This window comes from Phlebotomus papatasi, chromosome 1 (assembly GCF_024763615.1).
Source record: "Phlebotomus papatasi isolate M1 chromosome 1, Ppap_2.1, whole genome shotgun sequence".
Taxonomy (NCBI): domain Eukaryota; kingdom Metazoa; phylum Arthropoda; class Insecta; order Diptera; family Psychodidae; genus Phlebotomus; species Phlebotomus papatasi.
Genome location: NC_077222.1, coordinates 25,336,465 through 25,458,201, shown reverse-complemented (window position 1 = coordinate 25,458,201; position 121,737 = coordinate 25,336,465). Strand labels below are relative to the sequence as shown.

Sequence of the window (121,737 nt, the reverse complement as noted above, 5' to 3'; positions counted from 1 at the left end):
TGTAATACAATTTCTACGTTGTATTCCAAGTTCAAAATTGTATTACATAGCTATAAATGGGCCCTAACTATATACATATTATGATCTCCGATGACTGGGAGACGTTTAGAGAACGGAATATTAGTTGCTGAGCATGGGAGCACCTATCCCTACCTTCAATCTGCAGAAGCACTTGAGTCAAGAACAGTAGAGTGCTAAAAAAACATATTCATTTTCCATTAGAAATACACCAGAAATCCTGAAACATTCTTGGACTGATTTAAATATAGTCAAGTGTGCTAATCCGGGCGCTTCGCTATCTGGATCGTTTATGACTAATCCATTTGAAATAATATTTTTATTTTTATTTCCGTAATATAGTCACTACAGTAAAGTAATATAACTATTCAACTTTGAGAAAAAAGCAAAAATAATATTTTTATCCATTAAATAAGTGTGTCTAATCCACTCATTTCAATCTTGTGTCAGCTGGGTTCTTCACTAAAAATTTTCTAGCAGTGATATATTGCTAATGACAGCTGGTTGATTAAAAACATTTATTATTTTTCCTTGTGAAAAAAGTGTTTTAAATCCAAAGGTTTAATTAAAAGTGAATTAGCGAAAAGGCGACCCAGTTAGTGCATGCTGACTTATCTCAGTAAATTTTCTTTAATATTTTTGATTTTTTTTTATATTATGTTTCTGAATGAAACAGTGAATAATTCTATGGATTTAGAAGAAGTAAAAAAGAATTTCATCAGTCCAAAAACAAGCGTTTAAGTAGCATTCTTCGAAAAACGATCCAGTTACCCCACCTTGCTATATATTTATGATCCCTCTTCAAGTTTTTTATTAAAAAAATATTTTTTTTTTTTAATAAGCAAACTACTAACCGATCATAATTGAATATTCTATCAAAATTTAGAAAATATATGAAACTGGTCATAAACCCATTCGCAAACGTTTAATGATGATTGGATATTTGCATAGAGGCATTTTGAGCACTCCGCGATTTGCCCACTGCCATTATTCTTTAATTGCTTCATAAAAATTTGCAAATGTGTAAAATTCTAGTCAGATTTTTTCCCTCGTTAATTTTGTGCCAAACAATTGTTTGACTCAAAAAACATCCGTCGTTTCTAACAATTTATGTGCAAATTTTTTGATAAAATGCAACAAATATAATTTTTCGTCCTATTTTTTGGGCTTATCCTTGTTTCTCTCGCTGCATCATGGAGAGTATACAAGAGATTACAAAAAAGTTCTATTTGTGTAGTATTATTTTTCCCCGGCGAATTTAAAAGTGTAGAGAAAAAGTCGAGGGAAAACGGGAAAACCAATTCATTTTATTGCTGGCTTTGGAGATATTGAATGTTGATTTAGAAGAAATATTGCTGAAACGTTGCACTTTGAAAACTATTAACACAGAAAAAAATATCATAAAAATGTTTCCACATGATAAAATCAATTCAAAAGGAAACTAAGTATAAAATGTGCTTTTTTCCATACATACCCCAGTGTGTATTGAGATTCCCCGTGGAATTGAAATTGCATAAATGAAAGACTTATTTAATTTCTATTTAAATAAACTTCTTATTTCTCCAGCTAACCGCTGAAATACAATGATGAAAGATTATTTGATTTCAGTCTGGTTGGTAGGGATTATTCAATTATCCCTTATTCATGTCTGTCTTGAAAGCAAATATTGACGAGAAACCCCCCTTTGCTTTTCATTTCTCCAATTCTTCGCTTTTCTTCAATATTTAATTCATTTAAAGCCATGGTGCAGCAATATTGTGCGGATTTCTTGAAACTTTGTATTCGAGTTTCTTACAAAAGTTCACATTGAAGTGCAATTGTACAAGAAAGTAAAAATTTTTCTCACGAGAAATCAATTTTCTTAATTAAGAATCTCCTTTAGTGTTTCTACAAAATGTAACTTGGGTTTTATTGTTCTGATTAATTGGCCATTATGAACGAATTGCTTTTACTTTAACTTGAAATTTATTGTTCTAAACTAAAAGTTCGATAAAACATTTTTTTTTGCTCAATGTCAAGCAGAGAAAAATTTTCTTAATAGTGTGGCATCCAAATACGACGGCGGCGGACACAGAAAATATTTGCATGTGAAATTTTGCATTATTAAATTAATGTAAAGCATTTATGGGAATAAAAACCATTCTAAAAAAAAGTATGTAAAGCATATATAGTAATTAAAAAGGGTCATTTAAAATATATAAAAAGTATTTTTTGTTCTTTTACAAACCTTTGTTCATGAATGTTTTGCAAACACGTACAAAAATGCTTGTAAAATTGCCATTATTCCGTCATTATTCCGACCCAAGGGCTTTTTTTTTGGCAGTCAGAATTTTGGCTTTCAGAATTTTTGTATTCAGAATTTTGGCGTTCGGGAATTTGATTTTTTTTATTTTGGCTTCCGGGATTTTGGCAAGCAGAATTTTGACGTTCAGGATTTTGGCTTTCAGGATTTTGGGTTCCGGAATTTTGCCATTCCGAATTTTGGTTTTCGGTATTTTGGCATTCAGACTTATGGCTTTCGGAATTTTGACATTCCGAATTTTGGCTTTCGGGATTTTATCAGTCAGAATTTTGACTTTCTTGACTTTGGCTTTCGTATTTTGGAATGCAGAATTTTGTCTTTCAGGATTTTGCAGTCAGAATTTTGGCTTTCGGATTTTGGCTTTCAAGATTTTGGCGTTCAGAATTTTGGGTTTCGAGATTTTGCCTTTCGAGATTTTAGCTTTCGGGATTTTGGCATGCAGAATTTTGGCTTTCGGAATTTTGGCATTCCGAGCTTTGGCTTTCAGGATTTTGGCAGTCAGAATTTTGATTTTCTTGATTTTGGCTTTCAGAATTTTGGCATTCAGAATTTTGGCTTTCGGGATTTTGCCTTTTGGGATTTTGGCATTCAGAGTTTTGATTTTCGGGATTTTAGCAAGCAGAGTTTTGTCTTTCAGGATTTTGCAGTCAGAATTTTGATTTTCTTGATTTTAGCTTTCAGGATTTTGGCTCTCAAAATTTTGGCTTTCGGAATTTTGCCTTTCGAGATTTTAGCTTTCGGTATTTGGCATTATGAATTTTGGCTTTCTTGATTTTGACTTCCGGGATTTTGGCATTCAGAATTTTGGCTTTCGGGATTTTGAAATTCAGAATTTTGGATTTCAGGATTTTGCAGTCAGAATTTTGATTTTATTGGTTTTTGTTACTCGCGATTTTAGCATTTGGGATTTTCGCATTCAGAATTTTCGCTTTTGAGATTTTGGCTTTCCGAATCTTACCTTTTTGGGATTTTATACTGCACCGCGGTAAAGGATCAGGTAAAGAAAATTTGTGCAAAAGATCTCTAATTCGCAATCCTAAGTACTCAGTGTATACTAATTTGGTCTAATTCATTAAATCACTGAAAAAGGTCCACATCCTGACCTAAAGCTTTGGGCTAGACAGAAAATTTGCATTTCTTCTTGAGGTGAAACAAAAGTTCCTCTCGCGATCACTGAATCCTCATATAGTTTGGGCTATAATCATTTACCACCAAATTTTACTGGCTAAATATTTTGAAGGATCACTTACTTATCCGGCGCTACAACCAGTTACAGGTCTTGGCCTGACTCAGGACCCGTCGCCACACGAGCCTGTATTTTGAAGGATCAGCCTGGGTCTATTTAGGGCTTTAGTCTATTAAGGATGTTTTGTAATGCAATGACTCATAGACATGCTGTCCAGACTTCAAGCTCCATGATGCACCCATACACAGTTCAAATCCAATTTGAGTTAACAAAATTAGCACCAAAAATGTCTGTTACCACGTTTAGTAAGTTCAATCGAAATGTATTAAAAGAAAACTTTTAGTGAAGACACAATGAGCTTTTCAGCGTGCTTTTTCTTATGTGCAAACCTGAATTTCCCTGGCAAATGGAATGATCTTCAAATGGCAGATGTTTAGTTTGAAATTGTTGTTTATTCTAATGCTAAAAGGCAGCATGGTATGAAAAATTAAATAGCGAGAGCGAAAATGAGAGTTTGGAGAGGGAATTTTAATTGCTTGACAATTGAATTGGTGTGGAGAGAGGAAAAATCTGTGATCCACTTGAGGAAGATATTTGGGATTCATGTGCGCGAAAGTTCCTTCTCTCACACCGAAATTGATCACAAAAATAGATCTCAATTTTCACACGAGGGGCTCTGTCTGAGGAAAAATCTTCAGTGCTGTGATTTCAGTTGGATGTCAAGTGAAGAGCTTATAAGACGAGGTTTTCTTCCACTTTTCTGGGTGTCATATGGGAATTTCCCAGCATACACACACACACACATCCATTCAATTTAAGTGATTTCGAGTACATCCTCTCCTCCTTGGGGGAGGAGAACATGGTCCTGGTGAAGGAGAGCATTTTTCACAAAGTTGGGTGACACAAATCTTTGTACGTGAGTGAAAGACTGAGCTTTTTGTCTTGGATACGGTTGAAATTTAATGTGAAACTCAACATGTGAGTAAATTTTCCATTGAAAATGTCTTTTCTCAGAAAATTCAGTGAGAGTGAGGTGGAAGATTCTTAAAAATACATCACACAGACACAAAAAAGTTTTGCAGTGCAGTTCCTTATGTGTTGTAATTTATATTTAAACCCGATGTGCCTGGTACGATCGAGTGGATCCGTCCGGATGCCACTCTCTCTCAATGACTTCAATCTCAGCATCTTTTTCCTGGGATGCACTTTCCTGACAGCCTAATGCCAAAGAGAATTTGCCCCGAAAAAGGGTGACAGTATATTGCCCATAAATTGCGCACTTCTTCAAAGAATCTCATCTTAGATTAACAAAATAAGAAACTTTATGTCCCCATAAAGCCCCAATACATATGTATGAGACTTTCTCGCCATTTTCTCCGTTTTCATTGTGACTATTTTGCGCTATTTTTGCTGTTGATGTGAGTATTTCAATTAAAATTTGCGGTCAGAACAGCCGAGAAAGACATTTGCGTTGCTTGGCATTTGGCCGCGGGTGATGTTGGTACAAAGTGCCGGTGGAAAAGAGGAAAAGCCAGGAAAAAGGGGAGCAGACAATTGAAATTGTGTGAGTGATTCGTCTAATGTGGAATTTGGGAAATTCGGTCACACAACCCAAGAGATGCAAATCAACGGAATGCAACATGCTTGATGAGTTGAGAGGACAAACGAGATGAACACTAGTCGCAAGAATATCGGACACATTCACAGAGTCCGGGAATTTGAGCTTGAAAAGGTAACTTTAACCTAAGAATTTGCCCATAAGAGAGCTTTAGACAGAGTTGGAACAACGATGATCAAATACCAAGAATACAGTTTCCATAAGATTATTCACTAATAATAATAAAAATGCTAGGAGAATATCCTATTGAGGGACTTGGAAATAGAACTCGGATTCAATTAGAACACCCTGAAGATTTGTCTGAAGATCAGAAAAAAATTTATTTGTAGGGTTAATACTTGAATACTTCCATTGAATTTCCGGATTATTTTAGATCTGCTGCAATGGTATCAAATGGCTAGGTTTTCCTTAACTTGTCTTCTTGATCATACCCATCTTTTCATGTAACGTGCCCTTCATGTCTAAATATGTCACGGACATAAAACGTACTACCAATGAAAGGACTTTCCATAATTTCCGTCTTTAATTGGAATTGAAGCTAAGGCGGTAATAGCCGCATAGAAGGGGGAATTAAAAAAACAGAGATGACAATAAATAATTCCCTAAACTAACCAAGACTGGAAGACATGGATGTCTCTCAATCGTTTGAGAAGCGGCGTAGCGCGTTCGAGAGACAACAGGCAGCGATGGGGTTTCTCCAATTGTGACGTCCTTTGTGACTGTGGGGTGATCCAAACCACCCCCCATTTGTGTGTTTGTCCGCTGTCCCCTGCCTCTTGTGGAGCAGAAGATTTGATGTCGGCAAGTCCGCTTGCCATTGACGTGGCCCGTTTCTGGGCAAGACATACTTAATTTTTTTAAAGCCTCGACACGATTAAAAGTAGTTAATTAATAAATAAATTAATAAATTAACCTGATAAAAAAAAGATAAAATTCCGAGCTGTACAGTGCCCGCTTCGTTATACGGATGATTGGGAGACAATATGACAGATGTCCGCTTCGTAATCCAGATGGATTTTTTTTGAATTTCTTCAACGTATCGAAAATATAATACAAGGTTTTTTGTTTATAATTAGACTAAAAGTTTTAAAGAAGCTCAAAAAAGCTTAAAAAGCTTTAAAAAAAAATTAGAGAATTATATGCTATTATACAGTAGATTCTCTCTCAATTGGGCATTTGGGACAAAATGTCATCCGGTTTATCGATAGATTTGGGCATCAAAACCTTTGTAAATTCCACAAAAAGCGCTCAATTATAAAGAATCACGATAAAATAAGAAGAACTACAGCGAATTTGAGCAAATTAGCTTCATAATTAAACTAAAAATTGTCAACAAAATTTTTCGCCCGATTGAAAAAGAGCCGATTGAGCGAGAGTCTACTGTACTTCATTTATTAAACAAAAACATCAAAGGATAATTCATTTACATTGCCGAACACATATGCATACATGACCTCAAAATAATTTTAATTGTAACCGTCGAAAACTCATCCGGATTACAGCGATCCGGATTAGAAAGCGAGCACTGCATATACACACTCATTTCACGAGTCCTCTGTAGCCGGCTTAAACGCAAAACCGTTATACGGGCTTGAGACCTAAGGCTTAGCCATATGGTTTAACTTCTTTAACTCTTTCGTCTCTTTTGGGACTCTGAGTACCCAAAGCAGCATATGAATGTTCTGTGAAAAACAATGTTTTTTAATTATTCAGAACTGATAAAAATCCTATTATTGTGGATGATTACAAACTATAAGGATGTCCAAATGTAAGATATTTTTTGTAGAACCTTAATTAATTCCTGAGCTTAGATATTCTTGATTAAAAAATGGTGAAATTGGCTTGCAGCATATGCTGCGGTCCGGAAAGAGTTAATCAAGAATTTTTGGAAAATTGGGAAGATTGGATCATTGAGGACAAATGATCAATTACTTACATTCTAAAAAAACAATCAAATGCTATTTAGGATTTTGAAACTTTCAGGTACTGGGTTTTACCTCCAGTCTGAAGACGGCTTAACAGTTGCCGGCCTCGAATTTTGAATAATACCTCAACTTATAATTTGAATTTTTAAATGGCATTTTACGGGTACTCTGCCATGAGTTTTAAAATAAGATTTTTTCAGGCTGAATCTTAAGGAAGCACTTATTAGATTTTTTTTGCTTATTTAATTTTCATTTACCTTTTCTTACTATTGTAAATCCTTCTTTTACTTTTATTTTTCTTTTTTTTCGTAGTTGCTTTTTTACTTGTTTTTCTTTTTATTCTTTATCACAATTGTAAGAGGGATGAAACCTATATTTGTGATTCAATAAATATTACTATTACTATATATTAATATTTGCATACAAATTGAAAAATGAATTGCATTTACATTAGAAATTACAAAACTAGAGTTTTTAAATTAAAATTTCTTTTGTATAATATTTAAAATGGAAATACCTAATAATGTTATTCAAAGTGATTGTAATGAGTGAACGTTTAAGATTTAATAATAATTGTACGATATAATAATGTAATTAGCGTTGGTGATACGTCCAGAAAAAAAAACGGTGGAAAACTTTTCTGCATAATACAACTTGGGTTTTGCTCTGGAATTAAACTCTAACGCTAATTTCTCTGACAGATTTGTGCCCCAGACAGGCTTACGATTTAAGCCGAGATGGCTTAACGTAATTATAATCAAAATGATGATCAAATAACATTTCTATCAGTTTCTGACTAATCCGTCTCTTGGGTTAGGACGTGAAATAATTTAAATAATGAGACACTGATAGGAATTTAGTCAAATCATTATTTTAATTTTAAGTACGTTAAGCCGCCTGTTGGCTTAATGCGTAATTGTGACTAAGACATTTCGGGTTAAATCGACATCCGGATTAGTTTAGAAACAATGTTGGGAATGTAATCTAATCATTATTTTGATCATAATTCCTGTAGGCTCCTATCTCGGTTTAAGTCGTAGGTGTGTGTAGCACATAAACATAAACCATCGATGGACGCTGGAAGCTACACAATCGTATCTAAACATAAGAAAATTGTATTTCTAATGCATTATCATTGAATAATTTTGCCTATCTGTCTTTGAACTCTTGAATCATACTAAATGCGTTCTTGAGTTCCCCAATGATTTTTTTTTTGCAAAAAGCGGCAACAGGGGTAAACTGTATTGAGGCACCTGTAAAATAACATTTTTTTCTTAAATGAAACTAAAACTTACCGTGTTATAATTTTATTTTACAAACTAGGGTAAAGTGACATAAGTTGGACATAGTGTTACAAATTGGACCATTCGCCGGTACAAGTTGGACATGGCTTTTTTCTTGATAAATACAGTACAAAATTTGTTTTTAAGCACAAGGAACCAAATTATAAAACTAAAGCATTAAAAATATACAAGTAAACATGAAGTACTAAATTTATCAAGAAAAAAAGCCCTGTACAACTTGTAGCATTGTCCAACTTGTACCACTTTACCCTAATTGTGAAAGTAAATTACATTATAAGACTCAGTACATTTCAAAAATAGGAGAAAGAACCCCTATTTCAGTTGGCCCTCAATGCAAAGCTAACCCACTTTCTCCAATTTTTAAATATTTTGAAATAGTAAAATTTCATAACACTTGTGCTCTACATAACTTTTTGAAGTGTCATATTTCCTTGAATCAAATAATAATAATAATAAAAGGCATTGGTAAAAATAAAAAGATCAAATTGATTCTTTTCAGAAAAAAAGGATCATATTTTAATCTTGGAATTTTGAATTTCTATCACAATATACATTTATTCGACATAGATTCCTAGACAAGTCTCATAATTTTTTTTCAAAATTGTAATCATTAGAAATTAGTTAAAATAATTTTTTATAAATACCTATCTCTTCTATTATAGCATTTATTCAGTTTGAAAGACAACATTTAAAATTGAACAAATACTTATGCCCAACGCACAATAACATTTTTTTGTAAACATGTTTTTAAAATTTCCCATGAGAATGAGCGAGATGACTAGATCTAGATCTCACTCACACTCACTGAAATCTCAAAAACATGTTTACAAAACAAAAGTTATTGTGCGTTGGGCATTAAGATACTTTATAAATAAGTTTAGGAGAGTGGACTAATTCCTCTGCAATCAAAACCTTGTTAGAGTATATTACTTCATTCCGAAAAATAAAATATTCAAAAAAATATTTTACTAATTTCACCAAATAGGCGTTTTAATTAATGGATAGGATGGCGGCATTACTTGTGGCCTGTCTTTACTTATGGTCTCGTCGCAATTTTTGCCAAAAAATGATCCCGAACACCAAAAAATGTGATGTGTTATCATAAGACACCAAATATTTTGAAATTTTAGGTTTTACGAAATAATTTTGCTATTTTGTAAAGTGTTTTGCGAGGAGGCCATAAGTAGACAGAGGTCAAAAGTATAATGTTACCAACATAGTGATTTTATATTTTTGCAACTATTAGTAAAATTCATGAATAAAAAATTATAGTTTTTGATATGTACTTAAGGAAACGATATATTTGAAAAGAAGACAAAAGTGAAAATAATTAATAAATCATTAGCTTTTTTTCCTTATCAAAACTATGAACTAGAACCTAAATAAAGTAGGGGAAAGCGCGCTATATTCAGACGACTCAAGCTTCAAACAATTCATTTTTTTCGAAGTGTTTTAAATTAATTTGTCCGATTAATATTGCATTTGCAATGCTTCAAATATCCAGAAAACTAAGGGGAAATCCAAACGTAGAAAAAATTGAGTTATCCGTAGCCTCCGTAGCTTTAGTCGTCCTGAGATTGCGCGCTTTCCAATAATTCTTTATAAACTAAATGTTTCATTAAGAAAAATAGAGTTTCAGAAGAGAATGCAAAAAAGCAAAATTTATATGAATTCAAAAAAGACTTTATGAAAAATGTTAATAGAAAAGCTCACACAATTTAATTTCAAATTTTTTAATTAGTTTCAAAAACTAATTTATTAAGTCTGCTAATTAATATTAGGAAATAAGAAAATCTCTAGAAAATTGAAATTTTATGTTTAGAAAATACTTATGCTGTCTTGTCAACATTTCAAAAATAATAAGTTTTGATTAATTTTGGAAAATAATCTGGATTTTTAAATTCGAGATTAAAGTATGAATAAATTTGCTTTTTACAAATAATATTTTTATTTAATTTGATATTTATTTCCTTAAGCTTTTGTATACCAAATGGCACTTAAGCCTCACAAAAACCAAACATTGTGTCCTCTAAGAAATATATTTTTTGAATGATTGGCGATCAAATGGTCCTTAAAACGAGTTGTATTACTTCTTCTATAATTTATCTATTGACTCTACAAAATTAATTTTCCCTTTTTTGATTTATATAATTTTTTTTATTTTTATTATTATTTAACGTTTTAGGCTAAATGAAGATCTATTAATCTATTAATGCTCCAATATATTTTTTACTATTCAAAAAAAGTTTCTGTTAAAAAAAAATAAATCTATAAATCAAAGCTTATTTTCGCTCATAAAACTTTCATAAATGCATCTGCAAGTGATTTCTTTCATTCTCGACCATCACATTCACTATCCATATATTCCAATTCAGTGGATATTGCTAATATCTATAACTTTATTTTATGTCAGTTTTTGTAAAGCACAATTCAGTAGTTGTCTGCTAATTTCCGCCGATAATTCATAGGATATTGTCAATAGAATTGCATTAATTAAAAAAATAAATTAGAAAACTTTATAATATCTTATCTTGTCGAAATGATCAGAATGGTATTCCAACTCTGGCGCTTGGCTTCGTGCCAAAAGAGATTTTGATGTCTTTGGCTCTCAGAAAATCTTCTTCCTTTTAACTAAATACTTTACCATACTGACGAATTACCGGCGTTAATTTGAAGGTGAGCCTAGCCGATGAATTTGATATCCTACAAATTGTCGGCGAAGGATGGTTCGGAAAGATTCTTCTGGTGGAACACAAAGCCACAGACACGGAGATGGTTCTGAAGGCCTTGCCAAAGCCCTACGTCTCCCTTCGTGATTTCTATCGTGAATTCCACTTTGGACTGCATCTGGGGGCTCACAAGAACATCGTCACAACGTACGATGTGGCCTTTGAGACGGCAGGATTCTACGTATTTACCCAGGAATATGCACCTCTTGGGGACCTCACGTCCAACGTCCTGGACACGGGAATTGGGGAGATTCACTCCAAGAAGGTGGCCAAACAGATAGCCTCAGCACTTGACTACATGCACTCCAGGTGAGCAATCCAAGTCCATTGAAAATGAATTAACCCAAAAATTTATCGATGCCAATTAGCATCATTTGACGTCAATTGATTTAATCGAAAAGTGTTATTATTAAATGGTTCAAATTGACTGTCTGGGCCAAATATTTAAGCACGAGTCAATTAATTACACATTTTAATTGACTAGATGTTTGTTGTAATTCAACTTGCTTCTCACAATACTACCTCTAGCTCGATCTGTCTAACAGTTTAGTTTCCTGTTATCGAAGATAGACTTGCCAAAGAAGAATAGAATTTTTACATTATTGACATTTAAATATTAAAATAAATCAATAAATCAATAAATGCTATACAATTGTTGAAATCATTAATTTTACATTTATTCATTTTATCAGTGCTAAATGTTTATCCGATACATTTATCAAATGAAACATACCACATGAAGATAATTATAGAGCGTAATTAAAATTATATACACAAAGAACATAAGCCACAGCATAATTATTTTTAAATCACTTCATAATTGTGTTGGCCTGTTAAAACGTATTGAATAATTATGATATTTATCATTGTTTAATTAGCTGCAGCTTTTTAATATACTCATACATATCAGTTGGGTAATAAATTAAAGTATATTTATATTAATTTATGATCAATACATTCGCTTTTTGAATACTATGTAACATCTTTTTTTATATAAATAAATAATAAATAAATAAAAATAAATAAATTTTAATAAATAAAAGAACTTATAAGTAGATTAATTAAGGATCCCCATTGATAAGTTTTTGTATGGCTCTTGGTGTCTTGAAACTACTTCACAAATCTTAATTCTTAATGATTTTAATTAATTAATTAATGTCATATCGATGATAGTATTTGTGCACTAAATGTTTTTGTTCAGTAATGGTCTTTCGAAAAGACAAAACCATAACAAAGCCAAGCCAAACCTATTCGAAAATCGAGCGCAAGTCTCAAGTACAGGTTTTGGATAAGTTCTCTCTGATATATCTTCGAATTGGTACAGTATAAAACTCATGCGGTGAGAGCTCTTAAATCGGGAAGGTTATTACTGACCGTAATACCCTAGACACACTTACGACTTAAGCCAAGAGAGCTTAAGTTGCTTAAGCTTAGTTGAAAATGATGGAAATGTAATTTAACCATTATTTCTAATATAATTACGCTAAGCCGTCTCTCGGCTAATCCTCAGATCTGTCAAAGCCATAAGGAATACATCCACCATTTCATCCATTTAAAATTAAGGCTATCAATAGACTCTCCTTTCTAACATATACTCCTCCAATTTCTTCGAAGTTGGATCCCGAAGACTCCATCAATGAAAAACTACGAAAAAACTAACATTAAATTATAAAAAATAATATTTCTTATGCTTTATATTTTAAAAGTAAAATTCTTCGCAATAAGTTCCAGAAATATCTCTGATAAACGGTAAATGAAACCCTTTAAATAAAAAGTCGTTGATGTTCCAAGAATTTAAACTTAGTTTCGAATTATAATGAAATGATCTTCGTTTCTTTGATTTTCCCAACAACATGCAGAACCATAAACATTTTGATACTGGAGGCTCTTCAAATTTCAAAAAGGAAATACTGAATCCGTTCAGTAAGAACCTTTCGAAGAGACAGAGTCATTCCAAAGCCAAGAAAAACCTATTAGAAAATCTACCAGAAGCCTAAAGTGATATTTCGCTTAGTCGCCGCTTTAGCGGTGATTATTTTGCCATTTCAAATTTCGATGTTCTAACACTTCAATCGTCAACAATGTCAACGACAATCGTATACACGTCTGCTGCAAAAAGCGAATTTTTATGTAGTTTTGTGGAATCTCAGGTCAGCAGAATGCTTTAATTTCAATTTCATTCAAAGGAATGCCCTTTTCATGAACTTACTCAATTTTGTGGAACTTGTCAGTTAAAACATTCGAACTTCCAATGGGTTTTTAGTAAGCTCTCTCTGATAACCCTTCGAGTCGGTAAACCAAAAACTTCAGAGGGATTCAGTAATAACCGGAGAGGTTATTACTGAATGATAGGACTTTAGCCGCAATGCGGACAAATCGAGAGGTAAAAATAACTTTTCTTTGGCTTTCGAAATCGATCTTCGAATTTTTAAATTACAGCTGTGAATGAAGTGACAAGTTCCATTGCTTCAATTTTTTCACAATAAAGGGAAAACTGATACATTTTGACAGTCAAGTCGTTTCAGAATTTGAAGCATTGTACGGATGAAACGAGAAGTTAAACTGTTTTCTTTTTGGTTTTCGAAATTGATCTTCGAATTTTTAGACTACAGCTGTGAATGAAGTGACAAGCCCCGTTGCTTTAATTTTCTTCCCAATAAAGAAAAAACTGACACCTTTTGACAGTCAAGTCACTTCAGAATTCGAACCATTATGCGGATGAAATGAGAAGTAAAAATGTTTTCTTTCTGGCTTTCGAAATCGATCTTAGAATTTTTCAAACTCTGCCCGTGAATGCATAAAATCCCTTTTCTGTTTTATTGTTCCACAAACTCTCAAATTATTTTAATAAAATTTAATTTAATTTAATAATTGAAATTTGGTTTAATTCGTTATGCCTTATATCAGGAAAATTTTGTTGTAATCAAAATTGGCATTGTATTATTGCTGATTTGTATAGCACCAAAATTTGTTAGTTGAAAGTGTTTTCAGGGGGAGTGGCCTAATTTTTCGTAGGTGGATTCTGGCTGATTCTTCATACTTTATTAAAGATAAAAGTTCTGGAGGTATTTTTTTTGTCATATCATCTCGAAATTGAATATATAAAGTCCTCTTCTAACATGTGAAGGAGACCGTTAATACTCTGAGGAATTGAATACATAGCGGAGCCTTCCCATTAAGGTTTACTTCGGTTGCATAAATTTCACTTTTAAGAAACTGTGGCTCTTAAAGGGGGCGTGTCTTAAAGAAGCTTTTGGATAAAACTTCTTTACCTACGAAAGAAGTACCTCCAGAAGTTTTTCAGTCCGATGTAATGTAACAGGAAATGAACGGTAACACTGAACCTCTCTTGATTTTCAGAATTTATTCTCTACGAGGATGTATAGAGGATGAATGTCCTCTTCATCATATATCGAATATTGCAGGGAGAGACGCTAAGACAGCGGTGGCTGCTATCAGACAAACATTGAATTCTTTGAGACCTATATCTGTCCAAATTTTTAGCTTTAGCTCCAAATCGGTATACTAGTTAAATAAATAAAATAAAAAAGTAAAGTTACGTAGGAGGAAGCTTTCAGGCTTCGCACACAGTGTTTTCGAATACTTCATATTTTTGCTATATCTTTTAATGATTCTTACGTATTTTTTAAAGAAGTGTATCACTTAATTCTATATATTAAAGAAAGAGACGAATTACATTTGGTTGGACTAAAGTTCACAACATTTTGAAAAATAATTCCTTAAAATAATTTCAATTACCTGAAACTGCCCCATTCTTCCTCAATTAAATTTGCTTTTCCTAAATAAATTTCAAAACTATTCCACGTTACCATAAATATTAAATAACCATATCCTTTTGTAATATTTCCACGTATTCGTTAATTACTATAGGCATTAAATATTTTGTGTATTAATAAAATTTCGGAAGTATTTTGTAACCTCTATCATGGCGAATTATTTAATCGATAGCATGTAAACGTAAACAGTTCATTCTGGTAAATTTGCTTTTGCTTGTGGTTCTCACTCGGGTAAAACATTGCTGTACAACATTAGAGACATCCCCATTTCAGTTGGGAAATGCCTGGAATGCCCTTCACTTAGTCAACATAATAATTTTGCAATTTTAGGAAGGATGCAATCTACCGCATTTTCCTGACAAAGCATACGCACATAATCATTGGATTGGGAACAATATTAGTTGGTCCCTATGTGCCATACAAATCCATATAAAATTATTAGTGGGAACAGAGGGGAAAAGAGGCCTCATTAAGTCCCAGTGGGTCTAAATCTCACGTGATTTAATTAATTATGAACTGTAGGTGGATGATGTACACAAATATTCAATAATCTCTCCAATATTTATAAATATGGGTAGGATCATAAATTATTTTGCACATACTAAACATTGGCAGAACCTTGGCTGTTCTTCCCACATCTCCTTGCCTCTGCAATGTTCTTTGAAAAAGTTGTTTATATGGAGAAAAAGATAAATAGAAATATTAATAACACACTTGCTCTACAATTTCACTATTAAATTCTAGCATGAGTACCAACTTTTTCTCTTTATTTATTTAAATGCCTTCCAGAAAATATGTTATAAACTGCTTTTACTCAAAAAGAAACTAAATTTTCCGAGCTTTTTGCTAAAGCATGAATTGAAACTTGAAGAATCTGAATGAATAAAATATGCATTTCATATTGAAAATTGTTGTGAAAAATTGCAAAAGAGTTTACAATTTAATTAAAAATACTTTTACATCTTAGTCAAAAAAATATTGTTAGTTTCTTCGGTCGAATTAGAAGATTTTATAGCATATTTTTCTACACCTTTGCAGACATTGTATATCAAGTTACTCGTAAATTTCTCAATTAATTGAGACAATGGCTGCAAATTGGAAAACTTATTGTTTTGTTGTGTAAATAGCGCTCTACGAAATTGAACAATTACTTAAATCCTTGATGCAATAAATTACTACAGTCACTACAGTAATAGGTTGAATAGGAATTGTAAAATTCACAATAAATTAGAAGATTTGCGCTTTAGATTTGTTGGATTTTCTGTGAGCCTCTAATATTAGCCAAAGTCATTAGATTCTCAGCTAAATATTTCATTAAATGCACGAAAATAACCATTTTTTTATTCATAAAAGTTTTATATGATCGTGAGTACACTGAATAATATCAATGTTAGTGTTCAAATTTAAATATAAATCGCAAAATTTCTGGATTTAGAGCTAAAAGTAGAATCACGTTGAGCGTCAAATCCTTAATAACATTATTAAAGACGTTAATTGTTTTTACAATCTTTACTTACGGCGTTATCACACTTGCACATTAAAATTTTAATGTGATTCACATTAATTGTCGCTTGTGAGCATCCAAATATATTATTTGTGTCTTTGAGTCACTTAATATTTGGGGTTTTTCTATTTATTGATAAAGAAGTGGACTTGGCCTGCAAAAATAAGTTTAAATTTCCCTAAAGCATAAATATTTTTCACATTAAAAAATTAAAGAGAAAATCGCATTAATTTTTCGCATTAATGCTGTAAATCAATTTATATCAAATTTTGCGGGTCAAGTCTACCTTTTTATCAACAAATAGATCAAATTTTGAATATAAAATCATTCAAACACACAAATTACACATTTGGACTCTCACCAGCGACAATTAATGTGAATCATATTAAAATTTTAATGTGAAAGTGTGATAACACAGTTAGACAATTTCGGAATTACTAAATCCATGTGTCGCTTGTAAGACTTTGGTTTAATTTGTATTTTATCTAATTTCATAATTTTAATAATTAATTTATTAATTATTCAATAATATAGACAGTCTTTTCTTTTTTTACCTTCTCAATTAGCTACACATTCTTTAAAACATTAAATCTTGATTTTCTGTGGCTAGGTTAAAACATGTAACGAATTAGAGAAAATTGTGATATAAACAGAACGACAAGTTTCCCAAGTAGCATTGTATGATTACAGTTATAGAATACCTCCTGAACACGAAATTAAAATGTTTTTTTTTTAATCGCACCCTCGTTTATTTTCTCAGTGTAGTTATCAGTTATGAAACGGTTCATTACCGCTTCAAAACCTATTGAAACTGGTTCAGTTCTGTCGGAAATTCTAAGACCTTTCCAACAAGCCTAAACATGACCCCATTCGCTTGATAAATGCGCTATCTAGGGCCTTTTTAACTTTTGAAGTTGGAAAACCGTTATTCGGATGATTCAACGGGATTTACGCACAAAATAAAATGTCCGCCTGGGGTTATCTCTAAAACATATCCAAATTTAGATAAATTCCAAAAATATCACACTGAAAAAGAACAGTAGATTAAAGTATTTTTTGCGCATTTGTCATAATCGGTAGTGAATCGGTAAGATACCCGTAAATGACTTATTTCTTTAAATATTTTTTTTCTGTTCGTAAACTTGTAGTCCAACTAGGAGTTAAATTGTACGAGATACGAATTTCCATTCCTCAGGGGACCCCTATAAGTCGACCCAAGGATCATTATTGTGGTTTTCATTTCCTCCAGACCGCCCAAAAACGTATTTTTTGATTAGTTTCAAAAATGTTATATAGAATTTCAAAAAGGTAGCATAGATAAACATTTCGTCCAAACCGGGAAATTCGCCTTTTTGATATAATCAAGGTCAGAGCTTAATCACTTTGGAGGACTCCATTCATAAACCGATATGGTTAAATTCGGATATTTTTGGAAAGGTATTGAAATTTTGAATCCAGGTTCATCGCTATTGATCGGTAATAAATCGATTAAGTACCGATAATTGAATGTTTTTTCGGAAATTATTTTTTACTTGACCTTAAGTTTATTCCCAAGCTAGAAGTCAAACGATAAGAGATATCGACTTCCGGTCTTCAATGATCGCCCTCCGCCCATAAGAGTTTAAAACCAGGGATGATTCTAAACACCGCTTCAGACCTTGGATTTTTCGGACCTTAAAATTAAGAACAAGATTCATCGAATTATTGGTTTTTGCTTGCATATCCGATACCCCTTGAAATTTATTACTGTCAAATAGTTCGTTATTAGAAATCTAAATCCGTTTTTTCTCTTTCCAGGGACATCGTCCATCGAGACGTAAAGCTGGACAACGTGTTGGTCTTCAAGTCGGACTTTTCGCGGGTCAAACTCTGTGACTTTGGTGAATCCCGCCGGATCAACGCCAGTGTTCAGCGTCGCAACGAATGGCTGGCCTACAGTCCTCCTGAAGTCCTTGCTGTACGAACGGATGATACATACAAGTAAATGAGTGCTAGAAATACCCAATTTGAAGGGGCTCAAGACGTGGTCTTATCGAAAGATTTAACTCTGTTACAGGACCAATCCCTCCCACGATGTTTGGCAGTTTGCAATCGTGGTGTTTGTATGCCTTACAGGGTGTCTTCCGTGGCAGAAAGCAGCCCAAGATGACCCTCGATATGTGCGCTACTTTGCATGGCATACATCCAATTTGGCATTTCCCATTAAAAGACAGCCGAAACTCTTCAAACTCGTGTCAGCGCGCGCCAGTAAGATGTTCCGCAAATTCCTGGAGCCGCGCCAGGAACGTCGGCCCAAGAGTCTCAGCGAACTCTCTAAGTACCTCGATGATCGATGGCTGGCTAAGGGAGCAGAAAAGGAGATTTCCTGTAAGTTATGAATTTTTCTTGATTTTTGAAAACAGAAGATTCATTTAATGTCCTTTCAGCAAATGAACCCGATGAACTCTGCCCGTCGATGTATTCCTTTCATAGCAGCCCTGAGGAGAAGAACAAGCTTCTGTCTGCGCTGGCTGAGGCAGGGATCGAGACGACAGTTGATCGTGTGGCTAAGAAAGCTAGGATTAGGGATTGGATTCAATCCTCCGTGATTACAGAGGAAGACGAAGAAGATGATTCAGGAACAACAACGCCTTCGTCCACTATGTCCCGGACACCGATAGCGGGGCATGTATCTTCTGTTCGAGCTGAAGAACAGAAAGAACAGCAGTATCACAGTACAGTGAAGGATGCTTCAAGGAAGCATCTGGACCCTCGCACGGGGATCGTTCAAAGCGGACCGAGCGAGATGGTAATTGCAAACCAAGATGTTCAGGCAACTGAGCCTAAGCTTAATGGGGCTCATGCTGGAGACATCGACCGGAAGATGTCTGTAGCATCAACCGGATCAAATATGCAAACAATGGTAAATGCGCGGCTGGAGTTCCCCATGAAGGGGCCAAATAGTAACATCAGGGCCTACAATGAGACCCAAAACTACTCCTCGCGATCCATTGTGAATACACCAAATGATCGTGGAATTATCTCCAAGGGGATCATGTCAACAATTCGATCAATTGCCAATGTAACCGTTCCGGAATTGGCAAATTCAGCAGTTAATAAAGATCGCTATGAAGATACGAAATCTCCAGTGATCTCACCTGTTGCCGTCAAGAGATCTTCCGTGCGATCTTCGGATTCTGGAGGATCACTTTTGATGAACAATTCAACTTCATCAAAAGATCCCAGTCCCTTTGATTCATCCTCGAGTTCTCGGGGATCAACGGGTTTTGTCAACATCGTGGGATCATCAACAACAATGAAAGACACGCCGTACGATCGTATCGTACCCAAAGCAAAGAAGAAGTAACCAGACAATTCAAAGATAAACTCCTAAAAAGCCCCCATATTTTTGATTCTCATAAATAATCCCCAATAAAGAAGTTTCCAGACAAATACTCTTCTTTTCATTTCTCTTCATTGAGTAACAGGACGGTTGTTTTTCCATTCCCTTCCTTTCCGTTCTAAGGTGTTCAAGTACGAAAAAGAAAATTAAAGACAAAATTATATAATTTTATTTTTCTTCCTTTATTTACATCCAACTTTAAAGCTGCTCCAAATCTCTCTCACAATCCTGATCACCTACATTTCTCTTCTCCCTGGCCGATGGCGAATTAACCCCCAACAGATCCCGTCGTATTGTATCGACGTTCTCTTTGGAAGTTTCTGGTTGATCTTTCTTCACTTCCTCCTTGGGAAGCTCTGGTTTGCCATCGGCTTTCTCAACAGGAGCTTCAATCGTTGCCTTCACTGTGTCCATCAGCTTGGGCAGCTCCAGAATCTTCTCAGGCACTTTCATCGGCACCTCAAGAGTCCTATTCTTTGGCATTGTCGCCTCCCTGACAACCTCATCGTGCTTCTGGGAAGCATTCGGCAGGAGAGCTATTGGAATGGGATTGGGGAATTTATTTGTGATGTTCTGGATCAGTCTCTCCCTGGAATTTGGTTCTGGAATCTTGACCGGTTCCTCGGCAATTTTCACTTCATCTCTGTGATCTTCAGCCTTTGGCACCTCAAGCTTTGGACTAGAATCATTGGGTTTGGCAGGATCACCTGGAGGGATATTTTCCTTTGAATTTTTCTCATTGTCAATCTTCCCGGCTATCTGTTCAAGTTTTTCCATCATTTGTTTATTTTGTCGTTGGATTTCATTGACAACAGCATGGAATTCATGATCATGCTGATCATGCTTCTTGCCTGAATCTTCCACAGCGATCTCTCGATCTTCCTTCATGATAGCGTCAGCATCGAGGATCTTCTCTTTCTCCCTAACTTCACTTTTATCTACTTCTTTCTCAATTGTATCCTTTTGAATAATAGATTCCTTTCCAACATCTATCAAATCCGGAGGTCTGACTTTCTCTGTGATCTCTCGATCTTCCTTCATACTTTCAGGAAGCTTAGGTTCAGGGATCTTCTCAGGAAGCATCTCTCTGACATTATCTTGTATTCTCATGTCATTGAGATCATTATTGTCAATGATAGGCCCAGACTTCTTTTCATCTATGGCACTTAGATTGGCATAAGTGCCAAGGATCATGAGAACAAAGCCAAAGACGCACATAAACTGAGCTGCAGATTTCTCAGTGGAGTCCTTCTTGGCCACTCGCTTAAAGCAGAGAGCCGGGAAGATTACGCAAATGGACACACCCATCGTGGACCCAATTAGTCCAATTACAAGCTCAATTGAAGGAATGAGGATACCAATGATCAGGCAAATCACCACGATAATAACAGTTAGCAATCGGAATTTTGCTTCAGGTATGTAGTTAACTGCATCAACGTGATCCTGCCACCAAGAGGACAAGATATTTGCATTACTTCTTCTTATATTTGTATTTAAATATGAAAAGAAGACTTAAATAAAGTAAAGGATACAGGATATAGAAAATCAGAAAGAACGAAAGACGACGTAAAGGCAAGGTAATTGATAGGACGCAAATTCTGCAAATCGAACACATAAAACAAGAAAATTTCTATTGGCTTAAAGGAGATTCGAACCCAGGGCACTTATATTCCTAGAAATTGATCAATAAAACCAGTTCGACTTACCTTTCTGTAGAGCAAGGAATAGAGAGAGGCTCTGCAGGGGAAGATCACTAGGGGAAAGCTGCAAGCAACAGATATAACAAAGCCAATTTTGATGACATCACTGATGAGGGTAGCAGAGAAGTTTAGAAGGATATTCCCAGCAAATCCCTGGGCGCAGAAAGCCACGTACCCAAAGAAGCCAACCAAAATGTAAGTCATACAGCATAGAGCTGTAGCTGACCGCACAGTTTGGTTCATCTTTTCAAGTGACACTCCAGGCATCGTTTCCTGCACTTCAAAAAGCTGCATCTGACAGCCTAGAGCCATGCTGAAGATTGGTAGGCATTGCATGACCCCACTCGGTTGCCAGAGAAGCACCAAGTGCTTCCATTCACCCAACATAAAAGGTCCTTTAGCCTCGGCCATGACTTTAAGCACAAGGCAGAGATAGAACCCAATTGATGCTGTGCTCACTGTGGCTAGGCTGTCGACATTTTTGAGCAGGCCTAGCGGCAGGACACACAGGAGCGTCAGCAGTACCATCACCCACAGTCTCAAGAGATCAGTTTGAGGAATATTTAAAATTTTTGCGGCTATCTGAGGTCCTAGATCGCCTACAACAACGTAGTAGGCTATGCAAGTACCCATCAAGTAGCCAATCACGAAGAGCTCAACCATCAGCTTTCCCGAAGTTCCGAAAGCATGGAAAGCTACCGAAAAATCAACAAGTTATAGGTACAATCACGAAAATTATGATTTCATTTTTTTTTAGTAAATTCATAATAATAAGTGCTTGAAACAAAACAGTTAAATCAGAAAAGAGAAGTCAAAAGTCACCAAAATTTAAAAATTGCTTCTGGCAAAATTTCAATTTACAAAACCATGATGATGAGGTCATAATTTCTGCATTCACAGATAATTGGCTGTAATTTTTGAATGAATACTAAAGAGAGAGAATCTTATTTTTCAACGCAATAAATTTTATACTTAAACAGCCAAAATAGAGATCGATTTTAACTTTTAGAAAGCTACAGAACAACAATCTATAGAAAACTATAGGTAAGTTAGATTGCTTTATCCTGTTAATTATTTCCTTCTAAATCTAAACAGTCAAAAGGCAAATCTATGCAAGTCTGTTAGGAGGCGTCGATCTCGGGGTAGGCCTAGAACAAAACAAAGGAGGCTAAAGCAAATTCAGGATTTTGTCTTGGAGAGCCTTGTGATCGATAATGAATATCTTTCTGAAAAGACAGAAAATCGAAAAGTATGGGCTGCTAACCTGGGTAGAATGAATGGGTAAACTGTCAAAAGTCTAGTTTAAGGCCAGTAGATGCCGCTCGGAGTGGTGAGCATTGCTCCAGCGTATTACGTTCAGGTCCAAACTATCATCAATTAGAGGATCATAAATTAGATGTTCTTTATATAAATTTTCTTTACATAATACGCTTTATACACTTTTGCCAAATTTTGTAGGCTAAATATTCTCTAGAACCAAACTGAGTCTATTCAAGCCCTTAGCCCGTGACTTTTTTCTAAAGTGTAATACGGGCTTCAGACCTGAGGCTTACCCATATGGCTTAAATCCTCTTTATCAGGCAAGATTTTTTAGGAAATTGTTCCTCCGGATTGGATATTAAGGGCAAATTATCCATTAGATTGTGAGAAACCAACAAAATTGTTTGTTATTTAGATTTTTGAAGCTTAGAGTACTGGTCTAAACCTACAGTCTCTGAAGCCAGTATAACGTAGAGAAGGGTTAGTGATGTGAGTAAGCTCATGTTGGATCACGACAGGGTAAAGATCGTAAAAGGAACACGCAGGTTCTGCAGGAATATCTGATGCTCATATTCACAACTCTCTTGATACATTGGATCAGGAATCAGTCTTAAAGTTACAGTTGACTCGAGTCTTAAACCCAAGTTTCACGCCATATTTTGCGGGCTAAATAATCATGAAGATTAGCCTAATTCCCTAGACACACTTACGACTAAAGTCCAGAGACGACTAAGCTCGTTCATAGCCAATTCAGTTCCTGACACACTACAAACGAGGCTTAACATTTTTTGGCACTCAAAAAAACATAATTTTCGTGGGTTTTTATGCAGATATTTCTACTGAAATGCACTAGTACTCTTTTGAAAATGAAACTACTTGTAAATTTGCTTCACAGTTCACGTATAACAACAAGAATTATTCGCTAAAATAGCCAAACTTGGCTTAAGTCGCGAGTTAGCTTCCACCTCACAAATAATTGTAATTAACAATAATTATTGCACGTGTACTGAGACATGATATTACAAATAGTTTCATTTTCAGAGGAGTATTAGTGCATTTCAGTAAAATATCTGCATAAAAACCCAGGAAAGTTATTTTTTGTAGATACTAGTGAATGCTAATCCTCGTTTATAGAGTGTCAGGAACTCACTTGGCTATGAACTAGCTTAGTCGTCTCTGGACTTTAGTCGTAAGTGTGTCTAGGGCATAAGTCTATTACAGTAGACTTTTGCTAATTCGGCTCTTTAAAGATCGGGCTACTCACGTCTGACCAGGTAAGCGTGGATTATAGCCTCAATTAACCCCTATCTTTCATACCTCACTTTTAAGAAGCTCCCATACAAAATACCCCTTACCAAATATACGTGAAGGACACTGTTTTGCGTTCATGGTGGTGAAGAGCGGAACTACGAAAATTATGTTGCCGGCCATGTTGCTCGGCTGTCAGTGACAAGATATAATATTTTCCAAAACATTTCATTTGTTTTTAAAATTATCATAAAGATTCTCAGTGTTTTTAGTGTTTTTTTTAATAATAATAAATGTGCGTGAGTGCGTTACGTGTAGAGAAAAGTGTCGTGGTAACTATAAACAAATTTACAACTTTGAAATACGTATTTTTATTACCTTTCGGGGGTATTTTTTAGGAGAATTTTTTTTTCAGAATAATTTTTGCTTTTCGAAAGTGTTAAATCGGTTAAATCGCTCATCCTGGTTAAATAAAACATATCCATATCTTTGTAGCTTCTGTCATTTGTATAAAATTCGAAGGTGAAATCAGGATATGCAATTGACAGTTTCATTCCACCGCCATTGAAATACGTGGCAAGATTCAGTCCTTAATTTGTGCCTACCACTCGGATCTTGCCGATCAGGGCTAAAATAGTGCCTAAAGCTAGGTGTTAATTAATGGCTCAACGCTGGGCCCCCCTTACCCTGTGTCAGACGGGCTTTTTAATTCGGGCAGCACTTAAATTAAAAAAAAAAGTTTATTGACATTTTTCAAGTTTGATTATGATTATCAAATGAAACAAATATGCTCAAATTTGGCATGGTTTGTCTTAGTTTTGATATGTTTTTGCATTATTAAGGGTTTTTATGAAATTTTCAGTATATATGTGTAGCTCAGAGGCAAAATGGCACATATCCAATGCTTTAGCCATAGGATATGTGCCATTTTGCCTCTGAGCTCCACATATGTGTATGGAAACTCAACATGAATAAAAAATCGTTGCATTTCAAAAATCTTGTCGCCCAAATTTCTCTCTAATTAGGGTGACATTTCGGTCCCAAATGCCCGAATTGGAGGGAGTCAACTGTATAATTAGTTCGTTTGATTTTCTTCTCAACAGTCAAATTATGGTGTTCAGTCAGTTTTATGGGGTTTGAGGGCGCTATACGCCTCGGGTCTGATTTTAAAGTCGAACTTCAAGCTCTAATTATCATTATTCCCCGTTTGGGGCAAAGGAAAATTTTCCGTGCTTAGCAAAGTTATCGGTAGCGCCTGTTGAGGCAAAGGGAAATTTTCTGTGCTTTGCGAAGTTATCAGTAGCGAATGTTGGGAAAAAAGGAAATTTTCTGTGTTTCTGGAAGTTTTCAGTAACGCCTGTTGAGGTTAAGGGATTTTTTTTGTGTTTTTGGAAGGTTATTATCAGTAGTGCCTGTTCGATTCTTATACAAAATGTATGAAAGACGAAATGTGAAATTCGAAAAGGTAATATACGAAATGTACTAGAAGACAAAGCTTCGGCAATACGAAATGTGCAATACGAACATATAAAATACGAAATGTAAAATACGAAGTTTCCATATCCCATATTGCGAATAGATGGAGTGCGATGACCGTCTGATATATTATCCCGACAGCGTTTTCCAATCGGCTTCGTCAGTCAGCCTACAACAGTGAAGCTGTGAGGAAGCTCGTTTTGTGGCTCCCCAGGGAATGGGCAATGAGCACTATGGGAACTACAATCGTGGAGGCTAACGATGGAGGACACGCTGTGGTGTTCTGGTGAAAGGTTTGTAGCATTTGTGCTCCAATATGTGCAAGGAATATATTTCAAAATACCAAACGTGTTCGTCGTAAAAATTTTTCTTATCAATACAATTTAAAATTAATGAAAAACGTTTTGACCCATGTTTAAAGTTATGAGCTTAAAAATGGTATTTACTTCCAGTACGTCCAGAAGTAGTAAAAAGTCATCATTATTTTGCTAAAGTCAATGGTGTTATTCCAGAGAGTCCTTTGATAGTTTTTATAAATACACTGTAATTGCGAGCGCTAACTGGCGGAATTTATTTGAATTTTTTATGTGAGACTTTCGCAAAGTAGCCTAATCAGACTAATCATTTTGAAAGAAAATATGACGTTGTTTAACTAACTGTTAGATCTGTTTGTATCTGCGCTGTTCCGAGAGACATCTCCGAGAAAGCTAGTACGTAACTAGTAGGTTAATTTTATTTAATTAAATAGGAAATTAATAACTTTGAAATAACCCTAAGGGTTGCTTCTCCCAAAATTTGTTCAAATCTTAATCTGGGGCACTAACTATATGTTTTCCGAATTGAACAACTGTTTGATTCGTAGGAAAACTATTATATTTTGTAAATTATTTGACTGAAAATTGACCAAAACTTGATTAGGAAGGTCAGTGTTATTAACGGAAATACTCGAACAAAACTGTTACTGAAATATTCCTTAATTAAATATTTAGACTTTTTCCCAGAGTTTACAAATAAAACCTGATGCACGTGCGCAATCATTTGTAAAACTATTTATCTTCAATATTTCTTGTTCTTAAAATAACTATGAAATGAGTGTTTTATCCAACCTATTTTTTACTTCAGTTCAGTAAATTTTGTTATTGCCAAAATCAATTTTCAAAATTTGCAAGAGTTTAGTAACCTTACCAAGGAATTCAAAATTGCGCCTCTTGGTGAGGAAGGAGGATTTAATGAGGAAGTGGCAGGAGATCCTAGTAACGTACATGCTAACAATCAGTAGAATTATCGCCAAGATAATACCGCACTGCAAGAAAAATTAAAGATTTTGATTACCTGGACTTCCGGAAGCATTTTCAGGGTCAAAGAAAGAAGCAGAGAGCTCACCTTGAGGAAGCAGAAGGGCATAGCAAGTATTCCTACGCCAATAATGCTGTTAGACAGCGTTATCACATTAGTCGTTTGTGTGCCCATGATAACAGCATCTGCACCTCATGAGTTTTTTTTTAATTAATTTTATTACACGGAAATAACTCTCCAGAATGCCACGAAAGATCCTCCAACAACTGCTCACAAGTCCCACCTGCACTGTCTCCTTGGCCTCAATTTGCCATTTTTTCACACACTGCGAAGTCACAAATGACTGATGGGGATTGTCAGTGAAGGAATCAGGGAAAAATACCACGTACTACCTTAGAAAATTAACAAATTGCTAGAGGTAATAACTATTAAAAAACATCAGCACCTTTTGCAACGTCGTCAGCAACTGAGGTGACAGCTGATGTAAACAAATACTCAAGAAAGTGGGCTACATTGCTGGTTTCCAGTTTCCACAGTTCGAGAAATTCACAAGACTATCGGGATCCCGAGAAGTCTCGCATTATCAAATCCCGGGAAAGAAAAATATCGATCTTCTCATGAAAATAAATGCATTTGAAAGCTGATAAAAATGTTTTAAATATTCAAAAACAGATACACTATGCACTACATTTGACACGTTCGAGGTCATACAGGACTTCCAGGACAGTTGCCATGCTCCAGGCTTGAGTTCGGCAGGAATCTCCACAGTAACTACCATTGGAATTGGTCAGTTCGGGTAGGCCTCGCCAAGGAGAACTTCTAAGTTCCTTCAAATGAGCTGTCAGGATTGCCCTGGAAGAACCGAAGGAAATACATAAGGATCACTATACTTAAATTATTTATGAGTAATAATTAAAATTACCAAGTTTCAGCCACAGTTTCCTTCAGGCAGTTATTCAAGGGAGCAAAGATCAAACGAGCTCTCAGGTAGAATCCAATAGGCCAGAGCCATTCCTGTAAGAAAGCTATAAGTTAGCTAATTTGAATCTTTAAGGGTCTAAGAATTGACTTACAGGTCCTTGATGGTAATTGGCTCCATGAGCTACTCTTGGATCTTCGGAATCATTGGCATTGTTGTAGTCTCCACGATAGCCCCAATCTTCTGGATCCAAGGTTTTCATCCCCAAAGGACCAAGGAGATACTTCCTTGCCTGTTCTAGGGCTTCCCAAGCGTGCTTAGGATCAAACAGTTCAGGGGCCTGGAAGAGAGAAAATTGGAAAACTTATTACTGTCTCTTCATCTGTATTCCATTAATAGAAAATGGGATCAGGAGGATCAGGACCAAGGACCTCATATAAGAACTTTACTTTTAAAACCCGTATTAGGGTAAGTGTGCCAAATTCCGGCCAGCTTGCAATTTCGGCCACCTTTTTTGTTCCTCGAATTTCCATGAACTTTTAGATTTTACGTACTCTAGAGATTATACAATGCAAAATAATAACAAAAAAATGTAGCTTCGACAAACGAGATGACGTGAAAAAGATATTGGAAGAATTCCCGAAGGGCAAGGAACAATGAGAATGAAGGTGGCCGAAATAGGGCACCAAAGCACCAAAGCTATGTTTATATTTTTATTCATTTTAAAATGTTTTCAGAATGATTTTAGAGTAAATAAAAACGGTAAACTCTATATAAGGTTTCAAGCAACACTCTTTCAGAAGAAAAAATAAAAATATAAATTTGAATTTAAAATATTACATTTCAAATTTAAGACGCTTGCATGCAACTATGCCGAAATTTGGCACATTTACCCTATATTACAGACGAATGAAATTTGACTGAATTATAATGGATTTCGAGATATATACTTCTTCCTCCCTGAATGTCCTTCTTTCGTAAATAGTTTAGTTTTATATCACTTATTTCGAGTGCTTAAGAGACATAACAATCATATATGTTATATACACTCCCCATAAGAATAACGCCATTAATTATACAACTGTTATATTCTCCATTTAAATTTTCCTACTAGATGTCTCTCACATTCTGTCATCTCCTTTTGCTTGACTTGAAGTTAGCTCTTTTCTTTATTTGTCGAAGTGTCTCTTACAGAAGGGGATGTTTATAGATAGAAAACAAGTAGACGCCAGGATCTTCTCAGTGTGTTTTGTGCTTCTTTTCGTTTAAAAAGTAAATTTACAACATATGTGAAAAAGCCTACGTTACTAAATTGAATATGCAGAAACTGGAGTTCGTCGGGGATTGAGAGATACCTCAGGAAAACACCAACTCCTTCCAACATAAACACTGAAAAGAGTAGGTGTTTTTCTAGAGTTTCACCAAATCTCAACGAACTCTGGTTCCTCCATTTTTAATTTACAATGATAAAAAGTTATAAAAATACATAAATGGTATATTGAGAGTGTTAAAGTAATTTGCAACATTGCAATTGTAGTGAAAATATTAGTTGAGAATCAATCTTGATGGATATGTCTAAAATAACACAGTATATCAAGCGATGGTGACCCCCGATTGTTAAAGGCAATGAAGATCATAATTGGCATACCCTATCAGTCACATTATCAAATACCATGGTTCGTCGCAAAGGATTCAGGAGATATTACATCTTCAAAATTCAGATGCTTCCAGGATACGGTCCGTATTGGTACGAAGTTACAAACCCGTCTTCTAGAGAAGATTATTTAATTAAAGTGGGAATGTATACAATTGACCGGACGCACATTTTTCAGTTAGTTCAGGAGATTCTAAAAACTGTACACTTTTAACGCCTTCTGACATTAATCTTAATGACAAAATGAACTACAGTGCTGTCGAAGGATTAATCTCTCCATCTGTAGAAAGAGCCATTGATGCATTACACAGCGAAAATAAGGGAACATTATGGTATCGATGACAAAAAAGCACAATGTTGTTATTCCAATGAAAAATGAACATGTTTTTAGCACTTGACTGTTCTAAAATGCTCTGCATTATTGACTTTATTTTGTATTAGTTCCTGTCACAAAGTTTTCCTGACTAGGGAAAACAGTCGAGACAGGAACCAAAACAAAGAGAAGTCGATAATGCAGAAGAACTTGAGAACAATAAAGTACTAAAAGAACATGTTCATTTTTCTTTGCAATAACACCGTAATTGATGTTTTTCTCACTGAAAGTCAGACTCTTCTGAAAGGAAATTTTCAAGCATGGAACGTGATTTTCCAATTACGATCTTGGAGAGAGTGATTGCGGACACATAAAGCGTACTGAACAACAGTACTGACGAAAGAAATAGCACTGACGTAAGACGTATCTTGGGAATCAAGGAGATATACTCCCTCCGGGTGCGTCAGGGGTGGTTATCCTTTCAGGACAGGAAAACACGAATATTTTTTCCAAAGCTTACAACGCTACAACGCGCCTTCCTCAGTGGTTAATAAGGAGGGAACATTTTTATTTAAGGCAATTGGTTTACATTGTTTTGTTTAGCTTCAACTAACTTTCACGAGACATTTTATGATTTTCAATAAGTTGAAGCTAAACAAAGAAATGTAAATCAATAGCCTTGAATAAAAATTTTCCCTCTTTTTAGTTACTGAGGAAGGCGCGTAGTAGCGTCGAAAGCTTTGGCAAAAATATTTGTGTTTTTCTCTACTGAAAGGATAACCACCCCTAATGCACCCGGAGGGAGTTTATCTCCTTAATTCTTAAAATTAAAATATGAAAGAAGCTTAAGAAGATCAGCAGGTTTCCAACAACTTAGAACAGCAAGAAAATTTTTTAGAACACTGCGCTCTATGACCAACACCTTTAATAGTGTTGTACACTATAGTGCTCTGGAGGTCATCCATAGGATCAGAAGGGTGGACCTTATAAACGATATTAAAAGTGAACTACATGAAAGCAGTGTCATAAATTTTACATAAGAAGCTGTGGTTTAAATAGGAACTTAAACAGCCACCAAATTAAAATAAATGAAAGATTAAGAAGCGGTCACTGTTATGATAAAAAGTTTTTAAAATTATTTAAAAAATAAGAAATAGATCTAGGTGTTAAATATGAAGTTATAGAAGATGACAGGAAATGCACGAATACACTGAACCTCTCTTGATTTTCACAATTTTATTCTCTGCTAGAGTAGTAGAATGGTACACTAGTCGAAAAGAAAACTGTGAAAATCAAGAGAGTTTCAGTGTTTCTAAAACCCTTGTCTTCTCGAGCCGGAAAAAAAACCTGTGACCTCTTTCTTGAAACCTTTTTCACAGTATTCATGCTTGCAAAAACACAAGAAGGAACCATGGATACCGGATGAATTGTACCGGAAACGACTAATGCAAGAGCAAGCTTTTGATTCATCCACTGATCTGGGGTCGGGGACTTGCACAGGGATGAACCAGAAGGGGCATCAAAGTTACTAGTATTCAACTTTACTATAGTGGCAGAGAATCAGGTAACGTAGAAGAGTAAACTGAGTATCGTAAGCTCTCGAACACATTAACAACTACCGATTGCATCTAAATCAGAGGCGTGCAAAAACCGTTGAAACCGAATAAACGCCAAATGAAACAGGTACGTCAAAATGGTCAAAACGCTACTACCGCTACTAGAACAAACTTATTTTGACGTAAATTCGGTTTCAACAGTTTTTGCACACCTCTGATCTAAATGTATACAGGACTCCCTGTAGGGAACTTGCATTAGGATTGTGAGCCTCCTTAAGTTGAACTCTAAGGAACGACGTATTTATATCTGAGAGTTCATCAATGAAGGTAGGTCTCCTTGCCCCTACGAGCTGCTCAAGAAATTACTCGGTAGATAACGTTAAGTCCGCAATCGTTTACTAAGATGGTACCCAGCAACGAAAGTTTCCTGTTTCCATACCGTTCAGCAAACGCGTTCGGAACAGGGTTCGGTGCAATGTAAATCCTTACGGGCTGGGAAAAAGCGAACGCTGTTGAAGCAATAGTTCTCTTTGATGGCCACCACTTTCTGAACATTTGAGAGGCCGCTACCGTCGCGGCATGTCGAACAGGGAACTCAATCGTTGCTGGGTATTTAGGATTCTGTCAAGCTTCTTAGAAAGACCACGGGAGCGCTATCCGTTCAGAATATTTCTCAGTGGTTCCAGAACTTATTACAAGGAAGACTAGTTTTCCATACTTACAGCAACCATAGCGATCGGAAAGTTTGGACGGAGTTGGAAGTCCTGCCAAGCTTGAGTTGCTCCACATGAATCCTTGTAAATCCCTCTCTTGTTAGCCAGAGGAATATCCCCTTGTCCCACGAAGAAATTCTTCTCAAAAGAACTCTTTATCTTATCGGCCCATTCTTTGTAAGTCCAGGATGTTTTTGTTCCTAAAAAACATAACAATACTATACTTCAGAAGAAGTCTCACATATCGCTGAAATAAAGCAAGACTAACCATTCTTGGATGTCCTTTCTACAGCTTTATGGGGGAACTTTCCATCAGCACTGACCTTCTGCAGGAACCTCAGTGCCGCCATTTGAAGACCAACCAGTTCAACAGCTGACCCATCCCGAGGAGTACTTGGAACTCCCCTGTTCCTCGCCTTTTCCGACGATCCCATTTTATCCATCCACGTTCCGCAATTGGCGTCATTGCCTCCAAAAACAAATCCTGTATCCGGATGGATTCCTATTTGGTTGTTGAATCCTTTCTCTGTCATATGCGCATCGATAGCGGGACCAGCATTCCTTTCCCGATAAACCAATCCCTGGAAGTGAATGGTGAGTGCTTCCTGGATCACATCATGGAGGAACTGATCACATTCTCCGGCCTTCCGTGCTTCACTGTCATCTGTTGGGAATATTCTAGAAACCTTCTCTGTCAAAATCTCTACCCCATTGGGAACTTCTTCCACGTAGTATTTGATGGAGAAGAGCCACCACCAAACAGCATCTCGGCAGTTGAATCTTGCTTTGTACCCGCCGTCCAGAAGATTGGGAATCAGTCCATGTCTCAAGCAAGATCCGAATCCTAAAATCATAAAACGCGCCTCATCGTATCTTCCAGTAAGGATCAAAAGACCTCGGAGGGAGATGAAAGTGTCCCTGCCCCAGCATCTCATGTATCCTGTTGAGAAGTGGGGTAGACCAGCGGACATTGTAGCGCACTGACTGGGTGGTTTAGGGGCTTTTGTTGCCGGACTCAGTGCTGGAAGATTTGCCGATGGACATTCAGCAACACATTGAACTGAACCCATAGCCAGAGCTTGGACGAAAGAACTGCCTTTACGGACGAAATCTGACATCAAAGTAACACTCTGGGATCTAAGAAGGGTATGCATTCCAGTGAGAACAACATCAAAGTAACTTGGTACAAGATATCGAGGCATTTCCCTTAGGGACTCTGTATTCTTATCCCACCATTTAGACAGAGACTCAGTTCCTTTCCATCGAGAAAGCCTATCCCGGATGTAGTCCATCATCCAGTCCCCACGCCGTAGATTGTCACAAAATGGATGTCCCAGGTCATTGTTGGGAGCAATCTGACTCAGGAGCGATGCAAAACCTTGAGTACCACAGTAAACCATTCGTCCAAAGCCAGGAATGTCGTAGCTCCCTGATCCACAGCCCATGTCCTTCTCTTCTTCATCGCAACGGTACAGAGCCCGATTGAGATCAATAAGATTCAAGCTGGATACGATCTTCTGCAGCTCACTGTAGATCTCACCCTTTTCCAAATGGAACGTGTCAACAAGACTCTGGACTTTGGCAAAATGAGGACGAGTGTGCTCATGAAGAGACACTCGAACAGCAACAACTGATCCTGGCGTTAGATTTTTAAAGTCAAGTTGGGTGATATTGCCATCTTTTACCATATTTTGGCTGAAGATTGAAGACTTTGACAGAGGTATATGCTCCATGATCTTGAGTCGATACTCCGTTAGCCCGTTGATGTACTTCTTGTCTTTTTCATAAAGATAGGGACGATCATAGGGCTTTGAAGACCTGCAACGCAATCAAAGGTAAAATACAAAAACTCTTTTCAAATACAAGCATCAAAACTCACTGATGAGCTAGTCCTGCTTCCAATATGATCTCCTCCAAGTGTCCCTCGAACCTCAGCGGTCTAACGTTCGTGGGACCGCTGTATGGGTCTGGGTAACTAAAACTCGTGTGAGCTACCAAGATCACACTCTCTCTGGTTGCTGGGCAGCTTCGTGTCACAGCGACAATGTTGTAGTCCATTTGATCAACAAAGACTTCACTGAATCCTTTCTCTGCAAGCTCTCCGTGTAGAAGATTCAGAGCTTTCTTCGCAGCAACAATTCCAGTTTCTGCATCAACAGCCTTACCCCATTCCTGATACTCTCGCTCTTCGTCAACTACGTGAATCTGGAATAGAGATTTCAGGACTAAACTGCAAAAGCTACACTAATTCAAGGCTTACATGATGTGGAACGAGTTCATCGTAACCTCTGGTACTTCCAGTAGCACAGCAAGCCATGGAAACCAAAGCTGCAGAAGGAAGCAAGTCGAATACCGAACGCTTTTGAATAGGAGAAGGATTGTCATGGGTAAGGTCTAGGAAAAGAGCATGAGCAATGCAGGGTGCCAGGAGTCTCTTTGGCGAACTGAAGAAAGCCCCAACAGGAGCTCCTCCGAAACGGTAAACAAGCCTCCCTTCTTCGTGAGAGTCCCATGCTGACAGAGCCTCTCGGATCAATGAAGTGATGCCTAAGCGATTAACGAAGATATTGTCTGTGTTATCTGAATTTGTGAAGAGTTCGGCAACAACGTAGAGTTCCGGATTGATCTTTCGGGCTGCGTCCAAGAGGTACTCTGCAACATGCAGAGGTGTCGAATGACAATTATCCAGACGAACGCCATCAAAGACCTTTGCTGTCACTTCTACATATTTCTTCATGTGATCCCAGAGATACGGACAGTCTTCAGGCTTATCCCCGTACTTGAGCTTAACGCTATCACCCCAAGCTATCAACTCCCTCCGAATGTACACATTCGCAGTGGTTGGCTGGGGTCTAGCGAAGTCCTGCAGGGGATCGCCATTCATAACCCATCCGTTGTGAGCCATTAGAAACTTTGCCGAATCACCATACATCAGTGCTTCGATATCTTCAATCGTCTTGCATTTGACTCCTCCGTCTGTGAAGTATCGGCAAAACAGGGGATGTTTGTCGCTGACCTCCCGGATCATAGGTCCATCGTCCTGAATTCTCTCGTATCGTAGACCGGAGAGGCAATTCTCAACGGCAGAACGTAAATGTTCAGCTATCTCTCGACGAACGATTTCATTCAGTTCTTCTAAATGACGTCTGAAATCTTCTGCGCACTTCCTTAGCCTAGTGTCTTCGTCAAAACAGTCATTCCTGAAAACATTGAAGAGCTCAAATGCAGTCTCGAAATCAATAGTGCAAGCTAAGCGTTTGTAAGCTAGATCCTGTTTCAAAACTATCGTTTCCTTAGGCTTAACGTCTGATATAGTGGCTTTCGGAGGTGGTCTTTTACGCATCTCTTCGCTGAACTTCTTCACATACTCTTCAATGTTGCATTGGTAGAGTTCATGAATTCGAGCCTTGGGCAGATAGTTCGAGTGAAGTTGATGACGAAGAGCATTGATATGATCTTCCCTGTCAATTTCAGTCGGAACACCAAAAGTTTCCAGCAGACCAGCTGCTGTGTCAGCAGACGCTATCGCAAGGACCGCATCCAAGAGAAAGGCTGGTCTAAGATGAGGACAGGTCATACAAGAATAAGTAGTCTCAGGATGAACCTTAAGCCAAGAAGATTCATTGGCTGTATGATTGAGGACGATATCACAAATCGAAGCCATTCCCCATTCTTCTCGACACTTCTTCACAACCTTAGCGACCTTATCAAAATTAGCCCCAGGCCCAAAGTCTGGGTTCACGGTCAGTTGATCAGACAGAGAGTATCCTGAGCGTGAATTTCCTAGCTTCTGGATAGGAGTGAAGTGAAGGAGATTGTAACCACTCTCGTAAGTAACTCTGAGTTTACTCTCCCATGTCTCCAAGTGTCCCAGACACTTAGCCATCACAGTTTGACATCGGATGGAGTCCAGAGGGATCTCTCGCTCAGAACCCTTTTTTCCAACATGGATTTTTGGCTCCACTTGAACATACAAAGAATTTTCTTTTACGTCTGGACTGGAAGTAAAACGCGAAAACTTTCTAAGTCAAACCATTAGTAATTGGGTAACGCTAAGCTTACCTTTCTCTGAAAGTGAAGTAGAAGTGAAAGGCTCCTGATCGATTAGCTGTAATTTCGCAGTAGATATCTAAATCATTAACTTCTACATATGGATGAGTCGCATCAGTCAGCTTCTGGCCGGAACTTGAATGCCAAACTAAGGCTGCATAATTCTTTCTATCAAAGCTCAGTGAATCTGTAAAACAAGTAGATTTAGAAGATTGCTTTATGATAGAAGTTTTACAGCTCAAACACTGCTATAAACCTAACACGCTCCTAGATTGGACACCTAATATATAGAATTTTCGGAGCCTTGCTCACAGTACCGTAGGGCTTAGTTCGTGGGGATCACTATGAACCGTTCAGTACAACTGAATGTGTTGTATAACTTCACGCCCAATGAAATCCCTAAAGGTAACACAATCTCTGGAGGCTTCTTCGCTCCTTCACCTAAAGACAGTGAACTAAAAGTGGTTTAATAAGCTGAATGGTGCCTGGAAGGGCACATTGAGAAAAGAAACTTAGACAATCACTGGTTTACGGAATATTTGCAACTACTCTGAGAGCTGTATCAAAGAGCTCTTCAACGGGGAAGCAACCGATAAGCACAAGATACACTGGGCTAAACGGCCTGATCTCCGGCGTGCCAAACTAATCCCGGAACCGGATGGCAAATGAAAAAGAGATCTTAAATCTGAACAATATACTAGTTAAGAACGCTAGAGGGCCTGCTTACGGGACACTGTGCTGTCGGCTCCCACTTAAATGAAATAGGCATCGACACAAATAGGATTTGCCAAATAGGACAAATAAGGATTGACTAAAGGACGAAGAGGATTATATTCACATCCTGTGCTACTATCTAGAATTTGGGATAAAGCGGAGGATATTTCTAGGCGACACTGTTTACCCTACCTTTGTTATGAAATGGGGCCAACCTGAATCTCTACTGTTAACCGACTTGAGAACCGAGGCTTAGGTGTGGCGACATCTGAGGAATCGACCCCAGGTACTACCTCTCTGCCGTGGCTCTCGTCTCGTCGAATACTGACCGACCGGGGAAGAGGGCAAATACCTCGCCTCAAATGCACGCATATGCTTGTGAAGAATATACCGGTGGGTTTGCGGAATTTTCGTTTTTTTCCATTTTGTTTTTGACACTTTTGTTTTTCCCTTTGTCTTTGGAAATCTTGTCTTTCATATATTTTAAACAAGTACTATATTTTATTAAATGAAATTATGAAATTACATTGGTTTTTTTATTTTTAGTTTCGTACTTCAGGGCAAGGGGAAATTTTCGGTGTTTTGGGAAGTTATCAGTATCACCTGTCGGGGCAAAGGGAATTTTTTTATGTTTTTGGGAAGTTTTTAGTTTCGCCCTTTGGGGCAAAGGGAAATTTTCTGTGTTTTGTGAAATTTTTAGTTTCGTCCTTCAGGGCAAGGGAAAATTTTCTATGACTTGCGTATGCTTTTAGTTTCATCCTTTGAGACAAGGGGAAATTTACTGTGTTTTAGGAAGTTATCAGTATCACCTATCGGGGCAAAGGGAAATTTTCTGTGTTTTGTGAAATTTTTAGTTTCGTCCTTCAGGGCAAGGGAAAATTTTCTATGACTTGGGTATGCTTTTAGTTTCATCCTTTGAGACAAGGGGAAATTTACTGTGTTTTAGGAAGTTATCAGTATCACCTATCGGGGCAAAGGGAAGTTCTCTGTGTTTTGTGAAATTTTTAGTTTCGTCCTTCAGGGAAAGGGAAAATTTTCTGTGACTTGGGTATGCTTTTAGTTTCGTCCTTTGGGACAAGGGGAAATTTACTGTGTTTTGGGAAGTTATCAGTACGACCTGTAGGGGCACAGGGAAATTTTCTGTGTTTTTGGTAAGTTTTTAGTTTCGTTCTTTGGGGCAAAGGGAAATTTTCTGAGAAAAGGGAAATTTTTGGAAAGTTATAAAATATAATTGTGCAAAATGTATAAAAGACAATATTTCCAAAGACAAAGTTTCCAAAAAACAAAAATTACCGAAGGCAAAGATTCCAAAGACAAACTGGAAAAAAAACAAAAGTGTAATAAACAAAATGGAAAAAGGAAAAAACGAAGATTCCCGATCCCATACTGGTTAGGTATAAGCTTTATGGGTAAGCCACAGCATTGGGATTTTACGCTTATCGTGGCTTTTCGACTTATACTACTGTCCTTTATTAAGGACACCAAAATCACGCTCTAAAAAATGGAGTATATATGGGTACATTAGACTGACTAATCGCAGTGCCTGGGTCTGCATTGGGACCATTTTAATACAGTAGACTCTCTCTCAATCGGGAATATGGGGCAAAATGTCATCCGGTTTAGCGATAGAATTGAGCGTGAAAGCCTTTGTAAATTCCACAAAAAGCGCTCATATATAAAGAATCACGATAAAATAGGAAGAACTACAGCGAATTTGAGCGAATTAGCTTCATAATTAAACGTGAAAATTGTCAACAAAATTTGTCGCCCGATTGAAAAAGAGCCGATTGAGTGAGAGTCTACTGTACTTTAACCCTTTAACGACGAGACGCTCTTATGATAAGTCTTACATCTAACCTTGGAAAGTTCAACAGAGTCTGATTCTGTGTATTTTTTGCCACTGTGAACGATAGGAACAAAAATAGCCCAGAAAATTTAAGTAATTTTTCTGACAATACCAATGAATAATATTTTTCGCTTTAATGAAAAATATTACGTATGAGTATTGTAGTTTTTATTGACAAAAGGGTTTTGCTTAAAAAGAATTGGAAGTATAAAAAATAAATAAAATCAGTTATGAATTTGAGTATTTAAAAATTCGCCATTTTTGAGCTTAAATATAAACTAGCAAATAGCTGGAGACTTCCAAAACATATTCAAGATTCCTTCAACCTGCTACTTTAAAATTATGTACAGACATAAGCAAAAATGACTTTAGGTAGTCAGAAAAATTATTTTCTTTATGGGATACCGGTGTTCCAATCGTCCTTAAAGGGTTAATAACGCTAATAATATTATTGTATTGTATTGTATTCATTTTCACCATGAATAACTTACAATAACTTTTGGTAAACTACCACACCTGGCGGTCATCGCCGTTTTAACGTTAGTGACCAACCTCCAGGGTAAAACGATGGAAAACCCCTTCACAGTTTGTATGTTGTTACGTTTACACTTTTACAATGTTTTCATTTGTGAGTCTTTACATAAGTGTCTTAATGGTAAGAAATGGGCCGAGTCATAATAGCTAGAATATTAAACAAAAACAAAAACAAAAACAAAAAGACTCGCAAAACTCCATCGGTTTTAGATGTTTTAGAAATTTCAAAAGTTAAAAAATGGGTAAAACCGTAAAAAATAAAAATAATTTGTCGTTCAGTCCTCGCTCTAATTTAAAAAAAAAACTTAAAAGTTCCGTTAGTGGGCATCTTTTTTAAAGAGAGAGCAGTATTATAATCAGTTATAATCAGTTATTTTTTTATATTGTTGTTTATTAATCAAACAGATTGGGCCCGCCCGTCTTACATTGTTTGAATCTTGTTTTTTGAAAAAGAAAAATAAAACTTTTCAACTTGGTACAGTTCTAAAGCTTAAACGTAAGAGATATTGACTTGAGGTTTTCGGTGAACCCCATTAATCAACCACTAACGAAGCCTTTAATCAAATTCATACAACCAATGGCCCAGCGTCAACCGCTCCAAAGTCACGTTTTTTGGTATATATCAAAATTAATCTTAGCGTCTTAGCGATTTTATTCATTTTCGGATATGTTGTGTAGCTGGGTCAGATGAACATTTTATCCCTAGACACCTATGACCGGATAATTCGACATTTTGACTTTTCGCAAAGCAAAGGTCAACCACTCTACGGGGCTCAATTTCTTAATCGATTTGGTTATATTTGAATGGTTCGAAAAGGTCTTGAAATTTACAACCACACTGACGGTTTCAATCGGAAATTTATCGGTAAAGTACCCGGAAATAATTTAATACATATTGCGTACAAAATAATACATACTAAGAAGGGAGAAAAAAACGGGGGTGCGATTAACTTTTTTCCTCATCATTTTAACACATTTTAGGTGTAAAAATATATCACCATTTTTTAATGTTAATTTTACCCCTTTTAAGGGTAAAATTAACATGAAAAAGGGTAACTTTAACCCCTAATACACCTAAAAAACATAATATTTACACCGATTTCGGATCAATACTGTAGGGTGAAATAAATATTTCCGGAATGTTATTTTAACTTTTTCGGATTTCTTTCAGGGTAGGAAAAATTAGTCATTACGAAGCTTGGGATCGTATGAAGCTTTCGCGCTTTTCCCTAACCCTTTTGTTTTCCTAAACTCTTAACAAAGAGTAATTAGGTAAATATTGTAATAGATTAAGAGTAGCAAAATCGGAAAATGCTTATTGATCTTTTTAAAAAACAATAAGAAAAACCATAATTAGTTTCTAGTATTCTAGCTAAAAATCTTGAATCAAAGAGCTTTATTCGGAAAAGCAAATGAACATTGAATAAAAACTTTATAATTCGAAAAGCGTCTGTCTGAACAACATTGCTGATAAGCAGTGCAACGAGATCATTTGGTGTTTGTAAATACTTGCTATAATTAGAACACTTACAATCTCTCAATCCCTCCCACTTCACAATTTTGTGTCAAAATCGTTAAAACGGTCATAAAATTCAGGAAATTACTCACCCTTTTGAGGATAGTTGCAGTAGAGAGCAATGTGTCTTCCCAGGAGATTTGATCCAGGAACAATGTGCAGGATGGCGCCTCTTTTGAGCCTAAACAGGGTATCCTGTTTATTCTCTCCATGCGAAATGGCCAGGCTTAGAACGTCTTGACGCCCCATTTTGGCCCACAATTGAGACACTATCCTGGTGAGAAAAAAACGGGTTTTAAGCTTGGGATAACCAGGGAGAAAGTTCACTTATCTCTATCACCTCAGCGATTTATGGAGAACAGATGTCCGGAGGTTAATAAAACCGATAAAAAATCGAGGAAGTCGGAAAAAAAACAGGTAATTTGGATGCCTTTCCGGGGTTTTCCTGCTGAAAAAACGCCTTGGATGCAGGTTTTTCTGCCTGAATTCTTGATCCCCAAGGTGACCTCTGAGCCCCCACTGTCAGATTTCACTCGTTCACAATTTTAGCTGCTACTTTGGCGCCGGTTCTTGTCGCACTGACTCTCTCTGTGTTGATAAATCCCCACCAGACCTGGCAAAAAAAAACACGCTCTCTGCCTTTCGTCATTCCGTCGACCGAGTTGGAGAGTCAGAGAGAGGGACCCAAGATGTTGTGGGAAATCGGGGGCCATTCACATATGTTGTGACGTTGGGGAAAGAGTATTAATAGAGGCGCACGCGCCAAACCATAAAACTCACGTGTTCGGGAAATCGTGGTACAAACAACCCAAAAAAAATGCTGGGAATTCCTTGCATTTTAGTGAATGAATTTAAACCCAGGTGGTTCATGTTGGAAGCTGCTAATAAGTCAATCAAAATTATATTTGATTGATGCTTATATGCCACAAAATTCCAACTTATAGATCACTGGAAATTCTACTTGTTTAGCGAGAAACCCTGACGTACCTTTAAACTATTTGGGAAATATCTTGAGTGTTACAATGACATCAAACAAAAGCTATAATTGCGATTAAAGTTTTCTCTGAAAGCTTAAGGTGTCTAAATATTATTAACGAAGATAGCAAATACCACTGAAAATCTGGAAAATCTTCAGATTTTGCATTTTTTACTTGTCATTTGCACAGTGCTTAAAAAATTGTAGCTATCCTAAAAACGAAAAATATTAGTGGAATGGGAAACAAATGAGGCGCGAGGAGGTGAAAATAAAGAAATAAATCTCAAGATAGTCTCATTTTAGGAGGGATCATCGAAAATCGGAAATCGATATCTCTTTACTGTTTGAATTTTATATGGGTCAGAAAACTGAGAATACGCGAAAAATATTATTTTTAAAATAAAGCTTTCTGTTACTTTCCCGATTCATTGCCGATTGTGAGCAATTAAGTAAGGTTTAGTTAGAATATCAAAACCTTTTAAATAAGTCCAAATTTGACCAAAACGATTGAAAAATAGGCCACTACGCGTATAGTTGACCATTGACTGTCGACCTCTTGTTATAATCCCTTTATTAAATCTGTTGTTAATTCACATTTTCAAAATAAGTTTTGCCTCGTTCTTGAGACTCAAGGTATATACACTATCAATTAAATAATTACGATTATCATCATATTATTGAAAATTTATTTTACTGAATTGCAATTAATTGTTAAGATTTTGGTACTCAAACATCGACTTTTACAAAAATATTAGAAAAACTATTGTTTTTTACAGTATGAAATTCTTAAATTGTCTGATTCTAATGGACTTTATAAATTTTAAAATATAAGTGTGAAATTACCCATAAGAAAATGAGCAAAATGACTGGAATAAGGACTTATGGTGCTAGGGGTTTCAAGCTTTTGTTTTGGGAAAATTTATTAAGAGAAAGTACGGCTGTGCAGGCAGATTAATATTCAGATTTTCACAGATTAACACTACTGGTAGTTCTAGTGTAAACAACATTTGCTACCAGAGTAGCATTGTTATTGTATTATTAATTTTTATTACCATTTATTATGTCTCTCTACTCTTTTTTACATATTCATTTATGCCTTTTAATTGCTGTTTACTGTATAATTTGAAAAACTGAGTATATTTAAATATCTCACCTGACACATGTTCGTTTTGGCAGATTTTTTTTATTATTGATTTCTGATCATTTTTTGTCCAAATATTTTCTAAATGAGAAATCTGCTAGACATTTAACTCAATGCTAGAACTTAAGCTGCATCGGATTGAGCAGAACGTTGATCAAAGCGATCAGAAATATCCGTTTTCAAATGGTAAATAAAACATTTTCATTACAAAATTTTGCTGCAATGGGAAAATTAAGAAATGAATGTACAAAACATCTTGACATGTCACAGATATGGGTTTATGAATTGAACAGTTTGTACTGGATACAATAAATATCACTGATTAAAATAGATTAGGAGGATGTGGGGCTACTTTGAGCTACATTGACATACAATGTTTCACATATTTCTAAAGAAAATTGGGCTTTAAATTAATGTCATAGGCTGTATAAAACAATTGTGGAACTCGTAGAACTAAATACAGTGAGTGTCAATAGTTTGTTGCCTAATGGATGTTTGAGAAATCAAGTGAAAAAAATTAAAGAAAAAAATACTTTTCCAAATTTTTCTTTTTGCAGATGAGTTCCTTATAATCCGTAGATATTATTTATAGTTTTCAAAAAAAATAATTAATTTTATTTCATATCAAAAATAATTGTTTTCCAAAAGTTGGTCATTTTTGAAAAATCAAAAGTTTGTTGCCTCATTAAAAAAACTAATTCAAAATGGTGAAAACGTGCAACCAACTTTATGTAAACCGGTTACATTTTGAGCTTATGTCATTTGATAGGCAAATGGTGGATTTGTACATTTTTAAGGCTGTCAATGTTAAATATATAGGTGTAAAAGTGATGATAAATAACAAGAAATAATCAGTTTTTTGATAATTCATAATTTAGGTTATAATGGCAAATTACATAAAGTTGAAAGGTGGGATATTGTCCAGAGATACTGCTGGAAGGAATCGGCGTCGCTTAATTGTTAAATTTTATGGAAATTCATGAAAAGTTATACATAAAATGGTCAAATATTATAGTTATGAGGCACGAGTACATCTGAAAAACGCTACTGGTAGACCCAGGGTTTCGACTCAGAAAGTCAATAACCGCATTCTAGGTATCTCTGATAGTAACCCCATGATGTTTGCTTCAAAAATTCAGAGTCGGCTGGTTACAGAAGGCATACAGGCTTCAAAACCAACCGCAATTTAATGAAAGTGGTAAGAATAATTACTTGGTTTGCAGGTTTCCATTGGTAAACAAAACCAATCTGGTTAAAAGATTGTAAATTCACTTGGAGCATGCTAAAAACGTAAAAATACAACCTCTTACGCAGTTTGGTTTTGCTTACCAATGGAATCTTGCGAGCCAAGTACCTATTCTTATATTTTCTTTCATTTTGAGTTTGATTTTCGAAGCATTTGAAGCCTGTATGCCTTCTGTAACCAGCCGACTCTGAATTTTTGAAGCAAACGTCATGGGGTTACTATCAGAGATACCTAGAATGCGGTTATCGACTTTCTGAGTCGAAACCCTGGGTCTACCAGTAGCGTTTTTCAGATGTACTCGTGCCTCATAACTATAATATTTGACCATTTTATGTATAACTTTTCATGAATTTCCATAAAATTTGACAATTAAGCGACGCCGATTCCTTCCAGCAGTATCTCTGGACAATATCCCACCTTTCAACTTTATGTAATTTGCCATTATAACCTAAATTATGAATTATCAAAAAACTGATTATTTCTTGTTATTTATCATCACTTTTACACCTATATATTTAACATTGACAGCCTTAAAAATGTACAAATCCACCATTTGCCTATCAAATGACATAAGCTCAAAATGTAACCGGTTTACATAAAGTTGGTTGCACGTTTTCACCATTTTGAATTAGTTTTTTTAATGAGGCAACAAACTTTTGATTTTTCAAAAATGACCAACTTTTGGAAAACAATTATTTTTGATATGAAATAAAATTAATTATTTTTTTTGAAAACTATAAATAATATCTACGGATTATAAGGAACTCATCTGCAAAAAGAAAAATTTGGAAAAGTATTTTTTTCTTTAATTTTTTTCACTTGATTTCTCAAACATCCATTAGGCAACAAACTATTGACACTCACTGTAGTATAATAGTATAAAGTCCAGTTTCCTTAATGCGAAAATCAATATCAATGCAGCCCCACTTCCCCCTATTATAATTTTATTAACCACAATGTTTTTTCTCATTTTTTATTACTTATTTATGCTATATATTGACGTAAAGCAAACTTTACTATTTAGACGCAAAATATTGTAAATTTTTCACTTGATACGGGTTTCAGATTAAAGGTTAGCTCACTTCCAGAAAATCGTGAAATCTAAAATGACAAGATTTTATAATAATTTTTCAAAATGTAATAAATTATTTGTCTTTAGTATCCAAACTTAAGATTTTTTTTTCTAAAAATTTAGAAATTAGAACACTTAAGCCATACGGATAAACCGTAGGTTTAAAGCTCGTATTAATACAATAGTGAATATTTTCTAGTATTCCAAATAGCAAAATTTTTAGATAATAGGAGGAAATGGGGCACCTTTGAAATTAAGATTTTTCTCCTATATTTAAATAGAACTGAATCATAATGAAATGGTATGGCTCAATTATGTAATGGTATGTTTGCAATTGGTTTGTGCAACTAAATAATATCATGATAAGGCTCAATTTTATTTAAAAATAGGTGAAAAATCACAATTTTAAAGGTGCCCCAATTTCAAAAGTGCCCCACTTCCCGCTAATACGTTTGGATCCATTCTCCATAAAATTCTATAGAAGTCTCGGCGCGCTGGGTGGAAGAGGATCTATGGATAGGGGAAAGGCTCATAATTTTGTCCAGTTTCTTATTTTTGACACTTCGAGGGTAACATTGGACACTAAAAATAAATTGATTAAAATGATGGATTTTTATTCCAATATTTGATGAATAATGAATTCTATCTATATATTTGTTCTTTTTGGAAGATTTTGACACTAAATACGTTAAATTTTGAATATGATTTGAGTTGAAATTGCTTTGTTGAAAATTCAGTGTGAGCAATTGCTTACGAGAAATATGACAGAACTTCGTGTTTACTTCAGTCTTATTTAGCTGTGGTGAAGTACTAATAATGTTTCTTCGCTTTTTTGAATGATATTATTGAATATTCATTGAAAATTGTGTTGATTCACGTTAGTGGTGATTTGTACATTTGACCTGAAGTGAGATTTGCCTTGTGAATTAAATTTTTCGTGTGAAAAATGGGAAATTTTTTAAGATATTTACCAAAGAGGTTATACTCCTTATTTTGGACAGGTGTTTTCCTCACGAAATTTCGTGAAGTTTTAGCTTTTGTGATGACTAGGTTGAAAAAACTCCTGGAGAAACAAAAAAAATCATCTCTACGAACGAGTTGTAGCGAGAAATGCCTTGAAAGGCTCCCGAAAGGCCAGGGAATGAGCGAATCCGCACGTACTTGGAGTACCGAAGTAAACTCAGTTTAATTAATGATATGGAAAGTTTCCGGGCTTCTTGTGACATTCTACGTTTCCCTTACATGAACAGGAAGAGGACTTGGTAAGATTGGTTCATCAAATGAAGAACAATGGGCATCCTATTGAGGCGGATTAGCTGTCCAAATTTACAGCCAAGTTGTCCAAATTAATAACCAAGTTGTCCAAAATAAGAGCCAAGCTCACCTCTACATATCCATTCATTTTTAAACGTATTAAAACTGATTTTAGTAAAAATAAGACGATAAATACCTTGCTAAGTTTCTAAACAACCCTTCTGAAAAGAGTGTAACAAGAAATGTCAATTAGTATTGAAAATATCGCACTTCAAACTTGGAACATCGATGCTTATAAGCAGACTGGTCCAAAATTATGAGCCCTTACCCTACATCTTTTTAATGTCATAGGTGAAGGCCACACGGTGTTCCGTGAACCTGACAAAGATAGTGACAATATCGGGTTGGACAACGGGACCATTGAGAGCGCGACATCATACAGGCTTAGTCCTGTTTATGATTTTCAACACGCATTCATGACACTGCGACGAATATTAAATTTGTCGACTCTGCCTCGGGTTTTACGACACAGTAGTGGTATGGCACGTATGACATATCAAAGAAATTTTGGAGTTCTTGTTCTGAATGTTCTTAAAAAAATGTGAATCAGAATTTTCTTGTATAGCTTCGTGATATTGTTTCTTATCACAGAATTCGCGTTTTGATATTAGAAATTGTTTTTGTTTTCGACACAAATAAAATCTTTTATTTTGTAATTTTTTTCCACAAAACCAAAACAATTACGTGATCATTATTATTCTACCTGAACAAAAATAATTTATTTCTTTTTTATTTGTATGATTATTAATATAAACATCGTAAAACACATATTTTCCCCTTTCAAAACATGTTTTTTTTATGAGTTAGCTCCTTGTCATTCAGAATGATAAGGGATCAACATGCTTCAGTTGGTCCTTTATTGCCATTTATTGCACAAAAATTTCAACGATAAATCCATTTTGTGCCCCTAAACTTCAAACAAAAATACGTAATTAAAAATCATAGAGTAAAATTTTGAAAATTATTTCTATTACCGAAATTTTATCACTTATATAATCTGAAAATTTATTAAATTCTCTTTCTAAGTACATTAAAATTTCAAAATCGCCAAAAAGTCAGTTGAGCCCTTGTAATTTCCAAGGAGCGATTTATAAGTTTCTTCCCGAAATAACAAGCAAGACTCGGAATATTTTCTTACGGAAAATCCTAGGTCAACATATTTGTTATGCATCAATACTCCATTAGTTTCATTTTCTAATTATTATTAACAAAGCAAAATTGATAACAATTATTGAGTATCAGAAAATACGTGATAATGCTAGAAAAAAATTGTAAATTCAACAAAAACAATTTGAACTATAAGAAAACTCTTTCATTTTCTATTATTGTAAATTATGTATATATCGACGCCTTCGCTAAATTATTAAGTTTTTTTTGCAACTTGCTTAAAAGAAGGCATAAGACGACTGAATGGAATTTTTTTCGATAAAATTCCCCAGCCAGACGCACAAAAAATATGCAAATGAACAGAGCGCTTGAGTCAAAAGAAATACTTTTTGTGTTTCTTCTGCCAATCAAATTAATTATTATCCTGCTCCTCCTATGACAGTTGTCACACTTCTCATGGGATTTTCCATTTCAAAATGATGAAACTATGCTGAACTAAATCCAACTAAATTCACCTTTGTCAACGCAGAACAAAAAAAGTAAATTGGATCCATAAAAACAATCATTAAAAATATTTTTTCATTGATTTTATTTAATCACTGTCATTAAGTATCCGCAGTTACACGTTTAAATAATTCTCAACTGAGAAATTAGGTGCTTTTGAGAGTATTGCTAAAATAGTTTCTTTGCTGTTTGTTGTCTATATAGAACGTTCCTAAAGTTATATTAAGTAATCTACTTTGTACCGAAGTTACGCGCACTTTAGTCAAGATTATGCCAAGGGATAAGTAACTTTAGAGAATCTAAATAAACTTAATTTGAACACTTGTTCTACCTCACAAATGCTTTTTTAGGCCTTAAACACAATGACAGTGGTAACTACAAAATGAGTATCCGGGACACATACCAGAAAGGTGATCAATGTCACAATAACTTAGGTATTCTAACAGAAAATAAAAAAAAAAATTAGCCTTTCATTAGCATAAATTACGCTTACATACCATTTTATGAATTAGAAAGAAATCAGGAATCTCAGACAAAATGTAAAAAAATCAGACAATGCTTTTATGGTGTGTGTCTCCGCTTAGTAAGTTTAATGGTTTACAGTCGATGGTGATCTTTCTTTTTATTTTTGTCTCATTTTTGATTCTTCTTCAATTTTTTTGTTAATAAATTTGTTTGATAAAAACTATTATGTTATTAAGATTTTAACACTAAAATATGCAATTTCATTTATTTAATAATAATAATTTTTGAGACTACAAATTCAATTTAGTCAGTAAACGTTTTGTTAAAACATCTTGTATCTAAGATTTTAAATTAAAAATCTACGAAGTAACACAGAAAATCAGAAACCAAAACGACGACGAAATAAATTATTCGCTAAAAATTTATTTTAAGCCAAGATACACACCACAAATCGTATTCATCAACCAACGCTATGATGGAATGAACTTTGTATCTGTCAGGTATAATTTGCAAGACTTTTCATGATACAGTTTAAAAAACTTTCACGACAAAGACAAAAATTCCAAAAACAAGAACATAGAAAACCTTCTATTATGTGTCTTGGCTAAGAAAATGCGATTTATCGTGTTTTCATTGAAGAAAAAAATCCCAATTACACAAAAGTTTCATAATTAAACTAATTAATGCCATATCTGTGCAAATTTTCAAAGTTTCATGTAAGACTTACATAAGCCGAAAGCGATTCGTAAAAAAATTATTTCGATATCTTGCAATTGCTTGGGAATACTGGTATGTGTCTTCGCTCATTATTTGTATGTGCTATTGGCTATCAATGTGTCTTAGTTCTAATTACCTTTCAAGAACTCATGCTTAATCACAAAATTTAAGTTCTATTATTTCTTTATAATGATTTAAACGAAATATTAACATAAAATATTTTAGAAATATTTCATTTTCTTGATTGCGTTCTCGAAATTCTCGTTACGTATTTATCTTTAGAAGTTAAAGACATTCGCTAAATAGGTTAATGATAATATTCCAATGAAACGTAAACAAATTCCTGTAGCACTTTACTGTTCTCCAGTGCTTCTAAATAATCGACTTTGTTTTGTGTTGGTTCCTGTCACGACAGTTTTTCCAAATCCTTTCCGTGTTCTAAAACCACGTAACAGTCGAGATAGGAACCAACGCAAACAAAAGTCGATAGTGCAGAAGCACTTGCGAAAAGAAAAGTGCTAAAAAAAAGTATGTGCCAAAAAAGGGGAAATCGTTCTCCTGAACATTTTTTAGCAGTTCACTGTTCTCAAGGGCTTATCTATAATCGACTTTTGTTTGTATTGATTCCCATCTCAATTGATTGGTGGTTTTCGGACACGAAAAACACTTGGAAAAACAGTCGAGAGAGGAACTAATTCAAAGAAAAGTCGGTGATACAGAAGCATTTGAGAACAGTAAAGTGCTAAAGAAACACGTTCATTTTTCATTTATATAGCATCATAATCTTCCAGTTTGGGGTCTGCTAATACTGAAATTTATGACAAACAAAATGTCATCAAATTGGTAACTAATTTTGCCATATTTCAAATAAACCTTTCAATGTAAATTAAACTAGAGTTTCTGCTGGAAAAATTTACATCAAAGACACTAACCGGCCAACCCTTTAAGTACTTAATAAGTACTTAATGAGTACCCTATCATCAATTAACCTACTTACCAAATTTATGAAAACGGGTCAAATTCAATAACAGCTTAACCTATGTTACCAGGTAATTAAACATACTATAAAAAAAATTAGGATATTATTGAAGATCATAATTTTGAAGGTATTCAATTCTCATTCGATAATGCTTAAAAATAAACATAATATTGCATTAAAAATGAATAAACTTAATATTAGATCGACAATCTAACTAATCGCTGTGGAAATTCTTCATATTTCACGATAATCTAATTATTTTTAAAAAATTTTCTAAAATATTTATCTAAATTAGGAAAAATATTTAAAAACTTAATTAAATGTATTTTGATAACCATATTTAGTACACTGGGTAACTTTATTCGATACGATTTTCATAATTTTGTACTAATAATAATTACTATTTAATTCCCAGTAACTCTTTTTATCATTCGTAGTTTGCAAGACCACCGTTAGTGTCTCTACTCGCAATTGTTCGTTCCGCATTAGATTCTCAAATTGCAAAACTTCATTGCCGATCTTTTTAGTAACTAAAAAGTTGTTTATTCTATGACCACTTACTTCTATTAATTATAAATCAATTTCTAAGACTTAACTAAATACTTTCGAAAAATAGCTAAACAATATTCGATTAATACACTTAGTGAGCAGTGTTAATTTCTTTACAAAATTCTTCGAAACTATACTAAATGTTGCGTGTTAATTACCCCTTGGCGAAGTTTAACTCTTTTTTTTTTGGATCTATGCTACAGTATCATTTTGGATTTTCCGCAATGTTTGCGAAAGGCATCAATTTTTGCGATGACTAGTCAAACACTTTAATAAAGAAAACATAACCAAAAAAGAAAGGTGGGAAAGACCCATTTTCGAAAGTGCGAAAGCTTTTCGTGGGATTTTGCCAGAAAGAAGTAAATTTCTCTTGATCTTCATTTGGGTGATGTGACATTGGAACTGACCAGAGGTTGAACTTCTTCATCTGCCGAAGTACCTTCCACAGAGGCAGAAACATCTTTCAGCTCAATTCCCTTGTCCATTGAGTCATTGTCAAAGGAATATGAACGTGCCATCTTGAAGGCTCTTTCAGCTCGATCAGCTTTGTCAGTTCGAGTTGAATAAACCAGAGCCACAGGCCTTCCTGCAACTGAAGAATGGATTCTGTCAGTTGGTTGGCTCCTGGACAAGTTTTTTTTTTGCAATATCGCAACTTAAAGACATATGCCATATTTTACAGGGCGGTACTTATAACCACTGATAAAAATAATTTAGGCCACGCCCCCTTGGAAGTTACTGCAAAGTAAAGTTAAGTTTTTTACCCTAAAATTCTACATTAGAATTTCGGTTCGACGGAATGTAGCAGGAAATAGAGGGAAACACTGAACCTTTTGTGGTTTTCACAATTTTATTCTCTACGACTGACGTTTCGAGGATGACTGTCATCTTCATCAGGTATCGAATATGGCAGGGAAAATCACGTACAAGTGCGAGTTGTTACACTGCACTTGAACTTGGATCACAACTTGATCCGCAATGTTCACCATTCTTTATCAGTCAGTCGAATGGTAACCAGTCTAAATTTGCTTAATGCCTAAAAAATAAGCCACACCCCCTAAAAAAAAGTTATATTGAGTGGGAGTTTCTTAAACGTTCAAAGAACTATTTTAAAACCGCTACAATTTTCCAGCATTCGAACTATCTTACAGGATACCACATAATAAAAAATAAAGACCATTAAATACGGATAGTACATAACAATGGGTCGCTAAAAAGAAAGCCACGCCTCCTAGAGTATAAAGAGTCCATTTAACTTTCAAAGAAACACTTCCAAACTACTAGCATTTTCCAGCATTCTGAACAATTTTACAGGACAGCATATAATGAAAAATTAGAGCGTTTAGGTACAGATATTCCATAAAAATGAATTGCTAAAATATAAGTCACGCCCCCTGAAAAAGTTATATAGTGTATGAGGACCTTTTAGCTCTCAAAGAACTACTTCTAAACCGTTACCATTTTCCAACATTCTGAATAATTTTACAAGACAGTACGTAATAAAAAAATCAGCGTCTTTAGGTAGTAATAGCCCATAAAAATGGGTCGCAAAAAAATAGGCCACGCCCCCTAAAAAAGTTATGTGGAGTGACAAGTCATTTTAACTTACAAAAAACTAAGGTAAAGTGCCCTCAAGGCGACCGGTTCCTCAATTCGACCGGTAGAGTTATTTATTCAATTTATTTATATTTGCACTAATATTTGGTGTGTGATCTAATATTAATAGGTCAATTATTCCATAAATAAACACGAATCAGTGACAATTTTATAGAAATTCACCATTAAAACATTCAAATATTGACCACTGGTCGAGTCGAGGAACCGGTCGACTCGAGGGCACTTTACCTTACTTCCAACTTGTTACCATTTTCCAGCACAGTGAAAATCTTACAATTCAGCAATTAATAAAAAATCAGGGCCTTTAGTTAGGAATAGTTCATTAAAATAGGTGTGGCTGTCGAAGAGGCGTGCCAGGAATCAATTTTAACATTTTCTCTTGTATAAAGACTTATAGGAGTATTAAGGAAGTACCCCTATTTTCACGCACCCGGAAAGAATTTATCTCTGAAAGCTCTGATATACGTCTTAAAATGTTAAAAATTTGATTTTTGATAGTATTCTTATTGGGGATGTGGCCTACCCAAGCAGAAATTTTTTTCTTAAAATAGTCTTGTAGAATTCTCCAAGTAAGGCACTATAGAACCAAAAACCTATTTATTTACTAATAACGCTCTTCCATCATTGAGATTACTATAAGTCAAATGGCGCTCTCTTAAGGTTCTTAAGAGCTGCTATAGGAATTTCCACAGAACATTTTCACTTTAAGTCTATTAAAAGTGCACTAAAAGACTTATCTAATACTTGGTTCTATAAGGCAGCTATTTTGCTTCTTTTGGGTATTTTTGTGATTCAGAACTGTTCCAGTTATACTCAATAATAGAATTGGTGAGGGTGGACTATTTCTGATTTTCTAGTTATCTACATTATTTATTAATGACATCGTTCAAAGTTGATATTATTTGACCATAACTCTAAAAAGGGGTATGTCCTAAATTACCTTCGGGCGGATTTTACTCAATATGTCAAATATAATATCCCAGCAAAATGTAGGACCAAAAGAAAGTTAGGATATTGCAAAAGAACTCTGATTTCAGAAGCAACTCCAGAAAATTTGATCTTACTTGGACCGGGAGATGGGATCTTTCCGAAGGATCCCGAAGATCCTTGCCTCTTTTCCGCTATGTACTCAATGTTAATGGGAATCTCATTTTTGATGGACACTTTTTTCTCCGACTTAACACTTCCTCGTGGCTTTAGGATAGGCTCTCGCCGCACAATGGATGGCGATGCTGACCAACTGGGCGTTGGTGATGCCCTTCCATCTACAAAAGACCATCAATATTTCACAAACAACCCATTCAATCAAAGTTCGGAATAAGATTTCAGTTGCAAAACTCCCTATTTTGGCGGAGTTGTCGTTCTCGTTAGCATAACAACGTTCTGGTGATAGTTTTCAGTGGCAGCAGCAACAACAGCAGCTAAAAAGCCCAGTGCAAAAGCATTTAATGTCAACTAGTTTTGCAAAGAATGCCAAAAAATAACACATTACAAATCTTGAGAATCTCTCTTGGGTGCTGGGATTAGCCAAAAAGATGATTTGTGGTAAGGCGAGGTGATGGAATAAAACACGCAAAACAACACAATTGATTAAGTCCAGTAGCATAATCCACAGGTGAAATCTCTTTGGTGCTTCTCTAGTGCTGGTGATATCTTTTGGAGACAATCTTGGGAAAATTTCTTCTGAACAGAAGTTTTTTTTATTGATTGATGCATTTGCAATTAAATATTTGAAGCTGTAGAATATTTCAGTACCATCTTGTTCTTTCATTGGCTGAAGCTGTTAATGCATTTAATCCTTAGTTAATCAGAGAACGCAATGGAACTTCTACTTTACAGAATTAAATATTTAATTATTTGTGAAAAAATACTTTTGTCAACAATTTTCAAATTAAGTTCGAAGACTAGATAAGAAGCGAATATTTTTAAACTAAAAAAATGTGATTTTAAATTAAATTATAAATTTAAAAAAATAAGTAAGGAGTTCAGGACAAATCTTAAGCGTCGGATTCTATTCCAAGGACTTAAGGAAAATCCCTATGTTAAAACGTTAAAACTTACAATTTACTAAGCTTTGGAAGAATTGTGATCTTATTACCCTTATTGCCCTTATAACTCGTTTCGATTACTGTTTATTGGGTTTATTGATACCGAAATTAAGAAAATTAAGTCAATAGTTTGCTCAAGAAAAGCCATGCAAAAATTTACCTAGAAAAACTACAAAGCTTGGACGCTTCGTCCGGTTAATTCTAAACGGGCGACCCTTAGGAGTTTTGTGCGGATAGAGCTTTACTTCAAGTTGTAGAAAAGAGAAGCTTCAAGATCTCTTAAAGCTCAAATATGGACCAAGAAACTATTTCATTAAAATTATTAAATATGAACAGGTAGAAAACTAACCTCTGATAAACTGCAAGGTAAACTGTTAAACATCAATAAAACTAATAGAAATATAAAGTAATTATATTATGGAATATTCCAATCGCAGAAGGTGTCCAGTGGCTGATGACAGTCAACAGCCCTAAAGTCAAAATTCCAAAAGCCAAAATCCCAAATAAATCAGAATCCTAAAAGAGTAAATATTAAACGGAAGATAATATGTGGCCAAAACAGAGAATTTTCCTTTGCCTTTGACTCTTCAACCAATTCGGGACTTTGAACTTTTCTGAATTTTGGCTTTCAGAATCTCGACTTTTGATATTTTCGATTTTTTTGGACTTTGATTCCTTCAGCATTTTGGACAATTCGGAATTTTCCCTTTAAGGATTTAAGCTTTCGGGATTTACGATTTCGGAATTTTGACTTTCGGGATTTTGGATTATGGAATTTTGGTTTTCGAAATCCTGGTCCTTTTAAGTTTGAGATTTGGAATTTTGGGTTTTGGGATTTTGGATCTTTCAGGATTTTGGACATTTCTAAATTAGAAATCTTGGCTTTCAATATTTTCGATTTTTTGGAACTTTGATCCTTTTTGCATTTTGGACAATTCGGGATTTTTCCTTTAAGGATTTAGACTTTCAGGATTTAGGCTTTGGAGATTTTGGCTTTCGATGTTTTGATCTTTACGGCATTTTCCGGATTTTAAACTTTACGGGATCTTGATTTTCAAGATCATGGCTTACGATATTTTCAATTTTTTGGGACTTTGATCCTTGCGCAAGTCCTTGCGGCATTTTGAACAATATGGAATTTTTCCTTTCAGGATTTAGGCTTTTGAAATTTTGGCTTTCGGCTTTTGATCCTTTTGGCATTTTGGAAATTTCCAGATTTTAGATTTTTCTGGATCTTAGCTTTCGGTATTTAGGCTTTCGATATTTTCGATTTTTTGGGACTTTGATCCTTGCGGCATTTTGAACAATACGGAATTTTTCCTTTCAGGATTTAGGCTTTTAAGATTTTGGATTTTGCGGATTTTGATCCTTTTGGCATTTTAGAAATTTCCAGATTTTAGACTTTTCTGGATCTTAGCTTTCGGAATCTAGGCTTTCGATATTTTCGATTTTTTGGGACTTTGATCCTTTCGGTATGTTTGACAATTCGGGATTTTTCCTTTTGGGATTTTGGCTTTCGAAACTTTGACTGAAATCCAATCCTACAACGCATATTGACTGGTATTCCACGAGAATGTCGCTCGATTTACCAAATATATTTAATAATATTTAGGAACAAGATAATTTAAATCTTAAAGGTATAATACAAAATATTCGCTTCTTAAAAGGAGAAAAATCGTAGACTTTGCAATGCTAAACCATCTACATTAATAACAACAAAAGATTAATTTGTGGTTTAATAAGATCAGCCATTTGAACCATACCAAACAGTGAATTAATGCACAAATTTGTTAATTTTTTTGCTTTATTTTAATTTCAATATTTTTTAAATTTTGGTATAATTTTTTTCATCTATGATACAATGTCAATTATGTATTTCTTCTCATAAGTCTAAAAACGTCTTTTCATGCATTACAATTATTATTTGGCCACTAAAATTAATCAGTATTAAAAATAAAATCACACTATCTATATCAGTGTTAAGTGTTGGGCACACAATTTGGCCACATGTGGCACCCCTTATGGCCACCTTCAAAATACTCAAGAAAATTCATGACTACAATTAGCAAAGTAATTTTGAGAGTATTTAATAACATTTCAAAGAAAATGGCAACAAGTAGGGCAAAGTGGTCATAAGGGGTGCCTTATTGGTTTTTAGCAGCTTCACACAGTAATTTTTGTTTTGTCCACGTGGAAGTCTATCTTAAAATATGCACACGCGTTTTATTTTCTTTTATTAATGTATCTCACCGCAAATACTGACAATGCTCATAAGTTATTAATGAAATTCCACAATTGGCAATAAACATAAAAAAAATCAAACTGCAGCGCGTGATATTCAAACGGAAAAATATGAATGAGTCTGGCGTTAGGTGCAAGCAAGTTGAAGCTAATAAATTATCAATATTTAAATTGATTAGAAGTGTCTTTGCGGGTGTTTCTTAGTTTTTTTTTCTCTCTCTCCATAATACATAATCTCACAGCTTGTGCAACAATTAATCATTCAATATAACTCCTATTTTTTATTGGAAAAGGTGAGAAATACAGCACAATTGCAATTGATCTGAGCAGTGGATTCAAATATGCATTTCTGGTGGCCAATTATAAGAAAATACCCATAATCTTTCGGCATAATTTAGAACAACTTTCTTCTTTCAAAGTTTTCAGCACTTCATCATTTTTCTCAATGTTGCAAAAAAAAAGGTGAGAATTATCTCATAAAATTGTAATATTAAGCACAAAACAGAGCTAACAGATTGTTGTAAATCAACAAGTGAATTGGCCATAAAAGTGCTATTAAATTTAGATGATTTCACTCCTTTTTAATCTTCTAACAATTTATCGTACAAACCACTTTTCACTCTTACTGAGTAGATATTCACACACCCACAAAATGTTACCAAATGTTGTACATTTATGGCCATCGAAATGGTAATTTGGTGGATAATGCTATAAAATCCATCAATTTAGTGGATAAAATTGTGGTATTAAAATACTAATTAATGGTACTTTGTAGTGGTTGTACCAAAAGGTGGGAGTAATTTAGACAGAGAAAGATTGTTTGCAAATTTAAATTAGGCTACACAAGCAGTAATTTAAAAAAAAATCTGTTAAATAAATTAATAAAAAAAATGATTTTTTGTGGAACCTAAAAAATTATAGTATGCAATAATAAAATTCGAATTCTAGTGGCAAGAGAGAGATTGATACATGATCAAAAAATCACTGAATGTTTGAGGTTATAGATACACAACCTCAAAATTAAGTAAAATATATTTATGAGACATTGGGCTTTATTCTCAAATTTGATAGAGAGGTTATGTATTAGTATTACCTAACCTCGAGAAGTCTCAAATTTTCTTTTAGAATTTAACACATATTTCAATATATAATGAATAGAGAGAACTTTCCTATCATTTTGAGGTTAGAATTTAATATATTTGAAGTTTGAAAAAAACAGTGTTCTTCCGAAATTTTTCATTAATGAAAAAAAAATCTTCCGTATAAAACCTGTCTAGCATTTTTTTGAAATTATTCGCAACATAACCTAGAACATTTAGAATGAAACTATTGGACAAATAAAAAAAATTGTGAAATATTATTATATTTTCAATTCGAAGATTAAAAATATTGGACAAGTTACGGTATATTTTCTGGTCTATTTGTCCTTAAGAAAGATATTCTACAATCCGTTCTAAGTGAACATTTTAAGGTTATGTTCTTTCAAGACAAAATTAGAAAATAAGTTTTCTTAATAAACATGTTCACAAATGTCCTAAATGATAAAATAAAGAAGCATTATGTCTTTAAATTGTCAAAAATACAGAAAAACTTGAGTAAACGTCCGTGCCCTCTAAATAAAATAAGTGAAAATGAAGTAATCACTAATAGATTTTCCAGAGTAAAAGTTGCTAAAACTTATGAAATTCCAATCGAGATTGTGCAATATTCTGAAAAGTTTATATTTGTGAGACTTTTCATTATGTGATTCTAATTATCCCAATTCAAGCCGTAATACCGATACTTTTTCTCTCATGTAGCTGGCAGATTATTGAGGAAAGTGAGGTTATATAGACTTTAAGTCGGTCGGCAGACGCAAGATGGGAGATTGAATAAATTGAATTGAATTGAATTAACCTTAAAATTTGACAAATAAACGTACTCTTTTATTTAATTAAATAAAAAAAAACAATTTGAAAAATAACTTTAACAATCTGGAAAATCTTTGCAATTGTGATAAAAACGGTAACCTATAAATGATAAGAAAACGTTCGAATCTAATGAGCTTATCATGCAAAATATCTTTAAAAAATCAGTATTTAAATGGTTAAAAACTTGATATATTATATTATACCCTTGTCAAGCTTTTATAATGCTAACAAGTAAATTTAAATTGCACAACCAAACTTATAACTGATTTTTTTTAAAGAAAAAACTGTATCTTTTGCAATTCAAGTTTTCAAGTTATTCACAGTAATCAAAAATATTTTGAAGTTAAGTGGTTAATTTAGATATGTGTTACATAGCCTTGCATCATCAGGACTATGCAGAGACAATCTCTAAATATTTTTGTTAATATTTGAGGTCTTAAAAAGCTTGAAGTTTCTTAAAATGATAAAACTTGACGAATAACAAAAATTGAGGTTATGTATTAAAGTTTTGGAATCCACTCGTACCACTAACGTATATGCAATGAAGTCGATAAATTATTCTTTTATGATTTATCTAATATTTAGATTAAAATAATTTGAAGTCTACAAGGTTACAATCTTATTTCTCGGAGTAAAAAGAGAGATTATATTATGGAGATTATATTCAGCATAACATTTCATTACTCACTGACTATTTCGTTAAGTAAGAGAATCAGACCTAATTTTGGATGATATATTGAGTTAAACATTTCAAAACTTAAATAAAACATGGAGAATGCCTTATACTTTTTATGGTTCATTTTAGAATAATTTTATAGCACAAAGAAACTAAAATTTCAGTAGTTTGAACTATGGTATTTGAAGAATAGCATATAGAAATCATCTTAAAAAATTATATTTTAACATTAAATATTATAGCACTTTTATAGCAACGGAAAATTTTCAAATAGTAAATTGAATAAAATATTAATTAATCAATTGATTCACAAAATAAATTTCAATTCAACTTTGATTTTAAGGAAACATGATTTTTGAGGATTCCTTAAACTTCTTGCCATAATCCATGATCTAAAATTTTAACTTGAACAAAGAAGAGTCGTTACATTCAAACTAATTCCCAGCGAGCGCTTAGCAAAAAAAAAGCTGCGTTTTTTGCATATTTTTTCTGAGACTGTCAGCTGACCGGTCAGCAGTTCTCAAATATATAGTACTATACGCAGAAAAAAATATTTTGTAAAAATGTTCGTAAATGTTTGTGAATTCCTATGGGGGAGTTACGAAATTCTCGTGAATCGTATAACCCACAAACAAGTTCGTAAAAGTTTGTACTTTTTTCACAAACATTGATCGTATCATGATCACTTGACGAGCATTTTTTGTGTGTTTACGAACATTTACGAACAAATGTTTGTAAAAGTACAAAAAATGTTCGTCAAGTGATCATGTTACGAACAATGTTTGTGAAAAAAGTACAAACTTTTACGAACTTGTTTGTGGGTTATACGATTCACGAGCATTTCGTAACTCCCCCATAGAATTCACAAACATTTACGAACATTTTTACAAAGTATTTTTTCTGTGTACTAACCAATATGGGAATGATACTCCTTCGTGAGTTTGGTTTTAAGGGTAGAAGAATTCATCTGAAAATACATGTTTTCAGTTGAACTGAAATAGGCTTGCATTTGGTGATCGCTGATATTGTCCTCCAGTATGGGTATTTGATCCACGCCAGAAAGTGCTGATTCAGTTAATTAATGAACAAAACATCTGTAGTTAAGTCTACCTCTTTATTATCTCCTTTTCTCGCTAAATCATTTAATACTGACAGGAACATTTCCATTTATAGAGAATCTTCTACCAATTAATCAATTGATAAAATCACATTCCGTTACCACCAATTTCTCTATTTCCTTTAGAGCCTCTTTACTTGCAAATTTCTATGATTGATTAACGACTAAAAATGTGAAATAAAAATAAAAGCATTTAACTGCGCCATGAAATGCAAGAAATGATGCAATTTGAATTGCAAGACAAAAGGAAACAGAGAAGAAGGAACTACTTCACGGAGACAAATCGCGAGATATAATTTAATAAACATTGAAAAAAAGAGAGAGGGAAACTTGTGTGACAGAACAAATTCATGCTAAATCCGTGTTTTAAGTCAAATGTCTGTTAATCTAATAAATTCTTATAGTTGAGTACGCATTTCCAATCAATATCCTTCTAATTTTCTTTGCATAAACACTCCTGTGAACATTCTTAATCCGATTTATAGACACCAAATGAAAAATTGCTCTGTCACTCTTGTATCAATTATTTTAGTGATATAATAATTTAGTAGCAATACATTTGATATGGAAATTTTTCTTTTTTTTAATACACTTCTCATTGTAAGAATGTTTACACTTATTTCGCACAATTTTACAAAAATAAATTAATTCTTTTTACACAAAAAGAAAGAGTCCCATTGTTAGTTAATCAGATCCAATGTTACTCAAAAAATACGTTAGTTGTCACACTGATAAAATCTATATTAATGCATTAGCCTGCGAAAATATTAAAAAAAATCGCTTAAGCAGTGAGAAAAACCAAATAATTTATACACTTTAGCTGTAACTTAAAAAAAAATATGGATTTCTTTTCCAATCCCTTGAGTAAAGTTTGCCCAGAAAGAATTTTAGGCCACACCCCTTGGGAATAATGAGAAGCCATATGATTGAAACAGAACAAAAAGGCGTAACTGTCAAGTAGATGGAGCATAATTGAACGATAGCTTCATCTAGTATCTTTTTAATATCAAATCATACTTAGTATTTAAGTTTTAAGAGAAAGCAGACCATCTAAGAAATAGGCCACACCCCTAGAGAAATTTTGTAAAGTGAATTTCACAAAAACCTTTATAAAGAAATCATTTATTTGTTAAATATTCTTTATTTAATTCTTTAATCTCTCTTTCGAGGTTTCAGGTAAATTAGCGTCGAAATGGAGAGGGTGTGCCAATAGGTAGGCGTGGCTTTCAAGCAGGCGGTACCAGTAGGGGAATAAGTATGACCGCGCCTGAACTGTGAGTGGCAGATGGGCAGATCGTGCCGGTCAGTCTCCATGATCGTGTCGATCGATACCCAAATCTAACCGAGAGTGGCAGATCTGTTTACTACCTGGGCGGAGCATATTTGAACGATACTTTCATTCAGTTGTTTAACTGTTTCGTCAATTTTGAGACTCAGAACGAGTACCCAGAGGAAAATACCGACATTTAAGGGAAACCAATTCTTTTGAACTATTTAGAGACGATTTCTGAGAAATGTCATCACGCTGTCTGTCCGTCTGTCCGTCCGACTGTCGCCAGCTCTAGAGGCCAAACGGTAAGAGATAGCGACTTGGGTCCTTCGGAGGACCCCCCATGTTTTTTTTGGAATTGCTCGAAAACGCGTCGTGCGATTTTTTTTTCATTTTTGGATATGTTTTAGAGATCACCCTAGCGGACATTTCGTCCTTATACAAAAATACCGTTAAATCATTCCTAATAACGGTTTTTCAAGGTCAAAAATTAAAAAGACACTAGAGAGCGCATTTATCAAGCGAATGCGGTCATGTTTGGGCTCGTTGGAAAGGTATTGGAATTTACGACAAAACTAAATCGGTTCAAATCGATTGTGAACCAGTAATGAACCGGTTATGAACCGATAAGTAATTTTTGTTCGAATATAATTTTTATTACTCTAAACAATTTTGTGAAATTTATTGAATGATTTATGAATCGATTTAAATCGGCTGAGTACCGATAAACGGTAAATGATGCGAGAGTACTTTAGCGGTATAGCATCTAAGTCACGAGTTCAAGCATTCCGCAAAGCCTGGGACGCTTTGCCACCCTTTTTTTGTAAGAGATCGATCAGTTCCTGAGCTAAGATATTCTTGATCAAAAAATTGTTAAATTCGTTTATTGCATGTGCTGCGGTTCCGAAGGGATTTTACTGACTAATTATTCATCGTATTTCAACTTCGAAAAGAAACAGGACTGTCAGAACTCTTCCATCTTTTCATTCAATATAAAAAACCGCAATTTATTGAAAATAGGCCACACCCTTAGCTAGAACGCTTTTGAAAAAGGAAAATTGTAGGACTAATGTTTTGCAAAGAGTTTGAAAAGATCAAAATTTAATAACATTGTCGAACTGTGCCATCTTGTCCTTCTCACACTCTTTATAAGACATTGGTCCTACAAAATCAGAAGTGGAATGCGCCAGAGATAATTGATTTTTATACTTTCTGTAAAGACTATGGTTTTCAAGATATTAAAAAAACACATTGAATATTAACGCTATGAACTATTAAAAATAAAACAAATAAAATTATCCTTTTACAGAGGGAGGATTAATATAGGATAAAAGGGCGTGGCATTCGAGTAGGCGAAACTTCAATAAAAACACGGTTGCTCTCAGAATGAAAATTTGAGATGTGTTTTAAGAACATCTGAGATATGATGTGAGCGTAGCTGCTCGTAGTACAAGGACAGCCAAATTAAACACATGTATTTCACATAAAATGCTTTTATTTATTTATTTTTTACTTAATTCTTTGAGTTTCAGGAGAAAATCTCAAGATACTTTTTACTTTTATAAAATTGTTTAGTACAATTTTTTATTCAATAAATAAGAAAGGGATGTGGCTTATTTTCTGTAAGCCTCTTAAGGCCACTCATACAACTGAAAATTTGATAATAATAAAAGTTTGTTCAAGTGAAATATTTTATTACCATTCAATATGAATGCAATAGTACAATTCCTTATTAATAAATAAAATTTAAAAAAGTTTCTCTGTAAGAAATCTTCTAGGGGGCGGGGTCAATTTTATAGTCAGTGGAACAATTGAAAAGTTTCCTAACAAAATTCTGCTATATTTTTCTATTGACTTTATTCACATATTTCATAAATGGGCGTGGCATAAAATTATTTGTAGGCGGAGCTTACTCAAGAAGTCAAAATCAACCAAGAAAAATGTTACGCAATTTGTAGTAGTCGTCAAATTCCAAATACTTGTTATTGTATACTTTGTTATTTGTCGAAAAAAAGTCTATCACTGATCCTTAATAATTTACTCATCCTTCTTAATTTTTTCAAAAATGCTTTTTACAAAAAAATCAAACACAGGCATTTTGTCAAAACTAATGCTTTTACTCAAACTCTCACTGGTACTAATTAAAAAAAAAATATAAAAATAAAATTCTCTAAAAGATATTCATTGTTCAGAAGAACGGAGGAAGAGCAAAAATGAACATCACTGTACAGCAAACACAGAGATTAAAGTGGCGTATCGTCAATATTTTGTGTAAATGGTGGCGACATGACGATCACCGTGGGAACGGGATCAGTGTTATCAGTTAGATCAGCTGGGTAGGGTGACGTTGGGATCATCACTGTGTGAACACCGCTCCCAAAGTCGGAGCCGGGTGAGCTGAACTCAAAGCTCTCCCTAATCGGATCTAATGGATGCAAAATCTCACCTGCTGTCTGACTTCCCGTACCACCTCGTTCGCTACTCCCCACAACATCCTCAAATGCCTCCTCGTTGAGTGTCTGAAGGGCTCCGCAGATCATCTGCTCCTCCAGTGTCACCTGTTGGACAAAAATCGAACAATGCAAAACATACATTGAACGGAAAATTTCTTTCTTAACTTCTTCAGTAATTAGAACTTTTAGAAAAATGTGTATGAAAAGTGACTAAATCTAACTCTGTCTCTAAATTATCGACTTTTAAAAACCAATTGAGAAGGTGAATAAGCAGGATGATTAATTTGTGATGCGCATTCAGAGGAAGGAACGCAAAAACTCTAAACTAATTATATCAAATTGATCACTAACCAATAAATAATTCCTCTGCGGTTTCTCTAAAAAAAAAACAACAAAGTAGAGGGAAACAAAATTAGTCTTCAAATAATACAAAAAACAAGACTTTTCCATTGAATTCTTATTTTGTTGTTATTCTAACAAACTTGAAATATGCGAATCAGTCGGGATTAATTTACCCAAAATTATTCATTTCAACTGACTTTTATTTGAAACTGAGCAAATTGCTCAAGGGAACTGAGCAATAACCAATACGTGACTAACTTCAAGCCATTCACGAGGGGAAGAAGTAGAAGATTTTTCTCTGTCAAAGCGTCATCAGAAAATCGAGAAAAATCCTTCAAATTTAATGAATATCAGGCTAATTAAATTACATACAGTGAAAATTTAGTGTTAAGAGTGCATAAACTGTGCAAAAGACTGCACAGAGAGAATATCTTTAAGTTTATTTGAGTTCAAAAAGTGGTGTCAAGTAGATTTTCTTCGAAATCTCTTGGAAAGGTACATTTTTGATCCTTTGAGCCGGAACAAGAAATTTTTGTTTAAAAGTTTAGTAAAACACCAGCCGAAACACCCAGAAACACGTAGTTTATTTACTTTGGAAGCTGACTACTAGGCTAGAGGTTGGTTACTTGCTTTAATTTCTGTCATTTCCCGACAAGTCAAATGCCATACAAAAAAATCGCTTTCAAATACTTTACAGACACTTAATAAGTTGTTGATTGACAAATAATTTGTGGATTAACCTTTAAAATCACAGCTAAATCATTGATAAAAGCCATAATTTGACGTAAGAGATATTAACGTCATGTAGTAGGGGAAAGTACTCTCCCTTTGAACGTACATGCCTTCGAATAATGTGAAGTTTCTCTTATTTTTCCTAAGAGACCTACACATAATTATCAATAATCGATGATAATCTTACTAATATTTAATAGAAATGTGAAAGTCTCTTAGGAAAATAAAAGAAAATTCACATTATTCGAAGGCATGAACGTTCGAAGGGAGAATACTTTTCCCTACATGAGTAAAATATGATGCAAAGTAATTTTATATGTTAAAATTTTATATGTTTATATGTTAAAAAGAATCACGATAAAATACAAAGAATTACAGCGAATTTGAGCGAATTAGCTTCATAATTAAACGTGAAAATTGTCAACAAAATTTGACGCCCGATTGAAAAAGAGCCGATTGATTGAGTCTACAGAAAATGTTAGAGAATTTTATATTAGTCTTTTTACTAAAAATTCTGCTATTTCTGCTACCAAAACTTTCTCAACTTTTTTTTAAATGCATTTAATTCTGTGAAATTATAATGGGATTTAAGCTCACACAAAAAAATATTCCTGTATATGTTTGAGTAAATAGTTTTTAATCTATCGTGATGAACTGGCGCAATGTACTTCCACCAGGACTTTTCCTATGTTCGCTTGTGAAAGTTGAAAACCTTGAAAACTCTTTTCGTATTGCCTAGAGTTTGAGTTCCCGATGTATACCGTGAACTAGGATTTTGAAAGTATTTGACAGCTGTCATTCGGATATCGTGCCAGAAATCAGAGAGCTGATTGTAGAAAATAACAAAGTGTGATATTATCGCTGATTTAAAAAATATATATTTTAAACATTCTGCACAGAAGAGTATTCCACCTCTGTTTTTTTCGGAATCGTTCATGTTAATATCGAATTGCAAGAATTTAGAAATAGAGCTATATTGTGCACTGTTGGAGAATAGCCTACAATGCATTTTAAAAATACTAAAACAGATAAGGTGCGAATTCAAATGAAAGCATACAAAAAAAGTAAACTATATTCCAAACCAAAAGATTTCTGAATTCGTTACACGTGCCTTAATGGCTCTATCAAAAACTTGGAAACAACATACAAATCCAAATCAAAACATAATAAAATGTGTGAATCATCAGGAATTTTGCCTTTCGTGGGAATTACATTTCTTGCTTAATTTCATTTAAAAAACAATCACACACCTGCATCAATTCATAATCGTGCACCCTTTGCTGCATGAAAAGATTGAACATAAAAGATCATCATTCAAGTTTGTTCTTTTTTTTTCTTAGAAACCAAAAAGCATTCCCAATTTCCAGAACCAGATAAACCAATTTTGATTTTTGTAAGCATAGTGAGAAATTATAGGAAAAGGTATGGCTTTTTGCATGGTCATTACCTGTTTCTCCATGATACTTTGTGGTTTTTGGCGCGAATAGTTGGACGCCGATGACGTTGGTGGTTGAATATTTTGACTATCAATGTTATCATCATCTTGCACGCGCACCGTCGATGTTGGCTGGTGTTTCTCCAGATTTCTCAGTGTTATAATGAGTAATCTGAATATTTCCCAATGACCAAAGCTTAAATTAAGTAACTGAAAAATCAAGGCGATTAAATTGACATTTTACACCATCACCACAAACTTCCTCTGAAATCAATAAAATTGGAAAAACTCGTCGCACTTACAATTTTCAACTCTTGAAGATCACAGTGCATTAAGACACGACCAGAAATGGAGTGTTGCTTCAATGCTGGAAGAAGATTATCTAAGGCAGGTCGCAGCTCATCAATTTGCTGCAGTAAATCACTGAGGCCGTTCACATTTAACTTGGATAGTCGGATTTGATGCAAATTTGCCTGAAAAAATTTGCAAAAAAAATCAGATGCCATAATTTATGACGTTTCTTGTCAATTACGAGAACGGAAATATTTTATAGCAACTCACAGGAACACTTGTCAAAATGTCAGCAAGAGCAGTCTGTGATGTGTCACTGGATTGTGGTTGAACTTTCTTTTTGAGACTTTCAACTGTGGGCACAGGCGGTGGCTTTGCATGGTAGGACTGGTAAGTTAACAAAGGAATTGCCGGATTTGTGGCAGCTGCAAAGATATTCTGATAAGGCGGATAAGGCTGCGGAAAGCGTGGAAGACTGGAACGAGGATTTAATGGTGCATTTGGTTTTATTGGAATGATTATTCCCTCGTCCTCCATTGCTTGTTGATCCTCTGCAAAAAAAACGTTCCCAGAAACATAAAATTAAGCCAATGTACAATAAAACTCTACAGGGCGAGTTCCCTTACCTTTGAGGACCTTTCTAAGATAGGGATCGAGATTGATGGTAAAAGGAAGGAATATTCTCAAATCAGCCACAAGTAGGTCAGACTTGTGAAGCTGGAGAAATGCATCGAGTTTCCTCTCATCCCGATCAAGTTCCAAAAGAGCTGCAGCTTCTCGCAGACAGCTAATTTTGGGTCTAACCCTAAAATCATAAAACGAACAATCACATACTGAAGTTTGCTGGAATTCAACTGTCACTCACTTGTCATAGACAGATTGCAGAGATGTCGAATCATCCAAAGATTCACCATTTTGATCATGCTGCAGCACAATCATACTCGCTCTCACTGGCCACTGTTCCGTCAAGTTGATCCACGAACTGAGACGATACCAACTAAAGTCAATTTGGAATGCTTTGAGCAGACGAACTGTAATGTAGATCACATTCATCAAGCGTCTCATGCTTCTCGGATTCACATCGCTGAAGTAATCATCAGTCAGGAGAATCTTAGACATATCCAGTGTTCCCTGTGGATTCTGTCCAACTCGGTGGAGATTTGAACCAATAGAACTGGCTACTGAATCCGATAACCTCAACTTCTTCGATCCACCACGCGAAGTTCCCGGCGGAGCTCGTAGCTTTTCCTGACTCGACATAATCTCCGAAGCATTTGACAGACGCCTCGCCGATGCCGAATGACTCAAAATTGGATCATCAACAGCATCGGAGATGTTCCTTCGGTACGCCAAGGCAGTATTCTGAGCCCTCTGCACTTTCCTCAACCCCGAATTCTGCAGATACACCGGCAAATGCACGAGATTGCGCAAGAAATCATGACCACCAATTCCTCCCTCCGTAAACAAGCGTCTACTATTAGCTTCTGCTGCTTTGGCGATCACATGAGGATCCACAGCCAGAAGTAATACAAAAGGACGATTTGGTGATGAAAGAAGCGTCTGAATTGCATTAAGCATTGTCAGAGTTCTCTCAGTATCGCACGAGTCTAGAGCATCAACTACTCCAACAAGACGACTCTGTTGACCGGTAAATGCATCCAAACACTACAAGAACAAATTATGACTGAGGACTTCAAGTAATCTGAAGAACATAAAGTTCTAAGATACTCACCCTGATCATATCAGCCATGAGGGAGACTTCAGCACCTAGGGCTGTCAGAGATGAATGATCAGCCGATGTCATGGCTTTCTTGAGCTGTCTTCCCTGGGAGAAGAACAGTGCTCTCAGAGCTTTAGCCCAAGAATGAAGATTCCCTACAAACCCTACCAGCAGAACCGATCCCAGTGCATATAGAGCAATGACGATGGCGTCATTATGCTCAGCATCGAGATTGCTAAGATAGAGAATGAGCAAGGTCAGTCCAGCCGCACTGACTGCCAGAGCAAGTTCAAAAAGCAAGATCAGGGGCATGCAACACATTCTCCGCCATCTCCAGTGACTCGAAGAGGAGTGTTTGGGTCGGAAGGCGCGGAAAAGTCGAGTCGGTAGGGATCCGTAGTGAGACTCAATGGCTTCAAAGAGGGAAGCGAGCATATGACCAACAGCTCCTTCACCACTAGGCGCAGCACTGCTAGCCTCAGCAAAGTGAAATCGTACTGGCATGGCATGCGGATCTCCATGGGCTCCCGGTGGATGACAAAATGCCACCTTCATTATCAAATTCAAACGTCCAATGCGCTTCATAAGCCCATGATGGAATGAGTAAGCCCAGGAGACGTCATACCTTCGACTGGCAAACCTGATCGCCAGGATGGCAGTATAGATCAAAACAAGAGCTCCACCAGCCGCTGACAGACCCCAAATATAAGACCAACTACTCAGACCTACAACAATACCGATTAGCAGGCAGATGTGTAGGCAGACAGTGAAAAGCAGCCAAGGGGCTTTGATCGGGGGCTCAGCCCACTGCCTCGCAAAACTCTTCATCTCGTCTCTCAATTTAGCTAACAGGAAACTCTTCCCACTCCCCCATTTTGCATACAGGCCCACTGTAATGGGTGTTGTAAGAGTAGGTTCACTTAGAACATCTGCCAGTGCTGATGAATACAACTCATAGCCCAGCATCCCTTCTGAATCCTCATTGGTATTCAATGGCCTAGCACCAAACACCTGCCCCAAAATCGTCTTCTGGTGCACAGTATCCAGTCCGTAGGGAGTCTCTCCGGCTTTATTCGCTCTGTAGAGAAGTTTGCTGTTCTTGGGATTACGCAACAGAGCCTCTACAATGGCTTTCGATCGAGCTCTCATAGCAATATGAAGACATGTATCACCTCTCCTGTCTACAGCACTAACTTTGGCCTTCTTCTCCAGCAGCATGTGCACAATATCCAGATGGCGATTTCGCACAGCTTTTAGCAGTGACGTATCTCCATCTTTCGTTGCTAATTCCACATCCGGATTCGAGGCTAATAGGAGCTTAACAATTGTCGCATGACCTTTCTCTACTGCTGTATACAGTGCTGTTTTGCGTTCCTTTCCCTGTATGTCTATGTCAACGTGCCGCTTAAGGAGTGCTTCCACCACACCTCGATGACCTCCCTTCACGGCATGTATCAAAGGCGTGTCTCCAGCACGATCTTGAATATTAACATAAGCTCCAGCTGCTATCAAGGCCGAGGCTGTATCCTGAAGCCCCTCCCGACATGCTATCGACAACGCTGTGAGCCCATCTTTGTCCAGTGCATTGACATTGGGTCTTTTCTCCAACAACAGTGTAACACACTCCTGATGCCCACCCGCTACAGAGACCAAAAGCGGTGTCCACGAGTACATTCCAGCAGTATCTACATTTGCTCCCGCCTTCAGCAGAATGTCTACAATCTCGGCATTTCCCTTCCGGCAAGCCCATACCAATGCCGTCGTTCCATACTTATCACCAACATTCACTTTTGCTCCACGCTGAACCAGCATTTCCACAATCTCTTTGTGACCCCGTCCTGCTGCCCACAGCAACGGACCCAGATGGTAATTTCCATGGGCATGTATATCGGCACCTCTTTGCAGCAATAGCGCTACCACGTCTGTGTGACCCTTATAGGAACTCCACATTAAGGCTGACCAGCCGCCCATATCCCGATGCTCCTGGTTTGCATCGTGCTCTAGCAGTAGCTGAACCACTTCAACATGCCCTGCTTTGGCAGCACACAACAGGGGTGTCCAATTGTCAATGTCCTCGGCCTAAGCAAGGGATTGGATTGAGAACTATCCCAAGAAGGGGAGCTTATTGATAAGGACTAGGACTAAAGTTTATCCTAAAGCATTCTAGGACTTCAAAGCACCTTATATATCTTAATATAGATAGGGGACCTGTGAAAAAATCTTATCGTAAACCTAGTAGAACTTCCAGGAACGTAAAGGAAACTTAAAGACAAATTCTAGATTAAAAAAGAAGACCCTTCAGATAAGATTCGTTCAAATCGAACCAATCTGTTGTAGTCCTAAGGATCTTCAGACGTCACAGACGTTCATGGACGAAACCTATATCTAAATTTAGGAGAAGTTTCGGTTACCAAAGGTTCGATCAAGTCCATTTGGTTGTGATTCAAATAGGGGTCTTCAAACGCAAGTCAAATCCAAAAGAACCGTCAGCTACATAAGGAAAGATCAATGTCATCCTTGTTTTGGTGTCAGTACATTGTATGGTGAACTTCAGAATGAAGAATTGTAAAAAAGTTCAAGTGTATTGCAGCAGCAGATTTTCTCTCCACATTCGAAACCTGATGAAGAGGACATCCATCTTCGAAACGTCGTGAAGAATTAAAGAGAAAAAGTCAAGAGAGGTCTATTTTCCCGTTCACTATCTGCTACAACCCATTAGACCGAAAATTCCTCCATAAGATCAATGTCATCATTAATTAATCATTAATTCTAGTAAGAATCTCTAAACATATCTGGCTAAACCCTTGACTAAACCTCATGGAACTTTAAATTATAAAATGTTTCATCGAACGTATTCGTTGTAACAAGGGTCGGAATCTTCAGTTACATAAGGATTAAGCGTAGTCATAGATCTCAATCCTAGTAAGGCTCTTTAAATATATCTCGCTAAACCTAACAGAACTTTCCATTTTAAAAGCTTTGATCGAACGTATTTGTTGTGACAAGGACCAGGATCTTCAAGGTTCAGGGAAGCCTACGAATGAAATCCAGTTCAAGGATTAAGGTATTATGCAAAATTTTCAGATGGCACAGGTTCTATCAAGCTTTTCGATTGTAAGGCCGTCTTCAGACTAGAGGTTTAGCCCAGTTCCCAAGGGTCTCAAAACCTTAAACAGCAACCGATTTTATTGATTTTTCAAAATGTAATAGGTGATTTGCCTTTAATAAACCAATCCTATGTCAATATTTTCCAAAAAATCTTGACTGATAAGATATTAGAGAAGTTAAGCCATATGGCTAAGCCTTAGGTCTGAAGCCCGTATAACAGTGTAAGGAACTCTAGGCTTAAGGGAAATTTAGAAATGCAGTCTAAGACTAAGCGTTGCGGAACCTTTAGTTGTAAAAGGTTTCACTGAACTTATCCGTTGTGATCATATGAAGGATCTTCAGACGTCAAGGAACGACTAACAGATCCACCAGTTACCCAAAGATTTTTGAGCCCCAGTGATTATTTCTATAACTTTAGTATAACACCGGTAAGGATCACATAACCTCAAAAAAATAACCTTGACTTACCTGAACATCAGCACCTCGGGCAATCAACTCCCTAACAAAGGACACCATCCCACGTGCTGAACACACCATGAGTATCGTCGTCTGATTCTCATCTCGATCATCCACCGGCAGATGTCGAGTGTCCAGAAGTGTTTTGAGTCCTTGCAAGTCATTAGAATCCACATACTGCAGTAGGGTTCTATATCCGAATGCCCCCATCGACTCACACCGATTGAGAGTCTGAAAATTGTACACAATAGAAAACATGAAGATAATCATCCGTCAATATCATGCGGTGTTCACGCAGATTGTATTACATTCACCATGTGGTTGATATTTCACGAGAACAGCAAATATGATTCACGTGGTCAGCTACTGAATTACTAAACTGAACCAAATTGGGCGTAATGGGAAGTTTTGGGGAATATGGGAAAAAACTCCCGAGTTTATAGATTTCTCTTGAAAGCCACTTAAATGTGACTGAATCACTTTGTTATGTGTTTTGAGACAATTATTTTCTACTTCTAACCTGTTTTTTTATTTAGTATTTAGCTAAATTAAGAAGTTTTGTTTTTATAGGTCGGATTTTTGTGGTCTTTGTAACAAGTATTTAATTTGCAAATTGCAACTAGAAAATTGGGAATCTTAATAGAATTGCGATAATTTGATAAAATTTATGGTAAAAAAAAATTCAAATTGAAGACGAGGGTCTAATTAGTGAACCAATGTTAAGGTTTCGTACTTACTTTTGATAAAGTATTGTCAGATATCCAAGAAATATGAATAATAAAAACACGTCTAGACATAATGGATGGTCACGAGAACCGAAAGTCGATATCTCTAACTGTTTGGGTTAGATAAAATTTTCAAACATGTAATTTGTCGAATTAACAAATCTTTGTTTTTATTTCGCGCTAAAAATGTTCAAATTTTGTAGCAATGTTTATCTTGAAGTTTCATGACCTAAATTTTTTGATTATTGAAATAAACAACGGAAATATCATACTAATTTTAGCTGAACAAAAGAATCAAGTCCATCTTTTGTTAAAACGATGAAGGATCATATTTATCACGAAAAATTTCTCTTAGTAGCTTTCCTTGAATTCTTGAGAAAGATAAATCATTCCATGAAATCATTTCACACAATTTCACGTAATTAAATTAAATTTGAAAGTCAAAATATCAACCACAGTGACTTGTCTGAACATCTGTGAGAACTTTCAAAATGATTTTTTCAAAACACTTCCAAGAAACTACTTTTATTTAAAAAAGAAAAAAAAACTCCTAAATACAGCTCTCCACCCAAAAAAATAAATTCAAAAACCAACTTTACTCAATGAAATAAATTTAACGAGTAAATATTTCCACACAATAGAGGCACCTTATTCTACTGGTAGAAGAAAATTATCAACTAGAAAATTGGGTTAAAAGTTATATCAGAATGCTATATTATCAATTTTCTACAGTGTAATTAGCACATTGTCATGGCATTGTTAATTAAATTTCAGCCTTAAATGTCTTCCTAAATAAGCAAGGACGTGTCTTAACTAAAATTGCTGCACTGGCAAATCTTTCAAAAGCACTCAGCAAAAAAGACCTATTTTTAGAAAGACTGCATCTTAAGATTGAACGGAAACCCGTTTTGTATTTCATTTAATGTTATGCCTATCAATTTAATGTTACACATCATGGATATGTCTTTTTTTTTTCATTGCAATGTCGGGGAATTCCCCCATGAAAGGGCCATTAAGTGAAAACCCAGAGATTCCCGCCAATTACAAGAGATACACACCATGCATGGTTGATGAGATGGAGTTTGAGAAAAACCAACAACAAAAAAGTCGCGTGTATTAAAAAAGTGATTGAGAATAAACGAGATTTGTCATAAGATGAGTATAGAGTCACTTGTCACATATTTTCATTCATAAAGTTGTATGTTATTGCCTTCAAGATGCAAGAAATGCAAGAGATTCCTTTTTAGCTAATTTCCTCTTCTATTTATAAACCAACTGAGTAATTTCGTGTAAGTTTATACCATAAACTTGTTTGAGAGACATGGAATACAAGTACATCGAAAACAGTTTTGAAATTTCGTACGCACATCATACATAAGCCATTGCACTTCAGAAATCCAGTACTTCCAAGAAGTTTATAGTGATTCATTCAATCATAAAATGTTGAAATAGCTTTGGAAATTGTTCTATCCCTTGTTGGGTTTACTTCTACCCCATATTGTGTTTCATTTTACCCCATATTATGTTTGATTGTATACTGTTTCGTGCTAGATTTTATCCAAACTACTTTCAATTTACTTCCATTTCATTTAACCCTTTAAGGACGATTGGGTCATCGGTCACCCAAAAATGAAACTTTGCCTACAGTCTTCTAAAGTTGTATTTTGTTCTAAAAAGTTAGAAAAAATTATTTTTTCTGACCCTTAATTTTTGACATTCTCGTTCTTAAAGGGTTAAAGATTCTTTTTCTTCTAGCAGATCCCTATCTGTCCTACCTTTCACGGTAGACTACTTCAAAATTTCATTTGTTAAGTGAAATGAAGCAAGGTTAAGTAATTCTGGAAAACTTAACATATAAGTTCATTGATTAAAAATTAATACAAAAATTTCTCCGACCATATTAAATCAATAAATAATTTGTTACAATGATTGATCATATGTCCAATTAAATGAATGGAATCTCACTTAATTAAACACTTGATGATAGTTTCATTTGAATAATTTAGCAAAATCCAATAAACCAAAATATAAAAAAAATATATGTCTCTTATCTATATTAGACTTTCCTAAAAATACAATTATTTTGCTAAATAATTGTATATTTTGCATGTAGGCAAAATGCAATTAATCTAGAGGATTATTGCGCTTAACACGTCGCGTTGTCTGCAATTAACATCATTAATTAACATACATAAAATTAATAGATAAAAATCTAGCCTCAATTCTGAGACCAAGATCAAGATCAAGAATTAAAAGTCTGTATAAGAAATCGTAATGCATTGTGGAATATCAAATTAACACATATCCCAAAATGTTCAATTTGTTTGTTAGTTTAAGAATAGAAAATCGGTATACGATCGTAATTATGGAAAAGTGCCTAATTTTTAATATATATTGCGGAGTCACATTTATTAAGAAATGTAGAAAAAACTTAGTCATTATGAAGCTTGGGATCGTACGAAGCATGGGCATTTTCCCCTACAAGCTAGTTGCCAAAAAAGAAGCTGAAGATAAAGCAAGATAAAGATTTAAGTGTTCCGGATTCAGTTCAAAATTGGCGGTGAAAGCGCTATCTGGTGCTCAAAACCTTAAACTTCAATGTGTCATAAACCTTTAATTATTAACCATAATAAGAAAATTGAACGAAAAAATTACTTAATTCACAAAATATAAAAAAATTAGACTCAATTCTGAGACTAAGATCAAGATTATGATGAAAAAAAAATTGAAGATTTTGGTATTCTGAAATAAAAAAATCAATATCAAAGATGTCAAATCTGTCAAATGTCTCGTATTCTTGAAATCTTTGACAAAAACCATTTGGATTTCAAGATTTCCAATTCCGGAACCAATATTTCAAGATTTTAAAACGTGAAATTTCTTGTTGATTTATCGAGATATTAAAGATTTGGTGAATCTTATATGGAATTTGCTACAAATAAGTAATATTTGTGCAGCAAAAGATTCAGAAAATATAGTAGCATTAAAATTTTACATTTAACCCTGCTATTGCTACAATTTAATGGAAATAGTACATATTTCAAAATGTGTTTAGGGCAAAGTTCCCTCATTCGACGGGTTCCTCGTCTCGACCGGTAGATTTATTTAATCAATTTATTTTTATTGTTATAATATTTTTCGTATGATCTAACAATAGGGCAGTCATTCCATGAATAATACGAACCAGTGACAAATTCATAGAAATTGACGAAATTGAGCATGAAACATTCAAAAATTGACCCACCGATCGAGTCGAGGAACCCGGTCGAGTAAGGGTACTTTACCTTAGCCAATTACACTCTGGGAGTAAGTAAAAAAGAGTCACGCCTGGTACAAATCTTTCCCAGGTTTATCACAAGTCAAAAACTTTTATTTGGACTTTCTGTATTAACGATTTTATTACCTCTCAAATATATGTATTCAATGCAGTTTAATATTAATTTTTGTATCGAAATTAAAACAAATTCTACAGGGAAATTGAGATCTTTTTCAGGAGTGATGTCTCGTTAAGTGAGGAAAATCTTGAAATTTTGATTCTTGGTTAAAATGTTTAAAATATTTTATAAATCTCAACCTTGGAAATATTTGACATCATGAAGCTTCAACCTTGTCTAATTCTTCTTAAAACAAATTTTAAATCTTATAAATAAATGCTAAGTTAACTTAAACAAGCTTACGGGAGACTGGGGCAAAATTCTTCAAATAGAAAAATTCGATATTCACAATTTTCTAAAATAAAACAGGTAAGGCTTCAAATTTATGAACATTCTTAAACGTACGCAGTTTTAGAGATTCGAGCAAGAACCATGCAGAAGCAAAATATTGCAATTTTGAGCCCTAATATTGAAAGATTTTCCCTACAGAATATATCTAACTTAACTAGGACACATTTTTCGTTAAGATAGAGGGAAATTATCTTTGATACAATTAAAAAGGAATAACTTTTCTATAAAAATATCGTCGGTTGCGTTTACTCTGTGGTATCTGAATTTGTTTTGCATCTGCATTCGGTGCAATACAGACGTCTCCTCTTGCGTGAAATGCTGACACAAAAGAAATGCAGATACGACAGAGGTAGACGGAACCGACGATATATCATTTTGATATTATTTCAATTCCCAAGAGCAAATTGTAACGATTTATCCCTTATCTGACAAAAATTACCAAAGCAGTTTCGAAAATTTTCGCAAAATCGTCTTTTCGAAAAGCATATTTTTCTATAAAGATGGGGAAGAGTAAAGAGTAGCCTTCAGAAAATTTGTAGGGCTAAAAATTTCCAATAAAAATATACGTATTAAAATTTGATTAAGTTTTCTGTAAGCTTGTGAAAGAATAAAATATCCATTTTGACACATTTTGTCCCAGTAGTCTTCCCTATTATCAATTTTCGGATAAATCTGTAATATCTTTGTGAAAAGAATTTAAATCAATATAAAAGTTAGAAGCTGATTAATATTCTTCGACCAATATTTTAAATTTAAAAATTTGAAAATTAAGGACGAGTGGGACACCAATGTCCCAGAAACAAAAACTTTTTTTTGACTGTAGAAAATTATTTTGTTCTGTAAATAGTCCGAAAAATTAGTTTTTATTTTTAGGACACCGCTGTTCCATTCGTTCTTAAAGGGTCAAGGAAGGACGAAACAAAATTATTAATAATCAAGCTTAAATTAAACTGTAAAACTTCATTGATTGAATTTTTTTTAAACGGATTGAGAGGAGCCGTTAAATCTGTACGCACTAAAATACTTCAGATGAAAGTGTTATTAAATTAAGCATAATTAGCCATCAATTCATAATTGTGAGTAATTAATGTTAACACTAAATATTTAAGTTAAATCTCTGATTTTTTCTTTATCTCATATTTGAAAGCTGTTTAATAAATAACTTTTAAAATTTTAAAAATACATCAACATGTTCGAGAAGTTTTGGAATTATCACATAATTTTGTTAATTTTATGTTTTATTATAAAAATAGTGATCTTATATGAATTAAAGAAGATGTTAAGTAAATTTTGAAGATTGAAGAATATGATCAAAAAATGTTAAGTTTTTCCTATTTTTTTCTTTTTATTTATATTTAAGTAGTATGGGAGACAATGGACTAGTTTAACCAGAATGTAATGCTGTAGTAACTCTATTAAAATGTAGCGCATTATGGGTAACACACATTAACATTTGTTTTCTAAACATTTATTTATGTTTCAGATAGCGCACATTAAATGTAAATACAATTTTATCCTGCTTCCTATCTTTTAAAATTCCAAAAATAAATTAAAAAGTTTTGTGATCAAGATAAATTTACACAAGGCACTGCATAAATGATCGGTAAAAAATTAAATTCGGTCAGCAAAATATCAAATTTGAGCAGTAATACATTTAGAACTTTAAAATTAATTAAAACATTATGTTAATTTTGGAAAATGTAAAATAAAGTTTTTTTTCATTTAACGTTTAGGGCAGAATCACATTGACAGTAAAATGCTTACCGTATTTCGTTAATTTACGCATTTTCATTGCAATTCTTACGCAAATTCTTGATTACCGTATTACTTTATCTCATATTCGGTGGCACTAGGTGAAAATAAAATAAGAAAATTGAAGAAATAAAACGAAAATGTGATAAACGGTGAGCAAAAAAACTGTACGATTAATTTCTCTTACAGTTTTTTGCTCACCGTTTATCACATTTTCGTTTCATTTCTTCAATTTTCTTATATTATTTTCACTTAGTGCCACCGAGTATGAGATAAGGTAATACGGTAATCGATAATTTGCGTAAGAATTGCAATGAAAATTCGTAAATTAACGAAATACTATGAAGCTACGGCCAGCATTTTATTGTCAATGTGATTCTGCCCTTAATCATTTCAGATGTTAATTATATAAATTAGTCTTATTTCTGTAAAGTCAGAATTAAAAAAATAGAAGCATTTTCTGATTGTGCGCTGCCCATTTTTTACGCAAAGAAACATTTTATGTAAATAAACTCGAAGAATGACCACTGTTATAAATTTAAGAATCTTGTAATTTAATATCACTATTCGCACCTTCCATCCGCTAAATTCCCATTGATATGTAACCCAATACTCAAATACTACAATTTTTACATATTGGAAAATGTCGAGGCTATATTACATGCAAAATGACGTAGTAATGACGACAAGACATCACTATCTTTGCCGTTTTTCACAGTTTTTTTTTTCTACTTCTTCATCTTTATCTGTTGAGGAGTGTGACAAAAATATTTATAGTTTATATAAATTTTCAATTACAAGTACCTCCTCCCAAGGAGAGTCCAAATCACCTCAAAATATGCATTAAGCACCATCACCAGGAGTCAATTTTAAAGCAGTTTTTCCACCAGAGTTGCTGTCTTAGCAAAAAAAGCGTTTCTTTTTTTTTGGTTTAATTTAAAGAGAATGGGACAAAAGAATTAGCAGAAAAAAAAACAAGGGGAAATTCCTTGAAGAATTACTTTAGATCTTGATGGTCGAAATCGATGCAATTTTAGTCGGGAAACACTCAAAATTAATTCCTCAAATGGTCCAGAAAACTGTCGCATTTTTAATTTTGTTTTCTTTTAAATTTATGTTTTAGAGTTCTTACACTAAGTTTTCGTCCACTAAATGGATTTTCCTAAGGTACTATAAATGGATTTATGTTTAAATGCTAATTCCACTTGTTGGAATGACGATATCACAGACTTTTTTCGGCAGTTTGAGGCACAAGAAATTTAAGTTGCAAAAACGAAAACTTTTAAATCACAAAATGTATCATTTAAATTTGCTAATATTATATATAAAAAAATCTCTATGTTCACAGTTAAATGACCGTCTCAGGGCATGATAGACGATGAAATAATTCCAATCCGAATGCACACACTGTATAAAAGTGCAAAGGGTCATTCACCACTTATATTTCTTCTCTTTTCTTAATTCTTTTTTTTTTGTAATTTTGTTGTCCACTTCACTCTGTGTTCTTCTTCTTCTCCAATGTTATTTTTCGATCTTCTCTTGTACTGATTTTTTTTTGCAATCTTGCGGAATTATTGATGGGATTCCGATCGAAATGAGATTTTTTCCACTAAATTATTCAAAAAGTAATATTGTTTTTGGGACAAGTCCCAAACAATCCTAAATGCACTTTGTTTTCTTAAGGTTTAGTCACAAACTGTTTTGAGAGGCTGGAGATCCTCTTATGGCAAGCTTTGAGGTAGGGAGAATAACTTTAATAAAAAAAAAAACAAAAATCTTTCTTAAACTTGAGATGGGGTAATCACTTTAAGAAGACAAAATTGTCAAATCACATCAACACCAAAAACACCATCTCACAGGAAGAATCAAATCGATTAGATATTCGTCTTGCAATGGTGTTCAAAATTGAAATAACATCACCATTCGCCACAACACATCAAAACAAAACACCAAGGGAGATTTTTTTGTTGTTCCAATTTCCCATTCAAAGTGTTCAAAATTCCATCCAGGAAAAAGTCCTATCTACAGCACTAAGGCGAAACTGTCTCAAACTTGGATGAACTTTTTGGTGCACAGTGACTCCTGAGGGAGATCTCAAGAGCTGTGACACAGAAAAAAAAACAGTGCGGAGTGGTTGTCTGCAATGGGACAACACTCGGGAGACAGCCTTTTGCCAATCTTTTCAGCAGCAAGAATCAGATGCGACTGAGGAAACTCACTCAGTCAATCCGTGGATTTAACGCGCGATCGCACACGAGATCACCACCAGCAAACGGCGGCAGCGGCTGCCACCCAGTTTACTGGTGTCTCTCTCGCCGCTGCTGATCATGGCACGTACCTCTTGTCACCCGGCACTGAGAAATTCCCCGTGAGACTATCTCAGGTGAACTGATTTTTACCTGTCGTCGATCAACTACGATCGCCATGGCGTTTGTCTGCTTCCCCTCCCAGACTTTCTACGTCACTCGCCTCGTCGGCACTTCTTATCCATCTCTATTGCAATAATATACTGGTAGTCTCCGAAAGTCCCAAAATCCTAAATAGTGTGCAATTTTATTGCTTTTTGAAAACCTAATAGGTAGTTTATTTTAATAATCCAATATTAAGTTAAACTTTTCAAAAAATCAAGATTGATAATAAATTAGAGCAGAACCACGCATAAGACGGTGATAGCCGCAACTTTAAGCGATCTTCAGACTAAAGATTTAGCCCAGTTCCCGAAGGTCTTAGAATCCTAAAGAGCAACCAATTCTATTGCTTTTTCAGAATCCAATAGGTCATTAGTCATTAGTCTTAATAATCTAATCCAAAATGACTGATAAAGAATTACAACAGTTAAGCCATATGACTAAGCCTTAGATCTGAAGCCCGTGTAAGGTGGTTTATTCTTGAGTATTTGTTGAGACAAAGAGACCATAATTACAATACAATATTGATATTTTAGAATTGAACTAAATTATAAACGCCTTCAAATAACCAACAACCGAAAGGTGTAAACAGTATATGTTTTAGCTTAAATCAAGAGCTTTATTTAAGTCTAAGGCCGGCTTCAGACTAGAGGTTTAACCCAGTTCCCAAATGTCTCAAAATCTTAAATTGCGAGCAATTTTATTGCTTTTTGATAGCCTAATAGGTTATTTGTCCTTATTAATCCAATCCAATCCAATTTTTCCAACAAATCGTAATTGATAAAAAATTATATTAGTTAAGCCAAATAACTAAACCTTAGGTCTGAAGCCGGTTTAAGAATCTAATGGATGAATATTGAAATTAAGTGTAGAGACAATCCAGTTATCCTGGTCTATCCGTAGGTTCTTACCAAAACTGACTAACTGATAGCAAATTGATATCCTCTGCACTTCAATTATTTAATAAAAAGAATTAAGGCTCTTATTTTATTTTAGGGAATTTTTAAAAGGTCTACGGTGGTTTAAGATAATCAAAAATCGAGAAAAAGTTCTAAAATCTTGCAAAATCAAACGAAAATATTGATGAATTGATATTTTCCGACATGCTAGAAAGACCAATAGGGGGAAGTGAAGCATTTTTGAATTAGGACAGCTTTGAAATTGGTCTTTATTCTCTTATTTTTAAATAGAATTGAACCTTATCATGATGAAATTTAACTTCGCAATTATTTTGTGGAGACAAATTACATCATGATAAGGTCCAGCTCCATTTAAAAAATCGTAGAAATCCCAATTTTTAAGCTGCCCTACTTCTCACTATATGGGGTGAATAACACTTCTCGAAAAAACACCATTTCACGTTCCTAAATACAAAAAATATTTAAATCTAGTTTAATTTTAACTCCCGAATAACGCAACTAAAGTTTTTCTTCATTTCAACATTCAGCTGCAAGAACTCATGGAATCACTCGAAGGATTCTGATTGAATCTTAAATGGAACTAATTACCGAATCTTTAGAATTAAATGGAATCATATATTCTACATTCAGTTACTCAGCCATAGGGGTCCCGGTAAAAATTACGAAAGCCAAAATCCCAAAAGCCAAAATCCTGAACGCCAAAATCCAGAAAGCCAAAATCTTGATTTCTTAAAAGTGTCATAGCTACTCCCACGATTGCACTTGTGTTTTCTGGAGGCAAAGGCAAATTTTCGAATTTTACGGGCACTTAATGGGTCAAGTGGTAGAGCACTCGCTCTATGATGCAAGTGTCCCGGGTTCGAATCCCCTTTAGGTCACCAGGAATTTTTCTGGCGTTAAAGGTGTTCGGATTGCATCCAGTGAGCTTCACTGCACTTGATTCCACGGTCATGGGACTGACAACCTCATCCCGTACAAGAAAAAAAAAATAATACATGTCTAGAAATCCCCTCGCGGGAAGGCCTTGTTCCTTCATGGAATGTTGTGTCAGCATTATTATTATTATTATTATTAAAGGCAAATTTTCTCAGGATTTTGAATATTCGGGACTTTGGCCTTCGGGATTTTGGCCATTTCGGGATTTTGTTGTTCGAGATTTTGGCTACCTCCGAACCATAGATATAGCATTATAATTTTAATCGCCTATGACCGATTTTAAAAATATATGGATAGGAGGATACCTATCCTAAACAATAAAGTAAAGCAAACCAAATCCTTGTTATACATTTGGCCGAATTAGAATTTAATCCGAATAATCAATTTAAATTAATTATTAAAAGAACAATATGAAAATTTTTAGTTCTCAATTCCATAAGCTTGTAGAAAAGCTTACGTTTTTATTGATTTTAAATACTTATTTCGCTGATTTTTAACTGCTTTAATTTTGTATAGAGTAGTAGTCATGTCGTTTCTTTAAAATGAACCATCATTTGCAAAGTATTCAAATACAAAGAAAAAGCATTTTGAAAACAGTTTTATTTCAAAGTGATAATGATAAATAATGATCAGTTAAAACAGTTCACAAATTGATTCTAAGAAAAAATCGTGAAATTCTCCTTTGTAAGCAATTTCAAAATTCAAACCACAATAATCAATCCTTTTGATCCTGTGGAGAAATAATAATGTCCAAATTAGCCCTTCTTGCCCCTATCTCCAGTATTTTAATAAAACTAATCTTTCGCAATAGATCCTTTGTTGCTGTATTCAAATGAAGACAGTACTCTGGGTAGATTTCACTACAAGAATTCCAACCTTATATGCGAATAATTTAATTAATATTGCAACATTCAATATTCCAATGATAACATTGCGCTCTGTGGCTGTTTCTACAAGAAACTCCCTCCTGATTTATGACATTTTTATTGCGACTCGTGCTTTGCATGGTATATTTTCTTTCCTGGGACATAAAACTTCCGAATAAATTCTGTGATATCGCAGTGGGAAAGGTCAATTTTCGCTGGCCAGAAAGAATCCAAAATAATCAATTCACCTCTTTTAGATATTCTCGAAACACCTGTCTATCACCCATAAACTCCGTCGCAAATTACTGACAGAATAATATTATAAGAAAATGATTGGAATTTATGAGCAATTCTCAGGGTATCAAAGAAGTTTTGTGACCGCCCAATTGACTGTTCTTCTTTTGAAATATCTTTAACACCTGAAACAAGTCTCGAGATGTGACAACATTGTAACTAATGTATTTATGCTTCGACCAAGAACCATCATAGACATTTGGTAGAGAGGAAAGAGAACAACATTTAAGCGATATTCCATGACGCAAAAGTTTGTGGTTTTCTTAGATAGATTTTTCAATGAATCAAACAGCGTAGAATGAACTTTAGATCTTCGGAATTTGAAATTGGTGCAAGTTTTTTTTTCCTGTAACGTCTTAGCGCAGAACCTATGACGTTCTGTGAATTTTTCACACTGTAAATTCAATAAACAAAAAATAAGCCAACTGACAAAAAATCCAAGAAATGACCTTTTAGAATTCAACGACCAAATGGATGGGATAAAAAAACTACTTAAAAAAATATAATCCAATTGAGAATGAAAATAAACGAGATCTTTAATGTTTCAATGAACGGAAGTAGCGCATGTTGTCAAAGTAAATCATCAAGTAGAGGTATCATACTTTGCGGATCGCTCGAAATTAGGACAGCTTTCATATAATCTTATGAAATTCTTATTGATTCTTGCATCATTCTAAGCACAGCAGAAGTACCAAAATATTCAACAATACCTTCTGTTTTAGAATTTACAAACAGTAACTATCAATAAACGGGATAACAAATGTGAAGAATTTATGTTCAAATGGAATTTATATACATTTACATCAAATTTATTTACAAATAAGTCATTTAAAGTATTAATGTTTATAGCAAATAAATAAAGTTCCTGGTAATAATTTTCATAACTTCATATCGACTTGTGTTTGCTGATCTAAAAACACATATGGTTCGAGTTTTAATGTTTTCCGTTGTATTCAAAATTGGCTACGCCAGCGCCAACTAGCGCAAAGCTTTTAATTCTTCAATGTACCGTAAAGAAGGATAAATTTAAAATTAATATGATAGCAATAAAAATGTATAAACATATCAATAGCAAATGTACTAAATGGATATAGAAAAAAATTAAAATTATTACAGTTACTCGTTCAAAATTAGTGGCACCAGCGCCAACTTGCGCAAAAGTTTTGAATCTGCAATGTACCATGAACATAAAATATTACCTAATAATCAGCATAAAACTAATTTAAATATTCTTAACCATTAATGTTCCTTGGGTATTTGTTTTAAGCATGAGACAGTCTGAAAATTGCTGATAAAAAAGCTGGTTAGGTAAAAACTGCGAAGTAGTTATTTGAAGAATTTTTTATCCGTCTTATGGCGCCTTAAGAAAAGCAGTTTAAGCATCGAAAAAACGTGTGATTTAACACCTTTAACACCCATTTCGGAATCTGTGCGCATTTCGATATCATTTCAGGTCATTCTCTCTTCTCTCGATCATATACAACAAAATCGCGATATTCGTATGTTAAATAAAATGATGTACAAGAGAAAGCTCCGAAAGATCAATGCAAAATCGCAAAATCGACAATCCACCGTTGAATAAGATTGCCAAAAAAAAATAATAAATTGATATTCAAAACAAAATTTCTTGGGATTTCCCTCACAAAACCTTATCACCGGAGTAGCATCTCTTTGCAAATTGTGGCAAATGAGGCGCATGAGACAGATGTTTCAAACAAAAATATGCAAAAGTTTCTGAGTCATAAACATTCAGTTATTGAGCTGTGGAAATCCACTCTGGGAAATTTAACACAACAACAAAAAAAGCAGCTACAAACACGCACATTAATTAATTCTTCATACCAGCAGCATAGATTTATTCATGAGATTCTGCATTAATCACACAAAAAACCAGATATTTATGCCATGTCCATTGATTTTGCTGCGAAGTCGTGCTATGTTTGGGATAAAAGATGGATATTTTTTTGCCAATCTTTTTATCCGCAGCTCACCTGAATTTTTCCACAACACAGTATCTTTTTTTTTCGATACAACATACTCAAATTTCCCACTTTTTGGCACAATAGGGCTATTCATAAGATTTTCCAATGCAATTAAAGTACTTCATAAGGAAATTTTATGTGAAACTTGAAGATTTGTAAAATATAGAAATTATCCGTTGAATAGGGAAGAACTTTGTTAATCAGTGCTTAAGATTCTTGCATGATATCGGCTGAAATAATATCTTTTGCACACTAAATAATCTGGCATGCCATTGATTAAAACGTATGTTGAATTTAACTGAAACGATCTTGCATGCTGTTGTCTGAAATGTTTTCCTGTTTATCCTTCAAACGATATCAAACGATACTTGTATGCCATTAGCTCAAACTCTTTCCTTCCTGAACGAAAGTTAATGCAGTCAACAGCAACTATCTTTCTTGTTCTTGCATGCCATTGAGTGAAATGATTATGATTCTATTTTTATTTATTTTGCAATGTCCTATGCAATCGACATTGGTTAAAAATTTCGCCATACAAATGAAAAAATTACAAGCAGCAAACAATCAGTTACGGTGTTCTGGCATGCCATTAGTTGAAACGTTTTTATTAAATATTTAGGTAGGCAATTATCAGCCGTATGGGCTAAAAATATTGCTTTGCAAACGAAGAACTTGCCCTAGATGGTTACCAGTGTGACAATTTACCAGTCAATAGCAACGAACCGCTTCCGGTGTTCTTGCATGCCATTAGTTGACATGTTTTGTTTAGAAACGGATACTTAAGTAGCCAATTATGATGAATATTGCCTAAAAATTTTACTTCGCAATCGAAAAATTTACCAGCCGCAACATACTTATGATATTCTTGCATGCCATTAGTTGGAACATTTTCTTCACAAATGAAAGCGATGGCGAAACGAGAACGCGGTCAATAGCAAACAATTGTACGAGATGATCTTTCATAATGTTTGGAAGCTCAAACGTTTTGATTTGCAAACGAATACTTAACAGCCAATGGAAAACAACTGCCAGCAGAGTTCTTGCATGCCATTAGCTGAAAGGTATTAACTTGTAAACAAACACTTAACTATCCTGGAAATTACTATTTTGAATAGGTTTTCTGAGATTTTCTAAGATCATATCAATCCAACAGCAAACAATGATTTTTAATGTCTGTCTTGTACTTGCATGCCATTAGCTAAATCGCTTTTATCAGATACAAATAGTACCTATCCGCTAGATCCACTACAACTCAACAGTTTTTAAAATGTTTTTAGAGCAGTAGCCTATTTAGCAAACCGTAAAGCATTTACAAAAAGCAATTTTGTCAGTTGCAACTTTGTCAGTTAACCCTATCTACCGCCCACTCGTGTGGTTCAATGATAATTTCTCTCGTGTCCAATGAGAGGAAGAAATTGATGGAATTTTAGTGGTTAAAGTGGCAGCAATCGAAGAGGAGTCAGTTATGTGAGTTTGGTCAGGAGAAGAAAGGTATAAAAGAGAAAAAACAACATTTTTAGCCATATCAACCATCAGCGAAGCAGTCAAGAAATGGCGCCAAGTCATATTCTTTCTCCACCTCCTGCACCATCAGCATCTGCAGCAGCTTTTGGAGTTATATTGAACATTTGGAAGCACAGCGCAAACACAGCAACTTGTCAAAGAGAGAAGTTGCGAAAAAGTGGCGCAAAATACCGTGCTGGCATGTGAGTGTCTCCGGAGTCCAAAACTAAAACGCTTATGTGGTGAATGTTCATGATCGGCGCCAGTGACAATGAGACTGGGTATCTGGAAGCTGGAGATGCTGTGGCGCCCGAGGCGAACATTGAGAAATGTCCCGGACGGTGTTGGACTCGGCGGTTGATTGCTCACCACAGAATCCTGAGAGGCTCGTCGACCCATGAAAAGTGGCCTCAGATTGAATGTCGGACGCAATAGTTGAGTTGATTCTGTAATCCTCTGTTCAGTGGCATCACCACCGCCACGATCACTGCCCTCACCACCACCTTCTTCACCCTCACCACGATCACGTGCATCACCATGCAGACCCCTCACCAGAGCCGCAATGTGCTCATACTCATTCGGATTCATTGCAATCCGAACTCACCCAAGATCTTCAACTCTTGCACTCTCTTCCCTTCAGATGCTAAAGAGACAAGTTCCCAACCACCAGAGCGTAATTGATAGTCAGATATTTGACCAACAACATCTAACACAGTCACTACATTAATTGCCTTCTTCTGTACACTAAAATAGTCACTCTCCCTATTATGTGTGGTGTAACGAGCCAAATCGATAACAAGATTTATTGTATGTCCGATATAATGAGATGCACGTGCTTCTTATAAATAGAAAATAACTCCAAGAAAATTAAGGCAGAATAACATGAGTGCAGAACAATTTTATCTTGTGGTAAATTTCCATAGTTTGTGAATCTTTAATTCGATAGAAAATTGTAAAAAGTGAATAAAATATGCTGAGATTTGCTTATCATTCTATTTAAATGACACTGCTAAAAATGGTTGCGACAGAGACTTTCCCAGTAATTTTATACTATTACTAAAACATTCAACCGAATTATAAAAAATATGCTTTGATAAGTTTCCTGAATTTTCAGTTATTGATATACTTCAGTCGAAATAAACTTTACTGTCATGTCAGTAATGATACAAGGAAACTAGTAAAGAAACTACATAAAAGCGTCCTTTTTTATAAAGATGGATAAAGCTCTTGATGCTTCTAATATTGGGCAATGGGGTGACATTAGCTCTGAAAAATGTGACCGATTTTAGTGTAAATTTTTTCCTGTTCTCGTACAGATTTCACAAGATATCTCCAAAACTACGTAGGTTGCCAATTTGCAGTTCTCGGTTGCTCATTCAATATTAAGTTGGCTTTTATTTTGTATTTATATTTTTTGCTAATTTATTCTACACTGACAGAAAACAGCTAATAAACCCAAAAGTTTTTTCGGCACGCTAGAAACATATGGGAAACATAGGAAATGTCACACCCCTGATATTGGGATTTTATAGCGAATAAAGAAAAATTACATACAAATAGTAATAAAAAGTTATCATTCATTAACAAATAGTATATTTGGGTAATGTTCAACAGAATAAGATTATAGTGCAAAATGCCGAGATAAGATACCGCAGGTGAGGATGACTTTGGTCCTTTATTGTTCGAAAGCTTTTCTTTAATTCTAGCACTTAAGTATGGTAACAACCGATCAGACATTGTAGATCGGATTGGCGAAGACCATCCTTGAGTAGTAGAAGGAGTAGAAGAAAACGTTACGAACGGCAGGGGGGCATCACCCCCGGAGAAAAAAGCCATCCGTATCTACGGTACCTCAAAGCGGTTCAGTAGAAGTTAAGAAAGGAACGTAGCCAGTTATGAAGAGCACAAGAAAGATGATGAGCTTTTGATGCTATAGTCATGTTCAGTGTATAAATGAAGGAAATATAACAATTAAAGGCATGGCTGTGAAAGATTCATCCAAGTGGAAATCGTTCGGGTTGCAGCCATATAAGCAACGGGTGTTAATTTTTCCGCTAGCGACGTTTCCTGCTTTATTTGAGTTCTTGCGGAAAAATTAACACTCGTTTTTCATTTGGCTGCAACCCGAACGATTTCTACTTAAAGAAAGATTGCTTAAAAAGTTACACATTGGGTTCTCCGATATTCGGTTGATTTGGATCGTAAATAACAGATTAACACCCAAGCGAGAATGGAGATTTTTTGACTTTCTCGCATGTTTCACTGCTATCACCGGAATATCGAAAAACCGAAGATCGGAGAGCTCGGTGTACAAGCCATTGTGAAGAGGTATCGACCTAGGAGCCGACCTAAGACAAAGTGTATGAAGCAAATTCAGGATCTTGTCCTGAAACGTTTCAATATCGATCTTGAACATCTGTCTGAAGTAGTTATGAATAAGGACACGTGGAAGTCTAAATTTGATGTATCAACCCTGCTACTTAATTATGGATAAGCAGTTGAAATTGATACTTTTCATGTGTCGTAGAATTATAGAATAATGACCTCTACATACTAGAGACAATTATGTCCATATTAAAGAGTTTTTACTACACAAACATAGGGTACTTGCTTCAATATAGGCATAAATTTCTCTGGTCTGTAGATACCATAAAGTGAGAAATCGCCCTTTCTTGATGCATCCGGCTGATCGCCCTTCTATAATGTCATGTGTGTTCTAAGTAAGTGTTCTAAGTAAGCAATTCCATGCAGTCTTATAGCCTCTACACACTAGAGAAAATTATGTCCATATTGAAGCAAATTCCCTACGTCTGTGTAGAAAAAACTCTTCAATATGGACATAAATTTCTCTAGTGTGTAGAGGCCATTACTAAAGTAGTTTCATTAATTTGACATTTTCAAACAGAATAACACTAAAGTGTATACTTCGGGAGAGAAAGTCATAAGAAAACAACTAAATACAACACTCTAATAAGAGTAAGTTCAATTGAATTCCAGACGCCAAAATGACAGAACAGCAACAAAGTCAAAAAAGGGAAATAATTTGTGAAAGATAACAAGACCTTTCTAGTGCTTAAACTATTTTGCAGAGACTTAAAAAACAACCATTACGATATTTTTTCAAAAAAAATAAAAAATAAAAAATAGAATACTAAAAGTTTTGTTTGTGTTCTGGATGCAAGGAAATGAATGAACTCTTAATATGAAGAATTTGTCAACATTATTTTTAGCAATTGAATAACAAACAATAAACGAAAATACGCATTCAGGAAGAGCATCATCACAGCATCCAAAATGACTCAGAATCATTTCCTGCCTGAGTGAACTTTCAGTGTAATAGCAACCATAAACCGTTCCTAATTGTGTACCCCCAAGTAATAAAGAACAAAAGACAAATTTTTGCCTATTAGGTGAGATTCTTAACAATCTCACCTACTATAATCCTAACAAAATTTCATGTCGTCCGATCGAGCTCAAACTTGGCCAAAATGTGTTTCATCACTTCCTGATCACGAATATATATGTGGCTAATTTACGTTCCCGGCCGGCCGGCCGGCTGGCCGGCCGGCCGGCCGGCCGGCCGCTCTTTGGAGCTTAATAGCTCCTAAACTAAAAAAGATATCGACTTGCGGTTTTCGGCAAAGGTTATATATCGGGTGAAAATTGCAACTTGGTGCATATACCCCCCACCCCCCACCCCTCCTTCCGCCATTTTGAAGACCCCCCTTTTTTTGTTTTCTCAATAGCTCCGTCCCTATGGTATTCAGCGGACTCAAATTTTAGTATGTTATAGCTGGGCCTTAGAGCTTTCCATCAATACCAAACTTAAGGTCCCCCGACACCCCTGACCCGAGCTATAAGGGTCCAAAAAAAATTTCTTAAAATGGCCATAACTCCGGTTTTAATTGTCAGAATTTAAAAAGTGAGGGCTTTTTGGAAAGCTCTCGTGAAATGCCACTTCCCCTTCTAACATCGCAAGTTCATAAAACCACCGCTAGGGGCGCTTTTTTTAAAAAGAAAATTTTTAAATCTTAAAAGTTAAATAACTCAAAAATTCCATTGTGCATCCGGCTGAAAATTTAGTATGTTGTAGCCGTTGATTATACCTATCAAACAAAAAAAACCTTAAGTCGATCCATAACCCCTGACCCGAGCTATAAGGGGTCAAAGTTCGAACATTGACCGGCCTCTATCTCCGGTTCTAACTAACATAGCGACCTAAATTTTACCTTTTTGGTTTCGTCTCAATGAGTACTTTCAGATGGAAGTTCAAAAAGTCACCACAGGTGGCGCTGTGATAGCGTTAAAATTCATAGAAATTCAAAGTCACTTTTCTCAAAAACGGCATTGTGCAAGTTAATGAAATTTTAGTATGTTGTAGTCCAGTCTATGACGTTTCCAAAATGGTGCGTATGCGCGCTGTGGTTAAAACAGAACCGGAGATATGAGGGGTCAAAGTTCACAAAATTCAAAAAATCATATCTCCGGTTCTATGTGACCGATTTTGATGAATGAGGGCTTAAACGAAAGATCTCACCAAATGCTACAACTTTCTAGAATATTTGAACTTCGTGGGACCAACACCAGGGGCGCCACAGTCGAAAAACCAATTTCAATATCACATAACCTCAATTATCTCGACTGTCGCTGAACCGATTTTGATGATTACTTCGACATAATTGTAGAGAACATTTGTCTCTACATTTCGTCCATACATCATTTTCCACTCAGACTACGCTATCACTCCGATTTTGCCGTTTAAGTGTGAAAAAAATGATTCTTCCCATAATAACGCTTTGAAATCAGTCAGATGCCAATTTGACTGCCTCTACTCCACCAAGACACTTAAAATATGGTTTTAAATGGAAGGTCCCACAAAATACAACAATTCTTTGAAATAGTTGAAGCTCAACAAATGACTACTTGGGGCACTCTGGATGAAAAAACGAGTTAAGAAACAAAAAACCTCGCTTATCTCGGCTTCTGAGTAATCGATGAGATCATGTTCTATGGGAAAATTATAGAGAACATTCTGGTCTACATTTCACCCATATATCACTTTTCTGTCAGTTCATCCAAATCCTTGATATTTTGGTTTAAATACAAAATTTGCATAATTTCACGAATTTGATTCAAGATAACTGAATGGCGTCTCCCAACTTCAGCTCTAAATCGAATTTGCATGCACTCCGAGCTAGCTCACGTTAAGAATCTCACCTACATAAGCCGGTTAGGATTATCTGTCCCTTTGAATTTGACAGCGTCACAAACAAGTTTGAAGATGCTCACTCTGTACAAGAAAACTAGAAAATATCACGTTTTAGCAAACGGATGAATTCTTTGTTAAATCACCTTTCGTCAGTTAAAACCACAAAATTGTTTTATTTATCCAAAACAAAATCATTAACCTGCCTTGAGGAAGATTTATTCAGTTCATCTCTCAAGTTCAACAAATTCTGGGGGAAAATACTGTATAAAAAAAATCCCCGAAGCGATTTTGGGATTGAGAATCTAAATACGAGTTTCTCAATTGACTTCCTCACTATGTCATAAATGATTCAGTAGAGTCTCGTGCTGAAGACCCAAAAAGATGACACAACAATCATAACACGATATAAATTGCTGTTATACACGCAATCAAAAACAATAAATGCTATATTGATAAGATCGATGGCAAAAGCGTGTGTAGAGCTCAAATGTTGGAAGTGCAATTTGAGACAATATAAAATGCTGATCACAATTTTTCTTTACTTATTGCTCGAACCTGTAGACAGCAATATATGCAATCCTCTGATTTTTCACTTCGACTCTTTACTTTATTGGACGTGGGAATGAGAAATTTGAAACAGGCGATACCTTTTTCGAATTTGACAAGAATTTGACATCTGTCATCGATTATCAGAGAGTTCATTACAGTAGAGTCTCTCAAATCTGAATCTCTCAAATTCGAACGCCGTTTGGATTCAAAATGTCAATTGTGAGGTTATGTTAGAAAGTTCGTATTCTTGGTGAATGAAAATCATATTTATGTGCTTCTTCCTGAATGTTTACATACATTATGGTCGTGTAAAATGAAAAGGAAGTATGTTACCACTAAAACTTGCGAGAAAGTACGGAAATTTGATTCAAAGTACAATTTAATCTCACACAAATTTCGTTAGTTTTGAAAAAATCGTTCGAATTTGGGAGGTGAGAAATGTCAAAAATACCCCCCGAGCGTTCGAATTTAGGAGACTCTACTGTACTTTATGCACGTTCCACACCGCACTACGGGAATACATATCCAGGCATATTTTGGTAAGGGGAGCTATATATTCACGTATTTCTAATAGGATCTGGGCTTTAAATTATTGGAATTTAAATAAACAAAACAATTAAGGATCTAAATTAAATTATATCTCCAATTTCCTTTAAAAATATGTGAAAAATGCGTTTTCAGTGTAGCCCTACCTCCCCCTATAATGGACGATTTGTAAAAAAAATTACATTAAATTGTCCGCATATCCGTCCAACTATCACTTGATGGACAAGCTAAACGTTTAGAGATAACGACTTTGGTTTTCAAGGGATCCTCTATTATACGGGCTTAAGATTTAAGACTTAGCCATATGACTTAACTGGTCCAATTTCTCATCAATCACGTGTTTTTGGAAAAAAAATTATTAAGGATTGGATTATTGAAGATAACTTACCTATAGATTCTCAAAAAAATAATTAAATTGCTCGCTATTCAGGATCTTGAGACCTTTAGAAACTGGGCTAAACCTCTAGTCTGAAGACTGCCCTATAGGGGCTTCAGACCTAAGGTTTAACTATATGGCTTAACTACTCTAATTTCTTATCAATTACGTTTTTTTGGAAAAATTTTACTCAGAATTGGATTATTAAGGACAAATTACCTATTAGGCTCTCAAAAAGCAATAAAATTGTTCGCTATTTAAGATTTTGAGACATTCGGAAACTGCGCTAAACCTCTAGTCTTAAGTCGGCCTTAGTCAACATTTATATCTCTGTTATTTAGAACATACGTCGGCGTCGTCCATTATTTCGAATTTAAAGATGTTTAAGGAGTTATCTAAATGAAAATTTCGGTCTTATACGATAGTGGCCTTAAATCACTCCATATTTTGGTTTTCAAAAAACAAAACTGAGTCAGCTCTAGAGGGATTATTTTTCAACCTATAGAAGCAAGAAGAGATTCACATGAAAGGTCTTGAATCCTAAATGAAGCTCCTATAGAAAGCTATCCAAAATAGGTCGTAAATTTAGATTAGTCGCTGGTAGGTGAGGGAGGTATGTTTCCTCGGATAACACTCTCTTTATTTCTGGTCTTACGAAGATGACGACTAAAGGACCAGAACCTAGTTTCGTATAATTTTGCTTGATTTTTGGGTTTACGGTTTTGGCCCAAAGTGGACAAATGCAGCCGCGATTGCGCTAAAAAGCTTCGTAATGTCCAAAATATCATGTATGAAGTTGAACAAATGATCATATGACATATTTGTAATCTTATCTATTTAACTTAGTTACAAATAAAAACATTATTAATAAACTGCGACGATCACAAAATAAAATAATAAAAATTCTTTTTAAATATAATAGATGTACAAGTAGTATACAGTTATACAAAGAGTTAAAATTACTTACATTAAAAGACATTGTCAGAGCCCAACAAATAACTCACATTTTTAAATTAAAAAAACAAATGTATACATTCACAAACAAGTATAGAAGAAATTACTCATGACAGGCGTAGGAAAGGTGACATTAAAAACATTAAAATTAAAACTACTAAGTATGGACTAAAATCAATTGTATATAACTCTATTTAAAATTACAATAATCTACCTTCGCAAATAAAATACACTGAACAATTGTATAGTACAAAAATATAAAAAAATATTTACTGGATGGGCAGGAACGTTAGGGATTTGTCTCGTGGAGATTGGTCGCAACTCGAAATTTAATTAAATTAGAATTATGTATAAAAATTGTTATTATATAGTCAGACAGAGAATTTATATTCTTATGACATGAAGTAAACATTATTATCTATCTATCTATCTAGTTTCACTTTGAGGTCGTTTAATACAATATCATTAATTTTTGAATGTTTTTTGAAATATTGACATCTTTTGGGAGTCCAGATCATTCAGCGTTATTTTAGCTTGTTGTACCACAAAGAAAATCCAAGAATCAAATCTGAAACAAGCTGTTTAAAAGTGAAGATTCTTGTTAATAAATTATTTGTTTTTATTTATCGTTTAATTTGTCATGTTGTTATTTAAATTATAGAATTTAATCAAAAAAAGGAAACTCAGAATTTTCCGTAAAAATACTTAAGAAGATCATTTCTCACAGTTGTAACATGAGATCTAATGGTCTGATTCTGATTACTGTAAAATTTTGACACATGTCATTTGAAAGATTGCTTATTCGAAATTTTGTTAACGGCATCATGAAATTTTTTTGTCAACATGGAGCATTTTGATACAATTTAGTCGAAATCCAAAATGCTTCATTTTGACGAAACTTTGAAAATTTATAGAAAACTTTATGATCTCTACACACTAGAGAAATGTATGTACATATTATAGCATTATTAAAGAAATTTAGACAGTTATCCCTATACCATACAGATGTAAACAATTTGGTTCAATATGCCCAACATTGATGATAGAGGCCATTGAACATTACGTCGTCTATTTATTTCGAAATGTAAAATATTAATATAAATGTCTCAAAATGTGTGAAGATGAAGACTTTTACATACCATGAAAAATTTTTGTTCAAACATAATATTTGAAATCACGTCAAAATTTTCACGCCAAATTTTCGTCAAAATGCTTCATTTTGACGAAATTTTCTCACAATAACTGCTATAAAGATTCCTCCTATATGCCCTATACAACTAAAAGATTTTTCAAAAATTTTTAAAATTTTTTAGTGAGAATTGTAAGGTGGAAGGAACACCTATTGACACTTTAAGAACTCGTGTTATGATTTATTAATTTAATGTCACACTATTCTGTATCATTTGGGATATTAAATTTGAACACCTAACCTTATATGAAAGGGTAGGTGTTTCATTTTATTTTATTTTTTTGTTTTGTTAAATACATTAAGTAAATTTCAATATTTTTAAACAAATTGTTAAGAAGTGTTTATTACCGGACAGGTGTTCTTTCGACCCTATGTTTGAATGTCTGAAGAAGTTCTCAACTCTTTGTTAGTAACGTTACTTCAATTTTAAGGGACTCTGTAACAGATGAAGGGATGCTAGAGTTAGACTTAAGGAACTTTTGGTTTTATAAAATCTTGCTTAGAGAATTTTACAAGAAAATATCGAGAATTGTAGGAAATTTTCGTCAAATATAGGAATTTTGAAGTAAATGACTTCAAAGAACTGAATTTTGAAGAAAATTTCTCACGGTGTGTAGATACCTTTAGACAAGCGCCTGATAAGTTGGCCTTTTTATATGGAGCTAAGGTAAAGTACCCTGTAGTCGGCCGGTTTCTCAACTCGGCCAGTGCGACTATTTATTCAATTTACTTAGATTTGTTATAATATGGTCTCACCGATTACACATTATAAGGTGTATTATATTATATATAACGTAAATCAGTGAAAATTTCATAGAAATTGACTATAAAACGTTAAAAAATTGGTTAAATAATTCAACTGGCCGAGTTGAGGAACCGGCCGACTAGAGGGTACTTTAGCATATTTGAAGCCAATTCCTAAATTGATCTCGGACTCAGCTCACAGTGCTCCGAGGAAAAATTTATTTAAAAAAAATTTAGTATATTTATCCCTCCATACGGAAAGGTATCTTATAATACGGAAAAACGTCACACTTTTTAAATATTTAGCATAATGATCACGAGTGCAGAAAAAATCCCATATAAATTTAAATCGAAGTATGAAAAAGTGACTTCAAATTTCAGGCAACTTGCCAGGGGGTTGCCTTTAGATAGCCATTTCAAAACTCAATTGTATTATCAGTTTACTGTAATGTAAGGTAAATTTTGAAGTGATCTGTGTATCGTTTCAAATCAGTTTGAAGTGGTAAAGGCATTGTGAAAAGCTAGAGTAACTTCCTAGATCACTTCCTCAACTGAAACATTGATTCACAAATATTTTTGGGCAATGCTTGAGAGTTCAAGCAAACCACAAAGCTCAAATGCTTTCCACCCTTTCTTAACAATCATAGAGAAAGATTTCTTTTTTCAATTATTACCTGATCGAGCGATATTCTAAATCCTTTGAGCATGATTTTTGGTATTGTATGTCTCTTTGGTAAATTTCTGGTAGAATTTTCTTCAATTCACAAGAGATAGAATCCACCACAATTCGTGCACAATCTTAGAATTAGACTAAACACTCAACTGGCTTGATTCCGTCTTTAAGTAGTAAAGATATTATTTACAGGAAAATATTTTTTTCACCCAGAATTTCTGTCTCACTCTCTCCAGCTGATAAACACGTGTTAAATTCGGTTGGAAAAGTAAGATGGTGAAAATTTGCAATTGTATTTAATTTACATTGACTTATTAAGAGACGATTATCTCGGGTAAATAGTAAGAAAATAGAGATATCTTCAGGTGCAATTAAAACACATTCCTCCTTCTTTGTTTACTCAGTGCACAAGAACTAAGAATTTAAAAATTTTTCACAATGACGTTAGAGATAAAGCACAATTTTGCCAAAGTACCGCTTGTGAAAATTCTTGCAAGGAAAAAAATTCACTGAGAAAACCACAAAAAGTATGAAGATTGCGACTGAAGAAGCATACAAGTGGCCACGGTATTTAATTTATCAAATAAACATTGTTATTATAGCACTTCTTTTACAACATTAATATCATTCCTAAATATCATCTTTTGCACAAACACCAGCCCATCTTAATTGGAGCATAAAGTGATTAAATAATAATCTCAAAAGTGATAAAAATCGCAAAGATCACATTGACGACAATTTGTAGAAGGCACCGCAACTCAAGCACTTTTGAGACTATCTAATACAACTAATAATGAGGAAAAGTGGCGGAAAATGTTGCAAAAAGAAACTTTTCAGTATTGTAAATGTTGCAACAATAGGCACCAGGGGGAGGGCATGTAGGAAAAGACCTCCATGCTATTTGAATGGATGTTGATGACTGAAGGCGAGACTCTTCCAAGTAAAACTTGCAGAGTCTATAGATTTTCCCTCTGGGGAAATTGTCGACAAAGCGTCATCACATTTGAGTGTCTCTCGTCAACTTATCTCACATCGTACCATTATCTGTCATTTCTCTCTTTCTCACACTTAAATATCGCGTGTATCAACTCTAGTACACCCCCTATTACCCTCCTGCGGAAAATACTGACATTGATAAAAACCTTACAATGCTTGACAATTTTCGCACTTTTCTCTAGACAGTTGAAAATTTCATGCCAAACTGACACAAAAAAGATACTCCATCTGACAAGTAATTTATTAATTTAACAATAAATACACATTTCTCATTTCATCCTCATTCTCTCAATTTTCATTGAGAAACAATGAGAACAGTCACTCAGAATTATTCTTTCATCGCGCACAAACAGTAGCAAAATTCAATATTTGTCTTCTCACAATTCTTTGTTTCATTTAAAAAAAAGAAAAATATTTTACATCAAGTCTTAAATGTAAACATACTTATGTGTATACATCGTATACTTGTAATATATAGTTGGTATAACATTTGTACAGACTCCGTGTCTGTTCACATAAATATTGAGTGTCAAATGTGAGTGGTTTTTATTGAGTGTCGTCTGCAATTAATTCTCAATCAATTTCTCCAATCAAAAATAAACTAAACTGCTACATTCATCATTCAATTGGGCTTAATTGCAACAATTTAATACATTTTCGTAAATTGGCAAATGTAACACCTTCAACAGGAATTTCCAATTAGTAAGCTTTGCCAATAAAATGTTCTTAAAATTATTAACAGGTTTCATTGATCATTCTCGTATTTGCGTTTATTTGTTATCTGCATTTGGTGCAAGCTACGACAACAGTCGGTCCAACCGACAATGTATTTAAGGTTTATTACACAATCAAATATCGTCGTGTGCATCGACAGTTGTCATACTTGTGCTTTTCAAAAATTTGTTTTTTTTTTTAAGAAAACGTACGACAATGTTTGTTATAAACGACGAAATTTGGGGTAATGGCCTCTATATATTCTAAGAAGTTTTCGCCAATATTTGACATATTGCAGCGAATTGTTTACATTTTATATTTATTCAATATTCTAAATATTGACAGAAATATCACTAGTGTGAAGAAGTCGTAAGCCATAACTAATAGGGTGAAAGGAACACCTATTGACATTTTAGGAACTCGTGTCAGGACTTATTGGCACCCTACTCTGTACCATTTGGAATACGAAATTGGAACACTTATTCTTATCGAAATACGCAGATTAATGAAAAAATGTTATATTATTCAGATTTTATTGGATGAATTAAATAAATTTCAACATTTTGACAAAAGTGTTAATAGGGGTTCCTTGTCGAAGACGTGTTCCTTAGACTCTATGTTTAAATTCTTTTATCAGTTTAGTGGAGTCTACACACTTGAAAAATTTATGTCCATGTCCATATTCAAGAGTCTTTCCTACACAAACGTAGGAAATTTGCTTCAATATGGACATAAATTTCTCTAATATGTAGAGGCCATAACTCATAAAATAATATTCCTCTAAATTCTAAGATAGACATTTAAATTAAAAAAATTAATTCATCATTGAAAGCTGAATAGTATTTTACTGTAAAAATATTTAATTTTAAATTGTTAAACTCATTTAGGCCAATAAAGTAAGAAGTTCAACAATTTCCAAATGGTAAGTAAAGTATTTTTGAGTTCAGGAAGAAAATACTAAAATAATGTTGACAAAGCGAAAATTATGAACTGTGAACTATCTTGACCTCTCAAATGTGGTTTACTTTCTATACTGACCAAGATAGAATATTTTACTGACTACAAATGTTTTGTCAAAGTAAAATGCATAAAAAATGGTAAGGGAAGAGTACCGCGGATCGAACTGTTAACCCTTTAAAACGATTGGAACACCGGTGTCGCATAAAGAAAATAATTTTTCTGACCACCTAAACCTATTTTTTTCTTATGTTTGTACATAATGTAATTGTAAAGTAGAAGGTTGAAGGAATCTGGGATATTTTGAAGTATAGTAAATGTATAGTAGCTGTATATTAAATTTTTAAGCTAAAAAAAGACGAATTTTTAAATTTTCATATTGAAAATTGATTTTAATTATTTTTTATACTTCCAATTTTTTTTTTGGCAAAACCGTTTTGGAAAAAGAAACTACAATACTCAAACATTATATTTTTCATTAGAATGAAAATTATGAGTTATTGGTATCGTCAGAAAAATTACTTAAAATTTTTAGCTACTTTTGTCCCTATCGTTAATAGAGTCAAAAAATACACCAAATTAGACTCTGTTGTCTTTTTGAAGGTTAGATGTAAGACGTTTCACAAGTTTTGTTTATCGGTTTCATTTTTATTGGTGATTTTCGGCCAGCGAAAACTCGATGTGTCTCGTCGTTAAAGGGTTAAGAGACATGTGCCATATTTTTAGTTGAAAGTAGGCCTCAAAACACTACCGTATAGATGCGGATGACTTTGCACCCCTGCTTTTCGTAAGGTTTTCTTTAATTTTAACACATAAGGATAGTCTTTATTGATCGGAAAGAATAGATTGGGTTGATAAAGACCATCCTTAAGTTATAGAATTAAAGAAAATCGTACGATAATCAGGGGTAGAGTCACCCCCGGAGAGCGAATGTCACGGAGTATATTTAACTAAGTATTTGTCTTTGTATTTTTATTATAACTACGGCAATAAATAAAAATAGGTGCAATTGTAAGGATGCACTGTATCCAGTGGATTGGAAAAGACATAATCAGGTGTTCTACGAATACTTGGTTCTACTGATTTGATGACTGTATGATTCGGTCCTCTCAAGAATTCAACCGACAAACTTCTAGCTTTACTTCCAATATTTCCATTTTCTAATAATTTTTTTATGCAATTTCAATAAATAAGAAAAAAATTAAATGTAAATAAAAAACGAAGATAATTCCTTAAGAGGTTACCTGGGTCAAAATAGACAAAAAAACAGAATATTTTTCTCTAATTTTTTTCAACACAATAAAACATGATTTGTTTTCAAGCTCTTTATACATATAACCAGGGGCATGACATTTCCTATGTTTCCCATAAGTTTCTAGGGAGCCGAAAAAACTTTTGAGTTTATTAGCTATTTTCTGTCATTGTGCAATGAATTAGGAAATAGATTAAATACAAAATAAAAGCCAATTTAATATAGAATAGACAACCGAAAGCCCCAAATTGGCAACCTACTTAGTTTTGCAGATATCTCGTAAAATGTTTACGAAAACAGGAAAAAATTTACACTAAAACTGGTCGCATTTTTCAGAACTAATGTCACTCCTCTGCATATAACAGTGCAACATTTAAACCATATTTTCTGAAATTTCCATTTAAAATTTTAAATTTCAATTTAAAACTTGATTTTTGGAAACTTTTTTGAAAAAAAAAAGTTTTTTCGATGGACAAGATTTCTCGAAATTGGTCCATCAGTTCAAATTTCCTTTAAATCAATTAAAATTTGCAAATGAAGTTTTTAGAAAATTTAGTTTAATGTTGTACTTTTATATGCCTAAGAGCTTGAGTGAAATGAATTTTCTATTATGCTGAAAAAAAAATTAAAGAAAGTATTATGTCCTTTTTTAGTCTTTTTGACCCACATAACTCCTTAATTAGCGATGGTATTCCCGGTATTCCCCATCTGTTCTTTCTTATCAAATCTTTATCAAGGGTTTTCTCGAAAAGTTGCACAAAAAGAAATTAATTTTAATCCAAACTTAATAAGTTTGAACTTATTAAAAAGCCAGTAATTAGTTAAATCCTTTACTACAACCTTAATCTTTAGATAATCACTTATAAACTGATTTTTAAGAAAATTTTTTCTTTGACGCATTTCTGCATCGATTTTGAAAGGTAAACGTTCTGATGAATTTGAATAGCTTTTCTTAAAGAAAATTGTGGTTTTATCTTCAGAAAATATCCAGAAAGAATTGTTCTTGGATTAAAGAAACTTTAGACCAAACTTGAAAAATAGGCCAAAGTCCTACACGGTTCTCTCCGACATCCGGTTGACAGGGAGACAAAATGACATTTGGGTTTTTCGAATCTAGTCAACGGTTTTGCCATTTTGCTCTGTGTGAATTTATTTTCTGTCGAAAAACCACAGAATTTCTTTGTGATGCGCTTATATTTCATTCTGTGCCACAATTATATGTCAAAGGCTTTGATAAAATGAAAATGACACATTAATTCACTCTCTGAACAAACTGCATGTTTCGTTAAAAACTTTTTGAATGCATCAACTGTCAGTGTTTTGCAGCTGTCAACCGGATATCGAAGTGCCGGATATCGGAGGGAGCTGTGTATTTTAAATAATTCGGATATCTGTTAGGGGAGCCTGGGATAGTAGTAAACATGGGGTAGCATGAAGCACTGATGTTTATGTCGACACTACTTAGACTTATGTCGACCATTCCTTCAGTGGACAAGGATTTTTATATAATAGCTTTCAGGAAAGATCATAAAATCAAGCATATTATTTAACAAAAGATATTTTAAGCCAAAAAAAGTGCTTTGCATGAGTGAAAAGGACCCAAAGTGAGGTAAATCTTCGTCTCCTTGAATTAATTTAAATGTAATGTTTTTATTTATTTAATTATTGTTAGTGTGGAGAGGGGGTAACTACCCTTCCCTGCCTCTTTCTCGATACGCCCTTAAGAGGAACGGTTTTTTTTTTGCCAGAAGACGGCATTAATAAGTTAACTTATGGTCATTTGAAAGAAAAATTTTCACGTGGAAAGCTTAAGTGCTTTTCAGACTAAACGTTTAACCCATTTCCTGAAAATTTTAAAACTTTAAATAGCGGACAATTTAATTGATTTGTCTGAGTCTAATGAAATATATGCCCTTAATGTCTAATCCTGAGCAAAAATTTTTCAAAAAATCATGATTAAGAAATTAGAAATATTAAATCGTATGACCAAGTCTTAGGTCCAAACTTAAGATCATATTAAGCACTTCCAGTTAGTCTTACCATTTCTTGAAAATGTGAAGTACAAACTTGATTTTAACAAATATTGCATCTCAGTTTACGCAAAAAGTTGAAATTCACAAAGTAAATAAACCATTAAGAGTAAAATTACAGAAATCATCTGCATCAGTCGCACCAGTCATACCGTCATTATGATTTATTATCTATTATATTCTAATTCTGTCGTAATTTTAAGTGCACAAATACTCACAGTCTCAATTAAAAAATCATTAAAAGTTTTGAAAACTGAAAGTATATATGTCTGGTAAATGGGAATAAGACTTCACTTGATTTGGCAAAACAAACGAACAGTTAATTAAGTGTGCGGCAATAAACTGAGAAACTGTTCTATTTACCCAGAAGGAAACATCAAGAATAAATTGAAGAATTTATGAATTCATTGTGATTTCCCAAGTTCAGAACATTGACCGCTGTTCTCTAAAGCAATTGCATGGTTGCAAAACATTATTTAAAAAGTTATAGGTTTGAATTATAGCGTGATATTTAGATTAATTCCGTCTAATATGCCGTAACAATCAATTTTCGGATATTTGTTGCATACTAATGGATTTCATTTACACTTTTTTATCTCTTTTAATAAAGAATACCCAGCTGTTTTGTTGTAGCGTCTACAGAAAATTGAGAGATTAATTTTTAAAGTTTCCCAACTGAATTTATCAAGATTGAATCACTCACATGATTTTCTCTGTCATTTAATAGTTCCCCCCTCTTCGCCAACGAAGTAATATGACGGTGCCTCCAGACTGATATACAAGTCCAAGACTTTAGCCTCAATTCACAATCATCGCAATTTTATATTGACGCTTAGCAATTATTGAAGTTGTTATGTAATTTGTTGTACATACTGTCTCATCATTTTCCTCACTCGCTCCCGATCGCTTCATCGGTTATTATTTGCAGAAAAAGCACATAATTGGGTGATAATCACACTAATTATAGATTAAGGCTCTCTCAAGTGCGCTTCTCTTTTAATATCACTTTACGAAAACTACCCGATCAACACTACATCACACATTTACCGCAACATTCCAATGAGGAAGAGCACTTTGTCAAGGCTTCATAATTCAGCCAGAAAAAACGAAAGATAAATGTTCTAGATCGAAGGTGATCTACAATGATTTTTTACTTCGATTTTGATAAGAAGACTGAAATATATTTTTTTTAATAAACTATTATCAATTATTATGATAAAGTTGCAGAAGAGAGCATAAACTAGAGAAGATTGAAAGGAATACTTGAATTCATAAATGCTGAATACTTGGCTGAATATTAAATACAATTCATAAAGATTCTCAATCGGATTCAAATCAGGTGAGAGGACGGGGCAGTCCAATACTGTAATGTCTGGTAATGTCCTGGACATACTTACGACTAAAGTCCAGAGACGACTAAGCTCGTTCATAGCCAAGTCAGTTCCTGACTGAAAACATAACTTTCGTGGGTTTTTATGCAGATATTTCTACTGAAACGCACTAGTACTCCTTTGAAAATGAAACTACTTGTAAATTTACTTGAGAATTCACGTATAACAACAATAATTATTCACTAGAATAGCTAAAATTGGCTTAAGTCGCGAGTTAGCTTCCACCTCACAATTAATTGTAATTAACAATAATCATTGGACGTGTACTGAGACATGAATTTACAAATAGTTTCATTTTCAGAGGAGTATTAGTGCATTTCAGTAGAAATATCTACATAAAAACCCAGGAAAGTTATGTTTTGTGGTGCTAAGCCTCATTTGTAGTGTGTCAGTAACTGACTTGGCTATGAACTAGCTTAGTCGTCTCTGGACTTTAGTCGTAAGTGTGTCCAGGGCATAAGGTCTTTGTTTTTAAACCAATCCATAACCAGCTTGACCTTGTGTATTGCAGAATTATCCTGCTCAAAAATTATGTCTTCATTCGGTTAAGCTTCAGTGAAAGATACTAAAATATCCTGCAAGAGCTCAAGGTAGTTCTCAGCATTCATCCTCGTACTTATCGATCAGATTGGAGTCTTTCCATAAAAGGAAAATGCAGCTCAAGTCATTACTGTGCCTCTCCCGAAATTTCTACTAATCACAATTTTTTTTTATTCATGCAAATCATACCAATATGCCTATAAACCGTCTGGACCATCCATGTTAATTTTTTTCTCATATTAGAAGATAACTTTGCGCAAGTTTTCACCCGTAGTAATCCATTTTCTAGCTAATTCTAAGCGGTTAAGTCCATTGTAGGTAGTTCGTGGCTTATAAAGTTAGTTGAATGCGACGTATAGTGACTGGTACTACAGTATACTTTTGAATTTGGGAAAGAACCAGTCGCTGCTTTGCGACGATTTTGTGTCAAATTTCTTAGCGATAAGTTAGTATTACCCTTAAAATTGTCGTAATTTTGTCCACAGGAGACCTTCTTCTCAAGAAATTGACAAATTACGTTTTGAAAACGACACAATTGCTTTGCAATAGCTTATATTGAACAGCCAACCTCCCTGAAGGTTTTTATTTGACCATGTTCAAAAATTGAAAGCTTAGAGCCTCTACCCATTACAAATTGCACTTATAACACAAAACTTTCAGAAACACTATTCAGAAACATAAGAAAAATTTAGTTATTATGAAGCTTGGGACCGTGCAAAGTATGGGCACTTTCCCCAATTTGAATTTCGCTCATTGTATTAATCTGTTCATATTATCACCTTCCTTAGAAATTTACAAATTTACTTTTCAAATTGCATTGCATTTCTCAAAATCTTATTTGAATAATTCAGTTTTTTTTATCTTATCGCGAATTCTCGAGGAAATATTGCGTATTTTTTGACTTTCATAACCTTTTTAACTGCTACAAAATAGTCATTTATTATGGACAAACTTATTTTGACGTTTATTTGGTTTTAAACGGTTATTGCTCACCACTGCTTTAGTCCTTCAATACCGCAAGAAAATGCAGTGCCGGACAAAATTGTACCAATGTTTCATAATTTTCTATTAAGCACTTGATATCTAATCTACTTGAAGATCTCATTTACATTTCAACTGAAACTTTTTTTCTCGGAGAGCTCTATTACAAAGCTACAAATTGTACCTTTTCTGAATTTTTTGAGAAAAGAACAAATATTTAAAAATGCATCCTTTTTTTAAAGACTCTACAAAAATATTAGTCCTTCTAAAATCCTTATAAGGCACAAGCTTTATAATAAAGCTCTCTAAGAAAAAAGTTTCAGTCAAAATGTAAATTAGATCTTGAGATATTAAGTGCTTTATAGGGAACTCTGAAACATCGGTACAATTCCATCTGGCACTGTAACTTAACAGTGCAGTGGTAGTAATACATTTTATTCAACTTTTCTTGTCTCGTGGAAAGCTATGAAAATTTTGTGTACGAAGTTACGCACACAGTTTGACATCGCGTCAATTGTAGTAATATTTTTCTTCATTCCCTTGCCTGATTTGAATTCTGAGCGACGAATTATTTTATTAAACAGTTACACTATATAGACAAGTTATTATTATTTTGTTAAGTTGATAAAACACTTCAAATAAAAAGAAAATTAGAAAAAAAAATTAATAACTAAACTAGCATTTTGCAAGAGGAAATATTGAGGTTTGTAAGTTCTATTGAAGCCAAAGGTACCATACTTCGCCCTACAATGAGTTGACATATCGGCCTATTCGTTCAACGATAGTCAGATGGCAAGAATTTTCACGAATGCAAGTTTTGAATTCACAAATAAACAATGACTTTTTTAATAGAAATTAGAAAAGAAGTAAAATGTTAAGAAACCTTGAGAAACTGTCTTATACTGACTTGAGATCAAAGGTTTATCCATGTGGTTTAACTGCTCCAATTTCTCAACAAGATAGTTTTTTTTTAATGAAAACTTCAACTGTGGGTCGTATGTTAAAGGCTATTGATCTAACAAATTATGACAAATACCTGCATTTGCCTATATATTAGAAATTGTGTGAAGGAGTTTTCCCCATTTTTCTCTCTGGAAGTTGGACACCATCACTAAGACGGCGGTAGCCGCAAAGTTACAAATCTTTAATTACTACTAAACTGTATTACGCTCACTAAGTCTTGTGATGAATAAAATTATCTTATCTATCTTATCTTCTAGAACTTTGGGAACTAGGCTGAACGTCTAGTCTGAAGACCGCTTTGTAGTGTAACATAGAAAAAAATCGCAAATTCATGTCAATGTGGTACAAAAATCCGTAAAACCCTGTATCTTATTTTAAAGTAAGTTTTGGGGACCTTCGTTTACTGTTCAAAAGTTAAGTAAGTAGCATTGTTTTAACCATTATGGGCCTCTACACTGAGAAGAGGCTACGATTAGCTTTTTTCGTCATAAATTTAACACTTTTCGGGAGTAAAATTATATCAACGTTTTTTAATGTTAATTTTACACCTTTTGAGGGTAAAATCAACATGAATAATGGTAACTTTAACTCATAATACACCTAAAAAGCATAATATTAACACCGATTTCGGATCATACTGCAGGGTAAAATTAACATTTCCGGAATGTTATTTTAACTTTTTCGGATTTCTCAGTGTAGAAACAAGTCAATAAAATGAGAGAGAGTCATAAACTTGTGTTATAAAAAATGTTCCAGTGTGTGAAATGTAAGTGTCCCTAGTCTTCTACTCCGAACTGTAACGAGGCATTTGTCATTGAAAGCACTGAGGAGATTATCAGCTGCAAAAGAGTATCAACTGGGAAATACATTAAATATATTCACCCAGGAAAATTACCTGTGCTGAATGGGATTTCTTGTTCCGCCGGAAAGCCCCCCAGGAAAAGGTACTACCGTAGAAATTTCCCTGATCACGACTTGTGGATTCGTACGATGGTGGCGGATTGAGTGGTGATAATTCCGACACTGTTCTCACAACTCTCCTCCTCCTGTCGCTCTTCTCCAACAAATTTACACGGAAACTCATTGTCACGCCGAATGGGAAAAAGTGTGTCAAATCGTCATAAAAGAATTAAGCAAAAAGAATAAATTTTGTCTAAAACACTCGCGAATCGGTGATTCTGTCGTAAAAGGTGTACAAATAGGCAAAAGTGGCGGGAAAATAACAAAGGTATATAAAAATGTTTGGATTTTTGGATGAAAATATCACAAGAGACACACTAGTAAATTTGCTCACTAAATCACAAATCAATCATCCTCGGCAAGTCACGAAAAATGTCGCTGTGGGTAATTTATGCCAATTGATTGTTCAAAGTGAAGGAGACAATTTTTGGGAATTGTTGTCTCACTCATTCAGTGTTTTTCCTTTTATTCTTCCAACACAAATATCGTCTTTTAAAAATTTTCATCCAAACTCTAACCACATCCGAGGGAAGAGATGCTGCCAGTCACTTCCAGAAAAGACAACTGATAGTCACACATTTAAGTCACACACCGAGATATTTCTCACGATATATAGCAAAAAGGTCTCTCTCTGCATTGGAGCTTTCGTCACTTTCCCGGTAATTTTTCCTGCGTGACATTGACCCAAAGACGCGACCAGCTGAGTAAGATAAGTACTGAGGAGATTGGTGTCTGATCCTCTCCTCCAAACACCCCAGAAATCACTGAATGCACTTTAATCGCAAAAATTATATCGCTCAGATTGAGATAGAATATGTGACAGAGCCAGGCGATGATAAATCATTATCTACCAAACTAACACTTTGTAATCACATCATTTCTCTCTCATCATTTAAAACTCACTTACACACAGAAATTACGTACATATACCCATTATTACTTCAAAAATTTTCACTGTCGGACGAAATTTAAATAAAAGCGGTCCTCATACCATCAGGCACTCCCCAAGAGACATTCTTTCCCAAATTTGCATCCATAAAAAATAATATTATTCTCCTAAAAATAGAATTACAATATCCTGTCTTATCTACCAGAATGTAGAGCTTATCAAAAAAAATAATAAAGGAAAGTCATAAAGGACTTACGCAATGCAGAATAATGGTATGCAATGAAACAATAAAATTTTAAAATTCTTTTATATCATTTTTTTGCCGCCAGACGGAAAAATTTTTCCACCCTCATCAACCACCCAAGAGATTGATAAGCGTCTGCTTTACTGCCGCACAATAATCTGTCAGTTATCATAAGGTTTCATATCGAATTGGCAAACATATTGTCACTTGTGTCTAAAAGCATTGATACGGAATGCCCAAGGGGTCTACAACTGCATTAAAAATTAATGAAAGTTTTATTGGCGAAAAAAATATGTCGTACAGAGAGCAACAGTGGGCTATTTTAGTAGAAATAATGCATATGAGATGGGTCCGTTTTGCTTTGACTTTTGATATCGCACCGTTGATAATAGTCCCGAAGGTCCTCAATTTCTAAATAGAGCGAAAAGGATAACTGAATTTAAAGGTTATGGAGGATTAATTATCGATCTCTACTAAGTAACCTCAAACAAAATTTCTCATAGAATCTCGTTTCGGTTTATTGGTTAAACTTTAACATTGAAAATCTCTTTACAAAATATCGATCAAAAATATTGAGATTGTTTGTTTACATGGATTACATAGTCGCATTACATTACATTTTATCGATTTTAACTGCAAAATTATTGGCTTCAAACTGTCCCATTGGTCCCATTTGTCCCAAAAATTCGGAATAAAATTTGACATTTAATCTAACCTCGATTTTATACTTGTTAATCTTGTTAATGGACAGGCGATTAAGGAACAAGTATGTGATTTTTTTTAGATTCTTCTAAGACAAGAATATCAATAGAAAATTCAATAGAATGCGCAAAATTTGTCGATGTTCGGCAGTGCAATATTCGGGTGACAGCCGGGTAACATGCAAGAAAGTCAAGAAATCTGGCTTTTCGCAAGAGTTATGGATCTATCATTTTCAATCCCAATCAGAATATCGAATATGTATTAATGTTATACTCATTCTCACAATTTTTACACCCAAATATGGCGTCTACACACTAGTAGAATTTTTTTTTTAAATGCATTTTTTAAAAAATTCTGACGTTTTTGCCTACAAAAATAGGGGAAATTTTCTTTAAAAAAGCATTTTATAAAAAAAATTCTACTGATGTGTAGACGCCAAGCATAATTGTGAGACTGTTTTAGAAATTTGTATCATTTTATGGCTTAAACTTAAGCTTTGGATCCAGCATGTTTAACGGCTAAGCGAAACTATCAATTTAATCTTCAAAGTACGTTTGGAAGACCATTCCAGTATCCCATAGGAAAAAAACGATTTTTATCTAATATCCCAAGTCTCATTTTTCTACAATTTGTAAAAATTCATTAAAGGAGAAAGTTTTACGAAGCTTGGATATTTTTTTCAATTTCCAGCTATTTATTTATTTAGGGTAAAGTGGTACAAGTTGGACAGGGCTTTTTTTCTTGATAAATTTAGTACTTCATTTTTATTTGTATATTTTTAATGCTTTAGTTTTATAATTTGGTTCCTTGTGCTTAAAAAAAATTTAGTACTGTATTAATCGAGAAAAAAACCCTGTCCAACTTGTACCGGCAAATTGTCCAACTTGTAACACTATGTCCAACTTATATCACTTTACCCTAGTAAATATTTAAGTTACAAAATAAAGAATTTTCAAATTATTGCATTGATGAATTAATTTTATAATTACAATAACTATACTTACATTACATTTTTTGCAAGAACTAAAATCAGTATTTTCTGAAAAAACCTAATTGTTGCAAACGTGGACTATTATAGGTTTGAAGTTAGAATAGTCTATATCGCTCCTTGGAAATTACAAGGGGCCAACTCACTTTTTGGCGATTTTGAGGTTTTAATGCACTCAAACAGAGAATTTAATAAAATTTCAGATGATATGAGTCAATAAATTTCGTTATAAGAAAAGTTTTTCATAATTTTACTCTTTATGATTGCTTGCGCGGTTTTGTTTGAAGTCAAGGGGCACAAAATAGATTTATCGTTCAAATTTTTGTGAAACAAGGGACTAACTCAAGCAAGTTGATCCCTTGTCATTCTAATTTCATGAAAATTTGCGCATCATTTAGAATTACAAAGAGCTAACTCATAGAAAAACATATTTTGAAAGGTAAAAATATGTATGTTTCGATATTTATAATAACGCTCATACAAATAGAGACGAATTAAATTATTTTTATTAACATACTTAATTGAGATAATTATTTATACAAAGATGAATCTTTCATGCTGTCTCCTGAAAAATGGCTCAGATTAAGTTGACCCCTTGTAATTTCCAAGGAGCGATATGATAAAATAAAACATAGAATCCGCTTCTGTTTGATTTTCCAAAGTTTGAAGTTAGACGCTTCATTGATTTCGATTATCGATTTAATTTTTATTGGCTCTGGCATATCTTTTGACTCAGTAGGGGAAAGTACTCTCCCTTCGAACGTTCATGCCTTCGAATAATGTGAATTTCTTTTGTTTTTCGTAAGAGATTTACACTAAATTTTCACGGAATTATCAACAATTGATGATAAGCTAACTAATATTTAATAGAAATGTGTAAATTTCTTAGGAAAACTAAAAGAAAATTCACATTATTCGAAGGTATGAACGTTCGAAGGGAGAGTACTTTCCCCTATAGTTTCATGAAATCAAAATTCGCGTCCCTTATCTTTCTCAAAAGATTTGGACATAAGTTTATCTTACTCTTTCGGTCTCAATATTAGATTGAACTCAATTGAATTTATGACGTTGGAAAAAAGAAGAAGAGTCTGAGAGGGTGGGATAGACATATGTAAAGCTTTTAAGAAAGAAAAGGATGTGAATTTAGATTACATGAAATTTTCCTATTTAAAATTACCAGAGCACAATAACTTTTGTTTTGTAAACATATTTTTGACTTTTCAATGACAATGAATGAAATCTAGACCTATAGTCATCTCACTCACACACATAGAAATTTTGAAACATGTTTAAAAAACAAAAGTTATTGTGTGTTGGGCATGAGACTCTAAGACGAAACAAATTTACATTTTGAATTAGTAAAAACAATAATAAGGCAGTAATTAACATTTTATGTATTTTGCATTACGTATTACGTATCTATTACGTATGAAAGTTTTTTTTATAGTCAATAACGGTTTAGGAAAATTTTATTTTCAATAAGTACTAACAAAAAATTTATATACCTAATTTTATGCAAAAACAATCAATGCGGAAAACATTGAATGACTTTTTAATGCATTGCGACTTGAACGAAATTCAATTCTTTTCTAACTCAATATAAATATATGTAATAGTTTTTCAGAATTACAGCTTAATGTTGTAAAAGATTCACCTCTTAAAAATTAAAAGCCTTTAAGGACCGGTGTTAAAAAAAAAACAGTTTTATTACTATAGAAAACTATTTTGTCGGCATTTCTGGTGCCTTTCGGTCGGGTTAGAGTACTTTTTCTATTTTTCTTTCCTTTTCCATTTAAATTTTTTTGGCTCAATTTTATTTTCATTTTTTTCTTTTCTTTTGTATTTTGTTTTTTTTTTCCTTTTGTCCAAAACCAATCAGATACTGTAGTGGGATATACCCTAATTATCTTTAATTTAAAACAAATAAATAAATTCAAGATACAGTGAGCGAAATTCAAATAGGGACGGACCTATATGTGGGTGGTGTGGGTGGTCTGTAAGTCGGATCGACCTAATATTTTTTTGTATAATATAGGCCTATCCAACAAGACTTTTTATGGTAATGACCCACGCGCAATTGCGCTCGTGCGTGAACGCCAGCCAAATATGAAATTTTTAGTTGATTTTTGAGTGAAATTCAAATAGGGACGATCCCGATTTTTTAAATAAAAGTGAAACAAATCAGATCAATGAGAATTATTTTAATATTGTGGACTTGATCTCTTATTCTTTATGCCAGAAATCTCTTTACAAATCTCAAGACATTTTTCTTTTTTCAGCTAATGCTGAACTTAAACTCCCGATCTCTTAGTTAGCGTCAAAGAGATAGGGATTCTAGCCCATTTCATTGGCAAAGAGCTTCTGAATTTAAACGCTTCGAGGATTTACGTCCAATTCAAATTCCCGGAGTCTTATATGTGGAGCTCAGAGGCAAAATGTCATATATTCTATGGCTAAAGCATAGGATATGTGTCATTTTGCCTCTGAGCTCCCCATATATTCTTAAATTTAGAGTCAATATTTTTCTATGTGTATAGATTTATCTCAGAATATATAGGGGATTGTAAAAGTTGTGGGATATGCAACAACCTTTACATTCCTCGTTATATTCGCCCAATATAATTTTCCTGTCAAATTTAACTTATTTTAAGACTAAAACAATCTAATTTTTTTTCCATTATCGCACACAGAAAATGGAAAATTCTTAAACAGAAACACCCAGGAATTTAATTTCAAATCCCATTCAATTAATGCCAATACCCTAATCCTAAATCCTTGATCATAGAATTTTAATCGCAATTTGCAAATCTCAACACATTTTTCATTTTTCAGCTAATGCTGAACTTAAGTTCCCGATCTCTTAATGTGAAAGAGGTTGGGATTCTAGCCCATTTAATTCGCTCAGAGCTTCTAAACTTAAACGCCTCGGGGATTCACGTCCAATTTAAGTTCCCAGGATCTTATATATTCCTAAATTTAGAGTCAAAATTTTTCTGTGTGCGTTTATTTTGCTTAATAATATGTAATTTCAAAAAAAGGCTTTCTGTTTTGGAAATACGTAAATTCCAATTTGAAAAAATAGCCAATTGGATTTCTTAAAAGATTCGAATGAGTAAATATGCTTTCTCTTATATTTTTATTGCAAAAATCCAATATGATGTAAACACCGATAACCTGGTCAGATGGGAGTTAGTAACATTCTTATTCTTTTTTTTCTCTATTTATGCTAATTTTTTTTTCTTGGGTGCTTTTCCTTTTTTTCTTTTCTCTTTTGCTCATTTTTCATTTTATGTAATAAGAATGTAATTTTGCTATTTTCACTCTTTTTTTCTTTTTTTTTATCAAACAATGTAAGAGGAGCGGACCCTATCTGTTTGATATAAATAAATATCAAATAGGGTAAGTGTGCCAAATTTCGACATAGTTGCATGCAAGCGTCAAAGTCTCAAGTTTGAAATGTAATATTTTAAACACAAATTGATTTTTTTTATTCTTTCTTTTGTAAGTTTTGCTTGGAACCTTGTAAAGAGTTTACCATCTATATTTACTCCAAAATCATTCTTAATACATTTTAAAATGAATAAAAATATAGACATAGCTTTGGTGCCCTATTTCGGCCACCTTCATTCTCATAGTTCCTTGCCCTTCGGGAATTCTTCCAATATCTTTTTCACGTCATTTCGTTTGTCGAAGCTACATTTTTTGTTATTCTTTTGCATTGTATAATCTCTAGAGTACGTAAAATCTAAAAGTTCATGGAAATTCGAGGAACAAAAAAGGTGGTCGAAATTGCAAGCTGGCCGGAATTTGGCACACTTACCCCTATCAATATCAACGTGCAGATACTAGAAGATTATACAAGAGCGACTTAGCATAAATAATATATTAAAACATATCTCCAATATTTTTGCACTTAACGGTTTTGAGTCGTTTGCTCCCTAACTTTAATAAGTCTGTAGTGAATATATTTTATTAATAAAAGGTTTACACTTGTGCAAAAGAACTTTTCAAAATTTCTTCAATAATAGTGGCAAATATGACATAAATAAATTTCCCAATAGGGATCTTAATTCAATCTCCAAAAGAAATTGTAACTTGAGGTTGAATATCAAGCAAGGGAAAGTGTCCTATAAATTTAAAAAAAATCGCAAAAATTGCTTATTAAGAACTTTCGAGATTTTTGGGGAGAGGATTAACCGCCTGTCTAAAAGATAGATACTCCATCATAAATAATTGAAGGGGAGGAGATACATATAGCCTTGAGTTAGATTTGTGATTCTACGGCCACCGCCGTCTTAGCCTTGCTAACCGTTGAAAATCCGCACATAGGTTCAGTTATTAAAAGAAAGTTTGTCTATTATGCAATTTTACTGCAAATGTTAATATTGAATTTTATTAAAAATCCCCTTGGTAATAAATTCATTTGATTATCCCACAAAGAATTTTCACTGTGTGAATTTTTGCTTACAATAACACGAAATTTGTGCAAATGATGTTTTGTTTGTGGGATTCCCAGAATATTTGTGAAAACTCACTCAAGAACTTGCTAAGTGAGAAATGTGAAATATGTCCCCTTTGAGTGAATTCGTGGAAAATAATCTGAATAATTCAGATGAAAAATGTAAACAGGTGATTTTGCCAAGAAGCATGTTTTTGGCCTCATTTCATTCACCTGACAAATGCACCGTAGCATTTTGTCACTTTCTGCCAAATAGGAAATGAACATCTGTGGTGTGTGGGTGAAGTATTTCTCTGAGCGGTGCAACTATGTTGACTCTTAAGTTAAGAGCTGGGTGGAGGTCTTGCGATGCTTATGAAGGATGAAGGTGTTAATGAAATATCACATACAAGTGTAGGCATTTTCCAAAATTAGAATCTTTTCTTGTTAACATGTCTGATTAATCGATAAATGTGCTAATATGATAATTTAATTCAACGAGCAATTTAGATAAGAAAGGCTTTGGTGGTTTTTGAAGTATATCGATAATCTTTCAATTGCTGAAGGAATTCTATTTGTAAGAACGAATCGGTGCAAATTCTTAGAATTTACATCACCGGCAAACAGGTTGAATGAGTGGTTTTCCTCCGTTTTGAAAACATCAATAAAATCTTAACTTTCATTGCCAAGGAAAGTGTCTGTCGCGCAAGCAACCTTGAATGACAAATCTCAGCAAAATCCGCTGTGCAAATAATTCTGCGATATCCACGTGTCTTGTGAGACAAAAAGTTATGTTTTTTTTTATAATTGAACAAATAAAGTCAATGTTAAGTAATTAATCTCGAAGGTAAATATTTGAAAAAAGTGACGCAAGTTTTTCAACGACAAAATCCGGTGAAATCTTAATAAGTTTCTAAAAGACATTTTTTTAAAGGTCGTGAAAGGCTCGTAAAATTCACACATAATAAGGAGAATAACTAATCTGCAGTATAGTCGACACAATTGCCTCTATAAATAGCTTCTGTACAACAATTTGATAAGAATTTATGGTCATGTTGAATATGATCAAATAATAAAAAAAAGTCTTTTAACTTAAGAGCCACTCACCACTTTGTCCCCTTTTTCTGCGACCCTGTCCGAAAATAATCACTGAATTCCACAGAAAATCCACAAGAATACACCACAAATCACTGTAGCCTCTTTTCATTTATTAAATCTTTGGCAAATATTCAAAATTATTTAATTTTATTCACGCACAAAAAGGGCAAAATAGAGAGAAGAAAAAAATGTTTCACTCATTGAGATTTTTTCACTGGCTAATTTAACATCAATAACTTTCTCAATTTTTCACTTTTACAAACTATTCCAATACTTTATCACTTAAACTGCTTTATTTGCATATTAAAGATCTAAATTAAGCATATTTTCCTTCATAAAAAGGCTGAAAAATAAGTACACAAATGAACAAACTTTTATGCGAAAATCTTGCATGACAAACCAACTGTCACATTGACATCTTTTCCCGACGCAAAGAGCGCAAGACCGCGTGGAAGCTGGAAATTCCACGCGCCAATCCACATTCCATTCAAAATTGTACATAGCGAACTAAAACAAATTTAAAAAAAAAAAAATTAGATTAAGGATTGGTGGTTAACTATAGAACTATAACTCTTCTAAGATGATCGATTGAAAATACAATAAAAATGTTTAATGCTGATTTAAGCTAATATTGTGTAAGCAATGCGAATCTCTCTCAACAAATGCAATACTCGAGAATCATACGCGGGAAATCACGTGAGATTTTCAGTCTCGTGAATATATTAAAGTTATCGAGATTGAGGTGTCTTAAAAATAGTGCTTTACTACGCTGCACACAATTCAGGTTATTACAATTTGATGGCAATTAATCAAAAAGAACACTTTTTAAATAATTATTTAAATAGTAAAATATGTATATTCATGTGGAATAATGAGATGAGCACTGATCAGAAATGTAGTCGGGAAAAAAATGTACAAGTGATGTTGTCTTGCTTCAAACGACGACCTTTCGATTTAATTTTAAATCTTCTTTAGGTATAGAGGAAGATTTCAGGTGTCGTACTCACACTGACTTTGAACACCTAATATATTTTTCCTTATATACGCAGGTGTTTGGTTCAAAATTGTCTTTATTGGGCTTATAAGTGAAAAAACTATAGAGAATATCATGCAAATAGGACTTATATAACCCGGAAATAATTAATCTGCATTCTAATTTACGTTAATTGTGCGTTAAGTAAAATTTAGGATCAAAAAGTGACATTTGGAGACTACCGGCAAAAGTGACCCTATGCATCCTCTTTTTCAAACGCTGTAAAACATTTTTTGTACTTTTCTCAAAAAATCCTTATAAGGCTCATTTAATAGCTTTAAAACAGAGCTTTCAAAGAAAAAAAAATTGCAGGTGATATAGTACAGTAGAATCCCGCTATAGGCCAACGCTATATAGTCCACAATTTATAGACCGTTGATTTCAAAACACGGATTTTAAGTTAGGTTATGTTTTTTAGTACGCGACATGCAATGTTCTCATAATTATTTTAATATTTTTTGGAAAAATTTATTGAGTAGTTGTGATAATTGTGATCCATAATGAAGAGAGCGAGGACAAGTACCACAATCGCAAAGAAAGTGGAAGTCATCAAACAATTTCAATACTAAAAGTCGTTGATAATTTAAAAAAAATGGCATGGACTATAGAGCGATCCAAGTGTCAAATCTGGAACCAAATATGGCCTATAGCGGGGTTCTACTGTAATTAGATCATGAAATATTAATTTTTTTTTATAAGGAAAAACAACACACTTCTGAGCATTATCTTTTGTTTTAATCGAGCTTCTTTACAAAATTCCTAAATACAGTGCTGTCTCTCTATATGCACACTCTCTATATGCACAGCTTTTGTGTCGGTTGCATTCAAAATCAATTTGTTTACATTTTGACAAAGTAATAAAGAAAATTATTTTCTTGGTAACTAATTTTTCTTGTTTTTAATTTTCCTAATTTTATTTTTTCTGTCTCATATTATATTTAAAATAACACGGGAAATTCTAGAACAATAAAAAAATGATAATTTATTAAAAGAAAGAAAAATATGGTTGGGAATTTCAAAAAAAAAAAATTGTGCATATTCAGAGAGAGAACTGTCAAAAAAAAGTACCCAAACTGTGCATATAGAGAGACAGCACTGTACACAAATTAGTTTAAAAAAAAACTTTAAAAAAATCTCAATAAGGGAAGAGCACCCCGGATCAGAATCTTAAGAGACATGTTCAATATTTAGTTGAAAGTATAAGCCTCAAAATCCTATTTAGTATTTTTGTGAACTCTAATCGGTACATTAGTGATCCAGTTAACTATATCTGTGCATTTTAATTTTACAATAAATTAATAAAAAAAATAGATATAATTACAACTATGTACCCTGTATCTCAGATCGTTGCGAATTTAATGAGATGTCTCAAGGAAAAATGGTTTTATAAATTAAATCTGAGGTAATACATTGCATTCTTGTGAGACTTAAATAATAAAAAGTAGCTAATAATTTTTAAAAATTCATTTGAATTGGTGCAACAATATGGTAATAACCTGACGATCCGAGGAACCCTGCCGGTCGCTGGTGCTCTTCCCTTATATAAATTAGTTTATTAACTAACTAGTGAATGTGGATTTCTGTCAAGAAATTATTAAAATAGAGGATAATATCGCTCCTTGGAAATTACAAGGGGCCAAGTCACTTTTGGCCGATTTAGAGATTTACAGAGCGATGCAACTTTATTTTCGTATCTTATAAGATAAGATGTCAAATTTTGAATTATAAGAATTTGGTATGCAAGATTAAGTTCTATATGGTGAGTTTATATTTGAACGAGACTGCCATGCAAGCTAGGGGTGTCATTTAATTCCCGCGCTAATTTTGTTCATTGAGAAATACAAGGCGGGACGAAAAAAACAGTGAAGTGGAAAATATTTGGTGAAAAAATTAATTTTGATGAAACTATGGAAAATGGAAATGCAAAAGCTGAGTTTGCTGGTGAGTAGCGATTCTTTGAAATCAAGAAATCCATACATGCGAGAAGACAATAGACTTTTTATTTTACAGATCTTTGAATTCTTTTGGAACAAGGGGGTATCAAAATTGGCAGCCAAGAGGTTCATCGGAAAGGGTTCGTTGGCATTGCAGGGTACAACCTACAACTCTGAGGTATTGCTTGCATCCTTGTTATCACAAACTTTGGAATAGACTAACTGTGTTATCACACTTGTACATTAAAATTTTAATATGATTCACATTAATTGTCGCTGGTGAGAGTCCGAATGTGTAATTTTTGTGTTTGAATCATTTTATATTCAAAATTTGATCTATTTGTTGATAAAAAGGTAGACTTGGCCCGCAAAATTTGATATAAATTGATTTATAGCATTAATGCGAAAAAATAATGCGATTTTATCTTTAATTTTTTAATGTGAAAAATATTTATGATTTAGGTAAATTTAAACTTATTTTTGCAGGCCAAGTCCACTTCTTTATCAATAAATAGAAAAACCCCAAATATTAAGTGACTCAAAAAGACACAAATAACATATTTGGACGCTCACAAGCGACAATAAATCTGAATCACATTAAAATTTTAATGTGCAAGTGTGATAACGCCGTAATATGCTTGAATGATACAGGAGGATCAAAGTGGTCACCGGGACATGAAATAGTTGCAGAATTGGCACTATAATTTATCCAGCAAAAGAAGAATTGTACATAACTTGAATCAAGAATTGGTGAAACAAGAGGATGATGCTGGACGAATGATTCGTTTTAATGAACGATCTATCAGAGATTGGGCAAAGATTTTATTCATAGCGAGTGGGTTGGATTAGGAAGCGGATATAAATGATCCAACGCCAAAATCACAGTCTTTTTCATCTCCCGGAAGTGTTTTCAGATTATTCTAGACTAGATTATGCGACCAGAAAGGGTAAAATATTCCCCTTAACCGGTAATAATGGAAGCAGAATTATCAATCTGTTCGAAAAAAAACTTTGGATTGTTGAAGTCAATTTATAAAATAATATTTTCAAAAAAACATACTTATAAATCCAATTTTCAAGGAAAAAATACTTTTTTTTTTAACACTTCGTAGAACCCTAACTAAAAGTGTTACGTAAGGACCAAGTGGCAGCCGCTGCCATTTATCGAATTTTACATAATATTTTGATATTTTTACTTATATTTAAACATTCGGAGCTTTAGTCAGTTCTTTTCTATTGTCTGAATCAGAAATTTCATCTCTTTGGTTACTGTATCTAAAATTCTAACCATTCGATGTTTTCATCTTTATCAGAATCATGGAGTAAGGGAAAGTGGTCTGCCTTTGAATGCGGTTGCCTTTAAATGTTTCAACTTTTCTCTTATTTTTCAAAGCAAAAATTCTACTTTATGAACAATAGTTAATACTATTAACTATTTTCTATTAGCTTCGCTTTACAAAATGGATTTTTAGCTTTGGGAAATAAGAGAAAAATTGAAGCATTCAAAAAATTGAAGCATTCAAAAACTAACGCATTCAAAGGCATGTCACTTTCCCCTATAATTCTTCTCAATTATTTGCAAAACCACTTTCAATTTGTTCTATTAAAGCTTTTATACACTAATAATCAAGAAAATTACATCTGCAGAACGTCAAACTCCCATATAAAATGCATATGGCAGCAACTGCCACTTGGTCCTTCCGAGTGCAGTTTTTTTGTTTTTGCAATATATTTGGATTATTATTTAATTTTTATTAAAAATTTTATAACGAAAAAATAGCCAGATAAATTCTGCACGCATTCAATCAGGCCTCCAGGCAAAATGATATATTCTTCACTATAAAAAATTAAATTGAAAACTAAATTGGCAGCGGCTGCCACTAGGGTCCTTCCAAGTGTTAATGAATTAAATATTTATCAACGTCAAATAAAGAAAACAAGTAGTAAAAGAATTATTCTTTATTTTTTCCTCTCGAAAAGCACAAAAACAGAAAAGCTCGTACTTTGCGGCACTTCTGAAAGTTACCAATAGTTATGAGACGTTTTGAGGTTGGAATTCATATTTTATAAAATTCACCACTCAGGGTTGTATCCTTGTATCGCAAATCTCGTTCATATAAAATCTCGTTCTAAACAGAGCCTGTTAATAAAATTACAAGATTTGACATCTCGTTCATAAAGTTGCATCGCAAATCTCTTAAGTTAATAGACAAATAGACGAGATCTGTAA

At 34.3% G+C, this 121,737-nt stretch overlaps 4 protein-coding genes across 13 annotated transcripts; 1 reads left to right on the top strand and 3 right to left on the bottom strand.

Moving 5' to 3' along the window:
- Window positions 1-4,085: 4,085 nt before the first annotated feature.
- On the top strand, window positions 4,086-19,815 carry LOC129798318 (serine/threonine-protein kinase meng-po). Its single transcript, XM_055841425.1, has 5 exons — window positions 4,086-5,238; window positions 11,030-11,391; window positions 18,181-18,363; window positions 18,440-18,750; window positions 18,810-19,815. Exons 1-5 carry the CDS (start codon window positions 5,176-5,178, stop codon window positions 19,727-19,729), a joined length of 1,839 nt encoding a protein of 612 aa, XP_055697400.1. The 5' UTR covers window positions 4,086-5,175; the 3' UTR covers window positions 19,730-19,815.
- Window positions 19,816-19,911: 96 nt separating this feature from the next.
- On the bottom strand, window positions 19,912-27,245 carry LOC129798317 (putative sodium-coupled neutral amino acid transporter 10). The gene is made up of 4 exons (XM_055841424.1): window positions 26,833-27,245; window positions 26,635-26,752; window positions 21,472-22,160; window positions 19,912-21,208 (listed from the first exon to the last, which is right to left on the bottom strand). Exons 1-4 carry the CDS (start codon window positions 26,917-26,919, stop codon window positions 19,964-19,966), a joined length of 2,139 nt encoding a protein of 712 aa, XP_055697399.1. The 5' UTR covers window positions 26,920-27,245; the 3' UTR covers window positions 19,912-19,963.
- A 132-nt stretch (window positions 27,246-27,377) lies between these two features.
- Window positions 27,378-41,158, bottom strand: LOC129798316 (glycogen debranching enzyme). 2 transcript variants are annotated; one of them, XM_055841422.1, is made up of 10 exons: window positions 40,901-41,158; window positions 40,653-40,834; window positions 35,963-36,137; window positions 34,161-35,898; window positions 33,780-34,105; window positions 32,169-33,718; window positions 31,910-32,100; window positions 27,819-28,004; window positions 27,668-27,759; window positions 27,378-27,597 (listed from the first exon to the last, which is right to left on the bottom strand). In XM_055841422.1, exons 2-10 carry the CDS (start codon window positions 40,807-40,809, stop codon window positions 27,423-27,425), a joined length of 4,590 nt encoding a protein of 1,529 aa, XP_055697397.1. In that variant the 5' UTR covers window positions 40,810-40,834; window positions 40,901-41,158; the 3' UTR covers window positions 27,378-27,422. The 2 variants fall into 2 exon arrangements, with proteins under 2 accessions (XP_055697397.1, XP_055697398.1); XM_055841423.1 differs by having other exon boundaries at window positions 40,653-40,829.
- A 6,830-nt stretch (window positions 41,159-47,988) lies between these two features.
- Window positions 47,989-116,951, bottom strand: LOC129798314 (kinase D-interacting substrate of 220 kDa). 9 transcript variants are annotated; one of them, XM_055841416.1, is made up of 11 exons: window positions 116,550-116,951; window positions 72,059-72,277; window positions 68,495-70,561; window positions 67,628-68,427; window positions 67,389-67,567; window positions 67,033-67,313; window positions 66,774-66,944; window positions 66,484-66,681; window positions 63,956-64,067; window positions 53,312-53,512; window positions 47,989-51,222 (listed from the first exon to the last, which is right to left on the bottom strand). In XM_055841416.1, the coding sequence occupies exons 2-11, from the start codon at window positions 72,254-72,256 to the stop codon at window positions 51,008-51,010; spliced, it is 4,422 nt and encodes a 1,473-aa protein (XP_055697391.1). In that variant the 5' UTR covers window positions 72,257-72,277; window positions 116,550-116,951; the 3' UTR covers window positions 47,989-51,007. The 9 variants fall into 9 exon arrangements, with proteins under 9 accessions (XP_055697391.1, XP_055697388.1, XP_055697389.1 ...); XM_055841413.1 differs by lacking the exon at window positions 116,550-116,951 and adding an exon at window positions 108,117-109,022; XM_055841414.1 differs by lacking the exon at window positions 116,550-116,951 and adding an exon at window positions 97,399-98,280.
- Between the last annotated feature and the right edge of the window lie 4,786 nt (window positions 116,952-121,737).

Coding starts and splice junctions, on each gene's coding strand:
- LOC129798317 (XM_055841424.1), bottom strand. CDS start 26,919: ATGGGCACACAAACGACTAATGTGATAACGCTGTCTAACAGCATTATT. Junction 26,753..26,832: donor TGCCCTTCTGCTTCCTCAAG/GTGAGCTCTCTG, acceptor TTTTTCTTGCAG/TGCGGTATTATCTTGGCGAT. Junction 22,161..26,634: donor GCGCAATTTTGAATTCCTTG/GTAAGGTTACTA, acceptor ATTTTTCGGTAG/CTTTCCATGCTTTCGGAACT.
- LOC129798318 (XM_055841425.1), top strand. CDS start 5,176: ATGAACACTAGTCGCAAGAATATCGGACACATTCACAGAGTCCGGGAA. Junction 5,239..11,029: donor GGGAATTTGAGCTTGAAAAG/GTAACTTTAACC, acceptor GTTAATTTGAAG/GTGAGCCTAGCCGATGAATT. Junction 18,364..18,439: donor CGAACGGATGATACATACAA/GTAAATGAGTGC, acceptor ACTCTGTTACAG/GACCAATCCCTCCCACGATG.
- LOC129798314 (XM_055841413.1), bottom strand. CDS start 108,305: ATGAGTTTCCGTGTAAATTTGTTGGAGAAGAGCGACAGGAGGAGGAGA. Junction 70,562..72,058: donor CCCGAGGTGCTGATGTTCAG/GTAAGTCAAGGT, acceptor TCCCTTGCTTAG/GCCGAGGACATTGACAATTG. Junction 67,568..67,627: donor CTGCAATCTGTCTATGACAA/GTGAGTGACAGT, acceptor TTATGATTTTAG/GGTTAGACCCAAAATTAGCT.
- LOC129798316 (XM_055841422.1), bottom strand. CDS start 40,809: ATGGGGCGTCAAGACGTTCTAAGCCTGGCCATTTCGCATGGAGAGAAT. Junction 32,101..32,168: donor AGAAAGGACATCCAAGAATG/GTTAGTCTTGCT, acceptor TATGTTTTTTAG/GAACAAAAACATCCTGGACT. Junction 28,005..31,909: donor TTCCGATCGCTATGGTTGCT/GTAAGTATGGAA, acceptor TCTCTCTTCCAG/GCCCCTGAACTGTTTGATCC.